Source organism: Hydractinia symbiolongicarpus, chromosome 15 (assembly GCF_029227915.1).
Source record: "Hydractinia symbiolongicarpus strain clone_291-10 chromosome 15, HSymV2.1, whole genome shotgun sequence".
NCBI lineage: Eukaryota > Metazoa > Cnidaria > Hydrozoa > Anthoathecata > Hydractiniidae > Hydractinia > Hydractinia symbiolongicarpus.
In genome coordinates this window covers 8,327,117-8,449,012 of record NC_079889.1, presented here as the reverse complement: position 1 = coordinate 8,449,012, position 121,896 = coordinate 8,327,117, and the positions used below count along the sequence as shown (strand labels likewise).

The 121,896-nt window shown below is 35.7% G+C and overlaps 6 protein-coding genes and 1 pseudogene across 7 annotated transcripts; 1 reads left to right on the top strand and 6 right to left on the bottom strand.

Annotated features, from left to right (window-relative positions):
• Nucleotides 1–330: 330 nt before the first annotated feature.
• Nucleotides 331–8,532, bottom strand: LOC130628911 (S-adenosylmethionine synthase-like). 2 transcript variants are annotated; one of them, XM_057441966.1, is made up of 8 exons: nt 8,389–8,532; nt 3,501–3,578; nt 3,124–3,345; nt 2,609–2,901; nt 1,739–1,822; nt 1,529–1,627; nt 1,198–1,415; nt 331–869 (listed from the first exon to the last, which is right to left on the bottom strand). In XM_057441966.1, exons 1-8 carry the CDS (start codon nt 8,474–8,476, stop codon nt 770–772), a joined length of 1,182 nt encoding a protein of 393 aa, XP_057297949.1. In that variant the 5' UTR covers nt 8,477–8,532; the 3' UTR covers nt 331–769. The 2 variants fall into 2 exon arrangements, with proteins under 2 accessions (XP_057297949.1, XP_057297950.1); XM_057441967.1 differs by lacking the exon at nt 8,389–8,532 and adding an exon at nt 6,854–7,105.
• A 6,715-nt stretch (nt 8,533–15,247) lies between these two features.
• On the top strand, nt 15,248–40,648 carry LOC130628832 (A disintegrin and metalloproteinase with thrombospondin motifs 9-like). The gene is made up of 29 exons (XM_057441854.1): nt 15,248–15,661; nt 16,792–16,819; nt 16,972–17,045; nt 17,696–17,836; nt 17,934–18,072; nt 18,675–18,760; nt 19,328–19,542; nt 20,083–20,221; nt 23,188–23,271; nt 23,610–23,728; nt 24,572–24,591; nt 24,940–25,045; nt 25,274–25,417; nt 25,882–26,014; nt 26,166–26,282; nt 26,693–26,841; nt 26,932–26,995; nt 27,279–27,384; nt 28,439–28,591; nt 31,623–31,864; nt 32,624–32,711; nt 33,443–33,567; nt 34,087–34,207; nt 34,351–34,431; nt 34,931–35,103; nt 35,822–35,960; nt 36,464–36,599; nt 39,896–40,083; nt 40,519–40,648. The coding sequence occupies exons 1-29, from the start codon at nt 15,602–15,604 to the stop codon at nt 40,626–40,628; spliced, it is 3,480 nt and encodes a 1,159-aa protein (XP_057297837.1). The 5' UTR covers nt 15,248–15,601; the 3' UTR covers nt 40,629–40,648.
• A 7,626-nt stretch (nt 40,649–48,274) lies between these two features.
• On the bottom strand, nt 48,275–49,542 carry LOC130628697 (arginine kinase-like; annotated as a pseudogene).
• A 16,981-nt stretch (nt 49,543–66,523) lies between these two features.
• On the bottom strand, nt 66,524–73,684 carry LOC130628696 (uncharacterized). Its single transcript, XM_057441680.1, has 10 exons — nt 73,542–73,684; nt 72,966–73,156; nt 72,573–72,830; nt 72,010–72,522; nt 71,672–71,728; nt 71,547–71,568; nt 70,995–71,073; nt 66,935–70,939; nt 66,739–66,859; nt 66,524–66,662 (listed from the first exon to the last, which is right to left on the bottom strand). The coding sequence occupies exons 1-8, from the start codon at nt 73,682–73,684 to the stop codon at nt 69,455–69,457; spliced, it is 2,748 nt and encodes a 915-aa protein (XP_057297663.1). The 3' UTR covers nt 66,524–66,662; nt 66,739–66,859; nt 66,935–69,454.
• Nucleotides 73,685–83,944: 10,260 nt separating this feature from the next.
• LOC130629250 (uncharacterized) lies at nt 83,945–85,734 on the bottom strand. Its single transcript, XM_057442389.1, has one exon. It carries the CDS (start codon nt 85,150–85,152, stop codon nt 84,028–84,030), a length of 1,125 nt encoding a protein of 374 aa, XP_057298372.1. The 5' UTR covers nt 85,153–85,734; the 3' UTR covers nt 83,945–84,027.
• Nucleotides 85,735–108,262: 22,528 nt separating this feature from the next.
• LOC130628695 (uncharacterized) lies at nt 108,263–108,910 on the bottom strand. The gene has a single exon (XM_057441679.1). It carries the CDS (start codon nt 108,908–108,910, stop codon nt 108,263–108,265), a length of 648 nt encoding a protein of 215 aa, XP_057297662.1.
• A 572-nt stretch (nt 108,911–109,482) lies between these two features.
• Nucleotides 109,483–110,562, bottom strand: LOC130628694 (uncharacterized protein K02A2.6-like). Its single transcript, XM_057441678.1, has one exon. The coding sequence runs from the start codon at nt 110,560–110,562 to the stop codon at nt 109,483–109,485; it is 1,080 nt and encodes a 359-aa protein (XP_057297661.1).
• Nucleotides 110,563–121,896: the final 11,334 nt, after the last annotated feature.

The following is a 121,896-nucleotide window of genomic DNA, read 5'->3' as shown; positions in this document are numbered from 1 at the left end:
TACCCTAACATCCTTACTGGACGTTGCCTAGCTGTTTAGGGTTCATACAGTACGACAGAGTAAACAATATACGGTTTTGCGCCTTTTTTCGCCCATGGAGGTACGCCAAACTGCCTTTACATGTTTCAAAATTGCATGCATTTCTTCGCTAGAAAATTGCAGGAAATGAAGGTAATGTACCCATTAATTGTCTGTTTTAGTCGCGTTTCTATTACGCCCACAATAAGCATTTAAACTCATACGTGAATAACGCCTCTGTATACAAATGCTGGGCGTTGACAAAAATTATTGAAACAAAACAAACATAAGTAGACAATAATAACAACAGCATTCCTACGAAATATAATTCATTAAAATTGAAGGATTAGGAACTAACTACACGTGAATCAACATATAAAAATATCACCCCACTCATTCTCCTTATAATGTACGCTGTCACAACAACAAAAAAAACTTGAAAATTCAGCAGTAATTAGACAAAATAAGCTGCGAACGGACCTAATTTTCCATTTTAGTGTCTTACACCATTCTGTTTAAAGAAGTGATGAAAAAATTCAAAAGTTTTGTGGCGTCTGAAACATTAATCGACATGGATCATCTTGTCTTATACTGAAGCAGTGCGAATCTAGCTTTATGACCTTAACCACAGAAAGGCTAGTTTAGACCTGCAGTGATCTACATATTTATTATCAAAATCCAATTTCCTATGTATACATGTCTATGATATATATATGTGCTTTCGATTTACATAATTTTATCAGAAACCTATTTACATGACTAGCTTCTTCGGAACTTCCCAACTGAATCCGGGTTTAAAGTGTCCATATGTGCTGGTGCTTTGGTATATAGGTTTCTTTAGATCCAACTCCCTAAAAATGAAGTCTCCTTTATTAATACCCATATTTTGTGCGTTTAAAATGGCTGCCCGAAGCCTTATTGTAGCAACCCCGCAAAGTAATACATAATGCTTACGGGTTTTTCTCAACGACTAGTATAATAATAAACACGCAAGGTCTCCTTCTTTTTGTCACAAATTTTCCAAAACAACATTATAAACCATTTATATGCAGAAACTCGAAATAAAAAATCAAGGAAAGTAAAGACGATCAAGAAGAGTATAGTCACTCGCACTTCTCAACAGTTTTTAATTCTCTCATTCGATGTACTATTTTCTATGGGAAGGTAAACAAAACTTACCGCACTATAACTCCCGGCCTGAGGTCGAAGTTCTTATTGACTATCTCCAAAATTTCACTGTCACTTTTCTTGCCAGTACCGTAAGTAAGCACCGAGACAGAGAGCGGCTTGGCAACACCGATGGCATATGAAACTTGTATAAGACACCTTCGTGCCAAGCCAGCTGCTACAAGGGACTTGGCTACCCACCGAGCGGCGTACGCAGCCGATCTGTCCACCTTAAAAAAAACAGAAAATTCATATGAAAGGAGCTTTACTGCTTCTACTAGGTTGATACACGTCATCACAGACTAACGCATAGGTAAAAAAAGTGATGATTGATGAGTTATACCTTTGAGAAGTCCTTTCCTGAGAACGCACCACCACCATGTGCACCCCAACCGCCATATGTATCCACAATGATCTTTCTTCCCGTTAAACCACAATCGCCCTAAAACGTATGTGTAAAAATACATTCTAGTATTTACTGCTGCGCCTTTTTTATCCTACTTCAAACGTTTTTATCTAAAAAAAAAAAGTTTCACTAAAAGCAATCACGCACCATTGGTCCACCAATCAGAAAGCTTCCTGAAGGTTGGAGATGATAGATGGTTTTGTCGTCTAAATACTTCTCTTCAATAACAGCCTGAACAAATAAAAAATAAACCATATTTGGTTACATCTACGCATTTCGGAGCAAGGTAGTTACAATAACAGGTTTGGGAATTGACAAGATCTGCTTACACGAACTAAATCATAAAAATCGTGGAAGGAAACAAATTTTTCACATTGAAAAAAAACAACCGCGACAACGCTGTTTAAAGTAACTACTAAATTAGAGGGCAACGTAAGCGATTAAAAGACGTATAACATAACAACAAATTAAAAAATCTATTCTTATTATGTCCACGGAAATCGAACAACATAAGTTTCTTTAGGTTGCTTGCGATCTAATAAAAACTGGCTTTTTACGAAAGCTAATTCCCACTCTTGAATAGCACTTAACAAATTAGGTTCAATGTATAAGTGTTCGGGAAGAATTATTGAAAAAATCTGAATCTGAAAGACCATGGCTCAAGTTAAATTTGAAACAAAAAACAACACATCGTAATAAAAACTTTCAGTGATCCAGTTTTGTTGCGGTACCATACTCGTACAATTTTTGTAGCTACTAACTTTAGCGCAATAGCAATATGAACGGATTAAGTTAACATTGCCCCACAAACAACAAGAAACAAATAGCACAATTTACGGTGGAACAAAATACGAACGCGTAAGATGCCTTTTCGTAATCAGATTTTTTCTTGAAGTATGGTTTCGCACGTGGTAATTTTTGTCCCAAATTTTGCGTACTTACGAACTTTTATGTGCAAACGTACGAAAATTTGTACGCGCGAACAAACACGAATAGAAGATTTTTGTAACAACATACTTTCACAACTTTTTCCTTCAAGTCTTTTCTTAATATTTCATTGGTGACATCTTCAGAATGTTGCGTAGAGATCACAATGGTGTGTACTCTTCGTGGAATACATGCACCATGTTCCAAACCATATTCGACAGTGACTTGAGTTTTGGAGTCAGGCCTTAAGTATGGCATGGTTCCGTTTCTTCTATTTTCTGCTAATTTTTCGTTAAGTTTATGAGCTAGCACACAGGTCAATGGCATGAGTTCCTTAGTTTCGTCTGTAGCGTAGCCGAACATAAGACCTTGGTCGCCAGCACCTAATGACCAAACAAATTTATTGACATCAGTAATTTTGGACATTTAGCTAAAGTAGTGAATTTCCCCCCTTTTTTTATCCATGGCCTATGAATGTATACAGTGGTGTATCTGATGAGGGTAACAAAAATAACATGAAAGTGCAACAAATTTAAACAATTCTTTAAAATTCAGAATCAAGCCATTCACATGTTGATTAGTGAAACTCCAAACTCTTATTGTACCTATATCTTCTTCTTCGATGCCGACATGGACAGCCTTTGCAATCTCATGGGCTTGCTGCTCAACTGCAACTAGAACATTCATCGTCTTGTAATCAAAACCTTTTGATGAGTCATCATATCCGATCGCTTTAACAGTGTCACGGACAATCTGTTGATAATCTATAACAGCGTTTGAACTAATTTCCCCTGCTACCAGAACCATACCAGTTTTTGCAAGGGTTTCTATAAAATACAAAAGTTAATTATACATATTCTATTTTGCAATGATCCATGCTTTGCTCAAACTTAAAAATGTGTATAATGAAATCTGTTGGTCTAAAGGCTAGCTATCACAAAATTTTGAACATATCTTTTGTGTAACAGAAGTGAGTACATACCACAGGCGACTTTCGCATCTGGGTCTTGTGATAAATGAGCATCAAGAATTGCATCTGAAACTTGGTCGCATAATTTATCTAAAATGAAAATAGTAGGATTTTGTTGCCAAGGAAATAAAAATTACTTGTTTGTAATTACAATGTTTTTTTTACTATGTTTAACAACACGTACAACTTAACAACATCCCCCTCCCCTCCTCCCCCAAGCACTGTTACTTTAACGTAATAAAAGCAAAATATATTGGCAATAACCTCATGGTGACAATCTTAAAAAAACACATTTGATTTGAAACTGATATTTGCAAGCTTCTTTAGGAAGAATTTAGCACGGATAAAAGCACAAAGCATTTATCAAGTGTTTTAGGTGTGCTACATTGGTCAACGTAAAATTTGGCATTTTGCAAGTGCTGTCAATAACAAGCCCTAATCAATTTATGTGTGGGGTGTGCATGTGCTTTTGTTTGCCTTCCCTCGATGCCTACACAGAGTATTTTTATATTTACAACTTTAAGCCTGTAAAAAAGCCATTAAAAAATCACTGGAAAGATTTTTTTTTAACCTAATTTGGGTGGAGCTGTCAAAACTAACAAATGCTGCATAAAATACAAAGCCACTTTTAGAACTTTAGAAATATATAGATCGAAAATTACAAGAAAATTTTCAGATTTACAAATCACACAACATAATTTACGCAGCATAAAGTCTGAAAATGTTTAAATGCAAATAACCAACAAAGGTGCCGATAAGCAAATGTCCACATTTATCTATATATACGAAAATGAATTTGGAAAACTTTTTAAATAAAATTTTTTTTTTTCGGAGCAGAGCTTTTCTGAAATTTTCCAAATTATTCCTGAAAATGTAAACAGCACTTCTGTTAACCTGGTGTGATCATGAACTATTCTTAAACTTATTCATTGAAAAAATTGTAACAAATACTCTAAAAGAACAATAATTTAACAAACTTTTAAGAAGGTTGGTTTCTTGTACTACTAACATATAAAGATGAGTTGCATTGTGATGTAATGTTTCGATTTTGCATATAAAACAACAGACATGTGCACGTATGTGCACAGGCAAAAAATGTTAACAACAGACTACAACAATTGAAGAAGTGAAAAAACAACAAATGAAGATGAAGAATTATGCTCTTAAGTGGAGAAAATAATTATTAGAAAAGCAATTCCAGTGCTTTTACAATCTTGTGATTCTAAATATCTGTTAATGTAAATAGCAATTTGGCCTATGTGGTCCTTTTTGCCTGTCAATATTCCCATGCATAAACATTCACAACTCATCCAACATTATTATTTTTTTGCAAAAAGATTGGAATATACAAAGCTTAAGGTTGCGGCAGTAAAATACACAGCTACCACTAGATCAGGATGAGGGAAATTACATCAAAACTTCCTGTCCTACACCATTTAAAAAACATGCAGTCCTAGGGTTTGTTGATCCAAGCAGCATGCATGCAACCAACAGGCCATTCCTTGAGACGAGTGTGATTGCACACGCACTCGCCCGCACACTCGTAAATAAATTTATGAGTGCTTTTTATTGCACTCGTGAATTTTTTCTTTTTCTAAAAGATTATAGAGTGATGAAAAAGGCTATTACGCTGATTGTGTAACATTCATTTTTTCGTGATTGATTTGTTTAAAAAGTATAGAGAACATTAAAGTTGGCCCCTTTCCTTCATGCTGACACTCTTATGCTGGGCTGGTGCATTACACTGAGACACGATTGAAAGACGGAAGACCATTTGGAACTCATGCCACAAGTCAGTCTGACCTTCATCGTCACAGAGAATACTGTGAGAAGAGTGCGCACCCATGCAAGTTAAATATAACCAGAACATCAGACAGGTTAGGTGTCCTGTACCTCAATACAGCTTTCAGACGAATGTTCTCGTGATGTAATACCAAAGAAAAACATGTTGAATAAAGTCTAAAAAATCTTTTTAAAAGGGGAAAGAGAAATAAAAAATGTCTAGAAATATATTTAATCCCAAAAACATATAGCAAATCTGCCAACACATCAACATTCTTTCAACTTTGCACTTGTGGTTAATACGTTTCACAAAATTCATTTCTATACAGCTTAAATAGCATATAACGTTGTGGTAAACAAAAAATAGTTAAGTGTGAAACACACTTGTAGATATTCACATCGCACTTGTAAATTTTGCTAAGAGTGCGATTTTTCGCACACCATAGCACTCGTAAAATTTTTAGCGGGTGCTTTTTGTAGCTCTGGCATAGTTTTATTTAAGAAATGGCCTGGACCAAGTACATGAATATGAAAATAAAATAATTCCTCAAAGCCGTACCAAGGCTGTTTGCTGTTTAAATACAGCAATCAAGCTCAGGATTGACAATCAAAAAAGATAAAAGAATTTATTAAATTTAAAAGCCTTTATCTTACATACAAGCAACAGAATACTCTACACTCCTTTTTGCACTTCTGAGCCATCGCAATATAGTTAAACAATGGGGTTCACTTAAAAGGATAAATGCAATTCGGTTCATAGCCACATTGAATTTTTAATGCAAATAGTGGAAATGTTAGAACTAACAAAGTTTCTATGTGGATGTTCAAACATGTGCCATGTGCTTAGTGGTTATAACTTACACACTTTGTGTGTAAGACCAGGGTTTGATTTCCCTTGGTGGTGATTTAGTATGGGCGAGTAAATGTTACCATTGCCCCAAGTTAACTCAAGTCATGTGAGGGAAATTGGGGAGTTGGATGTTGCAGAAGTTGGTGGACATAAAACTGTTAATTTCTCTTGGCCAGAACAGTTCTTGTTGGATAGACAAAGTGTTGACATGTGTGACGTTATTTGTTTACTTTTCAGCAGTAAGCTCTTTGGTTCTGGCAGGAAAAAAGTTGCTGGGATATATTGGACATGAGGTTTAACCTGTGGATTTCTTTTCTCAGAAACAATGTTTAGGTTTTAAACTGTATTATCAAGTGCACATTGATGTCTTCTGATATAATTGAATTCATTTGCGGCCTTAACAATGCCTTTGTGTGACTAAAAATAACTTTCCTTCACCAAGGGCCCAAGAAATTCATCTAGACGAATTTCTTCGTTTATAGATATAAATTCTTTCTTTATGTACTTAAATTCCTATAGAGTTCCAAGATACAACAATTGGTGCTGTGCCACAACCAAAAAGTATGTGTTACAATTTAAATTTTTTTTAAATTTTGAACTGGCTTAAAAAAGCCTGCACACTTTATGGTGCATGGTAGGTACATATAACTTGAGTGCAATCTCTTGTTTTATCACAGATAGCTACAGCTGTGTTAGAGAAAATATGAAAAAGCACAAATTTGCAAGTGTTTACCTGGATGACCCATACCCACCGATTCCGACGTAAACAAAAAAGTGTGATCAGTAGTAAGTTCTTCAGTGTCCGCTGCCATTTCCATTTTGATTCACAGAAAGTCTTATTTAAAATAAAAAAAATAGCAGCTAAATTTAAGTTTATAACTGTTTCCTCTTAAAACTCTTATATATACCATATGCTATCCTTCAATTTACATCTGCTGTCTTAGATGACCAACACAGCAGGCTAGCGGGATGGTTTTTCTGAAAAACCTGTTTGCTTGCTCACGTGCAAAACACTATTTACTCGATGAAACGTATATTTGGTTCAAAAACAAAAATAAATCGAGGCAATTAACTCTCCTCCTTTGATTATTTTATCGTTACACTAGGGGAGATTTCTAGAATATTCATGGGCTGGAATGGCTAAATTCTTCTCAGGCCTGATTCTTATTATAGATCCTGGTTTCTACAACATGAGTTAGTTCAAATAAATATGAACGTCAAACTACCTTTCCCGAATTTCCTAATTATGCCAATCAAGGTCGATACTAAAAAAGATCCTTATGCCCAAGTCATTATATTATATTGCTCTAAAAACTTCATTTTTGTCATAATCATTTAATATTCTATCTAAATTTCTTTATTTGAAGAGCACAAAACCATTATAAAATTTTCTATGACGTCATAATTATTATAATTTATGAAATTCGGTAAAGATGTATTTATTTTCGACTTTTTACTTCATGGAGATTCCTATCTATATGATTGATATCTTAATCACAATAAATCACAACCAACTAATTAAACAATCTTTTTTAACCCACATTAAAAGTGATTAAAGGGACAAATATTTATTAAAAAAAGGGTCACGCTGCCAACATTCCGTTTAATATTTTAAACATTTTTAGAGATGTGATTGCTTGGATGTGAGTGCTAGTATGCGAATTTTATAGGATCTGGGGTCGATTCCAATAAAATTCTGGTACATAGGCTCAGGACATTGGTTGTTTTATGTTTATTATACCGGATGTCAACCTCCTTCCCAGGGCCACTTGCCTTAGCGCTGCAGCCTCAATCCAAAGGTTTTGCGTTTCATCATCTTCTTTAAAAAATGGTAAAGGCCTGCTATCGCGGTTTCCGGTTGTTCACTTATTGACAGATCTGACGTTTGCCCATCAGATATTAGTATTATTCCGAATATTTATACAGGATATAGCCACTTCAGTGTTTGAAACACTGTTATTAATGTGGGTTCTGTGTTCGAAATGTTTACATTTAGTATATATCGAGATCACCTACCCAATTTTCCTCACATGGCATTGGTTGACCCGTGTAGCTGTAGTAAAGACACTTGCTAAACATGACCGCGGACCACGGACCTTGCGATTACGAAGCGAACTCCGTAACCACAAGGCCACGTACCACAAGTATGAAAAAAAAACAAGCCCTGGTACCTGGTAATTAAAGGAACCAGGATAGTGAAAAACCCGAAGTCCCAGGGTACCTTGTATCTTTTCTGACATTGAGACGTGCCAAAGTATGTCATCTTACCTGGGTGTCCTTCACCAACAGACTCCGACGTGAATAAAAATGTGGAGTGGTCCAAAACTTGATCGCTAGATGCTGGTATTGGAGGCATTTTTTTATTCTGTTATTTATTAATTTGTTTCTTTATTTTCTAAGTTTGATCTAAATAAAAAAGTAGCAGTTGTCAGCAATAATAAATCTGGTACGAGAAACTTTTATAACTAATAGAATCTTTCTAATGCATGTTATTACTTTTATTAAACGTTAAAGGACAAAGATTTAATTTATGCCCACCAGAATAACACAGTAGGGAATCGCAGTATGTAGAAAATTCAGGGAAAAACCTATTTTTAATTAAAAAAAAAAATCTGCGTTAAAGAGAAGAAGCGTTGAATCAGTAAGAAATTGAGGGAGTCGCAGTATGTAAAAAATTTAGGGAAAAACGTTTTTTTATTAAAAAAAATGACTCTGCGTAGAAGAGATGAGACGTTGAATCAGTAAGAGATTTGTGTTCAGCTCACTATGGTCTGACAGACGTACTCGTTAAAAACAAGTTGTACAGGTCTGGGTAAGAAACGTCTTCACGCTTAGGCGTAAAAGGTGTGTGGAGGGTGAAAGCTATTGTTTTCACAAAAACCTGGTTTCTACTTCAAGTCAAAGTTACCACAACCAAACGTGTGTGTCATAAGTACGTAAACAACATCCACAACTATATAATACATGGAGGAGTTAAAATATTTCCTGTTTCATTTTGCTTTTCGTTAAAAAGGATGACAAAATCTCGAAATTTAGTTGTTTTTTTTTGCAAACGTCTATGCTATCCGTTATTTTAAAACAAAACAGCAAAAATATTATAACCGTTTTTATGTAAGCCCTCAACTGAAAGGCTCGTTTCAACTAAGCGGAATAATTGCGGGCATTTACGGTGAAAATTTGGAGATGGCTGTCTGCCAAAATAACATTGATAACAAATGCAAATGGAAACCATGTCGTCGTACGAAACATAAGATAAACAAATATTGGCAGACCTTTCTTTTCTGTCAGACTGGATAATCGAGGTACAAATCTAAACGGGTTTCTCGACTTCTCTTTGACAAGTCCCTTTTCTATTGACATTCTATCCGTTTCACATTTTTATTATCAACCTTCATCAAAGAACTTTTAATTAACAGGCCATTAATCATGCTTGGTTAAGGGGGGAAGGGGGAAGGTGGATGGCACAGGACTAAACGGGGTTGTTTTTATACGCAACTTATTGATAAATTTTCTCCTTTCGATGCAACTTCATACCGTAGCTTGGAGTAGACTTTAGCCTTTCTAGGTGGGTGAATTTCTAAAAAACTCTGCTCACAATGCCCTAATCATACGTGCGGATTCCAGTTTAATTTTCCATAGGCTAACGGCTAATGTTAAACTACTTTTATTTATCTACCAAAACTTAAAACTTGAAAATAAACCTTCTAAAAAACAACAATATTTATTGTTACTTGTAAAAACATTGTGAATGCAATTTAACAATTGGAAAGAAGGCTCAACAATGTATATGTTTTTGACAATATATTTCGGAGGTATACTCCATCTTCAGGTCAATATCTAAAAACAAAAAATAAGAACAGTTAAACTGTCTTCTAAAAATATAAATACACAGCGAAAAAATATCTACACACAGCATCACTACATATTCACTACACATTCTTTACAAGTAAAATTCGACTTGGCGCTATAACGTGACACAGAAACAAGAGGTCATGGACATATTTTGATACCAGGGAAGTAAAATTGTCCAGTCATATAGAAATACAACAAATGGAATGCAAAAGATTGTCTAATCTTAACTACGATAGAAGACTTTCTTGGACTTGGTATTTCACTTGTCTTTCTATGCCTCGATTACTTTTTATAATTAAACAGTATAAAACAACAGTACACAAAATGCATTAATTTGTATTAAAAGTGACTACTAACATATCCCAATATGTTAGTAGCCGCTTTCCCTGTGTGAACACTAAGCAACCTGGTTTCCAGTGCCTCTTGTCCAGCCCATCATCATGGCGTTTGTCACAATGGGGAGTTGTTTGGGATCGAGGTTGTCGACTGAATTTTCCATCGATACACCTTTCCTCCATCGATACACAAATTTAATTCATTTAAGTCGAGAGCATTTTTTGAAAAAGATTTTTAAGAACAATTTTTTGGCTAAGTTTCTCTTGTCGTTGAATGTGATTTCTTTACACCTATGCCGCTTCCACATTGACCAAGTTAAGCAATGTTAGAAGAAAAATTCAACCCTTTATATATATGAGTCTCTACTTCGGCATCTTAAAATTGAGTGTTAACAAGTTACGACCAATAGATTTCTTGTCGGTATTTCAGCCTTTGCCCCATTTGTGCGTTGTCAAAACTTTTGAAATTTAAAAAATATCAGCTTTTTATTATGTTTACTTGACTGGTGATCAGTGATTAGAGATACCTAGGAGACATACTAATTAAAATCTTTGTTGACAAATGTAATTATTGGGATCATTGTCAGATTTTTATTTAATTTAACACTGAACCTACCTGCCTTATTTCCCCAGATTTCGTGCATTCTTGTTCGCCTGCTAACATGAACTGTCGAAATTAGTTGGACCGGGGGTTATTACCATGACTATAGGTGCGATTATAAAGGCATTTACGATGAACGCCTGGTTTTAAAAAGGAAATTTGTGACACCCTCCTCCATAGGGATTTTTGCCTTTCTGGTATAACAAAAAGACGGCGAAAAAGTGTTTAAAAAATCAGATTTTGCAAACATCAATCCTCTTAAGATACTCCATATGGTACTGCTTCAACGCATAACCAAGGGGGCGTGTACAAATATCTGGAAAATTTTGTACACTATTTTGAACCTTTTGACAAAAAATAAGTCTCATTACAAAATTGAACATTATTGAATAACCATGGAGAAAGACTTCATCAATGATAGCTCCAAGATGATAGTAATCAAACTTTTACAAAATTACAAACCTTAATTGTTAATCAATTTCTGATAATTTCTGACCATAATTCCACTTATGATTTTCTTGACTACAAAATAGTACTTTAGTTCATTCCTAAATTTTTAAGTGAGGCTTTTATACGCTGAAGGTGTCACTTCCTTGTTTTTTTTGGAATATAAAAACTTTTTTCACACACTGGATTTAAAATATAACTATTATCAGTACCTAGCTAGCTTTCTAACAAAATTAATACGTTTATTATTTTTGTAACCTGTTCGTAAAACAGCACAATTTTTTTTCAAATCTCGTACGCGTTAATTGTAGTTCCCAAGATAATTTTTCTTGTATAGTCGTAACAAAATGTTTACCTCTTTTTGTTGCTGGAATGTGACATTTCTGGTCGCTAAAGTTCCGCCATTGTTCGTTGGATATTTTAACCTATGACGCGTTTCCATAATCTGGCCATAGCCAAAAACGCTCACCAAGGGTTAAAAAGACGGAGAGACAATGAGTAATATGATATCGACTAGTCGCTATCTATGGAAAATTCATGGCATTTCGCCCGTCGCTGTGAAGTTGATATAAATATATCCCATTTGTGTTTTGTAGTAGTTTGAATACTTACTACTAAGATATTACATGCTAAATAAAAATAAATAAAAAAAATAATAACAATTAACAAATAAAATTTCTCACTGCTTCTCACTGCATTTCAGAGCAGTCACCCACATATGACAGTATATACACTGTGGAAATACACTTTGATGGCCATCTAATGTAGTGAGAGAAATGTGGTTGGTATATATTTATATCTTTAATAACCGTCACTATAATTAAAAAATTACGTTAGTGATTGATGTCACTTTATCCACCTAATTATGCCGAATGTGCTTATAATCCCTGCGTTTGTTTTCTTTCTTCTGGGAGTCAGGGTAATTTTGTAGACGCATATAGGATATTAAGTTGCCATAGAGACAATCTATCTGATGCCAAGTTTTAAGAATAAAGTAACAACACCAGATGCTATTTGTGTGGCAATAGTGTGCATATATGTGCGTGTACGTGCATACGTCCGTTCGCTCGTGTGTGTCAGGAAGAGAGAGAGGGAGCGTGTCGTCGTGTGTCGCGTTGGAAGAAAGCCAAACATCGTCAGTTAATGCTGTTGTTGCTAATAAAATGTCACACACAGTTATTTATGCGGAAACAGAAGCATGCAGATTTTTGTTTTGTTGTCAATTTGAGGAAGGGAGCTAAACAACGGTTCGGAATGCTGCTAATACTACAAAATTAACATTTCAACCCCCTATTGCGTTTAGCGTAAGCAGCAACCTCCTCTTAGTTCATAGTAAGTAAGACCCTCCTCGTCCAAAAAAGCTATGCCTCCCGCCTTAAAAGAATTTCTGACAAATAAGCCCCTACCACGTTAAACACCGTGTGAATAACCAATAATCAAGCTTTGGACGCCAGGTTGAGCGCTAAAGTGCAGGTAAACCGTGCCGCACCTCCAGGTGGAGCGCAGTAGCAAAGGTAGTACATGTCACACTAATATTTCTACTAATCAAACTTTTCGATTTAGAAGACATTGAACTGTTTTAATACCGATATTAATACCCCCTGATTTCTAAAGAATTGCGGATAGATATAGATGTCAGCTACTGTTTTGAACATACAGATAAAATACGGCTGTTATTATAAAGACTAGTCGTTGACCCGTGGGAAAATCCACGCTCTTCCCTTATATATGACATTTGTGTTTCCGTAGCACTATGTTATTTTTGCTAACAAACAGACAGGATACGGCTATTATTAATATAGAGGCTAGCCGCGGGACCCAGCGTCTAAACGCTGTGACAGGCATATCAGTGGACCGCGGAAGTACCAGGTATATGGTATCGCAATTCCAGTAAAGCCCACACAGTGTAAATAGCGTTTCCGATATAATGTATTTTTAACAGATTAACTTTTCTACAACTTTAACTGAAAAAAAGAAACACATGTTAAAACCTGTAGTTATCCTGTCATAGCAGAAACAGTCAGCTGCCTTTTTTTATTTTACAGTATAAGTTATTGTGAATGCGTTCAAAGATTGTGAGAAGCAACGGAATGACCACTACGCACAGGGAGATCATGTCGCACATCTACATGAATGGGTCCTACATAGACATAATACCTTGTTCAAAAAAACTTTATTACATCAGTTTACGTCAGTTTAAATAAAAACACAGAAAACAGCCTGTCATTGCAAATTACTAAATCCATCCTTCAGCAATTTTATTTCGCGAAATATTTTTTCGTGAAATTGAAACCAACTGTACAAACTGCAAGCTACCATCACGTTTTAGCCAGAGGTAGCTAATAGTTAGCCACGACCCAAGTTGCAACTGAGTAAAAATCAGATTGATGGAGATAACACAAAAATAATCAATTTGACTAGAATAAAGAGAATTTATACAAAAGTGAAAAAACCCGTATAAGATAAAAAAAATCTAATTTGTAGCCAATGTTTAAGATTTATACATGACTAGAAAACGTGACATATCGTATTTGTGATTTGTAGCTTTAATAATTTCATGCGTGATTCAGCACTCTGCTTTGATGAGCGACAGACAAAAATACGGTTATTGTTATAAAGACTAGTTCTTGCCCGTGTAAGAATCCACGGGTCCGCCGGTCCTCGGTTTTTCGTCTGTCGTAAGATTTTCCGCATTGTTATTTAATATCCGTAACAGAAGGTGGTGATCGGCTATCATTTTGAACAAAAGACGGGAATTATTTTACGTTACTCGCAAAAATTAATACTTGCAATGTTTTGTTTATATTCTCTCATTTTATTCTATTCGCAAAAAATTGTGCCTTTAAAATAGGCGTTGTTCCGCCCGCTTTTTTAACATATCGATATTTATTAAGGTCTAGAAATACCCAAGTTTATGGGTAATTCAATTGCCAAATTTAAGGTTAATTCAACTGCCAAACAATTATGTGCATGAATAACAGCCTCATATGTGCGGCTTGACACCGTTTTAACTGCATTGTACAAAAATTTAAAATCAGCAAATGTACACACCCTAGCTTTATCTAATGTGATTTAGCTATATATAACTTCCACAAAACATAAAAAAATATTTGTGCCCAATAAAATGCGAAGGAGAGTGTAAGAAAACCAAATGAACCTCCGGCGTGAAGGAGAGTACATATAAAACAAAGCTCTTCAGCCAAAACATTATTTCCCACTGTGAACCACTTGATTGCATTTGTGTTACTATATCTACTCTTTCCGGTTGGCAAAATTTACGGTGTAACAGAATGATAACTGTGTAGATCAAACAACCATATAATAATTTATAAAAAACAAGGACGGTTGCTCTTTGGCAGAAATGCTATGTTAGAGAATCAGCTATGTTATTGTACAGAAACTGTGAGGATATGTAGAAAAATAACATAATAATTTTTATAAAAAACGTCATTATAATAAAAGATGTTGAAAATATAATCCAACTTACCCACACCTGCCAAACTTAACTGTTCTTATTTTCCATGGTTCAATTCGCAACTTACTTTGAATTTGCTCACAAAACTATCGTGCAGCTATTTTAAATAACTTTGAACCTAGTAACAATGACAAGACACAACAAAGAAATGACTCCCCTAAAAGTATCAAAATTGGGAAAGTCACACTCGTTCAGTTGTTGCTCGCGTGCTTTGCTTAACTGCAAAACCATAATAATCTTAACAATGACTTTCACAATGGAATGGGCGTGGCCTTGTGGTTATGGCGTTCGCTTCGTAATCACGGGGTCCGTGGTTCGGTCCATGTGGTTATGTGTCAATCCATTCCAAGAGAGGGGAATTCGATAAGCAATGCCGAGGAATACGTAATGTATCTATATCCAAAATACAGGACCCGCATTAATACAACGAGTGCAACCCTATTCATAATATTCAGAATTAATAATAAGCTAGAGTGCAATTGCTATACCAAGATGTACTGTGCAGGTTTATTAACCATAAATCATTGCTCTGTGATATGCGAACCTCCTTCGATCTTAAGTTATATAAATAACTACGGAAATCGCATAGCTGACGAAAAACAAATAAAAAACAGTTTTAACGTCTGAAGAAAAATAAAAATCATAATATTTTTGTCAGTTTAGAGTGTCATCAAATAACATAACGATAAGTGGAATATTTTGAATATTATTTTGTTGCCTTGTAAAATCAGCAGAAACACAATTTTTGGGGTGTATGTAGAAGACTAAAATATGGAGAGTTTGGAGACTCGGCTGTTTATATTGCTTTGCCTGGTCTCAGCGTTTTTGCAGGTAGGTTATATTTTGGTTAAAGAAAGAGGAAGGAAGTTTCATTTTTGTCCCCAGATTTTTTATCCTATCGCCATCACTTTCATCAAAAAGGGAAAATGTCTTGGTAACAAAGTTGAGGAAATTCAGAATATAAAAACAAGGCAGTAGATTTTATTTAAAAATTAACAAATAGGGGTCAGGCATTTAGTATCCGCTCACGAAATGACCAAATTTATGATTCTCTCTTGCACGTAAAAGTACGCTTTGAACGCAACCACTGTCTCACTTTCTTCACTACCTTATCTACGGACGCTCCTCTTCTTATTACTATATGGTAGAGATCTAATGGATGGCGCTTGTGCTTTAGGATCGGAATTTTAACACATTTCGTTTAAAACCTTTGCTGCGATGTTGGGGCAGTATGTTTTCCATATAATCCTTTTATTTAGATTTTGCAACAATATTTTTAAATACCACGCCACATTCTTTCCTTAACCTTATTTAGGCCACGCCGGGTGGAAATGCCTGACATAATTTCGTTAATAACATAGTAACATTACCGGTTAACCCAATTTCCCTGAAACTTCTGCTACGTTATTCTTTATCGTTTTGGAATGAAAAAATGAAAAAAAATATTTAAAAAAATCAATCAGACGAAACTCTACGGCCATTCCCAAAGGTGCTAAGGAGGTGTTATCACGAGACAAATTTTGGCCCATACGTTTGTTTACCCTAACTAGACAATTAAGCTACTCTTCCGTTAGTGAGAGAGTACACTATATATCCAAATTAAAATTTTGTATAAAACGACTTTAGGTAAGTAATCCTATATTTGACTAACCAAAGGAATGCGCGTCAAATTTTACCATAAAAATTATGTTTCAAAGTCAAGAAAACATTTAAAAAAGCATGCTAAGCAATCTGATAGATTCTTGCTCAATATTTCAAATAGCAAAAACCTCTTCAAACTTCTGCAAACTTGTACATTTCAATTTCCCGCCAAAAATTCAACCAGTATACGAAAAAAGGCTCTCTATCGTAGGTGATGGCAGTTCCGAAAAAACAAAAACCTTTTAGAAGAATGTTTACGAATTGAACAATAAAAGAAGTTATTTTCAACTATAATATCGTAACATTTACGTACTTTTTAGGTACGAGGTGACAGCTGTAACTTTAAAGGTATGTTTTTATTTAAATTTTTAGCACTTTTTCTTGCCATTAGTTTGTTTAAAATAACTCAAACCAAGTATTTGCACTTTATTTTTATTCTTTGTTATGCAGAAAAAAAGTAGACTTGGTGAATACTGTTTCACAGAAACTTGATGTTTTAGAAAAACAGGTAGTTTATCTAACGGACGTTGGAGAACTGGAACTCTCAAACAACAGAAAACAAGTTAATTTTCAGGTAAGAATTTTATTTTGTGATGATTGGACACTTTAAAGGACAAAATTTTTACGCAAATGTACTGTTCGAAAGACAAAACGCGATATTTTCAATTACGCTGATTAAAACAAGTTTGTTTTAAATAATTAACAATAATGTTAAGAAATCCTGAAAGATCAGTAATTGAAAAAAATTTGGTGACCGCGGATTGCAAAAGGTAGTGTTTTATAAAACAAACATTTTAAAGAGTTATTGTAACCAACAATTTATAACCGATATAAGGCTAAAATCTTTTTAAAAGAATAAGGCACAAATGGTAAACCAGAAATAATCCTTGAAAATGCTGAGATAGTAACAACAACAATAGTTTCTAAGACATTGCTAGCTCGGAAACTTTTGTTATCTTTGTGCAAAAACGTTAACTAAAGTTTAATTGTTATATGAGTTTGCTGTTATATATTTGCATTTGTTACATAAAAAATAAATTTGGGAGGATTCAAGTTTGCACCAAAATCAATACGCGCGAAATGTGTTTAAATTTCCATTGTGTGAAAATTACAGAGCGCGAAATAGATTTTTGCGCTGCGCGAAAATTAATACACGCAAAAGGTATTAGTATGTTCCCGTCTATTTTCTTGATTAACATTTGAATTTGTATTTGTAATTTTTAGATTACTGTACCAAGAAATTGTACATTGAAATTTAACATGCAGTCTACACCGGAAATGAAAGAAGATGAATGTTTTATGGATGGCTTTATGACTACATCACACAATGTTGTCCCAACACAATTGTCACTTTGTAATGGTGTGGTATGTATGAACGCATTTTCATTCTTTTTATTTTGTTAGTACCATGTTACAAGCATCTTCAAGGAAACAAAGCCACTGCAAATTTTTCCCTGTATAGACTGGCGAATTTGCTTTATATGATGGAACAATACTTCGGATAGAACCAGTTTTGCAACCTGGCATCGAGATTAAGAGAATGGAAATGGCGTCCGTTCCGCATCTTTTAACAAAACTTGGTGAAGATATTCGAGCTCATGGTACGTTTAGTTGCTAACTGCCTCGATTATTCTATTTTTTGCGCCACACCCAGTTTCAAAAATTCCTGACTATAATTATTAGGTGCCAGCCAACTCAGGAGCTTCGTTCTTAAGTACGAAAATCTTATGAAAAATGTACAGATGGCCGAAAATAATATAGTGTTATGCTGGATGAGAAGGAAAAAGAAACTACTTAAACATTTTTGCAGTCTCAAGCATGACTCTGACGTGGATTAAAATTACAACCATCTAATAGGGCAGCAGAAACTTTGCCACAAAGCTAGCTGTTGCTTTACCAAAACATTGCATCAACAATAGTCAATAAAACTTGATTATGACCGTTTTGTGCAACATTGTCTCTAGCATTATATGCTTCATGGGGATACTGTGATTTCTTGGTAGTTTAACCACGATAAAATGTGCTAAGGTCGAGGTTGCTTTTAGAATAAAGCTTTCACCCACGTTTTTGACAAAATAAAATCAGCAAACATTCACTATATAATTAACTTATGTAGATTATAATTCTGAGTTCTCCTGCGCCCTTGTGATATCTATATATTATCAACTAGAGTACAACCATGCAAATAAATAGCTTTTTTTAGATTTTTCTCGTCGCATTCGAACAAGAAGAGCTCCAGCGAAAACCACAGTATTGACGCTAATCAATAAATCCGGAAAAGTAGTTTTGGTCAGTATGTTACATTCTTAGCAATAACTTCTTCAATACGAATTTTATTCCGCCCTTACTATTGATTACTTAAGGTTGGCGAGTGTTGTTGATCTTTAATCAACTTGCTTAACAATAGATTTTCTAAATTTTCTAAATAAATGATTAAAATGTTAAAAAGGACAAAGTTTCTGTCGTCCTAATTTTTTGTCACCTTCCTAAAAGTTCGTTACTTAAGGCTGAAAAAGTTTGGGCCAAATCTGATAATTGTTTTTTTCTTTTACCTAATTTTTCTAGATAATTAATCCATGGATATTTGATAACTCAACAAATTTTGTTAACATTTTCTTTAAAGGCTTTCAACATACCTAAATTCGCCTTTCAACAATAGTTAGATTGTATTCGATGCAATTATTTACACAGATAGAAAAACTACAGCACCATATTTTTGAAATGTTCTTATCATGATGTAAACAGTACTAAGAGTTTTTGCGGATGTAGAAATGAAAATAATCATTGTCCTTTTTTGCGTGTCACATTTAGCTTAATTCTTTCCATTTTCTCATAACTTATAAAATTTTATTTTAGTTCTACTTTATGGACACTCGTTCTCACAGGCGAAGATATTTTCTTCGCTTACGACTGAATGAGAAAAACCTAGTGAAGACATATGTGGGCACAACATGGCTGGCTTACGATCGGCAACAAAATCCATTGTTATTAAACGGCCGCTTCAATTTTCTCGTCCATCCAAAGCACGCTGGCAAGAACGATGTGAAAGTAGTGATAACATCGAAAACAAGGTGACAAATACTGGAGCGCTTATTACGCTGGCTGTATACGAACCTTACTGCATGTGTTTTTTCATAAGCAACTTCGCATGCGTACTTTTAGTTGCTTAACGGATGCTAAGTAAAAATCCAAACATACTTTTAGTATAATTACCATTAACTGGTTGTTTATGAAAAAATGCGTGTCAACCCGACCGTTGTGAAAACTACTTTTTAACATGCATGGTTAAACTCTCCTAGATACTAAGGCTCTGATCACGTTAGCCTTGTGGTATGACAATGGTTGTCAATGGGAGCCTAATAAGTCCTGACTAAGGATTCTGCTTTAAATCTAGTGTCATACTTGATAAGTTTGAAGCACAACATCGTTTTAAGGGCTGTTCTACGCCTATGATACACTCACCAGAGTTCAATCAACATATCAACCTTGGAGTGAAGTCTTTCTAGCTGCAGTGTATATGAGAAATCTTTTAAAATTATCGTTTTTGTAAGCTTGTCTCTGAAATTTAGTTAAAAATTTTTAACGTCCTGTTCTTTTTTCTGAAAAGTTAGCATTTCAACCGCAACAAGACTTGAACAATTACCAGAAATAAAACCGAAATTCGTAGAAGTCTTGGTAGTGGCCGATCAATCGATGGTGAAACATCACAAAAATAAAACAAAGAAATATATCAACACATTGATGGCTATAGTACGTATATTTTGTATGAATGCTTGTTATTTTTATCCATTTTCTGTTATAATGTTGACGCATAGACAGTTGGCTATATTGTTAGCCTCAAGTTTGAAAGAATGGATTTCTCTGAGTTTTTACTAGTCATGACATTCAATGTTTCTTTTTGCTAAAAATACATCAATATAAAGGCTGCGCACAAAAGGTCTATGTTTGTATTTTACCCAAGTAACAAATGTAATTCTGTCAAATCTTTGTTTAAAATTTTGGGTTGCATTTAATATGGATATGTTCGGTGAATGAACCCTTTGCCATTTTTCTTCTCAAAAAATTAAAGAATTGAATTATGTTAGCTACTGCTTAGCAAAATTGTTCTTGATGATATAGATATGGTGCTGAGACATGCTTGTAACAATTTGTAGTCGTTTTGCACCCAGAATTTCCAATAGCTTAATGCTAAAATCGCAGAGAAATGTATTTTCGAATGCTTAACATTTCAACTTTTGTTTCCTTCGTTAAGCCTTTGGAGAAAGTGTTTGCTAAACGTTGCGGAAAAACACTTAAACTGGATTTTTTCTAAAACTGTTATGACTTTATCGTGGAAAATATTATGCTGGGTGTAATTCATTTTGTTTCAGTACACAAGCAGCAGCACATTGACAAAGCTGCAATAATCATTTTCACTTTATGAAGTTCCCTGCAACTTTACCAGTAAAATATTATTAAACCCCAATTACTTACCAAACTTTGCTTCCTTACAAGAACCTTCACATTAAAATAACTGTGCTAACTAGTTTTGGAGCGACTTTACAAGTTCTTTTCTTCAATTTTCTAATTTCCGTTTAACATCCAAATGGCTCACTGTCATGTTTCATTTAAAGAACAGACAAATAAGTAAACAAAGTCATTGCATTGACCCACGAAGTCACGAAGCCAGTTGTTCTTTTTAGTGGAAAGAAAAATGGGTTTTCTTAAAGTCTACACCTAATTTTGTAAGATAAACACACTGTCGCAAACAAATTTCTTGTGATGCCATTGCGGAGCAGTCATAGCACAATGTAATGCTTTGCGGACTGTTTTTTAAACATGCGCAATACCTTTTCTTATGTCAGCAAACTTTATCTCGTCCTCCTCTGAAAACATGTGGTTCACTAGCCATGGCCTAAAACATTACATTTGTTGGCGCCGTATCTCAGTTTTTATAACGTATAAGATATGGTCGTAAATTTTAACAGATTCAAAAAAATAGAGTAAACCAACATTGCTTTTTAACTAAGAATTTCGCGCATATATATACCTTTTCCGCCTAACAACTGATATATGTAAATGTAAGTAAATCTTCACAAAAAAATTCCTACAAATAAAGGCAAAATCTCTCGTTAGGTTTCTAATGAACACCATACAATATTGAGGATGTAAGAACAATAATTCTTACCTTGTATTCTGTTCATGTAAACTCAACACTTTTTATACGTCTGCATTTATACGAAGCTGTTCAAACTGATGTTGCATTGCAAACGATATAGAAAAGCGTGTTTTCTTTAATATTATATTAAATAACTCTAATAGTGCAGAAATCAAAATTACCTTTATGGTTCAATTTGGTCTTTATTAGATTCAATTAGAATCGGTGCAGCTGCGCATGATTCAATGTCGTGCAGTAAACATGATTCAATCTCGTGCAATAAATACGCAAGCAGTTGTAACTAATAAATTTTTAAATACACATCAAAGTGTCAAATGTATTAAAATTGTTTGCAGGTTAAATTTGATATGTTTCAAACTTCAGCAGAATAATTTTCTGACAGATACTTTTATGCGTAGGTAATTTTACTGTAAATAAATAATAATAAATCTTACTAGCCACAAAATATCTATTTTAAAGAGGAACATTGAGAAATATCTTAAATTACATGCTGAGAGAAACGGTGTTTTGAAATCATATTTTTATGGCAGAAGCATTGGCTTAGGAAGGAGGGTATAGTAGCAAGGATTGAAAGCCAAACCAGAAACGAAGCATGACTTAACAAAATATGTGGGAATGATCATTTATGTATAGCTACTTTTCATATTTTAATTTACAAACACCGTATCGTATTGCAGAATGTAATTTGTGTTTCTCTACTTATCTTGATTTAACATAAAATCAACCCTGTTGAAGAAGGGAAGATAAATTAGGACGGTGTTAGAGCCCATTTGTTTACCATAACCAAAGTCGACCGAAAATGCATCAAACTTGTTCATCAAAAACGGGATTTGGAGGAGTTTGATGACAATTTTGATGCATTTGCGCCCAACTTAACCTGATAAATTTTCGGTGACTTTATATGCTTGATTCACCTTCCTAAAACATCTTTTATAGTCTAAACTGTTTAAGAGTTTTTTTTATTTATTTCGCGCATCCAGACTCTTTAAGCATGCAGCAACATCTGTACATTTTAATATTAATACACTTTTACAGAAAAAGAAACAAACTGATTTTAGGGATAGCGGGAAAGTTTAATTTAAAGAATTCAGTAGTATTGTTGACGTAGTGTCAATGTCGGCGGTTTAGTTCACAATGCAAGCATGTTTAGCAAGTGCCTTTACAACAGCTACGAGTCACCCCATACCTATGAAGAAAATTGGGTAGACGATGCCGTTGTGGTAATGCACACATTTAAAACCCAAAAACCAGAGTGATAACAGTGTTTCGAACACTGAAGTTGAACAGCTGAAATTTTTGATAATGGATGAAAAAAATATTATATCCCTTACAAATTTCACGAATTTGTTTACTAGTAGTCTGAGAAACAGTAAGCCATATAAAAGGATGACAAGGTAAAAAAACTGCTAGCTGCAATGATAATGCAGTCTGACGACAACCAGTTATGCAATAGGTAGAGTTTGCAATCGCCTAAAGATTTGACTTTGTATTTTTAACTTCACGGGATTCTCTCGAAAATGTTATTTTGGAATTTAAAGAATACTTCTTTCTGCTTCAGGTTAATGAAATATTCCAGCACAAATCATTGAATGCAAGCGTTGGTATTGCTGTAACAGATATCAAGATACTAGAGAATTACACAGTAGGAGAGATTTTTTTCTTTTTAGCTCAGACTTTGAATACAAAATGAAAACTTAACATTGCTATTAGTTCTTTTTCAAGGTAAAGTTAACATGCTACCCGAACTTGTCTTAAAAAGTTTTTGTCACATGATTACAATTAGCTATCGTAATTTTTTTATTCTAAAAGAAAGCAAAATTAGCAAAATTAGCAAAAATTACATTCCCTCTGACAGTGTTTTCAATTAGAAGAAATTTCTTTCCTGTGAAAATCGATAGGTCCAAAATATTTTCATTTTGTTATCGCGCAAAATTTTGCACACGCGACATAGATTTTAATTACACTTAATTCTTTATTTAGAGTGATTTAGACATACCGCTGAGCAATTCGCGCAAAGCATTACAACAGGCATGCAAATACACCTATAATTTGAAGAAGAAGGAAAATTTAAAATTTGATATTAGTGTTACGATTACAAGGTTGGTTGAATCCTTTTGTTGGTCAAAAGAAAAATAGATCTCCGAAAATACACCTTAAGGGCGAATCTCCACGTGACGATTTTTACGACGATCGTCATAAACACTTGAATTTGATTGGTCGCGATTTTCGTCATGACGAAAAGTTGAATGAGTTTCTACTCTTCAACACAAAAATCGTCGCGAATATCGTCTAGTGGAGATTCGGCTTAAAGGAAGAAATTATCGCTTAAGAAATTAGATATTGCGGAAAAAAATATTGCAAATTGAAGATTGCGAATTTCGGAAAAATTCACAATCTTTTCTTCTGCAATTGCTAGCCAGGAGTAGCAATTTGCAATCTTTTCCTACGTTATTTCAACAAAAGAAAAAAAATTTGCAATCTAATTTGTCGATTTACAAGAAAAAGTCAAATTATTTCTGTCGTTGTTATTCTATGTGAAGGTTTACAGGGGGAAAGAAATTTTCAACGGAATTCTTAATTACCAAGATGAAAAAGATTTATCATTAACAGATTTCGTGAAAAAAATTCATGGATTATTGTTTTACTTTGCAATCTTTAGTTCCGCAATTTACGATTTTTTCGACCATAATTTCGCAATCTTTAATTCCGCAATATTTTTTGCGCAACTTTTCTTCCCCTAAGGCAGTACTATAAAAGAGACATCTTATAAAAATGATAGCGACTTTATTTCCAAAAATCTATTTCTACTGCCAAGTATACGTTAGCATGTGTTTAGATTATTCTCTCTTATCACCAGAAATCGTGTTGCACATCACACTGCAATATTTAACCCAAAATATGTGTACCTCCTATCTCTAACTTTCCTGCTTTTTTAATTTTAGGACAAAATTTGGTGTCTCTGGTTAGTTAAACTTATTCTATAAAATCTTGTTTTTTACACGTTGTTTTTATTTAGCTCAGATGTGTTCGTGGCCTAGTGGTTATGGAGTTTGCTTCGTAATCACAAGGTCCGGGATTCGGTCCACAGCGGGGGCATGTTAAGCAAATACCTTTACCATAGCTATGGATTAACCCATGCCATGTGAGGAAAATTGTGTAGGCAGTGCCGGTGTGTACCTAATGTATACCTCCAGAACATAAGACCTACATTGATCACAGTGTTTTAACACTGAAGTGGTTATATCCTGTATAAATATTTATTCGGAATTTTATAAAAATAATAACGCATGATTATTGCCTGTCTTTTTAGGATTTACACCGCTGTATCGCATGTGTGTGGAGTATAAGAGCTGCACGGTTATCCACGATGCAGGATTTCATTCAGCATTTATTATTGCTCATGAAATTGGTCATGCGTAAGTTTAAAATTTAATGCTATTTCCTAAAATTAGTTATTAAATTCCAAAAAAAATTTAAATATCAAGTCAACAAGCTGCTAGGTGTTTTTAAACAAATTAATGTGGATCATTCTTGACATGAAAAGGTGTTCTGTGTTAAGTAGAACTTTTGGAAAGACTTGCAAGGCCGTAACGGCGCATGAACCACTCTTCCTCCACTCCATATTTGTTTATTCGCATTTCTAGCATTGGTTTGGCACACGATGGAGATCATAACAAGTGTGGTCCAGATGGTCCCCGAGGTAGTATTATGTATCCCACCGTATACAGCAAGTTTACGAGATACTTCTGGTCAAATTGTACGAAATTTCAAATCAGGGAAAATTTAGAGTAAGTTAAAATCATAAAGTTTTTCATTTTCATAAAGTTTAATTGGTCTCTGTAAAATATGCTAATTCAACGCAACCAATTTAAATTGCATTAATCTTGCTTTTCTAACGTCGTTTAACCCTTGGACTTTGAATAACTCTAAATTTCCATCATGTTTTTTATGGTTTTTTGCAACCTTTGAACCCGATTTCTAGGCACCTGCTACCTTAACGTCAGTGACTATGAGCACTGTGGAATTGTCAACTCAATTAATTCATACGGGCCTTTATTTTGATATCTCAAAATTGAATAACTGTAAGTTATGGCTGTCTGTATTACGCCCTCGTCGTTACGCCCATTCGGGTGCTTTAACATCTAAGGGTTAAGCAACGTTACAACTGCAATACATTGTATTCAACGTTAAAATAACGCCTTGTTTTTACACCTTCTTCTCGTTACCATTAATCTTTTTTTTAACTTTCCAGTTACTTTCCATGTTTAAATAACAAGCCAAAAGAATACGTTAAAAGAAACGAAACAGACCTTCCTGGTGTTTATTTCAACATTGATGAGCAATGTCATCTTTATCATGGACCTGGATATCGAAATTGTTTAGGAGTGAGTTCAAATTACTTATAAATAGTTCCATTATCTTTTAGCAAGTGCAAGCTTGGATATAAGAGTTTTTCCACTTCTAGAAATTGCCTAAGAGCTTCACTTGGTCAAATTCTGTCGTAATTCTTGTGTGTTTAATTTTGTGGTTTTTCAGGCTCGAGGAGCTGATCAGTATTGTCAAATTTTGTTTTGTCGCATACCTGGTAAACGAAAGAGATGTTCTTATTGGTCGCTACCACCCATTGATGGAACAAAGTGCGCTGAAGGGAAGGTAGTTTTTCTAACTTATATTAAAAAATTTAATAAAAAAAATGTTTGGAGATAAGAATCATGACACTCTCATGGAATATTTTTCTAATATTTCCTTTTTTGTAAAAAGGCGCACTCCCTTCTATTATACGGTCCTTTTAAGAGCGCTGGACTTCAAGAAAATTTTAAAACGTTTTAAATTTTCGCACTTTATAGGCTGAAAGTGTTCTTCAAGACATTCTTAGAAACAACTAACCATACAAGCAGTATTTCTTTCGTTTTTTAATCATTTCTCTTAAGTGCAGAACCATAAAAATTTTTAACTTGGTATAAATGCTTGACGAAAAGTTTCGTTGTATTATATGTTTTCTTCTTGTGGACCTTGTTTTTATCCAATGAAATACCAACAACATTTTACCTGTTTTTTTGCAGTGGTGTTTCAGAGGGAAATGTTTGCAACACGGTTTACTTGGTCCAAAACCAATAAATGGTTCATGGTCATCTTGGCAGAGATGGGGTTCCTGCAGTACAACATGCGGTAGAGGTGTACGTCTTAGAAAGAGAGAATGTGATAACCCAAGGTATAAGAAGACGTGTGATGAATAGAAAAAGCTAGACCTCTGGTAGACCATTCATAACGCTTGAAATTATGTATTTCCATATTCGTTTAGACCAGAATTTGGTGGAAGAGATTGTAACGGAAGTTCAGGCGATTGGACGATTTGCGAAACAAAGGTAAGATGGATACCTCTACATAACTTTAAATTTCGCGTTTCTTAATGCATCGTACTTTACAATATAAGGTACCATCATTATAATTGAGTGGTTAGCTTACTAACGAGTACAAAAATAGTGGTTTTAAACCAGTTAAGCCACATTAAGGGCGCGAAATTTATTATAATACACGCATCATGCGAAAATCTAGAGAACTAAGGCCTCGTATTCTTAGTTAGATTATAGTTTAAGTTAGCGTGTTAAACGGATTGCTTATGTAATTGAAAGTTTTTGTGAGTTTCAGCCTTGCTATTACAAACGCGTGTTTGCTGACACGCGTGTTGACATGTGTTACTACGAAGGTGGCAGTGCATGGAAGTGGTTAAGTGAAGAAACAATGAAACATGAAGGTATGAGTGTTAATTACTAATGACAATTTTTTGCTTTTGGTAGATATAACTTGTTAACTCTATTGTTATTCACTTGTATTGATTTAATACATCTAGTCCTAGGAATAGAATAAGTTTAATGCGAGATTTGTGAATAGTTAATGGAAATAACTTATTGTAACAAAGCTGCATCACCTAAGTGCATGTGTTCCGGTTAACAGAAATGCTTCAAAATTTTGTTTTCCGACACTGTGCAGGAGTCTTGAATAAATAATAAACAGACAGAGCAATACCATGTCTAGTTAACCAATTGTCAAAAAATAAACGATAAAATTGTCACAATTTTTATACACTTTTATTCCGGCTGTTCATGGGAAATGTTATGTTTTCAGCTGAATTTTTCAGCATGATTTCCAGTTAAGATATCGGTTTGTTAAATTAAAAGATTATAATAATTATGACGTCATCCAAAATTTTATAAATGTTCTGTGCTCTTCAAATAAGGATATTCAGATATAATATTAATTTATCATGACAAAAATGAAGTTTTTAAAGCAATATAATATTCTGGTTGGATTTTATTTAGATTTGAAGAAAATAATTATTTTAAAAACGAGGCTATTCTTAGGAAGCTCGGCTATATAAAGGGTTTGACGGTAACTTTCAGCTCAGAATTAGGTAATTTGTTCTACCTTTTGCTAAGGAACTGAGGAATAAGAATCATTCTTACTATCAACCTCTTTAATTGAGTTTGACATAATCAGGAAATTCGGGAAAGGTCTATTGCTTTCATATGGAAAAATGATTTGCCCGCTCATCGGGATCTCAGCGTGTAATTCATTTTTCCATGTAAGTAAAATCCATGGGTGTAAAATTTATGATTTTTAAAAATAAACACTGAATTCCTACCATAATAAACAATGGACACTTATCACATGATAATTGCTGACGCGGAGAAAAGTTTTCTTGACCATGCCATACGACGATGCTGAAAAATTTTGGTGCCAACCGGGGAAATATTTCCCATATGGACAGCCTATCATGTGCGCAATTTTTTATTCAATTTTAATTTTAGTTGACGTGTTGAATCTGAATTGTACGTTTGAACATGGCATATGTGGCTGGAAACACGTTAACGATACGAAATCAACATGGATTCTCCATTCTGGGAAAACACCAACTCCAAAGACTGGACCAAGATATGACCACACATATAAAAACAAAACTGGTAATTAAAATATTAGCCTGTGATTTTAAAGGTGCAAAGATAAAAATTTAAAGTATATCCTATGAGGGGAGATCCGGTTCAAAATTCCGTGCATTCAGTCGTCCGTTTTAGGCGTTTGTTTTACTCGTTTGGGCATTCAGTCGTCCGTTTTAGGCGTTCGTTTTACTCGTTTAGGCATTCAGTCGTCCGTTTTAGGCGTTCGTTCTACTCGTTTGGGCATTCAGTCGTCCGTTTTTAGGCGTTCGTTTTACTCGTTTGGGCATTCAGTCGTCCGTTTTAGGCGTTCGTTTTACTCGTTTGGGCATTCAGTCGTCCGTTTTAGGCGTTCGTTTTACTCGTTTGGGCATTCAGTCGTCCGTTTTAGGCGTTCGTTTTACTCGTTTGGGCATTCAGTCGTCCGTTTTAGGCGTTCGTTTTACTAGTTTGGACATTCAGTTGTCCGTTTTAGGCGTTCGTTTTACTGGTTTGGGCATTCGGGCGTTCGTTTTAGGCATTTGTGTGAACTGTCGTCCGTTTAAGGTATTTGTTTTAGTCGTCTGTTTTAAGCGTCCGTTTTGGCGGTTGGTTTTAGGCGTTGGTTTCAGGCGTTGCCAATGTAGAAAACTATTGGTTATAATACAGAACTGGTCTTGAAAATATATATAAAATTTAACTCTGACTATCTAACAGGGTTAAACAACATGGCGGCTGCACTTACTTCGTTGGTATGTTGCATTTATTTACTAATAAGTTGCTTTGAAAAACAATAATGTGAATAATAATTGTAATCTCTATTGTTTCAGCAAAACAAAGAAGGATTGATCCTGATCATGATACTGAACGATTTCCCTAACACAGGATACAAAAGAATGAAGGGTTTTTTGGTGGCTACTGGTGGAAAAAAGGGAAAGAAGATAGAGTTAGGGAATCAATGAAGCGAGTGGATCCAGAGGGTATTCTTATGCTAAGTCTTCAATTCAATCCAGTCGTTCGCAGGACATATAAAGTAGTTAGCCCTTTGTCGTTATGGCACAATGATGGAAACCATAAACTAATTGCGTACGTATTTCTTGATCTTGTTTCGTCATTTTTTGTGCGTCTATTACGTATTCAACTTTTTATATTCACACTTAATAGGTACAAATTAGTCATCCATGGATGTATTGACGGTTATTCGAGAAAGACTATCTACCTGCACTGTGCGGATAATAACAGAGCCAGTACAGTATATCGCAAATTTTTTAAATAGTTTTCCTCAATCTCTAACAATCTGGTCACTTGAATATCAATAACCAAATCGATCTCTTTTGTTAACATTACGTATTTCTTCCTAGAATTAATCAGCATCTTCAAATGTTTATTGATGGGTGGAATAACCATTCTTTAAGCTCGGAGAGAAACATGACCCCCAATCAATTATAGATATTTGGGCTTCATAATATAGCACAGACGGGGTCGGACATAGATCGTGAAATATGGAAACCAGGCAATGAAGAGGAGGTGCAATTATACGGGATCGACTGGTGTGGTCCGAGCTCACGCGACAACGACGCTGTTACTGTAGAAGTTCCGAAAATTAACAACCCTTTTACGACAGAAGAGTACAGAGTTGCCACAGCATTATTTAACCCAAAAGCATAAAGTGAAAATTTCGGAGCAGATATTTACTTGGCTCTCAGGGAACATGCGAAACAAACAATTGTTTAAACCAAATTATATATTATCTCACGCAGGATTAGCTCATATACTCCATATGTGTCTGTTACATTAGTTAGATAATCTTACAAAACTTCTCTCTCAATTATTGAAATATTTTACCATAAAAAATATCAATAAGTTGAAACACTAACTCCTTGCGTAATATAGAATATATCGTCAGCATATGCATATAAAAAACGAACAGAATTTACCGCATTCACGGGCTTTACAAAAAACGACTTTGTAATGTGACAATCTAAGAAACAGAAGATGAAAAACCTCACTGAAGTTCGAATTAATCGCTTTCCGTTGGGTAACAAAAGAAACTTAAAAACAAAACAAGTACATAAGTATGTCACTGTTTAAAACAAAATAGAGCGGACATTATATTGTGTTGAACACTTTTCCACTTTTCGGAAGGACAGCTTCAAATGTTAAGTTAAAGTCATAATAATCGAAATTTTCGTACTTCAATGGAATTGTAATCGTTTGTTCGCAAGTTGATGCGTAAAATTCCCCTGAAATTTCGTCAAAGTAGATTTTTATTTTCTTTAGTAATGGCGGCGTCTTTGCACCAGTCGCAAACACACACATCGAATCCAATATCTCTGTTGATGCGCCAGATCAAATCGCTTGAAATGTGATATTAATATTTCACTTTGGGTATATATTTCAAAAGACTCATTTCAAAAGTTCAGAGTATCTTTTTCATTAAAAACAAAAAACTTGGTAAAAACATTTGGGTGGTGTTCCATCATCTCTAGCAAGCTTAATGTGTTTAACCCTTCTCTCAATTGATTATATAAAACCAATCGTTTTCCAAATACATCGTCAATTATTATGTTTTGGATAATACTTTCCTTTGACATTTTGTGAACTTAGCTAGCTAGCTCAAACTATACCTTAATTCAGATTGAGTCGTTCTGAGCTTTGCTATCTTATCTGCTCTTTCCCTATTTCTTTTCTTGTCTTCCTCGTCGTTTGATTGGTTTTTTTCTCTGGCTTTTTCTTTTATATTCTCTAGTGTTTTTACTACATCGCTCAGCATGGACGTGAAATCTGCCATTTTTTATGTTTAACTAACATCAACGATGCAAAATACTTAAAAACTGAGAGCTCAATCTGGCGATCACCAAAACAATCAAACGATTCCACGAGCGCCTGAAACCAACGCCTAAAATCAACCGCTAAAACGGACGCCTAAAACAAACGACTAAAACGAATGCCTTAAACGGACGACCGAATGCACGGAATTTTGACCCGGATCCCCCCTCATAATATCTACTGTCTTAGTGCGCCACCTCTCTCTAAAAGATATCCCTTCCACCTTATAATGTATGCTAATAATATGTAGGCCATTATCTCTACATGGAATCGTCACACCCTCTTCGCTATGGAGACAACATTAAACTGACGAGCCCAATACTGACCGTGCCAAAAGTTTGTTTACGGTTTTACTATCACATGTATGGTGATAAGTTAGGATTTTTGCGAGTAAACACAAGCGATTCCAATGAAGTATGGCGAAAAACTGGTGATCATGGGCAAGTTTGGACGCTTGTGGAAATATCTATCCAGCATCAAGTTGGATACAAGGTGGGTCTAATTATTGTTTTGTTAAAAAATAAGAGTTTAACTAAATATTCACTAAATATTATTATTATCCAATACTTGGTTCCATTTATATACAGAATTAGCTACATGTTTTTTCAAGGAAAAATATAACATCATCAAAGCTCTTAAATTCCGTCCGCCTAAAACCACCAATCATTTCTTACAAAAAATGATTCCGACATTGAAAGATTCTTTTCTGCAAATTTTAATGTTGTTATATAGCCAAAACGCAGGTTACCCGTGCTTTTCTAATCTGGATTCGCGGAATATGACCAAACATATTTGGTATGCAGGAGATTGTGAAATGTTATGGTTACGCAAATATATGACGTCACATATTGAAATATTTGACGGTTTATAAAAACAGCCAGTTTCATCATTTTAGTTCTATTTTTGCGGATTTATTACACCTATTTAGCAGGAACCATTACATTTTGTCACAGTGCACAAATATAGCTTAAAAAAGCGCGGTTAAACTGTGTTTCGGGAATATTAGGTCATTAAAATTTGCGGGAAATAACTTTTTTTTGCGTTTTACTATTTGCGTAAGTACGTCATGCAAGTCATAGTTCTTGTAACATGAAAAAAAATTGTGACAAATAATTCGACACTACTCTTAACATGTCGTACCACATTTTTTGTTAACTTCTTAGTGATACCAGGTTAGCCGTACATCTAAAAATCATCATTACAAAATTAAAGACTTTTTATATGGTTTCAATAATCTTTATTCTTTTCTAGATTATTATTGAAGCTGTCCGTGGTAAATCATACTTAAGTGATATAGCAATAGATGACATAACATTAACATCTGGTCTGTGCAAACAAGGTTAGCTTATGAATAGTAAAAAATACCTCTTTTAAGGTTTACTAGACTGCTAAATCACTCACACTGTGTATTTCTGTTCCTCCCGGTGTTCACACAACCATTTCTCTATTTTACAGCTCTTTCTAATTTTTTCTAGCTATATATGAATATATAAAGCTTAATTGTGATGTCATCGCAAGTTAGTTTCTTTAAGTAATGTCTGCGACGTAAATTTTGGCGAAATAGCTCAAAATGACGAAAAGGTTTCTCCAATTGAAGTAAAATGATTTAAAATTGCAAATCAATGTGTTTGTATACTTTCGAGAAGTAATCGGACGTCATACTTTAATATTCAAAACTTTTTTTAAATAATTATTATAGTAACTCGCTATAGAATGAATGTAGCATAAGCTTTATTAACCGAAGAGTTTATGCTATTTTAAAACTTGTCTTTATATTTTACTTTTTTGAAACTATTTCTTGTTTTTTCTTTATTTTGTTTTTTAACGGTTTTTCGCATTTGCGGCGTAACGATCCTTGATACCATGTAGCATATTAACTCTTCTTTTTTAATTACGTACGAGATCAATTAGTCTCTAACTATTTTTTGACGATGTAGTGTTTGTCCGGTATGAAACAAATGTATTTTTTTCTATGTTTTACGAAATTAAAACATATGAATCGTTAAGCTTAAACAATACAATAGTTTTCCGGCATGAAAAAAACAACAACGAATGTTTGTGGCTTTTTAGGCAAAGAAGTTTGCAGGTTACATTGTCGTGACACAAAAGCAAACGAAAATAAGGTTATCACTGTGCCAAACGGAGGAAGGTGTGATGCACAAACATCTAATCTGTGTGTATATGGAAAATGCCAGGTACGAAAAACTTGCATGAACATCGAGTCCTACTTCTCTGTCGAAAAGTTTGAGATATCAAAAGTAAACTTGATATGTTTTCGATAATAGCTTTATAATAAATAATATAAATATTATCATGGCATGAACAAGCAAGTTTATTCTAGGCTACGTTTCGACAGCTACAGCTATCATCGACGGGCAGTAATCGAAATCATTTTTGGCTATTTATAAAAATACAATCTTTTAGTGGCATTTCGATTAACATTTAGGAACCAAAATACCGAGTTGATTAACGTACGTAAACCGATACACTCATGTTCTAGTCAGAAATTGCTGGCCCCATAAAATAAACAATTAGCTCTACAAAAAAATTGAAGTTACAGGGACTAACTACTGTTAATAATAAAATACGTAATATTTCCCAAAATTATGACTTACCTAAATTGCGGTTGAGTTTGACGTAGTGTCTGAAGTAGACACAAAGGCGTAATTAAATCTTACCTTGTTGTCACTAATACGTTTATTTACCATTCTAAGGTAGTCGGGTGTGATGGTCGAATTGGTTCTAACGCGACCCTAGATAAATGCAGAGTATGCGGTGGAAACAATAGAAGGTGTCAGTTGCATCATGACGTGTTAAAAATCTCTCCCGAGGAACGTAAGGAAAGGGTTAGATTTGTCCCAGTTGTAGTCGCTATTCTTGTTGTTTGATACTAGCTGCTAGTTTTATCATTAACAAGGCGAGTGTTATAAATAACTTGTCTGTGTTCTGACATGCCTCTGTTTTAATTTACTTTTCAGCTACAAGTACCATTTTGAAAATACCAGTTGGTTCTACAAACATTGTCGTATCAAATAGAACTCCTTCGAATGGAAAGTTAGGTCTGTAACTGTATTTGCTGTTGTTTTTTTCTTCTAGTGTTAAATATTTTTGAGGTATTATTACGCACATCAACAAAGTAATCTTGCGCGCCATGTAGGTGACATTCAGTCTTGCAATATGGATCATTTCTTAAACCAGTCAATTTGAACAATCCTATGAAAAGTTATTGAGGGGGGGCTTTATTTTTACCAATAACAAAAGTGCAGAGGTTAGCAATGTTAACTTTTGCAGACATTTTTCTGTTTAAAATCTTCCTGTGCGCTACAATTCGTTTTATGAAAATCAAATTTATTGCGCACGAGTTGCAATGACCGCCCTGAATGGAAATCAACCTTACTCTGACACACAAAATAAAAATATACGCCGTATTCATTGAAAATATGTTTTACTGCACTTTCCTACTCATTTATTGTAATATAGTTCTGGAATAGTTCTGTTAGCAATAAGTCAAGGAGAATTCCAAAACAGTTCGAGTTATCATCTAATCTTCCTTTCTAGCTACTCGATATGAAAAAACTGGAAAAGTACACTACTACGGTGGCTCTCCCACTCATTCCTACGCTTGGCATTACTACGTCTTGGTCAATACTACGTTTCGGTATCAACCATTTGAGAACGGTACACAAGTAATTTATGGATCAGGACCAATATCAGATGATATTCAAATACAGGTAAGCAGTTCTATTATTATTGATTTTTTTATTATAATATGATAACTGTCGAGCCGTGAGCTGAATTAATTTGAAACCAAGCGTTTAGTTGCGGAAGATAAAACGAAATTCACTGCTAAAGAAGGGATTAACAATGAGACTAAATACATAAGAATTTCTCTTCTTTAAGGTTAACATGAAAGTCTTATTAGGCTTCTAGTCTAGGAGCTAGCTGCAGTCCAGTATGCCCTTTCACATATATAAGGTTTGTCGCGAGCTACTTTCTTAATCAGGGGCTCATTGTGGGAGAGGAAAGAGCATTCATTTAAAGGTGGGAGAGTTGTTCATCAATGCCAGGATGCTCATTTAATTTAATACCATTACGAATCTTAATCAAGTTTATTATTAAAAAGTAAAAAATTGCCGATATAATTGTGAAGGGCGTACGATGTCTTGTCCAACTGACCTTTTGTGTGATCCGTTCACTAAACACCTACTTACTTCTTTAACGAAAGCAGTTCTGCATTTTGAGAAAGAGCCAAAAAAATACTGTCAGCCTATATTTATTTTCCATCCTAAAATTTTTGTTCACGGTTGGAGGTTATTCATGCGAAGTGTTAAAAGAGCCTTCAATTTTTTATTTTGTCACGGAGGGAGATACCCACTCGTACAAGGTTAAAGCAAAGTAGACTATTTTGACCCCTACGCTTATTAAGGGGTTTCAAATTATATCTTTTAGCTTCTCTTTCCAAGTTCCGAATTCAACCAATCAGTGGAATTATATATCGAGTATTCCTTCTACGCACCAATCACCATCCACAATAATACGTATATTTGGAAGACGCATTGGTCAAAATGTAGTGCTGAATGCAATGGAGGTATAGAAATGTATACACATTCTAATATGATTTCTTTAACCACAAAACTTTTTCATAAAAATCTAATGTTGTGAGAATTTTTGATCTCCTAAGTTATCTCAGCGAAAACTCGGTCAACTATTTTTCCGGTCAGTAAAGTGTCGTAAAGTTTTGCCTACAATATTTTACCTTTACCTTTTTTACTGTGTTTTTTCATTTAAAAATCCAAAACCCTCATAAGACCGCAAAATCCCTAAAAATCAAGCTTATTTGAAGCATAATCTAATTCTGAACTTAGAACTGTAAGCATTTGAACTGAAGTGCGGATCACATGCATACATATTTTGAGTTTTCAAATATGTTTTTAGAAAACTTTCGAAAGCTCAAATGTAAATATTGCTGCCATATGAAATGATAGAAAAAAAGGACAGAATTATTACGTTTTCACAAGCATACTGTGACTGAAAAAATATACACTATGCTTTTAAACCCATTATATGTTTCTGAACTTTCTTTGTCTTTAGGTATTCGCAAGAGCAGTTATAAATGTTTTCACATCAGCAGAAAAACCACCGTCAATGATAAACATTGCACATTACCCGGTTCCGTGTCTCTGGTGAAAAAAATAAAAACATGTAACACGCATGCGTGTAAAATTAAGTAAGTTGTCGTATGTTCGTTCGTTCGTTGTCTTTTGTTTGTTTTGTTTTTCAATTTAATGCAGACACGTTTTTACTTACAAGCGTAACGTTTATAGCATATGCAAGTAAAGATTTACTTAAAAAATGAGCATATTCTAAAAATAAAAGGCTTGCCTAACTTGATATCTATTTCTGTAGCATTTAAAAGTCATATCTCAGAAGCTTTGCTTTATCAAAATTTTCCTTCCCAAATAAAAGAAGTGTTTACAACTCAACTTTAATGACATGTACCTTACTTGTATTTGGATTGGAGTCGTACTATTTTTCACTCAGTTTTAAATTCGCGCGACTTAAATTCGCGCATCCTAAAGTGGAGATACTCGCTCAGTTTTAAATTCGCGCACCCCAAAATGTCTACTCTCGTTAAAAACTCTGCATATTGTTCTAAAACGATGGTCGAAATGTCTTTCAATTGAAATTTATTCGTCAAACTAAAGCAAACGTTGCAAATCAAAGGAGATTTTAAAAGCTATTAATTACAGTACAGTTTGGTAGATCTTTTCTTTTTCTTCAAACAGTTCTTTTCAACAGCATAAAAAATAATACAAAAATTATTCGAAAGGGTCCTCTTTGTGAACTTGCTCTCTAAGTGCATCGATGATTCCCGATCTGCGCCAACCGTTTATTATGATTTCTTTTCTTGTACGAATATGATCATAGTATTTGGTGACCCATTTAGCATGTAGAGGCTTGAGAATGCTGATTTTCAAGTCGACAGAAACATTTTCTGGTGCAATTCCATTAGCGATCTGGGCTTGCACTTGTTCAGCATACCACGTCTGTGCTTGGTCACGTAAAAATGATTTACATGATCGATTGACAGTAAGGTCAAGTGGTTGGAAGTAATTTGTCATATTATGAGGAACTGGAACCATCTTTCCATGATGTTTTTCGACTAGATCTTTGACCTTGTCAGTCCATTGTGCTTTAAATACATCTGCAATCAATAGCCATTTCTTTGATGAACGAAAACCAAGCTCTTTTTTCTTCTTTTGGACGTAAGGTACGAGAACCTTGTTGATGAGCTCAATTGATTTTTCTTCGTTTGACCAATGATTAATGCTATGTGTAATATTGAACTCTTCGGGAAAGTCGAATGTAGGATGGCAGCGGGCTGTTTTACCCTGGTAGATTATTTGCATCGGTAGGAAAACTCCAGAGAGACTGATTGAGAAAATCCCTGTTACTTGAAGATAATCAGCAGAGTTAGCTATCGGTACTAGCTTTTCGTTTTTCTTATCCATTGTATACTTGCTGAGTAAAATAAATGGCAATGGTGTCTGGTCAATGTTTATCACTAGATCGTCAGGTATATCGTGAGCATCGACGAGTTCTTTAATAGAACGATGAAAAGAAAATCCCATCTCTTTCAAAAAACCGGGAGACACGGGCTGTTTTGCTGTTGTTGCACGTCGCTTTGTAAAACCAATCCGTCGGAAAATTGATTGACACCAAGAAAAATCCAAGTTTATTTGACCTCCATTTTCCTTCAACAGCGAACGGTCATTTGCCAAGACAATCCCTTTTCCAATGGCTATAGCAATATTGTAATTCACTGCGCATCCAGCTTTTCTCATGTTTTTGATCATCTCAAGAACTTTTTCATCGATTTCGGCTGGAAGAAGGGGTTTAGCACCACGATGCTTTCTTGGCAGTTCTCTCAATTCCCTTTGATCTGTTTTGGCTTCTTTGTAGCTTTTGACGATACCTCGAACCGTAGATTCAGGGACTCCAAACTTTCTTGCAGCAGGTCGTATGCCATAAACTATAGCCCATTTCCCAATCTCTGCACGCTGCAGCTTGTCATAATCGCCATATTTTTGCCTTTTCTTTTTTGGTTGGGGCTCGCTGATCATCTGCAACTGTTTTTGAACCTCATTTTGTTCAGAATCTCCTAGACCACTAGCTTGTGCACTCTCTGAGACAGTATCTTCAATTTTTTTAAAATACTTAAAAAGTGCCATGATTACGTTTTCAACGGAGATCTGTTTTAGAAAGACAAAACCATAACACAAACATATCAATGCAATGACATCTTCGAAAAGAAATTTTCGTTCGATTTTGCAATGCAATTGCATACTCGGATGAAAACAATCACGTTGCATTTTGACAAGTGATTTTAAAAATTGGCTGAGGGAAACTGCGTCGGTTGTCAAGCTATGACAAAATATCTCTGCTTAAAGTGTGGTGACTTTGCCTGTAACAGAAGTTTAAATTGTTCTGTGCCAACATCTGAAAGTTACCCTGGGTGGACAGAATGCAAAGTCGCACTGTGCATGAAATGCGAGAAAGAAGAACATGCCTCTTTTTATCAGGATCACCATCTTGAAGATGGAAAAGATTACAATAAAAGCGAGGCTCAAGACCAAAGTGAAATTGAAGGAGCACAGGAACTCGAAGACTTACATTTGACTTCAGATGATCTTGATCTTGTTATTGATTGTGCTTCCAGAGGATTTCACGAGTACCGAAAGATTTGGTTACCAAAGTTAGGACAAAGGCTTACCGTGAAACGGGATAAAGCTAACCTTTTTGACCCATATTCCATAGGACTATACTGTCAAATCAAAGGAAAGATCGAGAAACTTTCAATTGTAGGGCATCTTCCACGAGAAATTTCCCGCTTTTGCAAATTCTACCTTGAATACAACGGTGTGATCAATGCAACAGTACGAATGACAAAGTTTCGCAGAAGTCCTTTACCTCAAGGGGGCTTGGAAATACCAATTAAATTATGTGTTGGAAAAGGAGATTCAAGTAACGAAGTCTTCCGAAAAATGAAAGGGTTCATGCTCGAAAATTACCTTGAGCCAGAGAAAATCCCGGTGGAGATAAAGGTCGAGGAGGAAGACGAAGACGAAGAAGAAGAGGTTTCATTGTAATTTTAATTTTATTTAAAACAGAAAAGAAGTCACTATACCAGCTGAAAACTATCTCAAATTTTTACTTACAAAAACTGTTACTAAATTACATATCAATTTAGGGTTTCTTAAGCGACTTCCAAGTTTGTGATAGGAAAGCTATTCGCGCGGATTATTTTTCGCTCAGTCTTAATTCGCGCAACTTAGGTCTGCGCGAATTCTAGTACAGCGCGAATTTTAATACAAGTAAGGTAATTGTAATTATGTAAAATAACATAATTGTAAAAAAACATTTTTCAAAATAAGCATATCTTTACGGTAAAAATTATTAAGCATGTTCTCAAGCTTATAAAGAAATATGGTTCCATTTTTCGGTATGATTTGTTTTTTCTAGGTACACATACAAAGAACATCCTTGGAGTGAGTGTTCACCGTGTGGTATAATCGGATACCGTACCCGAAACGTAACATGTTATAAAACAATTCAAAACAACAAACCGATTAGGGCGAAAATAAAAGAATGCAAAGAGAATATACCAATGCCAGCAACTGTAAACAATTGTTTTGTTTATTGCCCAAGAAGTAAGTTATTTCTTCAACATCTCATTTGACAAACAGTTTCAATTAATGAAGAGTTTTGCATTGATTTTAAGAAAATCAATATATTCGGTCATATCCGTTATGTTGTTTTGAAAAGGTCTAGGTTAAGAGTGACATTAGAGTCCGGCAGTTTAATGTCTTTTTTACTTCTGACGTTTTTATTGGTTCATATCGATTTGATGATCAGGCTGGCCTCACTTCCCTCCCTCCATGATGTCACAACCTTGGTCGCCTCATTTTCACCATTTTTTTATTCGTGTTAGAAGCCAGTAACACAAAAATATTCTTATAACGCCCTTAACTTGTGACAAGGATATGCAGAAAGTGGTGTTATCATTAAAAAATTCATATTGCAGAAATAGTAACTAAAATTTGAATAACTTTAAAGATGTGTTTTTACCTTTGTGTTTTTTTTAGACGAGAGTGTTTGCAACGAACTATCATCCGTGTGCCCAAGTATGTTGAAGAAAGGCTATTGCAAATATAAAAATGTGAAAACATTATGCTGTAAAACGTGCAGGAAATGATGTCCCAACTCATAAAACTAGTTAAAATTGTACTTTTTCTGACGACTTATATAATTTCTACATAAAAAACAAGCTGGATATACCATACAAAAGGCTAGAACAATATGAAACAACCAAAGAGAAACCTGGAACAGACAAGAACAACATGAGAAATCATGAGTGTTTTGACTCTGTCAATAAAATTGGCTTAACAACAGGGTAATCCCTCTCCCTGGTGCAATTATACCTGCAGCCAAGGGATCATCTCTTTAGTACAATCGCAGTAATAATGCTTTATTTACTGTTTAGCTGATTTATGCAAGAAAATATGGTTGTAACCCCCCCCCCCTGCCCCTTGATAACTTCCACCTATAATCCCCCTCCCCCGAGGATATAATTTTCGACCGACGTAACGTACCTCCTTGATTTTGCAGCAATCTTATGCGTACAACTGTTTCTTAGTCTTATAAAACGCCTATAAAATTTTTAAAAAGTTACTCATCCCTTGCGTGGTATGGGAAAATACAGGCTTGCTAATAGTTTTTGAGTGTTTCGTGAGTAAGGGGAGTTTAGAGATATTAAGAGATTTCTACTTTTCACTGGAAATTTGCCAAATTGCATCTAAAAAGCAAATTTTTGCAGGGTGTTTTGAATGCGTTGGTTTAATTTGACATATAGATAAAAAGAATACACACACATATTAGTAAGAAACTGACTTATTATTCTGCAAACTTGTGCATCAGGGGGTAAAAACTGCAAATAAAAATGGTACGGGACTATGAAAAGCACACTGCTATCCCACGTAATTTCGATAACGCAAGTACGACGGAATTTCATTAGGGGGTAGTGCCCTGAAGAAGATTAATAAAACCAAGGATAAATGTTTTATTTGATGCGACGGCTTGATGATACGATTCTTCCCAACACAAGTAAAATAAGAAACACCGTATTTACATTATACGTTTTTTGTAAAGCATAAAAAGGAAAGACGAGAAAAAAAGGAAAGACGCAACAAAAATGTTGCATCAACCCCTGTGTACGACCCTAAATCTGTACGCTGAACAGCCTTTTCATACAATAGCCATAGAACTGTTAGAACGTGTGGAACGTTTTTCTTGCTTAACGATAGTAAAAGCTTAAAGGAATGCAAGAAAAATATTTCAGATAAAAATGGAAGTTATTCATCTAATGCGGATTTCTATATGTGTATTTTCAAACACGAAAAGCTACCTAATAAGCATTTGGTATAGACCCCCGTCTTTGTCAAATCACTTAGGGCCTTTTTATATGAGAACCGGGAAACTCGCCTATCGAGTTTCCCGGTAGAGAGGGGTAATATCAACTCGGGTTTATATGTAAATTTGTCATTTTCCGTCCCGGGTTTATATGAAGAAAATTAGCGGGAAATTGAAAGTGGCGGGGTGAGTATATAAACAAATATGGCTTCCATCAACAGAAAAAAGAAGATAGCAATACTGTTTATGCTTGAAACAACTTATACTTGTTATCACTATTAGATATTTCTTAATTTTTTTTAAAATTACTATCATTTCGGACCAATTTAAATATCATTCATTTAAATATATTATGGGGCTGTTATTTATCTCCCACACACTTGAAACAGGATAAAAAGTTAATTTTAGATCATTTTCAATTATAATTTCAGTGAAACCTGGTGTTTTCAGCATGTTTCATGGTTTTGTTGTCTTTTCATTAAAAATACGCTATAATACAAAAACAAATACATCCATTGATTTGCATTAATAGTGATAATTATTTGCTCTTTTAAAGCTTACATAAACTTTTTCCGTCCTTAGCCACCGGGTTTTTCTGTTTACATGGACAAATATCCATCCCGTTTGACCGGGATCTAGGGTCACCTGCCCGGGATCTCGGTTGACCGAGTTTCCCGTTGTAGCCGGGGCAAGACGAATATGCACCATATAAACACGATTTAAATTTTCAGCGTTTTTCCGCGAATATCCGAGATCTCAGTCATGCGGGATATCTCGGTGGACCGAGTCTCCCGGTCTCATATAAAAAGGCCCTTACCTAAAACCTTCAATGATTTAATTAAAAAGTCGTTATCATTAGCAACCTCAGAAGAAAAGGAAATTATGTTAACTGGGGATTTCAATTGCAACTTTTCGAAACGAAATGACAATACTCAGCTCAAATCAATTTTTACATTATTCCAATTGAAACAAGTAAAGATTAAACCCACAAGAATTAGACAGGATACTGAAACAATAATCGACCTCATACTTACAAAGATACCGCCTAATATCTCAAAAACTGACGTTTTTCCTATGAGTTTTAGTTATTACAAGTTAATAGATTTCAATTGCAGAAAAAAACCCGCGTAAAAACTATTCCCAAGACAAGCCGGCAAAGAAATTATAAGAATTACCAGTCGTTAGCCCGTGGAAAATCCACGGGTTCGCCCGTCCTTTTTATACCGCATTGCGTGCTTCTTGCTATTGCGCAGCTAAGCTACCATTTTGCGTGACAGACAGACAGACGTATACGGACATTGTAATATAGAATAGCCGTTAACCCGTGGAAAAATCCACGGGGTCGCCCGTCACGTTCGCCCGTCCTTTAAATTAACCCGTTGCAACAAAGTGGACAGAAATATATCGCATTTGGTATTAGTGCGCATTTCAAAAATTTTGTGTTTCCGTTACGGGACGCAGCTTTCGCGGACACACATACAGACAGACGACGGCTATTATAAAAGAGATGACATCAACAGGTTGAAATTTGATTTGAAGTCTGTTGATTAAAACAATGTATACATAGCCTCTAATATAACAGAGTCGTTAACAGCTCTAAACAATATTTTGATTCCTTTTTTTGATACACATGCTTCTTTTGTAAATAAAAGAGTCAATACAAATTTAGCTTCTTGGATGATAAGTGAATTAAAAAATGAAATGAACTTAAGAGACGTTCTTCTGCGAAAATACCGTAAATTGAAAACAAAAGTAACCACGACAATTGCGAACGGAAGAGGAACAAAGGCTATAATATGATCAAATCTAGTAGACAGAATTATCTCAAAAATATAAAAGAAGGGAACTCGAACTAACCTGAAAAATTTTGGAAATCATTAAAAAAGATACCCAACAAAGTCAAAAAACCAACACTTCTCCGCTACACTCTCAGTCAATGCCAAGATAGTAAGTGAAAAGCGTATCGTATCTAATGGAAAGGGAAGGGAAGTTTTTCTCAAGTATCGCATCTAAACTACTACATTCTGTAGGAGACTTTGTTTGGGGATTTTTCCCAAGAAGGGCGATTCGTACGACTGAGAAATTCGCATTTTTATCAGTGACAGCTAAGGAGGTGGAACAAAACCTGAGAAGAATGAAACAGAAAAAAGCTTTTGGAATAGACACCAAACTTAATAAAAGATATTGTTGATGTGATATCTGTACCTATCGCTTACATCATAAATAGGTTCCTGGCTGACATTTTGTTTTCCAATGAAAATAATATAGAGTTATATTTTAGTAACATCCATGGATAAAAATTTAGGAATATCTTCTTGAATAGTTATATACTCTGTTAATTGAGTTTATAAAGTGGCTGACTAGTATTATTTTTTTAAGACAAGTTTTAACAGGTTATTTTTTAGTTAGCTAATATAAAAATTTGACTATAATATTTTGTTAATTGTACAAATAACTGGCTTACAATGTATTTAGAAAGTTTATGCTGGTATTTTGTTTTAACCTTAGTTATACAAGTTTAATCTGTGGACCATTACCATTACCAACGAAGAAGATTATGTGGGAAGCACGTTGTACAGATGAATTGTCTTAAAATACACAAAGACGCGGCTAACGTTAGAATATACAAAATCTACGAAAAAGCGGTTGACATGAGTTTGCTCTTTTATTTATAACTAGTCGATAAGGCCCGTGGAAAAATCCACTGAGGCAGTATAAAAATGAAAAAGAAGGCTTATTTGAATTTTGATGACGTCAGCAACCCATCCACAAAAAAATAATTCAGACGCTTGTTTTCACGTTGCCTCTATTGTGTAGATCTTGAACTTCTGATCAAGAAAATATATATGATCATGTGCTTTTGATGAGTGGTTAATGAGATATAACGTTTCAAAATTTTGCTGACGTCAGCAAAGTCCCTAGTAAAAGTACAAAAAAATTTTCTTTTGAAATTTGTATCCCCGTTGCCTTCATCTTATAGATCTTGAAACGCTGATCAAGAAAATGTATAGGATCATGTACTTTTGACAAACGGTTACGGAAATCAAAACTGATAGCCTTGTGGTAGAGCGTTCGCTTTCAGTGCGGGAGGTCTTGGGTTCAAACCCCGGCCGAGTCATGCCAGAGACTATAAAAGTGTGAATCTATCCTTTCTGCTTAGCGCTCAGCACGAGAATAGGATTGATATCTTAGGCGGTTGTCTAGTTGAGCGATTGCTGTGCTTCCCACGACTTTCGTAGCTCAAATGGGAGCTTTAAATGCGCTAGGACCCCCTTGGCAGGACCCTCGTTGATAGCAGTACCAATAGGAACTGAAGAGGCTATCCTGGGTAAATAATAGTAATAATAAAAAAAAAAAATATTGTGGTTTAAAGATTTTTTGATGACGTCATACACCCGTTCATTCCAAAACGGATTTGGGGACCATGGTTGGGAAAACTTACCCAAATTGGTTAATCAGTTCAACAGCTTTTTTGTAGATTTCTATTCCATATTCAGATTCCACGTGTTCTAACTGACTTTTTACTTGTACTAATTCTTCTGACGTGATTGCAACAGAAAGTTCTGGTAAAAAAACTAAATTCAGACAAAACATATGGGTCGTGTCACCAATATCTAACAGTTCATTCTGTCCTAAATAAAGAAATAAGTTGTAAAAAATGAAAATAAAACCAGTATAAAGGTCCCTCCAAAATCTTTCTATTCTTTGATTATGGCAGCTTTTTCAAGCTATGAAGCTGCCTCTTTCTGGTCCTCGATCAGGATGTGAAAACATGTACCATGCTACATCCATATTTTCACCACCGCGATCACCACAAACTCTTGAAAGTAACCCGAACTTCTCCACAGCCACTTTAAACAGATTTAGAGCTGTACTTGCTCTGTTGTTTGTACTTCATTTCCAAAACATGACTTTTTGAAAATACCCATCTACACATGGAAAACAAAATTCCAGCGAATCAACTTATGATTTCCATCAATGTGCCATAAGGATAAGGGTTCAGCCAAAGAGTATTTCCACCTTTGGATAACATTCATTGGGTTCTTCGGAGAATCATACCGGCTGGGTCTGTGCGCCACATTGCAGATCTTATTCTGTGCCACTGCATATTAATGCCCTATGAGAGTAAAAAACCCTTCATTCTTCGAATGCCACAATTTTGAAAACTTTCTTGAACTTTACGAGTTTCCATATCCAAAGCACCATCAGATAACTGGGAGTGGGGGCGTATAAAATCCTTAAGTTTGTATTTCTCAATTTTTCGGCAGATTGTTTTTCTGCTCACATGGAACATTTCGGCTATTTTTACCTGTGTAAATCCATAGTTCAAATATAATTTTAAAGTCTCTTTTGGTATATTACCTGCTGGTCTACCTATAGAACCACTATTTACAACAACTAGTTCAGCTGAGTCTGATTCTATGTCAATGTCATTAAGTAAACAATTTGCTTGTGTTATTCTGTCAAACAAACTATTACTGAAATATTCTCTGCCCCACACCTGCTGTGCTTCACTGAAAACTGCCATGCATTGATCAAGCTTATAATTAATATAATCGATTCCATTTCGATCATGACTAGAATTATACTTTTCTACATTATGTAACACTTCTTTTAATGTTTTAATCTCAGGTATTCTGTCACTTGATTTTTGATATTTTCATCAGAATCCATTTAAACTACAAAATAGATAATAGATTATACAGTGTAGCATGCTAAAAATGTATAGCTAGCTAAATCTATAGCTAAGAATGTATCGTTTATTAAAAGAAAATGACAAAAATAATAGCTAGCTCTACCTAGAAAGAAAGCAAAATATATTGTGTAGAAGCTTCACGAAATTAGTAATTCCGTGTAAAAAAAGCATAACGTTTTTGCCACAAAGTGAAATACCCCACGAAGTGACAACTCATCAACTTCATCAAGTACAGAAGCGCTCCGATATAGAAATACCAACAAATACTTCTAAAATTAACGTATTTCTACAAAGCAGCTTTTGTATACCTATTTGTAAATATGTGAAACGAGGAAATGTCTTGTATTGAAAACAAGAAACGGAAGGAGGATATGTCTTGTATTGAAAACAAGAAACGAAACGAGGAAATGTCTTGTATTCAAAACAAGAAACGAAACGAGGAAATGTCTGGTATTGTAAAACACAGACCTAGTTGACATAATGCACTATGTAAATATAAATAACTTTATTCATATTTGTAGTTAATGAAAAGAGATGGCATGCATCATAATAGTGTCGGACATCCCGGATGAATGTACTTTGCGCATAATGTCATACAAAAGGAACACCCACCAGGGATGTCAGCTCTAATATTTAGGCTCAATTTATATCTTATCGGAGGCATATGCAAAGCATAAGTTCCCCCTATATTTTATCAGCATCAGTATTTTTGTTCATAATTTTATTTAAGTATAGTTTTAATATCCTTGTTTTATTATTTCAGTTAATTTTGTTCGTAAAAGTTCAGCATACATGAAGTCAATTTTTAGCACTTTGTCAGCCACCTTTTGCACTCAATTTTCTTTCTGTGTTATGATCAGCCAACTAACGCACATTTATAGCAAAATTAGTCATTTAAAATTTATGCTACCTATAGTACTATTCACTTAAAAAGTGTTTTTAACTCTATTTAACTCTCCTGTCAGTCACAATTTAGTCCTTTTAATAAAACAAACTGTATTTAAGTTAATATGGTAACGTTTTGTTATCATGTTTTTATTTCCATGCTTTAAATGAGCCAATATTGTGACTTACAATACATTTGACTCATTAAGCTAGGAAAAATAGTAAAATGTCAGTCAATAAATGGTATCCTTAACAACGCAAAAAATGTTCATTTAATGATGATTTGTAACTACTTTATAATAATTTCATTTTTGCATTTCTCATTAACATTTCATTGGTGGCTAACAAGTCACCTGAGCTGAAGCTGAGTTGTCACAATAATGTGCCTGAAGCCACAATAATGACTCACATAACAAAAAAAATCATTGCTTTTAAACATGGTATTAGCACCTTCCTGTAAAATATAGGCTTTATTGGTACAATATTACAGAAGTTATTCATGCAAGTGACTTTTTGATGTTTTCTGCTATGTCACACTCTTTTTTACCATAATAAAAAAACATGGATTTTACCTGAATAAGCGTAAATTTCTCGACAGTATTTTTCTACGTTATGGATAATCATTAAAGGATTGACACTAATTTGTGCTGGTGGCAAGCAAAATCAAATGGAGCATGTATTGTTATGTCATGTTGGTGGTTTCGTGAACATTTGTAACAGCGAGTTATGTGATTTAATGGATACCTTATTGTAGGAGGTATACAGAGATATACGATGTGAATCTCCCCTGACCATTAAAGCAAAGGATTGTCCATGTCCTGCAGTTACAGACGCTGAACCAAGAGCAGATGTCAGTGTAAGAAGTTTTTAGCAGTTCCCAAATTTGTTGGACAGCTTGTAATCATACCCAATATAGGATCAAACATAAAAACATCCTCCATTTTAGTGATTTTCTTTAAACCATCCTCGATTTGTTTCGATCCACGTGCAAGGCGGTCGAATACTCTCCTTACGTCGCTGCCCTTCTCCATACTGATAATCCGTAAGTGATCTTCTTCGTTGACCCACAAAAGAAATGTTTTGTCCTTTGTACAGAAAATACCCCGACCTTCAGACCAGTACTGATTACATCCCGCTGCAGCCTGTATTTTATCTTTTCCTTTAAACAAATAGTAATCGCTAACAAGTTGTTGTGATTCTTTTGGCGTCATGTTTGTATGGCGATAAAAAGTACCGCGCAAATCTTGCGAATTCGGATCATCACTTAAAGATATATTATTAAACACTTTTTCCATTAGATCTGCAATGATCATCCGGTTTTCATTCGAGGCACTGGGATTCAGAGGAAACGTAGCAATATTGCGTGCACACCTAATGCGCGTAGAAATAATCTTATCTTTTGCTGACTCGGAAAAATCTATGGTGATCTTTGAAGTATCCATGTCGGTGACGTGTTTCATAGATCCATCAAGTTTGTAACCCTTATGGTGCTTTTTGATGACAGGATGAAATAATTCCTAAATAATGAGTACGACTCCAAATCACCGGCGTGACAACCCATAAGCATCATTGGGTAGCAAACTCCACTGTTGATAGCTCTTGCGATCGTCCAGCTTGCATTTTCTGTCTTTAAATCTTTGAGTTTGTTAAAGAGTTTTTGATTCACAGTCTGTGCCATCAGTGATTATTTTTCTTCATTCTTGTGTCTATCCAGTTGTTTAGGCCATTTGTTTTGCGCCAAATCGTCGTCCAAAATTAAATCGAAATTAGGGTCGGTTTTTTCATTTTCCTTGGTTTTACTATAAGTGACGTATGCAACCACCATCTTTTTTTTCACTTTATTTGTTTCTTCTCTAACTGAAATTACGTAGATAAAACAGTGCGTTCATGAATATAATTGAGTGTTCGTAAATAAATATATTTTTCTTGGCAATGTATTTTCAATAATTGCAAAGCAACAAAGACAAAACGGCAAAACAACAACAACAGGCTCCAACCAACAAAAAACATGTATGGCATATAGAAGCATGTACAGATCAATAAAAACATGAGTTTGATATTACATACCTATCTTAGTTAAGAAATGCGAGATAAGGGATTGCAGAAGAAAAAAATGCATTCTTTAGGCAAGGACGCAAATTCCAATATTTTTTTTCGCATTTTGCCTTATTTCCAGCTAGTTTGCAAGTTTTTTGCAAATTTAGTATAAAATTAATTTTAGCTAGATATAGAATATCAGGCAAAATATATTTTTAAGAACAAAGATCCTTAATCGATTTGAGACTTGGTTGTCATATAAAATACAAATTTAAGTGGTAGTGCAAAGTGTTGCAGAAATAAAAAAAACCGTATAATACTGGTGGAATATTTTTGAACTCTTCAAAATTAGTTTCGCTTTATCGTACAACATTTTTCTTCTCATCGAAATCGTAGTCCCTACCTGTAACTGATGCACAATCATTATGATGATGCTTGTTCAGTAATTCTTATATCTTACGAAACCGGGCATAAGTATTCAGTAAATACGTCAAAATTAAATTAACAAACGTAAATTAACTTAAGAAGCATCTTCGCATTATGGACGAGGAAAATAAAAGTAGTTATGCTGGCTGTTTGATTTCTGTGACTTTGTAGATTTTTTTGTCAAAAGTTATTTGGGATATTAATTGGCATTAAAATACAAATCTATAGAACGAATTGCTTCTTCATAAGGCCTAATTAGAGCGGCTCATTTTTGCTCCAAGAAATGTTTTTAGAATAAGATTGGTAAAAGGTGGACGTTGCTGTTTCCTTAGACACGAATAAAGTTAATGTCTTGTGATTGCCGTACTACAATCGTCGTTTAGTCTGACGACACATTGGAAACAACTGTCGTGTCATCGAAATTGTTGTAGAGATAGAAGGAGTCTTCTCCAAGACACGACGGTGGTGCTACAGGTCACACAAATGTTCTGTAGCTTCTTGTTCGACTTGTATACATTACATGTTCCATTTTAATTTTTTTCACCATATTTATAAATCATCACACAACATGCATAATGAAAACAAAACTGCTACTACAACAAATCTTACGAATGTTGCTCGACACTTATGGCACGACGAAAATTTATTTATTGGGAACCGAGCTTAAGCAGCGCACAAAATGCGCAACTAGGGAGGTTACATTTTTTCACGGAACATCGTTTATCTCTTGATCAATGGACAAACAAAAGGAAATCGAAGTCTTATATCTCTTTGTGTCCATTGACACAAAAGGAAGACCACAATCTGAACGCAGTTATTAAAATTCCAAGTTTTAAGCACGTACACATAAAAAGAAAATGCCATAGAGATTTTCCGTCGACACGCGAATTGAAGACGCTTCCTACTTTTCGAGAACTTTAAAATAATTGCACAAAACAAAAATGAAAATTATTCGATTTGCGACACAACCAAACTTGCCAAATGATAAACACATTTAATATCGGGGAAAAGTTTAGTTGGGGGAAAGTTTAGCCGGGGGAAACTCCCAAATGCTTGTGCATGTTGCACCCACTACACCTAAAACAATAAATAAGTCCTGAGCGTAAATAATTTGGTAATCTGTCCTTAAGTGAAAAACAACTACTTAACCGTGTTTTCGGAAGAGAAAATCAACCTGGGCGTGCAATAAGGTAATTTCTATTTAATTAGACGATTCAAACGCGTTCTCAGTTGTAATGAGATCTTAACTAAAAACAGTTAAAAGAGAAACAGTTCTTTCTTGGGAGCAAGGAGTACTGGATCTTTAGGTTGACAATGTTTACCCAGAAAGATTTTGAGGGTATGGGTACCCATTCCTACTAAGTGTGTATCTTAGCTGAGGCACTTTGAAGTGAAACTTACAATTCGTCACTTTTCCCGACTACAATTAAATTCGGTTTAAAAGAAAGTGGTTAGAAAACAAGATTATTTCTAAACATATATTTAAAATCGTTAAGCGGAGGTGGGGTAGTGGTAGCGCATTCGGCTTAATGTAGTGTTGTCAGTACATTTGGTGCTATCTACTAACCGCAAACCGGCTTGTATGGCAGGCAAGCAACTGAGAGCAATGATATACGTACCTCCAGCGGTAATGTGACATAGTTACAGTCGGAGTGGGGGGGGAGAGCCAACAGTTAGGATGGAATCCCCAAGGACGTTAAAACTTTCCGTTACTTACTTCTAAAAATATACATTAAATAGTAAAAAAAAAATGACCTCCTCTACATTCTTATAAAAAAGAACATTCTCCCAAATTTGATATCAAAGATGCGATCAAAAAGACAAAAGCGATCATGATTGCTATTGTAAGTATTGATGTTTTTACTTTGAGTGAGACTTATATAGACCTAAACGCATCAAACACGGATCTTTATAATATCACAGGCTCAGGAGGAGAAGTCTATGTTCATCCACTTCCTTTTGCGGCCACGAGCATATTGGGTGTGTGAGAAAAAGTAACACATCAAATACGAATCAAATATATTATTATCTATATATTAATACACCATTGTGTGTGCGCACACGGTGAGGCCATGGCCACAAAATCAAGGATCTCTTTCTTATTTCTCAAGCATTGTGTTCACAAAGCGTGGCGTTACGCTAAAATTTACTAAGTTAAAAAAATTAACACGCGAGGGTTTATTTGTTGTTTATTTTAAAATCGGTCGTTATGAACAGAATAATTTAATTTTACCCCGGTTTACCATATGCACGACGTATCCCATGGAGACAAGTTGTTTATCAACTGAAAAAAGAAAACCGAAGCGAAGAAGGTTGTCTGTTGGTTGAAAGAAGGTTGAAAGTTATTCCAAACAGACATGTCAACGCTTACTCATCATGAGGTTAGCTTAAAGCTTATTTGTTCTTCAATATTTTTCATTTTGGTGTTCTGGGACCGACGTTGCTTCCTTTTATAGAAAATCTATTGAATTCGAATATGAATGTAATTCGGATTTTAAAATGCAAGAAACAAACTGTTGTTGTCTAACGAATTTGGTGTTGTTGGGTAGAAATATTTTTTAAACATAAAAAATAAAAAAGGAAGATGATATAACATTACAAAGAAAATTGATTGAAGATGTATCAAACAATTGTATACACTTCCAATTTATTATCTTTGGGACATAGCGAAGTTTAGTATACGAAGTAAAAAATTGATTGAACTTTCATCCAGAGAATGCTAGCTAGCAACCTACTGAGAAAGTGTAAAAAGCAGGTGTGTTGTTCAGACTATTTAGTAGAGAAATGAATTTGGTGCATAACGATTTTTTAGCCGTTTTTGCTTTCAGGGCTAAATTTTCGCTTTTTGTAAGAATATACTCTGAACAATGGATCAGAAGTTAGGAATACCCTAAGAATATGTCTAATTTGATTGTTTGTTCTAAATATGAAAATTCGTATGACGCACAAAATTGGTTAGGAGTTTCTTTTTTTATTGTCTATCAAACAAACTTTTTTCTGTCCAAGCAATGGGCCGTTACATGTAGGAGAAATTGTCATTAGGTATAATAAGTAACAGTGGGCTTTATTTTATTAAGGCATTATATATTTTCAGGCCATAGTCATGCTATGAACATATTAAAAATAATAAGGATAGTATTTGTCAAACAATATAAGAAGAAGGCTGAAACGAAAACACTCTATTCTTATAAAAACAGCGTGTATATCCTAGAGAAGAATTTAATAAAGTGTAATTTTTCCGTTGTTAGTGTTTTCAACACTACGGAGTGTTATTCAGTGTTGGTGTCCTTATTCTAAACATAACCAAATGTAAGAAAACATTAAATCAATGTGTGTGCATCTGTTACTTTACAATCTTTGGAAATGTATTCGATTCTTAAATTCGAAAACGCTGCATTGTTATCATGCACGGCCATACACGGCACGTTCGGGCTGTTTTTATATACATAAAATCAAAATAATAGAGTTTCTTAATTATGAGTTTGGGTCTGTAAGATAAACTGTTCTTTTAAAATTATGGATTAAAATATTACGAAGGATATTCAATATAGCGAAGTTTTTATACTTCTCTTTCATGTGTTAACTGTCGATTTTGACTGAATAGCTGATTTGGTATGATGCATTATATACCGTACAATGTGAAATGGTTGTAACAGCTTTTTTGTATGACTTCGAAATATGTTGGATTTTTGACATGGCCAAGCAAGCATATAGTTTTAGTAGATTTAGCTTTTTACATAACAGTTAAAACACACCTTCAATCTTGTTGGACATTTTGTTGTTGTTGTTGCATGTTCTTATATTTTGAAACAGTTTGTTTTAGCGGGCATAAATATCGAATAATGCAATTGTGAGCAACCTCGATCCTAGGTTTTATTTTCTTTTTTTGCCGTCCCGTTATAAAAAAGAGACAAAGAACCCTGGCTCGTGGTTGGATTGTGAGTTACTTTATTGTACGTTTTTATTTGGCACATGGATTTAATAAGAAATTCAGTGAATTCTTCCACGGGAATACGGGTTTCTCGTATTCCCTGCCTTGTTTTCAAGTTGCCTTAGAACCGAGGCTTGGTAGAATATTGTCAAAATGACTACGGAAAGTGGAAGAAACACTGCTGTGAGTAAAGAAGAATTGTTGGAACTGTTATTAAGAAATATTGATTTACCAATTGCAATTATTAACGAGTCAAAAAAACAAGTTGTTGAATTAGATACTTGGGGAAAGTCTTTGTCTCTTCTTCCTGCGTTCACAATAAAAGAAATTGAAGAACATCGTTTAAGAAGTGGGAAAACGCCAGAGAGTTCTATAATAAAAACTCCTGATCGTGGGAGAAAGTTTAAAAATGAAAGATATTTAACTTCAGATTCAGTGAGTACAAAATGGGATGAACAATGCTTTTATTTAAAATGCCGGTGTAAGGCAAGCATGAAGGAAGATAAACGAGATGTGTCTGTAGCACTGTGTAGGTCAAGTGGAAAAGTTGGCAATGCAAAATGTTCTTGTCCTGCTGGCTTAAGTGGCTACTGCAACCACATAATGGCAATCCTAGTTGAGATTGTGGACTATTCCTTAAACCAGCTCCCAAATGTGCCAGAAGAAATTTCTTGTACAAGTCGTCTACGACAATGGGGGGTTCCAGGCGAAAAGTCGAATAAAGCTCCTGTTATGGATACAGTTATTCAAAGCCAGACTACTTTACGAGGAATATCATCGACTCTATACGATCCTAGGAGAGATAAAGATACACTGCAAGATACCTTGAATTTAATGCAAGCTAAGTTGCAGGAGAGGGACAAAAAAATTGGATTTGCTTGTTGTGTACGGCCTGTTGGATTGAACCAAAAAAAAATAAATACAAAATTTGGTCAATTTGTTGTTGGTTCACCTCTTTCTTTTCACCTGAATCCAGTTGGTTTTACAACGAAAGTTGAAACAAACATAAATAAAATAAAAAATCCGTTATATAGCGAGCACGATTACACTGAACTACCCTTATTATTTATAAAGGATGAAAATGAGTTAGTACCAAAAACTTGGGTCGATACTCTTACAGAACAGAACTATCTAAATTCTATCAAAATATCTAGAGAAAAGTGCAGATTGTTGGAAACAGATACCGTTTTACAAAGTAAGAATGAGCTGTGAAAATTGTAAAAAAAAAATGGAAGATTGGTTCAAGCGAAGCACATAAGGTATTTATTCGAAAAAAAAATTTGAAAGCTTTGTTGACATTTTTTTATCCCCAAAAGAAGAACAAGATCTTCCATACGCTGTACGTGAGAATTTTAAATTGGAAACTGTATGAACCTATAGCTCGAGAAAAATATGAAGATGTATGCAATTTTACTTAAACCGCGATGTCGAAGTACGAGAAACTGGATGTGTAATTCAACCAAACCTTTTTTGGCTTGTCGCAAGTCCTGATGGACTTGTCAGTGATCGATCAGTTGATAATAACAACATATTAGGACTAGTTAAAATTAAATGCCCCAAAAGTAAAGAGAATCACAATATACACGACCTAATTTCCGACAGCTCGTTCTATGTTAATAAAATTGATGGCAAACTTGCTTTTAAAAAAGATCATCCCAGTGGATCTTACACTCAAATTCAGATGGCAATGGGCTTGTCAGGAGCTATGTTTTGTGACTTTGTTGTTTTTGTGTTTGATGGATTGATTATTGTTAGAACTCTTTTTGATGTAAATTGTTTTTATGAGTTAATTCCCAAGGTATTTATAAAAAATACATGTTGCCTCAAATTGCAGAAAAATGTGATGAAATGTTCCTAAATAATTAGCAAATATTTCTTGGGTTTAAGGCAATTTCTATTTTCTCAAAGTTCATTTCGTGTTTTGTTTCTTTAATGTGTTTGGACATTCCAGAGACGTTTTCTTTATCGTTTTTTGCGCCATTTTTGTGTTCTTTTATTCGTGTTGTCAACTTCCTTCCTGTTTCTCCTATGTAATATTTTCCACAATCTCCACACGTTACTTTATACACATAACCTGATTCATTGTCTTGGTTTCCGTTTTTCAATATTTTGTTGCCTTTTACAACATTTTGTAGCGCTTTGTTTTTCGTATGTGTTAATTCTACATTAAATTTCTTGCATACTCTGGCGATTTGTTCTGAGATGCCTTTTTCATAGCGTAAAAACAATCGAATTGAATTCGTGTCGTCATCTGTCTGGTTTCTTCCATTACATTCTTTGTTTAATGTTTCTTTTATCGTTTTTGTTACGATGTTCTTGGGAAACTCATTTAATTGCATAGTTTTTTGTATATAATTCAATTCTTCTTTGAGGTCTGTTTCTTCTGTGCAAATGGTTTTTGCTCTTCTCGTTAAAGTTTTAATTGTCGATAATTTTACGTGTAAAGGTTGGTTTGACGTATAATTAGTGTATTGTCCCGTATGCGTAGGTTTTTTATACACTTTTGTTTTCACTGTATTATCATCTTTTCTCATTATTAAACAATCCAAAAATGGGATCTGGTCATCCTTTTCTTCATCCGCTGTGAATGAATGTTAGTCAGCTCATTTAAGGTGTCCTCGGTTTTATGTTTTGTAACAGTGAACGTATCGTCTACTTTTCTTAGCCAAATTCTTGCTGCGTGTAACATTGAGTAGATACTATTTTCTTCTATTCCTTGAATGTAGATTTCGGCAAAACATGGCGACGCAGGTGATCCGATGAAGAGACCATCCGCCTGGTTGTAGAATTTGTTTCCTATTTTGAAGGTCATAAATTCAACTGAGATTTTCACGAGACGTACTAAGGCTTCTTTATTAACATTTGTTTTAAAAGTGTCTTCTCTGATTCTCCTTTCTACTTCATGTATGACTTCAGATTTTGGTAGGGAAGGGTACATATCTGCAATATCAAAACTCACCAACTTCTCATTCTCGTCCAAATTAATTTCTTTTACTTTGTTAACAAATTGCTCCGTGTCTTTTATGATTTTGCTGATGTTGTTAGATCTTTAAGTTCTTTACTAACAAATTTAGCAATTTTGTAGAATACAGATCCTTGAGTGTTTATTATAAGTCTGACCTTTAGTGGGTTTTTATGAGTTTTTAATGATGGTCTTGCCATAGGTGTTGACGGCGTAATTTGTTTTAATTGTTTCATTTGTTCTATCGATAACATGTTTTCTTTTCGGAGATTTGCGATTACTTTGTTAATAGCCGTTTTTGCTTTCTCAATATTAGCACCTTTCAGTTCTACATATCTCTCTTTGTTGGATAATTCTTGATTAATTAATTCGTCTACTTTTTGTTGCGAAATTATGCATGTTGCTCTGCCTTTGTCGTTTTCCATCAAAATAAGTCTATTTTGTTTTAACCATTCATTTAACCCATTACACAGCTCATTTGTAATATTTGTTAATTTAGTGTTTTTTCCTTTTTCCATAATTCTTTTGCATTCAAATCGAAATCCATTTGCCATTGAAGGTGAAGAAAATGATTTTGCTGCTTCTTCGATTCCACAAATCATGTCAATTATAGGTAATTTCTTCGTTGAAATTTTGAATTCGAGACCCTTTGACAATAACGGAATAAATTCATCAGGAATTTCAATACCAGAAAAGTTTAATAGCGTTTTTGTTTGGTGTTCTTTCTTCCCTTCTGGTGTTATCTCCTTATTTTGTTTGAACTTTTTCTTTAGTAATATTTCGAATTTTCTTGACAGATGCATGTTTTTGTGTTCAATTTTCTTTGAATGTCTTTTCTTTGTGAGTTTTAGAAGGTTTGCATAATCAGTAAGAGATAATGTATCTTCTATCAGATTTTCGTTTTTTTTGTTTTATCTGTTGTTGTTTCCAGCGTTTAGAGTAATTTTTTACGATCGAACGATTCAATAATTTCTTTTCAGTATCTTTTATGAACTTTTTCGTTACCGGTGAAGCCGATCTCCTTCCTCCAATTCTACAGTGTATTGGTGTAATACCCGATCTCTTGCATTTTGACAAAAATTCAATATCTTGATTGAGAATTTTCACCATTTTGTCAGCATCTTGAAATTCATTTATACATTTAACAATATTCTCCCCATACTTGTTTTTAATGAATTCTTTATAGGTTTGCCTTTTCATAGTTAATTAGCAAATATTTCTTGGGTTTAAGGCAATAAATAACAAATTAAATTTGATAAATTTTCTCCCTGATCTTTGTCAGAGCATCTTCAGATCACAACTAAAAACGTCTTTCAACATGCATGTACAAAATGTTAAAAATTCTCTTGATAAAAATAAAATGTATAAAAATCGTTTATTAACAATAAAAGTCGTTAAAAATTATAATATGTTTTCCCAAATTTCAGATAATCGTCTTATTTCATCTTTTTTGTTCAATAAATCCGATTTGTGTTGTTTAATCGCTAATGCCTCTTTAAATTTTCTTTTAATAAAATTGTTTTCCCTATAGAGAATTTCTATTTTCTCAAAGTTTCGTGTTTTGTTTCTTTAATGTGTTTGGACATTCCAGAGACGTTTTCTTTATCGTTTTTTGCGCCATTTTTGTGTTCTTTTATTCGTGTTGTCAATTTCCTTCCTGTTTCTCCTATGTAATATTTTCCACAATCTCCACACGTTACTTTATACACAACACCTGATTCATTGTCTTGGTTTCCGTTTTTAAATAGTTTGTAATTATATTTTTACTAAGTTTAACTATTTTCTAGATGTTGAAAAGTGAAATACCACAAGACATATATATATTATATATATATATATATATATTATATATATATATATATATATATATATATTATATATATATATATATATTATATATATATATATATATATATATAAATATATATATAAATATATATATATATATATATATTATATATATATTATATATATATATATATATATATATATAAATATATATATATATATATATATTATATATATATATAAATATATATATAAATATATATATAAATATATATATATATATATATATATATATATAAATATATATATAAATATATATATAAATATATATATAAATATATATATAAATATATATATAAATATATATATAAATATATATATAAATATATATATAAATATATATATATATATATATATATATATATATATATATATATATATATATATATATATATATATATATATATATATATATATATATATATATATATATATATATATATAGGCATAAAATGTTAGAATTTAATAAGAACTAATTCTGTTTTTGTATAAAAGGTGGTAAAAAGTCACATAAAAGACAACAAACCGTCCAAATTTGAATCACCCAGCAATGTAGTGTCAATGGTATTTCATTTCTTATAACTTTAAACTTTTTAACCCTTTGTATTGCACGTTCAACATGTAGTATTCTTACTGAAGCAATTGTTTGACTTTCTTTTACTTCAGCAGCAGTTAGTTGGTCTCTGCCTCCCAAAAATGAAATTTGTTTTCTTTCTGTCTGAGTTTTTTGAGGACGAGTTTTACTACTACCTGCGTATACTTCTTGTGAATTCATTTTTTATTTTTGTTTGCTAACTCAACCATAAGATAGTTGAGCTTTAGCTTCATAAAACTTATTTAGAACGCATTTTAGCATTGACTACAGGTTCTCATTTGTTTTTTAAAAAATATTTCAAAAGATTTGGCAGGTAAGCACGTTTTTAATGTGCTCAAAACTTTTCGAGGGTCAGGTTTTAAAAAACGATTTGATTTCGCCTACTTTGTTTACATTTTACCATTCCAAGCCTCGTTTCCATGTATAGCGAAGTATTGCGCAATCGAATACGAGAAACCCGTATTCGGCTAGTGTAGAGATTTACAAAGATCATTACCCTGAGAAATTTAATGAATGTGTTAGAAATATAAATTGGTACAGATTATACGAATTTAATGACGTTGACAAAGGAACTAACTCGTTCACAGAATCGCTTAGAAACGCTTTTGATGTAAATGCACCTATTAAAATAAAAACAGTAAGCGGAAGAGATGCTCCGGTTACGGTGGCCCATTTATGACACTTTTAATATTTAAACATTTTTTTTAAATCCTAACTGTCGCCGCTAGTTATGCCACCAGTTATAAGTGTCGCCGCTAGTTATGCCGCTAGTTATAACTGGCGCCGCTAGTAATAACTGTTGGCGCTAGTTAAGCCGCCAGATATAACTGTCGCCGCTAGTTATAACTGTCGCCGCTAGTTATGCTGCCAGTTATAAATTTCGCCGCTAGTTATGCCGCCAGTTATAACTGTCGGCGCTAGTTAAGCCGCAAGTTATGAAAAAGACCATATGATGGAGTGCAAACTCTCCCCCTCTGATAATAACAAAGATGGCGGCTCACGTGGATAAGCACGAAATGCCCTCTTTAGCAGTATCTCCTCCTGATAATGATATAACTGAACAATGTGATCACTTGGAGAGTGTTAATCGAGTCAGTTTTGATAACGTTGATTGATACGACAAATAAGAAAAATATTTTGTACACTAGGCAAAAATAATGCTTTACCAGTTCATATTTAGCTACTAGCCAGGTTTGTAGCTAGCTACGCCTTTTAGTACAGCTATATTGGCTATTTATTCAATTCTCATACCTTTTTTAGCTAGCTAATTACCCGAAGTGAAACCATAGTTTTTTTAATTTTGGAATAAACGCTTTTTTAGGTTTGTGCACATTTTGAATCAAGGAAAGTCAAGAAAGAAGTTATAGAAAAGTATAGGGCAAATAGTGTTAGTGCTTGTTTTTAGCTATAGTTCTCATATACATATATGCAGTTAGCTGTATTAATAAGATCCAAATACTCTTTAAGTTAACTTGTGTTGCTTGAAGAAGACAAAGTGACTCTGTATTTTTAAATTGTGTATGCTTTGTTTAGATGGATGAGGGTGCAATTTGGAATTGCACAGATGTCGATCTTGAAAATCTTGGCTTGATAGAACGTGGAGACATCATATCTGTGAAAGGATTTTGTATGCCAATGGGGAAAAACAAAGATAAAGAAGTATTAATAAATACCATGTTTTGGGGTAAATTCAATTGTAAAAGGAATGGGAAAGTTTTGGTCTGGATTTTCGCGTGAAATGTTCCATTCCATATATTCATGCATCGTACCGAATCCAGAGCGTGTGATAAATTCTTTGTTAGTAAACGAATTGCAGCAAACATATGCCAAAATTGGCATAACTAGCGCCGCCAGGTAGGAATTAAAAAAAATGTTGTATTAAAAATGTCATATATGGGCCACTGTATCCGGTTAAAAAAAGACATTAGGCGATATACAGACAATAAGAATCGACTTTTAAAAGCCTAAAAAAAACTAAAAGTGAAGATGACTGGGAGGAATATCGATGGCATCCAATAAATGGGAAGGGAAAGTGAGGGAAGTAAATAAGAAAAATCATCGTAACCTGATTGAAGAAAACAAGTCTAACTTAAGAAAATTTTGGGATGCTGTTAAAGCGGTATTTCCTTCTAAATCAAAACTGTCTATGGGATTTTCAAGTAAATGCGATAATAAAACTCTAGCAAACCAATTTTCGAGATACAGTTGAACTCAATTAATTCGAACTCCTATAATTCGAATAATCATATACTTTATGGGGGCGAAGAAAGTCAAGAAATGTGAATTTTTTGTAAGTGACTTAATTTTTTCCTGACCGAAATTTCCCCTAATTATTTTTTCCCTGACTAGTAATTTTACCCGCTTTTGTTATACCGACTAAGAATTTACCTCGATTTTTTTCTTTTATCCTAAATTTTTTTCTTATTGTTACCTTAATTAATTACAAGGGAGATTACAAAAAAAGATCAGGGACATTAAAAACATAATGGAAACAAAAAGGAAACAACATTTTGTGTTTAACAAACATGAAACAATCATCAATCAACTATAACATCAGTAGTTCGTTTAAGTCAAACAACGAATGGTCTCTCAGTTGCTTTAAAGACATTAAAAACCAAATCACTACGAGTGCTGGTACATCTCAAACATCCACTTGACATGTAATGGTATGACCTGTGACAAATTTAGTAAAACGTCTACGTCTGGTGGAGCTTTGCCTTCGTTAAGCTGGTTTGTAACCTTTTTAGCATACCACATGTTGTCTTCGATAAAACACTTAGCTGGCTTGTTGACTGTATAATCAAGTGGCTGGAATTTGCTTGTTATATTATGAGGAACAATTATAAGGGCACAATAATTGTCACGGCAAAGTTTAGCGATTTCATCATTATCTTGTCCCTTAAAAGTGTCTATTATAACAAGACTTATCTGCTTATCTGGATAACCTTTGGCTCGGCGAACATTATTAAAATGAGTCAACACAATCTTGTTAAAAAAGCTAATTAATTTTTTAGTGTTAGACCAGTGATTTTCAGAAAATGTTACGTCAAAATTGGTTGGAAAAGAATATTTAGGTAAACATCTTTTATCTTTGCCCTAGTAGATTAACTGAAATGGAAGAAATTCACTGGACACGAAAATAGCAAATGTTGCAGGTATTTGCGGTTTGTCTTCGATGTTAATAGTGACTGTTTCTACACCTTTTACGTCAAAAGTGTATTAACCAGGACTTAAATAAGACATTGGTGTTTGATCCAAATTGATAACCAGTACTTTAGGAATATCATGTTCGACAATGACGTGAGAAATCTTCTTTTAAAAAGATAGCTTTTCCTCAAAAAAATTGTTTCGTGAGCTCAATTTTTCCTGTCGTACCTTTCTTTTCAGTCCAGTTCATTGATTTTATAACTTCTCGTGCCCAATCTTCTGTTAGCTCCAAATGTTCTCCATTTTCCTTTAGCACTGTTGGACCTCACCACCCCAATTACGATAGCTATTACGATACAGAAGCTTATGGACATTCCAGCAGCCCGTGTTCCTATTATAATGGTCTTAATCTTTTTCATCATATCATCTGACACTAAGTTTGGTCGTCCTTTCTTTTTGCAAATTGTTTTGCGCTCCTTATCCTTTCATTTTGATTTTCCAGTTGGTGATGGATGTTCTAACAAAGGTGTACTTTGGATACATTTTATTGAACCGCTCACTTTTGCCTTGGTTCAATGGATAAGTGCGTTATTTCCAGCTTCTTGTTTGATTTTGTTGTAATTTTTTGACTTGTGTTGATTATTTTATTTCATGTTCAACCACCATTAACTTTGATTGGGAAACGCATCGTCATATGTACTTGCAACTAGAACTGTGGCTTTAGTTTCTTTCCGACTCTTTAAAAAGTTACAAATATCCTTTACTTTCCCTGTCGCTCTTTATATCTTTTCACGAACTCCACAAACTCATCAAAACTCACTTGACGATGAATTTAAAGTACTTGAAATAAATTTGACACAAAAACATTTGATAAGAAATTTACATGAAAACGTTCGAACATCACAACATTCGAAATTCGAAGGTAACAACATTCGAAGTAAAGGTACCTATTTTAAGTGAAAGTATGATTTGAAGAACATCTTCAACGAGGATAAATTTGGTCTGTTTTACCAAGCACTGCACTCCAAGTCTCTACACTTCATGGTAAACGTTGCGCATGTGGAAAACATAGCAAAGTTCGCCTAACTGGTATGACTGCGTCTAACGCTTTGGTGAAAACTCTCGATGTTCGTGATAGGAAAGTCTGCAAAGCCGAGATGATTCAAAAACGTGCACCACTTTCCCTGTCGATACCGATCTCAAAATAAATCATGGATGGATAGACTACAATTGAAGAGTGGGTACGAGAGCTCGACTGTCAATTCGATTCGCAGGGCAGAAGATGAGTCTAGTTGTGCAAATTGTCCTGCTCACCCGAAAGTCACAACATTAAAGGCAATCAATTTGCAATTTTTACCACCCAACACAACTTCTTGTACAAAACCTATGGAACAAGGGTTATCAGGTATGTTTTCACATGTTTTTGTGTGTTTGCATTTGATTTGACAATGCTTTTTCAATATGCTTGCACATAGCAAGGGAAGTCGTTGCAATGCATGAAAAATAGAATGTTTTGATTAGCTCTTGCAGGTCTTCACTGTTTACTGAAAACCAAAAGTCATAAAACAGTTGTGTGAATGAGCACAAAGGTAGTGCATGCAGCCAGTGCATATTAAAGATATGGCAACACGTTTCGAAGTCTGTGGGGAAAAGGTTTCTTTGAACTATGAAATTTCATTGGTGATCATCAAAGAGTTAAAGTGTGAATCAATGATTAAAGGATAACATTCTTACATGGGTGAATGGACACCAGTGTTAGGGTCGTGTTTACAAACACGACATGAACCGGCATATGAAATCTATAAATATGCTGTCGCTGTAAATAAAAAAGAAAATGTTGTTGGCCATTTAAAAAAATGAAAGAATGGTCGATATGCTAAAACAATCTTTTACCTTTTGTGAGCGAGTGTCATGAACATTGATAACATTAATGTCACTGGGAAGAGAGTCGATCTGGAGAAGGAGAAGGCTTGCATATACCGTGCAAAATTTTATTCCAAAGAGAATAATAATATCCAAAGATTCTAAAGATACAGTTAAAACTGTGTCCTTTGTAACAATTTCATTTAGATATTCAAATATAAGAATGTGACAAGGTTTTCAATGAAATACATACGGAAAATGAAGCAATTTGTTAGTTTTCTAACGGTTTTCCTGGATCAATTTTCCTGAATGTTTATCTTCCTTACAAAACTTTTATTTTAAAATGCAAATTTCATATTGGGTATTTATCATATTTTTTCTTTTTCTTTCTATATCATTAAAGGCCATATACCGATCCCTTGTCATTCGAAAGATCATAACAGGGTTAGACAAGAAGACAGAGCTGCCAACACATCAATCCAGAAGCCATGATGATGCTAAAGACAGCTTGGGATGATGTATTTAAAACAACTATCGTAAACTGTTTTCGAAAATCAGGAATTTTAATAGACGATGATGACAACCCTTTCAAGAATATGACCAATGATTCAGATGATGGAAGTGCTTATGAGCAAGGTAGCGAGTTTTTGATGAGCTGAATTTCGATTTAGACCAACTTCGCAAAGTCGGACCCGACATGACAACTGAAGATTTAGATACTCCCTTGTGGATTTAGACATAAAGCTTATGACCAATGAATTACGTTGTCTGTCGCAGAAATAGTGAGTGAGTATAAAGAGGTCGAGATTGTTGATGTTGACGATGCGAATTTTTTTCCCCAACACCGGCAGCATCATTAACCGCGGGCAGTATCATTTAACCCGTTGGCAGTATCCAGGCTAAATAGCCGAAGAAATCAAATAAAGATGGCGGTAAAGCAATGAAGAGTTTACATTTTTACTTTTTTCTTCACTGTGAAATATAAGTATTGTATTGCTTTCATAAACTACCCAAAAGAAAATGTGTTCAACGGAGTAAGGAAGACACACTCTGTACTGCTCGTGTTGCTTATTTGTTCTCGCTTTATAAATGTGATGAACTGAAAGCCATAGTAGCAGATATCCTTCAATTCGATGAAAATGAAGAAAAGATTGTTAGTGTGAAAGGATCTGTAAAAAGATTCAAATCCAGTGTTGAGTGCAACATAAAATTTAAAGAAGAATTTCTTGAAAATTATCAAGCTAAAACTAATGAAACTTTGAGGAGACTTACTCCGAGACTGGCAAGAAAGTTTGTATAGAAAATGTGCATATTATAGAAACGATTTAGATATTTATATTATCTTATTCAGATATCATGGGAAAATTCAGAAAGTTCGTTTATTGTGAACTTCAAACAGATATGGGGGAAGTTTACGATGATCTCCTAGCTAGTTTCGGACCAAAGTATCCTCAATTGACATCATATTGGGAAAACGTTTACGATATTCGCGAGAATTGGTGTTTATGTTACAGCTAACATTGAGAGGAAATAATAAAAACAACTTTGTAGAGGCACAGTTTCTGGTGTTGAAGGATAACATCTTAAACAGAACAAAGGAGGTAAACACAAGTTTTTACCCCTCTTTTGATTGAAGCTGAAGTTTCCTTGTATAGCTATTGTGATTACATCACCAAAAACAAACTTAAATCTTTTTAATATTTAGCGACAGCGCAGGAGCAGGCGTTCAGGACATGTTTCGAACAGATTCGATAAATGATGAATTTTGTTCAAATGTGATAGGTAACATTTAAATTGTTTACTTTTTCAGTCAATTTGAGATAACACGTCAAAATCTTTGATGATTTCCTTAGGTGCGCTGATAAAATCGTTAAAAAGCGACATCAATAGTTTTTTTCTGTAGATGACCGTATTATTTTCCAAAATATTAGCGACAACGAACGCGTCACGAAAAAACCTGGGCGAACAATGGCTTCGAAAGCAAAGTTTTTGACACCACAGACCTCTGTTACAACTACTACTACTATCAAAAACGACAATAAACAATGACTGTATTTTTATTCGGAATGTAATTTTTCATGTCTTTTCAAATTTCCATGAGTTGAAAATTGTTTCTTACAAATATTACACAGATACTTTTTGTTTCATGTACTGCCGCGGTATGCCTCTTTAATGCTTGTTGCGATAAAAAGAACAGATTGCAAACAGCGCACGTGATTGTCTTCTCATGTATCTTCTTGTGTTTTTTTAAAGAAATTTTGTCTCCAAATTCTTTCTGGCAAATGTCACAAGTACATGTTCCACAATTCTTGCTGTGATAGCTATATTCATTTGGTGATACGAAGGACCTCTCGCATTTTGCACGCATCAACTGAGCAGTTTGACTCAGTCCTCCTCTTCTCGCATCCTCTGTCCTTTTTTCTTCCATTCCTACAAAGAAATTTCTTTTGCTATTCGATTCAAACATGAAAAATAGAAATTAAATAACGTATGTAACCTTCCCAACCTCTTGCCTTTACTTTTCTCGTAGCATTGTCAAGTGCCTTCCATCTTCCAGATCCGATTTTGCTCATTTCCGCAAGTTCAGGTGCATCATTCGCAATGGTTGCTTCATTCATCAACATGTTCTGTTTTAAATAAAAAAAAAATCAATAAAATTTATAAATAGGAATGCGTGTAAAACTGAAGTAAAATGTACATACCACTGTTTCGCGATAGAACAAATGAAATCCGTTTATCTCGCTACTTTTCGCTTTTTAGCTGTCAGCTGCTAAAACAGAAGTTTAAAAGATATATTTTCTTCATTGAAAACAAATCAGTGAATCAATAATTTTTATGAGCAAACAAAGAATTAAATCAAGTAGCTACAGGTCACAAAAAAGTTATAGTGCAAGTATTATGCAAGTTAGAAACAACTGATTCTTTTACTTCGTAGCTGATAGCTTTTCCACACTCTTATTCTGTATTGTTTCTTTGTTTCGTTAAGTTTAAAGTTTCCACGTGCATTTGCGGCACAAGCACCCTAGCGTGTCAAAAGACCATCCCCGATAAAAAATAAAAAAAACTCCATGGATACTGCCAACGGATAAAATGATGCTGCCCATGGTCAATGATACTGTCTACGGTGTAGGGAAAAAAAATTCGCAGTGACGATAGCTCTAATGATGGCCTCTCCTGTCGACGATCCAGGAAAAGACTCTGAAGAAACTGACGTTGTTTGAGATCGATCCAAAGTTTGATACTCTGCTGTCGGAAACGTCCGATAAGATCAACCATAGAAGATTGATTAATAGGAAACAGAGTAAATTGATATTAAAAAATTTGTAACACTTGTTTTACATGAAAATAGTAACTTATTTCTCAAATACTACGCGTTGTTTTACTCCATAGAATGTCGCAACATTGATAATTAATAGCGCCGTAAGCCCATTAACACTTCCACACCAAAATTCGGCCGAAAAAAGTCAAACTCCTACAATTTGAAACTCATGTCATTCGAACAAATTTTGAATCCCCTTGGAGATTCAAATTACATGAGTTCAACTTTACTTCGGTAACATTGTTAGCAAGCTAAAGTGTAAAGTTACTTCGTTCTCGAACAACGTATTGAAATATCACGAAAGAAAAGCTTTACCAATGAATTAAAGTACAACACATGGTACGCAAAAGAGCTTGTTAAGCAGCTGAATGAAGGCAAAGTCTGCCATCTTAATTTACTCTAGTTTCTTATGCAGATAATTTAACGAATGTTACAGAAGACAGTCATGGGCATTTTACTGTTCTGAACCAGGTTGGGGAAAAGAATGATAATGATAATTTTATAATAAAAACTGTGCTAGAATTTAAAAAAAACTCTAAGGTCAAAGAAATAGATGCAATACAATTTGCTGCTAAATTGGCATTGCAAAAAACCTTTTATAATAAAGAATAAAATCACGAAGAAGTAAACAAGGGTCTACAAAAGGTATTTAAGTTTTGGTAATAACTAAAATTAATAAAGACTGCGACACGTAATGCTATAAAAAACTACCGTTTTAAGAGTACTGCAGGTCTTAATGTCAATCAGTACATAAGCATGTGTAAAACAGGTCTACAAATGGTTATAACAGAATAGAAAGAAAATAATTTACAAAGAGGTGGCAAGCCACCGCAATGATGAACTCAACCTGTTAGGTCTTTAGAAACAAGCTAGAGGTTGTACTCCTCTAGAGAATATGCCTCTAAAAGCACAATTCTCCCTTTTTACAAGGAATTAAAAAAAAATATAAAAAATAAAAATAAAATAAAAAGGACACAACACATTTGAAAAGATGAACAAAACTTTAACCAAGGGCAGGTAGGTTTCGACCCATATTTCTGAACCTAAGTACCCTGGATGTCTAGCTGGGTCACCTCGAAGAGGTCCGCGGACGGTCATCAGCAGAAACGAGACATCCCTATCTTCCTAAAATTAACTTTGACCACTTTCTGTTCAACTGTGCTATTCTTTGTTTTTAACTCAGGTAATAAGTGCAGTCGTCACTCTCCAAAGACAAGACCTAGTATGATCAAACCCCCTTGCTACTTAATTTTTATTTGATTTTGTTTTATTTTTGACCGGGGTAATAAGTGGAGTCGTCACTCTCCAAAGACAAGACTGAGTGTAGTCAAGCCCCCTTGACTCATTCCGGTTAAAATATTCTTATCTCAGCTCTTCTAAAAAGAAAACATATGACTCGTGACTGTTAATGAGGCGGTCATTACAGAAAATTACTGCTCTATCGTTGCAATGTATCCACCTGTGTACCATTTGGTCGAAGGCTATGGTTGTGTAGTGACCATTATTTAAGTTGCCGCAATGGTTGATAATAGCCCTTAATTGAAAATTTTAACGAAATTTCACTTCTCCATCTACGGTTAAAGTTATGGATAGGGTACCAGGGTAAGCAGTAATACGAGAGGCAATTTTTGACACAAGGCCGTTGGCACTGGCAAAACATTTTAGCTGTAAAATGAGATGGGAACCGCACGACACTACCTCTTTTTCAACTAGAGCAGTTTGATGAGCGTCGCAAACATGGCAGAAGTAGGCATTGGTGTCTGACAACTCCTCGTATTCGAAGAAATTATCTAAGGAAGATTGTAACGTAGGGTGCAGAGAAAGTTGGATGCATGGTGCTATAACTTCTGAGGAGCTGGTAATATGACATGAATTGCAAGTGGTTGATGTCTTGATGCCAATACTAAAGACTTCCAAGAAATGGAAAGTCTAATGACAGACCAGGTAGGAGATATTCAAGAACCTCGGGGACGTCGTGCTGAGCAAAGATATTAAATGCACTTCCCTTCGGAGCTGAGATATGATGTTTCATAGCACGCAAAAAATGGGAGCGATCAACTGGACTTCTAGAAACAGCCAAACTTTGAAGAACACCTACAAATGCTTTGCCTAACTTTGAGGTTGTTTTGCTGACAGAAATGGCTTCTTTAACTTTTGGAAGGTTATAAAAATATTGTAAGATGGAGTTTGCATAACATGTGTTTCCCAAGTTTATGAGACCGCTATTCCTAAAATCAGGGTTAGATGGCAATGCGACTGTTGTTTTGGACGACCTTGTAGCAAGTTTTTCGGTTTTTTTGATTTTACAAGATTTTGTGTGATTTGCGGAAGATTTCTCAGGGGTTTTTGATTTCTTACATTCCATATTTGTAACAGAAGAAACTTCAGGACTGATTGGGGCCTTTTCAGGCTCAACCCAAGTGGTAGAATTTCGAGACATCCAGATGTAAAAAGAAGCACTCATGGAGGTAAAAGTTAGGGATTTTAATAGGGAACGTAAAGGCTTGTTAGGGAAACAAAGGCGACGAAAACAGGTCCTTACTGATTCTGAACAGAAACCCCTTGCACCCACCTCAATGGCAAAGAAATGCACGATCCATCCATTGTTTTTCATAGCATAACAAAGTGAAGAATATTTGCTAAGCTTTCGTTTGTGCCAATATTCCGTGTTCTCTTCATATGGACAAGTCAGTTCTAACATAATTACAGTTTTGGAAGAACTGGATATTAATAACACGTCTGGGCGTAGTTGTGTTATTGCAATGTATGGTGGAACAACTAAAACGGAATCTAAATCTGACAGTATTTTCCAATCGGAAGCAAGGTGAAGAAGGCCTGGACACTTTGTATGTCTCTTCTTAGATGGTGATTGACCGGCCGGAATGAAATTAATTTTGTTGCACTTGGAAACCTTAAGAGGTTCATATGATACCAAAAACTCTTTTAATGCCTTAACCAAAACTATTAAAGCCGAGTCATGACGGCATGTGTATCTACCCTGCGTAAGGGAGGTCCTACAGGCACCCAATATGTGAGAGACATTTGAGGATGGTTTCTTGCACAGAATGCAACTTTTGTCTTTCTCAATTTCCCATCTCACAAGATTGGTTGGAGAGGGAAGGGTGTCGTAGGTTGCCCCTATACAAAAGGAAGTTAGACATTGTGGCAGTGAAAGAATTGTTCTCCAAGATAAATCATTTTTCACATAAGAGCACCATTTCGTCCAATTGCCTTGCAAATGCAACTGTACAGCTCTGGCATGGTAAATATCTTCTTCATTTTCTTCAATGATATTGGAAACAAGCTTTCGGTAAGCATAAGTGCCTTTTGGTGGTATATTCTTGTGGTCTAAGAGCCCTAAGCCAGGCTCGCCCAGTCTGATGCAAACCTAAAATCCTTTTGAAATTTAGCTGACTATCCGCCGAAAGAACTGCATCACTAACTTTCCAATTTCCAGCTTTCAAATCTGGTACGCACTTAGACACACAAGGGTCGACAGAATCTTTTAGTAACAGATGTCCACTGATTTTGGCAGATTTGAGAACAGATGCAAGACTTTTCAGGGGAAGAGGACAAGGCGATGTCGAGGAATATAAGGAAATGTTGGAAATTGAATGATGTAGTTTTAACCATTTCCTATTAAAAACAGAAAATCTTTGCTCTAGTTTTGTGATAGTAGATAGAGAAACTTTATAAATTAATAATGGCCAGCGGATTCTGGGAATTAACAGATGGTGTAAGAACAAAACCTTATGGACCCCTTTATGAAAGGACCTGTCTATAGCCATAAGTTTGTCTTCGGCATCATTTAGAAATTCTTGTATTGCAGCAGAATCAGACAAGGATGAGTTTATTGTTCTGCCTAAAAACCTAATTGGATTAGAATGAATGGATGGAATTTTTTCGCTGCCAACTGTAAACGGTGAACTTTGGACGACTTTTCCCTTATCAATAACAATGCTGCGTGATTTAGAAGGCCTAAACGACATGCCTACCCAATGAAGAGCTGTTGTACACCTGTTTAATAAATTTTGAGTACTTGGAATTGACGTGGACATTAAGAACATATCATCCATAAAAGCTTTTATTGGGGGTTGGTCTGGGATTTTGTTTTAATTACCTTCAGTATCAATAAGGCTGGGGGTAACACACACATACTCAATAATAACGTTTATAGCTGCAAGAAATAGTATAATGGAAAGTGTACAGCCGATAAAGATTCCCCTACAGTGTTGATGCTAACTGGAAGGAGCAGAAGCCGAAAAAGACTTACTCCACAGGCTGTCGTAGTATAGCTATATGAGCCTTATCCATGATTCTGGTACGCCATAGTGTCTGAGAGCCATAAAAATCAGCGTGTGCGGAACTTAAGGGAACGCATTAGCAATAATAAGCCATATGGCTGAAAGTGAAGAATGTTGTGCCTTCGCATTCTTAAGTGTGGACCAAACAATAGACATGTGTTCCCAGCAACCCGGAACTTTTTCCATACAACTTTTTGAATGGAAGTATTAATGAAGTTGTTTTTCTTTATAATATGCGATTCTAACCGCTTGGAAATCAAACTAAAAAAGAGCTTTCCTTCAACATTCAGAAGAGCTATGGGGCGAAAATCCTTTATGTTGGATGGACAAGGTGTGTTGTTTTTAGGTATATAAACTTCTGATGCAATTCTCCATTGCACAGGAATAAAAGACTTCTTTAGACAAGCTTGAAAAATGTTAAAGAAAAACGATGCAATATGAGGACAATTCTTATATACTGTGTAAGGAATTTGGTTCAGCCTAGGAGAAGAAGCATTTCTACGAGAATGTAGGACAGCTTGGAAATCCTTGAACTTTAGCTTGGAAGAATCGAAAGCTGAGACTAGATTTGGTGGTGAAGGCAATCCAGGGAGATCTGAAAGAGGTATATGGCGTGAGGGATCGTTCAAGGTTGAATGTTTGTGTGAATCCATTTCGTCCTGGGCAACTTCAAGTTTTATTGAACATTTGGGATCTAAAATATTTTTTCCAGCTCACCTCTCCGAAGTAACCTTAACTTGGCCATTATATCATCTAAAAGGTTTTGCATGTTGCTTTTCTCAACTGGGTCAGATGTGTTCTTAAGAGTACAGAGCAGATTGTTCTTCTCGTTCACCAAACTGATGCTGCGTAAAGCTCTCCTGTTCAAACCTGATAAGTTGTGCTGGGGAAGTGACCTTACACCAAACAGGTGAGACGCATGGTAGTAAATTGTTGATTCCAACAGCTCCACTTTTTTTGACAATGGGTAAGAGCCTAGAAGATTGTGGAAAACCGCATCATCAAGGGAATTCCACAATTTTGTGTGAATTGACTTCGGCCAAGCAATAGGTTGTTTCTATTTCATAGTGCTAAGATGGTCAGGTTCTGTTGATTGCTGAGAAAGAACACTGTGGGAGTTATCCGGGTTAGCTTTCAGCAGCCGAGACTTTTCAGTGGAATCAACAGCTAGCACATCTTTCAAAACAACTTTACACGGTTTTAATGTCCAATGCTTAGTCGAAGGGAGTAACGAAGAATCACAGGTAGCAGGAAGGACAGAGGAGTTAGTAATAACGAAATCGATATCCGGAGGGGTAGTCCTAATACGGTCAGTGTCTATATCGTTGGGGGTATCATTGTTTAAAAAAATTAACTTTGTTGTAGACCATAAAAAATCTCACGGGCCGGCCTAAGCTTGGTGGGAGCGACAGATAACAATTGGGTTGGGGCTGCCAACTTTTACGCGGGCTCAGCAGGCATGTTTTTCATGCCATCCCACGACTCTACCTATTGACCCCTTGCGTGACAGTACTATCTGTCTATTGCTGAATACTTCACTTATAACTGGTGACTGACAATAGGGAGTGTGATGTTACATGCAACAGAAAAATAACAGAAGAATAACACACATACATAGACACACACAAAACAAAATAAGCAAATAAATAAAAAGTATTTCTATGCAGCATCTAACCACATCCCTACCTCTGGTTTGCTCTGTTTACCGCTACAGTCGCCCTTGTTGTGATAGTAGGATTAACGGAATTAGTACACCATATTCTTGACAGACTGAAAAAACTAGGTGATTCTAATGGATCTGGTTGGATAATGTCCAGAATTGTAGGCATGGATGTGGAAATCGATGTGTTTAAGTCACAAGAGGATCAACTTATATCTCTATCTTGTTGTTGTAATGGTGGAATTGTTTGGGGTTGTTCGACTTCGAGGTCAGCACGGTCGCTGCCATGGTTTCCTCTATCTTCTTCCTCCTCTTCCAATTTATTGTCAGTCGGTCGTTCTTTGGCTACCACAAAAACTAAAGACACCCAAGGCGATAGTAAACGTTAAAAACAATGGCAAATGTTTTATGTAGGCAATACTATCAGAAGTGCATCCAACAGACAGGAAACCCCAAGGCAAACAAAATTTAAAAACTACCTTAACAATCTTAATTTCAAGGACATTGAATTTCCAGTAGCCATCAAAGATATAAATTTTGAGGAGCAGAACAAAACAAACAAAACAAAATTTGTATGTAAGCGTTACATTAATTCTTTTTAGGTAAAATCTGCATATAATAGGCACTTTCAAATATGCCAGAAAAAGGGGTTGTTGTGGTCAATATGCCCAAGCCCTATTCAAAGCCAATTTTTACTAATTTTAATGGGTCTATGCGAGTACTTATGTGATATATGCTGACTTTGAATCCATCACACAAAAACTTGAATCGAATCAACAGGAGGATAGGGAGGATTCATAAACAAAGTACCAATAAAATAAGTTATGCGGATTTTGCACCCACGTCGAAGGTCGAACAAAGTACAAGCCAATCTTTCATCGAGGAGACAAAGGTCTTCATCAAAACTAGATTTGTAAAATCCTGTAAGATCAAGTACATCAAGATTTGTACAATCTTCAACAATCACAACCAATTCATCTGTTGTTTTACCTAGGTAATTATAATATTGTAGGCTCACAACAGGCTTGTAAAGTGTGGTTATTGGAAAAATGTCTTTCTTTCTTAGACAAACAATGGCAAGACACATCTCTTCACTTGCTACCACAACTTTTATTTCTCAATCTAGTTCAACCATGTAAGTGTCTTGCTATACTATACAAATGGCCATCAAATGTTATTAGGGAAAAATTTAAATTTCCACCTAAGTAACGTATTTTTTAGGTTAATACATTTGATTCAGACATTTTTATTTTTAGAACAGGATTGGATAACATCTTACCACCAAGTTTGGATGAATTGGAAATTTACATACCAGCACGAAAGTATTTATTGTAAACTAAATAACATTTTTTAGTGACTTATTCTAAATATCCAGAATAATGTAAAATCAAATTTGTTTTAGGTACAAAGAGAAAAAACTCAGCAAAACCAGGTCCTGAAGTGTCATCGATCTATATCACATTGTATCATTTTCCCTGTCCATCTGCCAAACCAAAATATGCTAAAGGAAACAGCAATGTAGTAAAAACACATTTTGACAGTGGGTATGGTATTTTTTATTTTAATATTTTTTGTCTAATCATTGTTATATGATTTTCCAGACCATGTTATGACATTGTTAAAAGAATAATAAAAAAAGATGTCAATTAGTATTCAAATAAATGAAGAACAATTCGATGAAGTGTTATACGAGCTGTTACAAAACCATAAAATACATATTTTAGCCAATGCTAATAAGTTTCCAGAACATGGAGTCAGTACTATTAAAACTCGTATACTGCAGGAATCTTATAGAAGGTTTAATATCATTGCACCGTCTCCTTATTATGAACTTTAACCTTTACCATCTGTTTTGACTCATCGTGCAATTCAGTCTTCAACATCAGCTTTAACTACTAATGTTTCAAGGTCAACTGTTAGTACTAATTAATGCAACCAGCCTAATGCTTACAAGTCAAATTAATTTAAGGACTTCGGAATAACTTGAAACAGTTAATGCACCAAGGTTTGTCTCAACCTTTATAACGTTTTCGAAGAAATAACTTAAACCTATTTGAGATTGACCAAAAAACTCTTCTACTCTCTCTGGATTCAGAACAATAGCTCTTAACAGAGAGGTATAACCTTGTTGCAGATGCATTTAAGCAATACCAATATACTTCTATTTTAGACTGTAAAGTTTTCATAAAATTTTTGAATGAAGAAAGTCATGACATTGATGGCTTGACTGAAGAATTTTATTCCTCATTTTGGATAAAATTTTCAGAAAAATACTTAAAAGAAGAAAATCAAAAGTATTTTACTGTTTAACCCGAACCCGAACCTGTGGAAACAGATGCTCAGCTAAAGGCAGTTAGCATGATTCTTGTGCATGGCTTTTTGTTGACAGGATACTTGCTATTGATGATTAGCAATAGTCAGTTATTCCTTATCTTGTCTGGCAAAGAACAGTCATCTGAATCTATGGCAACATCATTCTTGTCTGTTATAGGTGAAACAAACAAACAAACAAACAAACAGCTTATTTTAAAGGCAAAGAGAATGAGTTGTTGTTATGAAAACTTATTCAAGGTGTCTCTGGTTAGACTACTTTAGATTTACGAAAGCACATATTTACCATCCTCCAGTGCAATTGATGATTGTATCAAAATATTTCTAAGTTTATGATGGTTAAAAAGCCGTACTATACTTTGCAAAAGACGACTTTAGGTGAAAGGGAGAAGTGAAAGACTTCCAAAAATTCATCTAAAGACCTCGTGTTGCAGTACCGTGAGAAATTAAAGTCATCTGGTGCAGCTATTCAATCTAAGTTGTCACCACGACATAGTGATGACGACGATTTAAAATTACAGAAAAAAACTGTGTTTGATTTTTCACACATGCAATTCCACTAAAGCCAGTCATTTCTTGAAGTTTGTGACTGGTTTTGAGGCGGTGTACAATACAATGTATGTGGTATGTGGATTTTAATGGATAAGAAAGTTTGCATAAAATGGTTCCTACTGCACACCCATGCACCTCGATATTGCATTTATCAAGACTTTTTTCATATTATGAAAGCTTTGCAATGGAACTTGCTTTAGGAAACCAGATTAAGTGGTTTTTTTCTATGATTTAGCTTTACAGTTTAATTATTTTTTTTAAAGTTTATTATTATTTTACAGTTATTTCACTAGAAAACCTTAACAGTACCAAAATAGAATTACTCATTTGATAGATTCTCCAAGCCCAACCAATTGTTAAATTCAGGGCCTATAGAAATAAACAGATGCTGAGCTAATTCGCATTTTTTGCACCGATAAACACAGCTGGTGGAACCTTTTAACATTTCGTACTCTTAACTCGGTATCCGTTACCTTTGACTGGTGCTGAGCAGGAGTTGCTATCACGCGATGTTGATGTTATGGGAGAGTCAGAGAGCCACGGCATTGATTTATATGCTAAAACATTGAGATATGTCAATGACTGTGTAAATCGACAATGAGTGTATTGAGTAACTATTATTGCCAAACTATTGTTTTTACCCAAATCATTTTTTTTTTTTTAACAGAAATGAGTAGCACCAGCCGTTTTCAAGCTTAAAACTGTCAATATATATAATTTATATGCGTTCGTATGTAAAGAATACAAAAGAAAGGAAGCCTATTCTATTATTGTCCTTTTAACTACACGTTATATTAATATAGTATTTTTAGTGCTACTGAAATGCGTCATTTTTTTCCTGCATTTCATGACTTTAGAAAGAAATATGAAGCCAAAGCTGTTGTTTTTGCTTATAATTAATGAAATATTTAATTAATATTTTATGATTTTAACGTGAAAAATAGGGATTAGGTTTCATAAATTTTTCAAAAAGGTCTACATTGTGATTTAGTCCTATTTACATGGCATCGATGCTTTATATTTTACAGACTTACAAATTTTTAATCTTAAATGTTTCTATGTCTTTGGCATTTTGAGCTTCAGGTTTCGTGTACATCATTTGGAAATATTTCTGTTTACTTCAGCATGAAAGCATTTAGTATAGTTAATAAGATAATTTATGGCTCAATGAACAGTGATGAAGATTGATCTTTTGGTCGTAAAAAGTACCTTTTTCGTGTAAAATCTCGTTTGAGAAAAAGTTTAGATGTATTTTTTTTATAATTTATGGGTCGATGACATTAAACAGTAAAAAAAAATCCGTACATGAAATTTAATAGATGAGCAGTTCCTTAAAAATGCAATCAACTATTTAGAAGCAAGTCGCTAATTTAATGAAACACACGAAAGAATTCGTGAAAATGTTAACTGCTCAAATAACTGAAAAATAACGTACATCAACCTCCAAGGTGAGAAAAACTCTATATAAATACAGAAATAGATAATTGCACTGTTATAAGTATGACAATACTCATTGTATTTTTAGGAAAGTGTTGTTGAATCGAGGCGTGACAAGGATCTAAAGGAACAGCTGATTTTAGAAAGAAAAAGATTGAGAAAGCAGAAAATCCTGAATGCAAGATGGTTATGCAAGAATCGGTTCCTTGTGCAGCGTAGCAGACAACTAGCAAAGATCAAACTAGATTCTCACTTTTCGTAGAGAACAGTTTTAATGATGGATTCTGCAAACTTTTCGGATTATCTGTGTCATGTTGACGACGTTTTATTGAATACAGAACCAAAATATAATTGATTTCTCAAACGAACATATATAATTTTTTCAAGTCAGCTTCTAATAACGGTGAATTTCCGGTTTTAAAACAATTTAAACAGTCAGGTAGCGTTTCACATATGAAGGGATCCCCTTTACGGTTTATAATAAAACCAGAAGCGGTACCTGTGGCGGATCACACAGCCATCCCAGTTCCTCTACTCTGGCAAGATGAGATCAAACCTGAACTAGATGAAGATGCACGCCTCGGCGCCATCGAACCTGTCAAGATTGGGACATCCGTGACCTGGTGTCACCAAATGGTCATATGTGCAAAAAGGAGTGGTAAGCCTCGATGAGCAGTTGACTTTCAGGCACTCAATGCCTCGCTAAAAGGGCGACTTATTACACCCAGTCTCGATTTCATTAAGCTCGCCGAGTACCCAAAGGCACAAAGAAATCTGTCTTCGACTGCTGAAATGAATACCACAGCATCCCCTCCACTAGGACGATCGGCACTACACAGCCTTCATCACAACATGGGGAAGGTATAGCTACAAAGTTGCCCCGCAAGGTTGCAAAGTCTCTGGGGATGGCTACACCAGGAGATTTGATGAGATTGTCTGTCACGTCACTGACAAGATCAAGTGTATAGAAGACAAACTCCTATGCTTGTTGAGCTCAGAAAACAGCTTTTGGCACACAATAGAGCGGCTTAACCTCTGTAAACGTCATGGCATCACACTTAACCTAAAAAAATTTCATCTTTGGAGCTGACACCGTCCGCCCAGCAAAGAGATATCTGGATTCTATCTATCACAGATTTTCGCTCTTGGTTTAGTCTTGGTCAACCCGGTGTCGTATGCCTTTGCTACTACTCACCAAATGATGACCTTCCGCAAGCTTCTCAAAGAAGATACACGCTTGTACTGGAATAATGAGCTTGAGAATCTCTTCCAAAAATCAGTTATTGCTGAGGATATTTAGAGACAGATCTCCGAATGACATCGACAACTTAAGGCTTCAAAACTTTAATTGAAAACCCTTTAGTTCCAATTTAAGATGATTCATCTTCCTGGAGAACAGAATAGGGCAGCTGATGCAATATCTCGCCAACCATCTGTGGAACCAGTTCGGAGAAGGAATCTATCTTGCAGACGACGTTGCCGCAGTAAAAATATCCAACCATCTCCCTACTGCCAACACAGTTCCAGTATCACTACCTTACAAGGAGCTGCCATTCGCAACCATTTCTGCTTTGAGGAAACAAACAGTGATGCTATCATGTTGAGTTTACAACATATCATTGAATCATGCACACCTTACACGAAGACAGACATGCCCTCAACACTGCATGAATACTTCCCACATCGTGAACACCTTTGGACATTAAATGGTGTCATCTCGTACAAAAACCGAATTGTTTGAACACTAGCTGTTGGAGAATATGTGCGAAACCAGAACCAAGTTGGACTGCACCCCACGAAATTGGGACAAAACTGTAGTGATCGAGGTCAAACAATTCGACCAGCATGGTGTCTGCGTAGATGGATCTGAAAGGACCACCCACCACAATACAACCCTTTCAGTACAACCACAGAAAATGATATATTTAGTTTTACACAGAGACGAAATGAAAACATTTAAAAAGCAGAAGAACTTATGTCTTAATTATATTTTTAAACAGTTTTTATTAAAACTACAATGGGGCTGGTTAATTGCGCTAGAAGAATAAAAATTACAAAGTGCACGCACAATGATAAACTCGACCAGTTAAGTCTTAAAATTTAAATTCTAGAGGTTTTGCTCCTCTAAAGAATATGCTCATATAAAGGAACACAATTCTTCCTTTTTCCAAGGAGGTAATTGGCACAAAAATTAAACAAACAAAAAGACAGAGAGATAGTAGGACAGGACTTCTGTAAAGGGTACAAGGGTTTCGACTCATATTCGTGAACTTGGTTCACGAATATGAGTCGAAACCCTTGTACCCTTTACCCAAAATGTCTAGCTGAGTCAGCTCAAAAGAGGTCTGCGAACAGTCTTCAGCAGGAACTAGACATTTCTTTCATCCATAACTTTTCATCTGACCTACTCTGTACAATCTTGTGTGACTGGGGTAAGAAGTGGAGTCGTCACTCTCCAAAGATAGGACCTGGTACAGTCAAACCCCTTTGCTGGCGTAATTTTTATGTTTTTCGCTTTTATTTTGACTGGGGTAATAAGTGGAGTCGTCACTCTCCAAAGACAAGACTACAAAAAAAAATAATAATAATAAAAAACATAAAAAAAATAAGAATAGTCAAACCCCCTTGCTAACATAAGCCGGAAGTTATGGTGCTGACTGCAATTTACCTAACCTCCTCAAGGAAAAGGATGTAAGGTTGTACACCATTAAGCAAGCTTTGTTTGCAAGGGACCACTGCTCTGTCGTTGCAATGAAACCACTTACCATGCACTTGGTTATAAGCAACAGTAGTGTAATGGCCATTGTTCAAATTTCCAGAGTGGTTAATTACAGCCCTTAAGTTGTAGTGCTTGCGACAAGAGACTTCACTGTCTACAGTGATAGGTATAGAAACGGTGCCCGGGTAAGATGTGACAGATGAACAAACCTTAGACGCAAGACCTTTGTTATAGGCAAAGCACTTTAATTGCAGAAATAAAATTGAACTGCACTCTGCGACCTCTTTTTCAACTGTTGCAGTTTGGTAACTATTGCAGTAGTGACAGAAGTACGAGTTGACACCTGACAATCCTTCGCTCTCCAAAAAGTTATTTATTGAAGATTGTACAGTCGATGTCAAGGGCAGTTGAAGAAATGGACTTACTTGCTCAGAGGTGCTAATATTATTGCAAGCGCTGCAAGTAGTGCAGATTTTCACACGAGTGTTGAATAATCTACCAAAGAAAGGAAAGGCTAAGGACAACTCTGGTATGAGATACTCAAGAATCTCTAGGGCATCTTGCTGAGAGAACGGATTAAAAGCAGCACCCCTTGCATTAGAAACATGGCCTTTTAATGCATTTAGAAATGAAGAAGTGTTCACTGGAACCTTGGAGGAGGATATTTTGCGTAGAATACTTACAAAACATATTGGAATCATTTGCAGAGATAGCTGTGGTGACTGCGGGTAACACATAAAAACATTGCAAGATGGAATTGATGTAACATGTGTTGCCCAAATTTAGCAAGCCGCTGTTGCTGCCAAGTGATTCTTGTGCAGGCAAGGTAGTGGAGCTCTTTGTTACTCCCTAGGGATTCGTGTCCTTAAAGCTAGTGGTCGAAGTTGCGTGTGACTTGGATGATTTCTTTGAAACAATCTAAGAATCTCGAGATAGCCAGATGTAAAACGACGATCGCATAGATGACTCAGTAAGAGATTTCAGAGTGGAACGCACAGACATGTTAGAAAAGCCGAGGCGACGGAGGCAGATTCTAACTGTTTCGGAACAAAGTCCTCTAGCTCCTACTTCAACGGCAAAGAAATGCACAGACCAATTGTTTAATCTCATGACGGAAAAAAGTGACGAGTATTTATCAACCTTAACTGCATGCCAAGTCTCCATGTTCTCTTCGCATGGGCAAGTTAATTCAGGGATAATTACAGTTTTGGTCATGGCAGAAGTTAAAAGTATGTCCGGACGAAGTTGCGTTACAGCAAGATAAGGTGGTACTATAAAGGTTAAATCTAAGTCTGACAATAATCTCCAATTCCCCGTTCCCTCTATACGATAAATGCGCAATGCATTCTGGTAGTTGTAGTCAACAGCAAATTAGCAAAAGTTTGCTCGCAGTAGCGTAGTTTGTTTACATCTGTTAAATACGCAAACTACTATGGGGATAATATTATCTCCAACATTTAAAAATATAATTTTGCTATGGAAATAACGGAAAAAAGATTTAACGCCATTGTACTGTGATTCTATTTTTAAATAAGCAGTAGCACCATGGACAAATTATTACAGCCTGAAGATACATCCTCAAATATTTTATCAACAACAACCTTGGACCCTAGTTTTTCTAAAAACTCTTGCACGGGTACAAGACCAGTATTTAGAGAGATTACTAACGAGGAATATTCCTCCTGTGATATCGAAGAAAAGGTGCAAGGAGAGATTAAAGATTGATCACAAAGTTTGGAGCTTCTCCCACCTTTAAGTCACGAAAAAATACATGGCTATATGGTTTTAGGAGAAAGCTTTGACAATAAGGAGAGAGGAGCTATAAAACATAAAATTGCTGGCTATCAACTATTTAAAGATGGTTATGTCAAGAAAGTTAGGGTAAAGCCAAACATAAAGGCTGAGAAATTATCCTTCATTGTGAAAAGTTTTGTGGTTGCTTCAATGAGGAAAGATAGATACACTGTTTACGTACATTTGTGTCAAGCATCTGGAGACATTCTGTATGCCAAATGTAATTGCAAAGCTGGTGCAAGCGGATGCTGCAAACATGTTGCAGCACTACTCTACCAACTTGTGGAATTTAAACAGTTAAATTTAAATATCATTCCAGATGATAAAACTTGTACTGATAAATTGCAGCAATGGCATGTTCCTGGTGAGGGCAGAAACGAGGCAATAAAATTTTCAGAACTGAAATTCGAAAAAGCTAACATAACGAAAGATCTGTTGTCGACACGAAAAAGACCTATTGTGTGTGGTAAAAGAGATTATTGTGCATCCCCAATTTTTACACATGAGCCTTCACAAGAAAAAATTAAAAAACTAAGCGATGATTTATTTGCTTTGGGTCAAGGTGTTGTTTTTGCCAATTTATTGGAAAGTAATAATTATGTTCGATCTTCCTTCTATGAAACGTCAATTACAACATATAATAATTTGGAAGTAGACCAAATAGAAATCAGACAAGTTGTCAGTGGAGTGGTAGAGTCATTAAATGGTTCTTTAGAACTTAATTTGCTTAAGTCTGATGATCAAGATTTTGTTACACGCAAACTTCAGATGTCACATGCAGATGTTGCTCAAATTGAGTCTACCACGTTACAACAGTAATTATCAGATACCTGGTATGACGAAAGAAAAAAGAGATTAACTTCTTCAAATTTTGGTTATGTTATCAATAGACGTAAAAACATATACCCTAAATCAATAGTACAAAAATGTTTTCCTGAAAACTTAGGTAAAATAAAGTCAACTGCTTGTGAGTGGGGCAAGAACAACGAATCCGAAGTATTGTTATTGTATGAGAAACAATTTAAAGTTCAAGTTGAAAAGTGTGGCTTTTTTGTTAATCCGAAATGGCCATGGCTGGGTGCAAGTCCTGATGGCATTTTTAAAAGTGGCGATTCAGTGAAGGCGATAGAGGTTAAGTGTCCCTATTCAAAAATTAACATGTCAATACTTGAAGCTTGTGGGGATAAAAAATTCTTTCTCCAACTCGACAATGGACAGCCAAAGCTTAAGAAAAATCATGTACATTTCTTTCAGTGTCAAGGCGTTTTAGCCATTACAGAGCTACAAGAGATTGACTTTATTGTTTATACTGTGAAAGACATGCACATTGAAACCATATCATTTGATAAAGCCTTGTGGGAATCAAAAATGTTGCCTGAGCTTACAGATTTTTACTTGAGTTTTTGAAAGATAAAATATTTTCTGTCTGAAATGCGCCCAACATATAAATCTGAAACAAATGTAACAGCCCCATTTGGTGCTATTCCAATTAAACCTTTTGCTGTATTGTGGTGTTTGTAGTTTGAAAATGTAGCAGATTGGCTTCTATACGAAGTTGGCATTTCGATAAATGTTTCAGTACAGTCTAAAATTATTCTAGTGCTTGGGTAGAGTTCTTTGAAACACTTCGGCATTGTTTCAACAACTTTAATTTTTGTAGCCCATATTGGCAGCATACGTTATTGTGAGTAGAGGAAGTCTATCCATGTTATTAATATACGACTGATGTGACTTGTTGATAAGTTAAATCGCACACTCATGTCTTCGATAGGAAATCCACATCGCAATCGGCATAATGTTAAAAAAAATTCTTCTTCAACAGATAAAGTTCTTGGACGCCCTTTTTTTATACAATCTGGTGATATGATTTTTTCCATATTTGTATTTGACCCCCAATATATTAGTGAATTAGCACCAGGTTTTAAATAATCGAGTAGAACTGTGAATAACTTGTAAGATTCAAATCCAGTATAGAACCTAAAGTGCATTTCATTATGTTTAAACCGGTCAATTGTAAATTTATGACCTTGTATTTCTGATTGTAAATGTTTTACTGTTTGTTCATATTCTTTTTCTTTTGATGACATTTGTACTTTTAAATTATCCATTTCTTTTTTTAACCTGTCTATTTCATTTTGTAACTCCTGCTCAGCATTAGGAGGGTCATTCTGTTCAAGTTTACTTTTTTTAGCTACAGGAATGTACTCTTTCTTTAGACCTTTACTATTAAGAGTTTTTCTAGGTATGGTGACAGATGGCTTGATAGTTTTTGGCACTATAGTAGGAATGTTGTTCATGTAGGTTTTTTTACCTCCCACAAAATGTGCTGAACATACTCTGTGTGCCACTGAAGGTTTAAAATCTTTCCTGCTAATCTTTCCAAGCCATATTTGGCGCAGTTTCTCATCCTTTGGAATTACGTAAAATGATAATTCAGGGTTTCTTTTAGAGTTGTTGTAGCACAGGGGAACACAACATGTGAAGCCACCTCCTTTACTTGATTTTGGTGTTTGTAAACCATTTTTGTAAGTTGTGCACGATACATTGCATACAGGAGGCTCGACTGGTGATACAAAATTAGGAGAATGAAATGAGTTTTCAAAAAAACAGTCATATTGTTTATTATGTTGACTACAACTACCAGAATGCATTGCACATTTGTCGCATAGAGGGAACGGGGAATCAGAGGCCAGGTGAAGGATACCTTGAATTTTTGAACGCTTTTTGGTGGGAAGACGTTTACCAGCTGGAACAAAGGATATTTTATAACATCTAGATGGTTTTGCTGGCTCATAATCGGACATGAACTTCTGAATGGCTGTCACTAACACATGTAAAACAGTATCGTGGCGGTACGTGAATCTACCTTGTGAAAGGGCTAATTTACAAGCGCCTAAAATGTGGGACACGTTACAAGAGGGTTTTTTGCAAAGGGTGCAACTTTTGTCACTTTGAATTCCCCACTTGACAAGATTTGTAGGAGAAGGAAGCGTGTCATAGGTTGCGCCGATGCAAAACGAAGATAAACTTTGCGGCAGAGACAGTAGGTTCTTCCAAGAAAAATCGTATTTAATAAACGAGCACCATTTAGTCCAGTTACCTTGGACATGAAGCTGAACGGCTCGAGCATAATAGATGTCTTCCTCATTGTCCTGCACAACATCTGATACAAGTTTGCGGTAAGAATGGGTATCAATTTCTGGGACACTCTTATGGCTTACCAGTCCCAAGCCTGCCCTACCAAACTGGTGGAAACCAAGTATTTTCTTGAAACTTATGTAAGAAATAGAGTGATGGAGTCTCCGCCACTTTCTTATGAAGAAAGAAAACTTTTGTTCTAGTGAAACAATACGAGATAACGGAACTTCGTAAATTAAAAAAGGCCATCGTATTCAGGGAATTGGAAGATGATGCAAAAACTACACTTTGTGAATGCCTCTATGGGAAGACTTATCTATAAGTTTGACTTGCTCTACAGCGTTAACAATAACCTGTTGGACAACAGCTGAATCTGACAAATAAGTCAGAATTAATTAAAGGCATTGTGTTCAGAGGACACAATTTGAATAGCCAAATTAATACCCCTTTGCCTTTCAGGCCTAAGAATAAAAATCCATGCACTTCAATTTATTAAAATCCTCCCTAACTATCAATTTAAAAACAAACCCCCCCTCTCCCTTATTAAGTCAGACCGATTAGGTTACTAAGAGTAAGAAAAGTTTTGCTTATTAATAAAAAAGACTTTAGATATATTCACTAACTACAATAAAAGTATGGCCTCGTCAGTCCTTAAGGGTATATAAGCAAAGATTCCAATCAGCCTTCCCGTTAAGTGTGGTGTGGCTGAATGAGTATGGATGGACACCGTCGTCACTTTTAGCTTAGTCCTATTTAAGCTGAACAAACTAAAATGAAGTAAAAATTAAAAAAAACACATAATTCTGTAAGACACATTGCCCTGGGATTTCAGACTCTTTTGGATGCCTATTTTTGGGCAGAAAATGTATGCCTAGACAAAGAAGGACCCATGTTGAAGTTTATTTTAAAGCAAAAGCCTGCTTGACCTTGGAATTCAATTGTTTCTTGGATTAATTGAGGATACAGAACTCATTAGCTTGAACAGCACAACCTGCTGCAAATCTATATCACAAATTTTTAACCAAAATATAGGTGACATTCCTTAGCCACTGCCAGCATTTTTTTGTTAACATATGGATATTTATTTGTTTATATTTTTAGTGAACATCTTTGTGGCAAGCCCAAAGATGCAGAGGCTAGTTAACACAAAGTCTTGTCAAGTCTATTTTTTTGTAAAAGGTATTATTAGAACGTTAAATGAATGTGGAATCAGAATATATAAGTAGTATCAATCTACACTCAATAATAGTTTAAAGCCCTAGCAACGTTTCCGTCAGAAGAAATTCGTTAAAGAAAAAGAAAATAATTTACAAAGAGGTGGCAAGCCACCGCAATGATGAACTCAACCTGTTAGGTCTTTGGAAACAAGCTAGAGGTTGTACTCCTCTAGAGAATATAAGTATCGCTCCTTAGCCAGCTCTAGCATATTTCTGCCTGTCACGCAAAAGTTTATAGAGACCAAATGTAACAAAGAAATGCTGCAAAATATGTAAACATTGCAACATATCCATATACTACTGGCACTGATAAACTATAGTTATACTCTTTTTTTGTCATTTCACCCACCAGACCTCTCTTCTCCTTCCCCCATACCCCCCTCTCCCTGCAAACACAGCCCACACCATCCCCCATTGATTGATGATGGTAACATTTTTTAATGTTGCTGTGGGAAGCTACAACATATTGCTTCAATATGTAAAAAGATAAAGAGAGGACAGACTACCACATCGTGTGATGCTGTGTTGGTTGAGAGTCGGGAGCAGGTACCATGTTATGGTGTGGTGTAAGCCTACTCTAGCTATTATAAGGCTCTATTAGCTAGTCAGCTTAGCACACAAGCACCATCTCAAAAACCTTTTTGGGCATGTTTGTCCTAAGCTTGAGATAGTAAAGACAAAGTCCGTTAGCTTATCTCTTGATTTTGCGACCTATTTCAATGAGAAAACAAAGAATAAAGAAACATCACCTTCAAACATTTCCCGAGAGAATGATTCTGAAATATCAGAATCAGACCGTATTGACGACGCCATATTGATTGAAATTTCGAAACCACCTCACGGTTATTGCTGGAATAACAACCGCAAGCGGTTATCATCGTTCTTCGTTAGCTCTGGAGCCACAGCGCATAGCTGAGCTGCGATATTTATCAATCTCCGTTTTACAGCGGAACACGGTATCTATCATGTACAGTTTACCAAATAGGGTGGTTCTTGTTTAAAATCTGTGCTATTGAAATAACTACATTGCAGTGTATTGTACGTACTATTCAACAAAGCAATCACAGCCCTTATTACTGCTGAGTTTTGATCTCTATTTTTTACAACTGTGTAATTAAAAATATAATATTGATTCTTGAATACTCACATCGTCTGCTTCGTCAACCATATCAGTTCCTCCTACTGCTATACAGTTACAGGTGAATTTACTTCCTTAAGAAAATAGGTGTTGCTAAAACAACAGCAGCAAAAATGTTTAGGGACCTTGGAGTATCTTCATCCTAATTACTTTAATTTCATTTTTTAGATAAAAAATTGAAGTTGAACATAAAAATGCCACTAAGATTCGTGATGAAAGGAAGACCAAAAGGAATAAGCCAGACTGTCATAGGGTTCCAGAGAAGGAAGAAAGGCAGGACGAAGCTTCTGGCGTTCTGCAAAACGCATATTCCGACAAAAAGAACGCAGAGGAAGAGGAAAAATCAAAAAACTAGGAATTACAAAGTTTTGCAAAAATCAAGGCTGAATTGTGCCTAGCGGAAAACTCCTTGCTATTGGAGAAACAGCCCATAAGACAAAGAATTGCAGCAAAATGTATTAAAAGCACTAAGAGACCCAATGGAATTTGAAGATGACGATGAATACACACAAAGTCGTGAATATTTAATGGAGCATGCTGGATATCAGTTTTTTTCGTCCAAAGATACCCAAACTGCTCTTAACATATTAAGAGATGAAAAAGGTATAGACACAATGGCGCATTTCTAGTCGCCTGATCGCTGCGAACAGAGTTTCTCACAATTTTAAAGTTCTAAACTCCAGTCAAGTTTAAACAAGCAAAAATTCCGTTATGTTTATACCTTTTAGCCAATTGTTGTTTGCGAACTTATATTTTCTTATTATATTTATTTTTTACTCGATTGATTGCTAAAACAACAAACTTTGTAGATTGTTTTTTCGCAAAAAAGAAACAGTAGTTATCGCTGCATAAAACACGTTATTTTCCCTTACTTTATTTGATAATCCTCGTCCGAAAAGGCAACAAAGAAAGCTAGAAATTAAGTTAAGATCCTGTACCAGATCACTTGAATTGCAAATATGGGGTCCGGTAGTAAAGTTTCATTACCGGTGCACCAGTTCTTAAATCTATAAATCTACCGGTGCAGCAGACACTTCGAATGCGGAAACATGAAGATTGGTAAAATTTACTCATGCTTGGGATCTGGGGCCCTTCAGTAAGCGTCCACTGCCTCCTGCAAGACATCAGCCGCATTCATGGACACCATCCGCAAAAACCAATAACTTTTGTTACACATTGGAAAAAGAAGAGTCAACAACTACAAATCGTATCATTGTTGCTTTTACCTACTGCCACAGAACCCAGCCCTTAGAAAGGTTGCGACAGAGAATGAAAAGCAGCAAACCTGGAAACAGAAAAGCTTTCTGACCTTAGACATGAACACTTAAAAAATCGTATTAGTAGATACAGGATATGGGAGAAATTTTATAGTATTTACATCTTTACCTTCCTATTGTAAAAAAGCCACTATCGTCTTGGCTAAGCATCTTGGATAGCAAATTAGGTAAAATCGTGTAGCAAAACTACATATTCTACTAAAGTTTGTATTCAAAATATTGGATCTAAAGATATATATAAGTAGTAAGTAAGTAATATATTTCGTGATAGATCATATAGATATGAAGTACTACATATGAAAATAACCTAAAAAAAGGCTATCGAGCCATATGTACACTGTATGTAAACTCAACATTCATGATTACAATAATTCATTTTTCCGCACACACACAAAAAAAACTCGTTTAAATATATAACTATGTCTGGTAATAAATATATATAAATATTCGGTGATATGATAACAATATATTAACAGACTGTCTATATATCCGTAGGCGACCACGTGGCTAATGCGAAAAAATGGGTTAAAGGATAGTGTATTGACGGTTGAGTAAATTTGTGCAAAAAAAAAAAAAAAAGAATATCCTGTAAAAAAGTAGAGGGGGAAGGGGGTTAGCGCGGGCGGAAGGGAGAACGAAAGAGCAATAAGATTGCGGTAAAGTTAGTAAACAAAAGAAAGTAAAGCTACTAGTACAAAATATAATACAGTATTTACAGGTGTTAAAAATTTAAATGAAAGTTAAGGATGTTTAAATGTCAGCTATTATGGATTTCAACTTTTCCGAGAATGTTGCTTTAGAGTAGTTACAGATTGTTAAACAGTATTCATTCCAATTTTTACAAGCTAATCTTGGTAGAGAAAATAGTTTATCAATATGGTGGAGAAACATACCTCTGCTTGCTGCCTGTCTAGTATGATGGTTATCAATATAGAAAGAGTTGCGGAGAGGTTGCCAAGGCAAAGGCATTAAGCACGGCAAGGAAAGGGCACGGCAAGGAAAGGGCACGGCAAGGCACGGCAAAGCAGGCAAGGAAACAGGAGGAGGAACAAGGAAACAGGAAGAGGAATCAGCAAGGCAGGGGTAGGCAAGGCATGGTAGGCAAACACAAGACCATAGAAGGCAGGCAACAGAAAAGGCATAGGAAGGTTAGGCATTGGCAAAGGGACGGCAAGGCAGGGCAGGCACCTTAATAGAAACTCTCTCCCCCTACAACTCAAAGATGTACTCAATGTAAGGTATTACATTTATATAAGGTCAATATACAGTGAATCATATTAGCAGAATTATGTGCCAATATAATACAACCTGGTTTTTGTAGGTGCAAGATAATTGTTTTTCATGCCCTGTCCAGGATTCGAACCTGGATCTCTCGTTTGCAAGAGTGTCATAGCCATTAGACCAACAGGGCGTAATAATTATGTAATTTTGTTAATTACATATACTTAAATGTTTACACTTGTGTCTAATTAACTAAGCTTTTAAAAAATATTGGTTATTATCCATCAGGTTTTGACCTTTCGTTTTAAAGGATCGTGTATTTCAGGCTTAATCCCAAAACTTGAGGTAAAACTAAGTATGTTTATTGAAAATTTTCCCAACATGTAAAGAAACGACTATTATCAAAACAAACTACGTTATTCCATGAAATTAACGAGTCAAGAATTTTATAACCTAAAGTTAAGCTTGCTAACTGACTATATAACTATACACTACGTTAAATATAAAAAACGCATGCTGTTGTGCAAAAGAAAAAATTTATAAGAAGAAAAGTCTGGGGATGGGTTGAGAGGAATGAATTAAGAACAGCAAGTTTTAGCATTTTTTTATTTTTTTCACCACCGATACCCTCCTCTTCCTCTTCCTCTTCCACTTCCACTGCTCCTCTTCAGCTTCATCCGCTCCCGCACATCGTCCTCCTCGGTGAAGGTGCGGAAGCCACCAGACGCCTTCCAGGACTTGTAATTTTGTGAGCTTATATAAGCTCCCATAGATTTATTTAGGGAACAAAAGTCCCGGAAGGCGTCCCAAGATAAATCCTTTTTCTCAGCTGATAAGTCCTAAAAACACGATCCAATTGTGCTACATTCAAAACTTCCAAAAACATGCAAAGTTGATCGACTTTTCTAATCATTCATTAAGTTATATTTACTGTTTTACCACATTCTACACTTCAAAGCAATTATTTCTAGTGTATAACTTACTTTCACCTTCTCTTCCAATCTTCCAACTGTCTCCTCAAGCCTTTCAACTCGCTGTTTTAACTCCTACATAAAGATCCCTCTCAAATTAATTTAATACTGTACTTTCATATGCTAATTCTCGTATGCTAATCTAACTAAGTTTCATATTATCTCATTTGGCCGCTAAAAGTAGTAGTGGTAGTATATATTTGCTGTTTCAATTACAATTTTATCTATTACGTATAATGAGATGACAATCTATGGCAGTCAGGAAACCAACCAAATAGAAACAGCTAGTCTATGTAACATCGCCGTTATGTGGCAAATTTTTTAGCAATTGCTGTAAAGATATAACACAGAAACATAGGACACAAATGTGTCTCAAACCTTCCTCAGTATTAAATTTTAATACAAAAAGCTTTATATGAATGCAAAATTTTGCATCAAAGAAATGCAATTTCAGTATTGAAAAGGTAAAAAGCAAACTATGAAAATACTTACATCAACAATTTGGTTATTCATAATTATTATTATGTCACTAAATATAAATTTAAAACTAATATTAAGCGATTAGATAAATTTCTAATACAACACCTTTTAATGGGAGTTAAAAGCACTGAAAGAAAAAGAATGTTTGCAAACATTTCATGCAAAGAGAGTTTTATTGCCCTGGCTGTTGGTTGAAGAGCGTGTAGACACATTTCTACTCTACTTCAAAACAACATGTATTTATTAAATTTTAATATCCTAAGTAAAAATGTCATATGTCTACAAGCTCTTCTTGACAACCTGCACCACGAGAAGGTAGCCAATGGGACTAAGCAGGTCATACCTAAAATAAAGGACAGATTTATGTTGCAATTAACATTTTAAGTAAAAAAGAGTTACCCCATTTTGGTGATGTAATTGTTTACTTGATGTTGCATAACTTACAGTAACTGAGGTGTGATGGCTGGTAGGTTGATTGTTGTAAGTCGTTATGGTAGGGTGATTGGGCTGTGATGATCGGTAGGGTACGGATGAGACTGAATAATGCTGTAATGTTAAAGCACCTTGTTTAGGTTGCATATGGTGCGATATGTTAATAAGCAGCATAACGTTGTAATAGTAATGCACCTTGTTCAGGTTTTGAAATTGGATTATGTTAATACACAATTTTTTTCAATAAGCAACTCATTTTTTAAGCAACTGAACTGGATTTGAAATGTTTTAAGCAATTTTAGTTCTGGACAAATATAAGCACAAGCAAGAATAATTTTTTTTGCACACTTCAGTTTATTTTTAAGAAATATCTTTTTCACCAAAAATATGACTTAGTTTCTTTTTCCCGTTTATTATATATATGTTTAACAAAAATTAGACTTAGATATTGACTAAAAAATAACATGAGATCTGACCAAAATCCAATTTACTTATAAAAAAAATTGTGCAATCAGCTCAATGCTGTAATGCACCTTGTTCAGGTTGCATGTGCACCTTGTTCAGGTTGCAATTGGCTTACAACGCCATTAATAATCAGCACAAAGCTGTAATGTTAATGCACCTTGTTCAGGCTGCAATTGGCCTACAACGCCATTAATAATCAGCACAAAGCTGTAATGTTAATGCACCTTGTTCAGGCTGCAATTGGCTTACAACGCCTTTAACAATCAGCACAAAGCTGTAATGTTAATGCACCTTGTTCAGGTTGCAATTGGCCTACAACGCCATGAATAATCAGCATAAAGCTGTAATATTAATGTACCTTGTTTAAGTAATTGTGATATAATGGGTACAGACAATATGTTGAATCTGGTAAGTAGAAAGGGTATGGTAATTGTGGTACAATGATCGGTATGGTAAAACGATATGTTGATTGGGATAAGTCGAAACGGTATGGTAATTGTGGTATAATGGGTGCAGGCGATATGTTGAATCTGGTAAATCGAAAGGGTATGGTAATTGTGTTATGATGATCGGTAAGGTACAGACGATACGTTGATTGCGATAAGTGAAAACGGTATGGTAATTGTGGTATGATGGGTACTGACGATTTATGTTGAATCCTTTAGGTCGAAATGGTAATTGTGGTATGATGATCGGTACGGTAAGGCAATATGTTGATTGCAAAAAGTCGAAATGGTATGGTAATTGTGTTATGATGACCAATAAGGTAAAGACGAGATTTTGATTGCGATAAGTCAAAACAGCATGGTAATCGTGGTATGACAGGGACGGTGCAGACAATATGTTGATTGCGATAAGGCCGTATGTATGGTAAGGTTTTGAATTTAAACCTTTATGTTAATACACATTCTTTTTATAAGCAACTGAACTGAATTTTAAAAAAATTTAGTTTTGTACAAATAAAAGCATAAGCAAAAATTTTTTTTCTTTTGAGAAAATAGAAAAAAGACACACTTTTTGAACAAAAGAAGAAAAGAAAACTAAAAAACTTCTCAGTTTTTTTTCAAGAATTTTTTTTTTAACAGCAATATGACTTCTTTTCATTTCCCCCGTTTAGATATATTACAAAAATTAGTTAAATAAAATTAAACAACCATTAAGAACCTTTAGACCTGGGTATTGGGTAAAAAATAACTTAAGATCTGACTACAATCCTAAGTTGCTTATAAAAAAATTTGTGCAATCAGCTCAATGCTGTAATGCACACCTTGTTTAGGTTGCATGTGCACCTTGTTCAGGTTGCAATTGGCTTACAACGCCATTAATAATCAGCACAAAGCTGTAATGTTAATGCATCTCGTTTAGGTTGCAATTGGCTTACAACGCCATTAATAATCAGCACAAAACTGTAATGTTAATGCACCTCGTTTAGGTTGCAATTGGCTTACAACGCCATTAATAATCAGCACAGAGCTGCAATATTAATGCACCTTGTTCAGGTTGCAATTGGCTTACAACGCCATTAATAATCAGCACAAAGCTGTATTAGAAATGCACCTTGTTCAGGTTGCATTCTGTCATGCGGCATGGTAATTGTGGTTCGGTAGGGTACAGACGATATGTTGATTGCGATAAGTCAAAATGGTACGGTAATTGTGGTATGACGATCGATGTGATACGGATAAAATAGATATGCAACTGGATATTAAATGCATCAGTGGTTAATGTAACAATCACAGACCTTTGTTAGGCTGTGTTATGACCCTCCACCTCCACCTCCAGCAACGCCATTAATAATAGGCATAAAGCTGTAATGTTCACCTTGTTCAGGTTGCAATTGGCCTAAACGCCATTAATAATCAGCATAAAGGTGTAATGTTAATGCAAGGTTGAATTCAGTCATGCAGTATGGTAATTGTGGTATGATTGGTAGGGTACAGACGATTATGTTGATTGCGATAAGTCAAAACGGTATGGTATTGTGGTATGATGATCGATGTGATACGGATGAAATAGATATGCAACTGGATATCAAATGTATCCATGGTTAATGTAACAATCACAGACCTTTGTTAGGCTATGTTATGACCCTCCACCTCCACCTTCAACAACACCATTAATAATCAGTATAATGCTGTAATGTCAATCCACCTTTTTCAGGTTGCATTTGCACCTTGTTCAGATTAGAATGGTTTTTAGGGGCCAAGATTGTGATTGTCTGCAAAATAGGTGAATTCAGATTGTAATTATCATTATGAATGAGATAGGCATATTATACATGTGCAATTTACAGATGGTGAAGGACAAACTGCATCTTCAATACCATCATCACAAAACTGGTCAAGTTCTTTCAACAAGTTAATATACTTTTCCATAGTGATATTGTATTTTTTGACGGTTTTATTCGATAATGCCTTCAGGCGTTTCTCTTCCTCTTGTCTGGCTTTCATACGGGGATGTGTATTAATGTACAAGAGTCGTTCTTGAGTAATTGGTTCGACAAGTGCCCAATTTCTTTCTTTTTCGCATCTGGAGAATGCAGTGTAAGCTGTACCAAGGTTATTTTTTTCCATCTGAATTGATTGTTGTAACTTGATACGCATGTGGGTGGCAGTTTTACCATCTCCAATTGACATACCCTGACTTTTGGCAATAGTTATTGCATATCCTGGCATTAACGGCAGGCCATTTCTGCTGCAACAATCAGACTCACATCCACCTTCAACAGCAGTAATTGGTATCCATTTCGGATGTTCTTGAATCCATGACGGGCCTTTATAATTTGGGAAATTGACTACAACAGCTATTGGAAATTCAGGTGGTGACATATTTGGTGAATAAAGGATTGCAATTACTTTTCCCATGGCACCATTATTTAGGCCAAGGCCTGTAAGACCCTTTTGGTTCTTGGTAAGGATTACAGTTGCACCAACTGCCATTAAAGATCTTAGTGGTATTTGACCCAGTTGCTTATCAGTTAAAGAGTGATGTTTACCACGTCCTCTTGATGGAATAACAGCAACTGGCACACCAAGGTTAGCTAATTTATTATGGTTTTCTTCATTAACTTCATTCCATGTTTCCATTAATGTAAGGACGCGACCATGCAAAAAGTTACATTTTTCGGCATGGGGCAAAGCATTTTCATAACGACTATTTATATCTTGCCAGTCTTGTTGAGTAATCGATCCATTGCGTATTCTAAGTAGCCGCTGTAGAAGGGCCAACTGATCTGGTCCTTGGCGCATTGTTTCTGTAAGAACAATAACATCGTGAAATGAGCGATAGATTGCATAACCAGCAAAGTTGATTGTGGAATCATCATGTTTCGGCGGCTGATGTAAATCCAAAGCACGAATTGGTCCAAGTTGACCAAGGTCCCCAAAGAAATTGACAGTTGGTACACCTCCATAATAATTATCAAAGTCTCCTGTTGCCTCACATAATCTTTGGCTGCACCAAGCCACTAGAAGCTTCGACTGCATGCTACGTTCATCAATATTAAGTTGAATCAATTTCAGTTCATTGTTTTCATGCATGCCTGTATATTTTCTTAGCTTTCTTAGAGCTACATCACCCAACGGATAGTCAGAAAGCTGGACAGAATTTAAATTCTTATCTTTTTTAAGTTTGTGTGGTGGTGGAGTCATTGAGTGTATAGTGCGACCATTAGGTATGAGGACTGATGCTGCCCCAGTTGGGGCCAAGTTCATAACAGCAGAATTTCGCTTAAAAATACGACGAACGATTCTAGTAAGCGCAGTAATGATGAATGTTTTCCCGACACCGGCTGTTCCTTGTATTAATAAACGTATTGGCTGGGTACCTGTTGGCACAGTTCCTTTTGCGACTTGTAATAAATGCTGAAGATTTATACCAATGACTGTTCTTTGTAATTCATTAGCATTTAAGATGTTTATTTGGGGTAAAGTACATTCTTCAGCATGCTGCAATTCATTTTTTTCTGCTTCTTCAGATATAGATTGTAACCATAAGTCAGCATTAATTGGCCATTGACTACCAAAACTTTGAATTGCATAATTTTTCCAATTAAATGTAGGCCCACCATCAGGAAGAACCTGTTGTACATTTGGCTAATTGATATCAGCAACATGGTGCCTAGCAATATCTCTCATTATTGCTCTACCTATGTTCATTTGTGCAATGGCAGAATTTTGGGAACATTGGGAACTTGCATCTGTATATTGTGATGATTGATCCGAAGACTGAGTATTGGTTTCAATATTGATTGCACGGGTGTGACTTTGTGTTCTCTCGCTTTTTTTATCGAATGATTGTTTAGCCTCTTTCAATGAATCAATTAATATTGATGGGCATTCTTCAGTTTGAACAAGGGAAGCCAAAGCAGCAGCAAATGACTCATGTTGTTCCTTCAAATCTTCAGTATTGTGCCACGTTCCAACAGAAAATATAATGAGCATAGCTTTTGCATAGTCCTCAGTAACAGGCCAGACAGGTTTTGTAGATATTCCTGTAAAAACTGGGACGTGATCTACTTTGCAGGTACAATTACACTTTTTGCTCCAGTTCCATAATGATATTTCTGGCTCAGTTTCTCTCCGCTTATCACTTAAGTATTTGTCTAATGCGCTACTTTTTGTAACAGTTCCATCTTCACCAGACGTTTCCAAGGCTCGGAAACCACTGATACCAATGTATCGAAAATTCCTGGTACATCTAGTCAGACGACCACCACTATTAATGAAATCCGCCGCAGCACCTGGAACATCTACTAAACCCGCAATTTTTTGAAGTAGTCGTTGAGCCAAATTTTTAACAGTGCTTCCATCATCAGTGTTTTCAATGAGATGGCGATAAACATGTACTAAATCTTCCGTTGAAGCAGCACCTTTGCAAGCATAACTAGCAATGTATTTTTTTAGAGCGAGAAGGTTCTGATCGATAATGGGTTGGCTATCACAATTTGCTAACCAACTAAGTAGGCGTGTTTTTACATGCATCATCAAGCGAGGATGATCCCGTGGTCCCTCATATCTAGGATGTTCCCCTTCTGTTATGACAGCATTAAAAGGATGAATCTCTTTACCACTTGTTTTTTTGGTTTGTGGATCAAGATCGCCAAAATGAAAGCGACAGTACTTCTGTGAAGCAGTATCTTTTTTATTCTTACGGCGATAACGCAAACAATTGGAATTACAATTATGGAGGCCAATTCTGTTCACAAGATGGGTATGTTGCTCTTTTATACCACCTTCATGACTAGCAACATTCGAAAGTTCTTGTGCCAATGGGTTATGGTCCGGTGGAGCTTGGGTCCCCTCTGGTCTGGCCCATTGATCTTTGTTTGGAACCCAAGTTCTAATTCCAGAAGTATCTATAATTTCATTTCCACCAGCAGGATGCAGTGAAGTAAACATTGGTGAAAAAATGTCATTACTGTCTTCATTTGTTGTTTGTAACCAATTTTGAAGTTCTTGCGCTGCAGGTTTTAATGCTTGTGAGTCTGCAACATCATCAGACAAGCTATCCATTATAGTTTTGACTTTCCGGGCATGTTTAGATGACGATATTATTGCGTGTCCATGTATCTCACCTCGACTTTTAGCAAATTTATATCGCAACCAATAGTCATCATATTGAAATACTTCCTTACTAACTGTGGCGAAGTAATTTATAGTCCTTGCATCGAAATACTGTGTCACAATATGAAGATTTTGTAGAATCATTTCCCGCTTGAATTTATTATCACTTTCCATTTGCTGGCGTACAGCATCTTCGTTTACATTGTTTATCAACGCATAATACTTAATAAGTAGTTCATGCAATGGTTTCCAATGAAATTCGGCACAACTGTTGGTATCAAAATATGCTGGTAAATCGCCAAATTCATTTCGTCTAAAAAACAGCATGGCATCCAATTTTTTTTTTGGTCTCTCCAATATGGATCAGTATTTACCAGGTTTTTTCCAATACTAATAATTTTACGTGGAACTGAATCATCATCATTTTGTAAATTATCTCGAAGTTCAGCGATTGTGAGATGAGCATCATTTAATTGTTGGGAAACAAGAAAGCTACCCTGCTGCAATGCTTGCATTCGCAAACGCATATTTAATAAGAAAAATTTCAAGTACGGATGACGTGCTACACGATTATCAGAACAATAATATATATGTTCGATGTATTCCTCAAAGTTAATTTTATTTAACCTTGGAACAGTTAAGTCACAATTTCCATTAATAAAAACAGTTGGGTATGCCATAGTAAAAAACCCAGGAGTTTTTAATTCCCGAATAGGCCGTTCTCGTGTATATTCTAAATTTGCATTCGCAACTGTGCCATGTTGAAGAGCTTGATTAACTGCATCTTCAGAACCCAAGAGCTTCTCCAGTACTATTCGTAACTCTTTGTCAGCATCTTTAGGTTCAATCGGGCAAACTAAACCAGAACGGGTTATACTCTCGTCATCGTCAGGTAAGTTTTGTTGAAATTGATTTTCAGCAGGACCCTTATCTCCTTCTGGTATGATATTTGGCAATTCCACAACTGGCAAATCAGGTAATTCAGAACGCATCTCTGGTAAATTTTGAATGCGGTCATATTTTATTGAGACATCCTTATAGTATTCATTCGGCAGGAACTGGAAGTAGCGTCCTTTTAAAGGTTTGTCAATGTGATCAGAGCCATTGTATTGATGTTTATTTTTAGTATCTGGACCTTCAACACCCCCTTCTGGGTATCCAAAACACAGTCCCCGTAATGCGTTTTCAACTTTACCCCTTTGCACAGTATACTGTTGAACTGAATTTTGAATTCCTTTCTTTTTAATAACCACTATTCCAACTTCTGACGGTAATGATGGCAGTTCAGTAGCAATTTGCATTCTTTGAGGAAAACTGATGCAATGACCTTTTGATGCAAGCATGCCATACCGCAGGAGGTGTATATTCATAATGACAGTAATACGACGAATTAATGCTACTTCTAGTATGGTCAAATTTTGGAGATATGGTGGTACTGGTAAAAAATGCATATCATTATGACGAATGTTATCGTGTAACGGACCCAAGTCGTCATTATCAGCTGACAGTATACCTGAAAATCTAGCAGGTGTCTTAACATTCTTTTTAAAACGACTAAGACTCTCCCTGTGACACCTATCACACCTACCATCGCTGAATATTTTCCAAGGCTTAACAGCAATTGGTTTTGTTTCATTTTTTGCAGTAGGTCTTATTGGAGGTGTTGCGTGAAATACTGGTCGAGTTTCAAAACAAGTTTTACAGGTTGATAAACTATGTAATTTCTCACCTTCTTCAAACTGTATTACAGCAGCCACTACATCGGGATTTTGATGAATGGTGGCAGTTTCACTTCCAAAAATGTCTTGATCACTGGACTGGTTGCCTGTGACAACTGTTGAGATTGACTGTAGGGTTGATAAATTTGTTAGTATGGACTGTTGTGTGGTTGGTAAATTTGTTGACAAAATATTTTTCTGATTGTGTGTAGTGATTGGCAGTGTAACAGGTCGGTTTTTTAAATTTGAATTTTTCTGTTTACCCACAGCTGTTTTACAAACGGCTTTTCTGCATCTATAATATATACGAGAGCGCCTTCTTTTTGTTTCGATAATTGTTTCATTGACTTCAGGTTCTTCATATTTAATATTCAACTGAAGACACTTTTGCTTTAGAGCATATTCTCTATCATTTTTCTTTTTTGTTGTTTTATAAGAAGACATAAGAGATTCCAGTATTTTCTCTACTGAAAGATCTTGACTTTCCTTCAAAGTAGTCACTTCCTTTTCACCAGCCTGATTGGTTATATTTTCAGGCTGGATTGTACTTTTTGATGACAAACAAGGAACTTTCTTAGGTGGACTGAATGATGTAACAGGAGGAATGCTCACATTGTCATCAAAGATCAGCGATTGGTAATGATTGTCATTAACCCTTCCAAGCAACATGAAAGCACCTGTAGTGGTACCATCAGTCAATAGATGTGCGACTTGTTGTTCACCAGAAATATCATGTGTTTCATCATGACTAAAACTTATAAGGGTATATGGATGTAATGCAGTACTAGTATCTGATGTTATCAAAATGTTGATGCCCAGCATTATTGCAGTAGCACGTATGAAAATCTCTTCAACATAAACAGTAGGCCTTGATTGAGTTTGTAAGTCATGTTCCCACTCTTCTGGTTTTGTAAATAAAAAGTCTCTGTTATTTTTAAAAATTTCCATATCACTATTTTTGCGAACAAATTTGACCACAGCTTCTCGCAGTTGGAGATGATCCTGAAAATGTAGTTCAGGGGGTACAATTTGTCTGATCTCAGGGCGATTAAATTGCTGTACTATTGCTCTATAAAAGCAGTTGCCATCCCCTATTGTATTTTCTCGATATGTTATATTCGACAGACCAATACTTCTAGCATAAGCAACTATATGGTCTGCAGAATTTGACTGATTTAGAAGATGGGCAGCAAAAGATTCTTGTAGTGTTATTTGGAAGTCAATATCATTGTTATTGAAGGGTCCAGGATTGCTTTCAATATCCCCGGATAACAATAACAGTAACTTCAAACATGCAAGATTAATGTTACAGCTCAGACAACACATGAAAATTATCGAAATAAAAAGTTTCAAAAAATGAATAAAGTGGTTGTTATTATCAAGATTGTCAAAAAACATTCCTGATTGTGTGTGAAAATTTCTACCATTCTTAATGTTATTGGAGTGACTAGCGGCTACATTATAAAAAGAACCGATGGTGGCACGATATGCTTGGACTGATATCATGATGAATTTGTCTGCACTAAATGGTTGATCAGGTAAACAAACCCTTTTACTATATAAATGCAGGACACAGCAGGGGTCTAAAAATCAGACAAAAAATTAAGTAAATTTACTAAAAGATGCACTAGCTGCAGTTTGCACCTAAATGTTTGTTTGGTTGCTAGCAAAAGACACGGACGAAGTTATCAAATAATACTTATCCAATGTATGTTCCAATGTCAATAAAGTCCCAGCAAACAAACACAACACGCTCCGGTAAATTACCAGAGGGTTTGAAAAAAAAGTGGCGCCAGGAAAGTATAATTCGATGGCCTAAACCACGTGTTCCATTTTGTCCAATCAAAGCAAAGAACTTTTGTGTTTGGAAAAATCTACGTGATCCATTTTGTCCAATCAATCAACGATATTACATTTTGTTTATAATCTCACCAATTAGAATCCGTAAAAACACGGCATCGGTGTCCCCACCATTACGGTTCTTGACCAATATGGTATGGGAGCGTTAACATATTACGTAATCAAGTTGGGGGGAGGGGGGGTCATCGAAATTGCTCACGCTTGAATATGGGGGAGGGGGGAGGGGGGAGGGGTCAAGTGGTTTGATGGGGTGTGAAAAATATCAACTATCTAAAGCCGCTTTTACACGATCAAATTTTATATGACATACGATATATCATCATATAAACCACCTGCTCGTCTCATCATATGCAATGGCGTTACACGATCATATATTGTGCATCGAATTTTACTTTCACTTCTTTTTCTTCATCAACATGAGGATGAGGACTTGCGCGGCTGCTGTAATAATTGCAGTTGTCTCAAAAAAAGTCAAGAAGGGTTAAGCCGTGGCGGAGTAGGACTTGGATCTCGGAATTGCGTTTAGAAGAGGAGAATGACTAAGAATTACTTGCAAATGGCGGCAGAAATTTTGACGAAATTCTTGGGTTTGTTGAAAAAATTTGTCTGTGTTTTTAGATTTTCTTTCTGCAATGTTTTTCTCTTGAATATTTCCTCGCTCTTCTGTATGTTTGTTTCATGTTTACATAACTTCGGTACAATTGAAAACGCGTTATGATTGGTTAACATCTCAATTTCAAAAGAGGACAATAGGTTTATATGATCATATATCATATAAAAAATAGGACGTGTTCTATCTTTAAAAATTCGATCATATATATATGATCATAAAAATTTTCATCATATAACGTATGTTACACGATCAAATTTATAGTATATGTCATATAAAATATAAAAGCGGCTTAAAGCGTTTGTATTCACCATATTCTATATCTTGCATGTAAAATATAAAAGTAAAATATAAAACTGTAAATATCTAAAACTTTTGTAGGGTCTGGTATAACCGAGAAAATGAAATATTGGGGGGGGGGGGTGGTAAGTAGATGATGACGTAATTTTGGGAGGGGGTCGACCAAATGATTACGACTGATTACATGGGGGAGGTGGGAGTAGAAATTAGGCAAAAAATTGATTACGTAATATGTGAACGCTCCCTATGGCAATTCATTTTTTGGAAACGATATAGCTAACTAAATATCTATATAATGGGTATTCCTAATCAAAACAGAATAATCTCAATTATTGTGTCTGGGCATGTCACAAACAATTTTCCTATATACTTAGTAGCCAGCAGCTAACCTTGGTGTCTGGATGATCAAGTTATACCTGCCTTTTTTGACATGACATTGTGCTGTATAAATGAAAATGATGAATGTATGCAACTCTACCCTCCACAATTCAAAAATTACTATTATTCTCAATACAGCTATAGCATTTAGTCATGATTACCTGGTTATTGTAGGTGCAAGATAATTTGTTTTTCTCTGCCCTGTCCAGGATTTGAACCTGGATCTCTCATTTACATTAGTATCATAGCCGTTAGACCAACAGGGCATGAATAAATATATATACAAAACTTCACAGGTGCACATTTCAACAAATAACTTGTTATAAATAAATAATTTTTATGATAAATTGGGTAATTTTTATTTTCTAAAAAAGAAAATTTTCCTTCAATATTCTTTTTGGCGGTAAAATAAGGTATGGTCTGTAAAATATACTAAATATCATTATAACAAAGTTCTGCTAAAAAGAATATAAGTTTTAAGACTTCTCCAATTCTTAAAACATGTACTCCAATATTGGCCACAACAGATAATAAGATCAAAATTTGAAAATATATATATAAACAAAACCAAAGCAAAAAAAAGATTTGATTTGAGGACATATGTCCCTTCTATATATTATTAATATTCCAATAGTGATAGCTCTACATAACCTTCCATTTTCACTGTATTTTTCAAAATAAATACTATGGACAAGGTTGCAAAAAACACATTATGGAGTTGCATTTATTCTTTTATTTATAAAAAAAGTCCAGGCTCTTCTGCTAAAAAGAATATATGTCTATACCAATGTTCTTTTGCTGATTTGGCTAAACTTTTGGTTCTTAGTTTTTTGTCTAAAATTGTTAGAACCAACATATTTTGTGGATAATTGTAGATATTTGATGGTACTTTCCTAATCAGAGCATAATTAACTCATTGTGCAGTATGTGTATGACTAGAAAATATGTCTTAAGGATCATTTAAATCTAGCTACATAGCTAATTTTATGCCGGCCAAGTAGCAAGTTTTATGTCAGATAAGTAGCTAGTGAGAAAAACAGTCTACCCTCTGCTACGTACAACTTTTGAATGGCGCCGTAGATTAGTGGTTATAGCTCTCGTACTCTGTGCGGGAGACCGGGGTTCGATTCCTCTTGACGGCGATTCAACATGGGCGAGTGAATGTTACCATAGCCCCGGGTTAACCCAAGCCATGTGAGGGAAATTGGGAAGATGGCACATTGTGTGGGTCGTTGGATGTTGCCGGGAGTTGTCTAGTAGAGCGCGGGCCCTAACTGGGTCTGCGTCGCTCAAAATGAGCATTACTCTAGGACTCTCCATCTAAGCCATGGCCCCTCCTGGAAATAATAGACAGGGTATATCCCTCGATATTTGTGAGGCTAGCCATGTAAAATATGAACATCTATCTATCTATCTAACAGTTTTGTGCTGGTTACTACCTAGTTTATGCTGCTAGCTAGCCAATTTGGTAGTGTTATAGCAGCTTATTTTGCCACATATGTTGGTAGTTATTTGCTAGTTAGGTGTGGGTGAGAAGAGGTTCATTACATGTAAAAAATAGTGATATACTAGCTAGCTATTCATACTTCCCTCTTTCGTTTTCTTGAAAATATCAGTTCGTCCCCATTTTCCGCTTGGCACCATCTTTAAAAAACAACAAACACTCCATCGCTTTGCTCCTTGATAAACACGTTGTCTCGCTTACTATAAACTGTACTAAAGAATGACCAAATTTAATTGCTGAATTACTGTGATTTTTTGTTTGAATTTTTATAATTCGGATGTATAGGGACGAAATCGCATAGAAATGCTATATACTCTCCATCGTACTTCTTTTCCCTTATATTTGGCTTATATAATGAGGAAATAGGCTTCGCTACGCTCCGTGCGCTGGCGCGCACTCCGCTACTCTCCGCAATGAACAGTGCTAGATTGTTTAAAAAGTTTGTTTATGTTACTTGGTAGCATATTATTTTGAAAGTTATACATCAATTTACATGATTCCGTGATGTAAATATGTTTAAGATTTTGTAGATTTTTAATTTTTATAATTTTATTAATGACTTTATGAACCTTTGCGATTTGGACGTTAAGTTTGTCAAGTTTGGTATATGGAGATCCCCAGGCAAGGTTACAGTATAATAAATGAGATTGCACAAAGCTGGCATATACATTAACGATGCTTGATGCTGGTATTAAATGTTTGACTTTATGCAATATGCCGATACCTTGTGATGTTTTGATTTTTACCTGTGTTACCTGTTCTTCCCAGTTTAGCTTGTCATCAATGTGTATACCTAGATACTTGACAACCTGTTTTTGTTCGATTTTAGAGCCCATGATTTTAATTAAAGGTGATTCTTCATCTTGTTTGTTCCTGAAATAGAGAAAATTTGATTTTTTAACATTGAGACTAAGAGCATTTGATACCAGCCATTCACTGATGTTGTTGAGTTCGTGATTTATGTCCTTAACAAGAAGATCTTTGTTTTTTCGTTTTAGGAATAAGCAAGTATCATCTGCAAACTGGGTGACCTCCAAGACCTTGGATGCATTGCTAATATCATTGATTTATAATACAAAAAGTAGGGGCCCAAGTATGGAACCTTGGGGCACCCCACATTGTATGCTTAGTGGTGGAGATAAACTATTCAGAATGGAGACACTTTGTTTTCTATCTGTCAGATAGGATGCAAACCATTTATTTTGTATACCTCGGATGCCATAATGATGAAGTTTTCTTAGAAGGATGGTGTGATCTACAGTATCAAATGCCTTTGCTAGGTCAAGAAATACACAACTGGAAGGTGTTTTGTTTTTCAAGGCTTAAGAGACTTTATTTATAACTTCAAGAATAGCATGATTTGTAGACTTGTGCTTTTGAAAGCCATATTGGGCGGTGTTAATAATATTAAAACAATCTAGGAATGATACCAGCCTGGTATGCATTAGTCTTTCTATAATTTTGTCAAAGATTGGCAAAATGGAAATAGGCCTGTAATTTTTCGCCTCATATCTGTCACCACTTTTGAAGAGGGGAAGTACCTTTGCCAATTTTAGCTTGTCTGGAAATATACCACTTGAAAAGGACTCATTGACAATTTTACACATTAGCTATTATTTCATCAACAACTTTCAAAATTTTTATTGGAAAGTGATAGATGTCAATGGCTTTTTATCATCAAGTGACATTATGGTGCTAGTCGTCTCTTCATGTGTGACTGCATTACAGAAAAAACTGTCAATTACAGGATTTGTCAAAAAATGTGTAAAATGTTCATTGGACTTTGGAAGTTTTTTTACTAAATTTGGTGCAACATTCACATAGTATTAATTGACAGCTGATGCTATGTCACATGGTTTTGTTAGAGTTTTACCATTTTGAATTATTGTTGTAGGATGGGCACTAGTTATCTTCTTTCCCAGTATTTGATTTATTCCATCCCAGTGTTTTTTTATGTTATTTTTGTGTTGCTCAAAGAATCTTTTGAAATAATAATACTTAGCGTTCCTTATTGTGTGATTGACTTTGTTCCTCAGGACTTTGTATTGATGTAATATTTCTATGTTTTTGTATTGAATATATTCTTTATAAAGTATTTGTTTTTCTTTAATTAAATCTAATATGTGATTACTTACCCATGGTTTTCTCAGTTGTTTGTGATCCTTTTTCTTGGTTTTCCTGAATGGTGCATGTTTATCTAGTACTTTGTTGATGTTTTCTGTCCGAAAATCATCTTTGAAAAGATCCAAATTGAATTTTAAAAAATCTCTTTTAACCGTTTTAAGATTATTCCTATCTAATGACTTTAGATCTATAATTATGAAATTAGCGAGATGGTCTGTCACAGAATTGAGAATATTTCCACTAGTGCATATATCAGTGATGTCATTGTAAAATATGTTGTCAATCAAAGTGTATTTACCTTTTTCACTAAGCCTTGTTGGTTGCGTTATATGTGGAAGAAATGAGAAGTTTAACATAAAGTCTAGGAAGGTGTTTGTTTTAGAGTGATTATTGTAGTCAAGAAGGTTTATGTTGAAGTCTCCCATTATAATTTGTTTCTTATTCTCTTTTCTTGTTTTTATAAAGCTTTCTTCAAGATTGTTTTTAAATTTGTCTATAAATATTCCTGTCGGATGTCTATATGTAATACCTACTAGGATGTTCTCATTGTGAACATTCAGTGTCTCTATAAATAAAATTTGGAACTCTTCATTTTCAGTACAAAAAGAGGTAGAAAGATCTTGTCTTACCTTGTAGTTGAGATTTTCTTTTATATACAGCCCACACCCTGAGTTTCTAGTAGTACCACAACAATATTCGTATACATGATAACCAGGTAGTGATTCAGGTTGTATTGTTGATCCATTCTGTTGCCAAGTTTCAGAAAGTCCAATGTTTTAGCAAAGGATCTTATGTTTGTATGCAGTATTGACAAGTTGTTTGAATTCATGTTGGCCTTCATACTAGGTTTGTGGAATTCATGAGTAGTATAGTATTTGAAGTTGTGGACAGATGGTACAGATGAGTTCCCAGAAATAGGATTATCGATTGTCAAGACTGGTAGGTTTAAAAGGTTGTCAAACTGGTTGGTGTGATTAATATTTAATTTACTTTGACAACGACAGTTTAACAAGGAGTTATAGGTGAAGTTGGTTAGTTCATCGTTAGTTATTTCTTTAAACGGAAGTGAACTACAATCATCACATGACCACAATTTTAAGTTTAACTTTTTTTTATTTTTATATGTTATGTTAGCACATCTTTGGTGTATATAATGTTTACCAAGGCTACAGAAAATCAATGGACTTTTAATAACTTTGAGACAGAGACAGGTTTTATTAAGGTTAGGTGGTGGTATGCTGTTATTAGAACTCAGAGTAGAAAGTAAAGAGGTATTTGTTTGTAGTTGAAATGGAAGAAAATTGTTCAGACATGGATTACAGTACCAATTGCTCTCACATTTGGATAAAATTGTGAGAGTTTTCTTTGTGAGTTTTAAACAGGACCTATGGAGCCATGTGTTACACAGATTACAGTATATACAGTCAGTCAGAGCAGTTTTGTGACAAATATTACAGATTAAATTTTCTACTGGTAAATAGGTTTCAGAGTCCATTTATTTATACGTACTATAGTGTTCATTCATTGATTTGATCATTTTGTTGGTTCTGGTACGAGTCATAATATAGCTTGTTTATTTCCTCTTTAGTTAGCAATGTCACTGTTTTTGAGTTCAAACTGTCATCTTTTTTAGCTTTTACTGATGCATGTTTTGTCGATACGTATTTATATAACTTGGTATTTTTGAGCTTCTTTCTCGCATGACTGTAGAGATCTCCGTTTTTAGCTGTCAAACTTTCGTTAATATATATATTTGCTTTTGTGTCATTATATCCCAGATCTGCTGTTGTGATTTTTTTTGAGAACAGTTCATGGCGACAATTGTAGAAACTATCTCTCTTTTTCCGGCTGTCAAACTTGACAATGATACTGGCATCTTTATCCTTTGATGTCCGATGGGATATGTCAATATCCCCAATCGACAAGGGAATTTCCATTATGTGTTTGCTTATCTCAACAACTATTGCATTTGTGTCCTCGTCATTTATTCTTGGGATGCCCTTGATTGTAACCATCATTCTTCGTCCATATTGTTCCAGGTCATTTGCCTCGTCTTTAAGAGCTGCAATTCTATTTTCGAATTCACGATTTTTGCTGTCCTGTTTTTTTAGTGTTTCATTTATTGAGGTGTCCTTATTCAGAATGTTGTTGTTTATTTTTTTCATGTTGTCAATTTCCTTTGCTATGTCTTCAGCAACATTTCAGCAATCTTATCCATATCCATATTGAGTTCAAGAAAAATAATAGTAAATAAGTAGCGATAATAACATCCAGTAACTATATAATTGAGAAGTACTGATTAATTAGATAATGATTGATAATATGTTAGCTTTGAATTTTATTTATCACTCTTTCGTTCACCATTGTCCACGCGCACGCTACTACATCCGCCATGTTTTTTTTTTAAATACAACACGTATATTTAAACAGAAAGTCGTAAACAGAATGTACATATCTAAAGAGAAAGAATTGAGTTTATGCATTATGTTGCTCTCGACCTCCCACACGTCATTGTTACGATAGAAATACGGAGAAACTATGTCGGAAAAGATACAGACGGTTGTAGTTCAGGACATATCGTAGTCATCGAACTTTATCGTCAGTGCTTTAAGAGTAGATAGGAATCAAACCATTTGCGTCATAATTATGCAATGTTGATCTGAAACATAAATAATATATACAATGTTATTGTCCATGGTTATTGATCAAATGACAATAGAGATGTGATTTACGATAACTAATTCATGTTAAAGTCCTGAAGATATGCTGGTTGACGGTGCTCTCTCGTAGAGCGACGAATCGAAGGTAGTGGTGACGTTGGCAAAGGTAAATCAATGCGAGGACTTTTATCGGACTGGAGTGCGGTAGAAGTGCCCTCCTCAAATACGGGCTTCCGGGTTGCAACATGTTCAGCTGGTGGAGGCGGAGATTTTGACAATCGAGGCTGGTCTGCAGAGTGGCTGCTGTCATCTATATCGCGATCCGACGGTTTGACTGGTATCATTGGCGAGGTAGTCGGTGATATGGTGCGCCAAGCAGCAGGTGACAGTTTTGTGGTTTGGTTGGGTGTGTTGCGATATTGCAGCATGGCACGTTGGAATGAGTCTGTATCGAGGTTGCCACTGGGGCCGACATTATCCATTAGCATCCGTTTAACAGTCTTAACACCAACTTCAGCTCTGCAGTTGCTATGTGGGTACGCGACCGATGAAACACGATGGTGGACACCCCAGTTTCGAAGGAAGGTTGATGTAGATGATGCACATAACTCTGCCCCCCCCCCCCCATCCGATGCGAATTCGTCGGGTATGCCATACGTGACAAAGGTGCGGCGTAGACAATCAATTAGGACACTGGCCCCATTCCTGGCTTCTTCCACGATAGGACAATTCGAATACCTATCAACACAAACAAGATAATTGTGACCGGCATAGTGGAAGAAGTCACCACATAGTTGTTGAAATGGATAATCAGGATAATTAAGAGGGGTCGGTGGAGCTGATTGTTGTGATGGTGCGATGTGGTCGCAGCTTTTACACCCTTGTCGTAGTTTGATGATGTCAGAAGTAAGGCCAGGCCAGAAGACGGAAGATTCTGCTCTCAAGGTCATGGATGTGACTCCGTGATGTGCAGCATGCAGGCTTGATAAAATATTGGAGCGTAGGCATTTCGGAACAATAACCCTGTCCTTGTAGAGAGCGACACCGTCAACTGTTGAGAGATGGTCACGATACTGGTGGTAAATCTGAAGATGAGGTGATAAGTCTTCCCGATTTCCGGTAATGCCAGATTCAATTAGATCTACCAGTATCCTCATTTCCTCGTCCGCGGTGGTTGCTGAACGGACGTTGTAGTCCAAGTTGTAGATTTCAATGAAGACAATGCAGTGGATGCAGCAATACTGGAGATATCATCAGGCAGTACTAACTTTTCAGGAGTCGGATCACCTGCCGGGTGGCGTGACAGCGCGTCTGGAACTCGATTTTTCAATCCTGAGATTTGTGGTAGGGTGCAGTATCTGTATCGACCCCAGGGCGTGATGTACGTTGTTAAATGGCGATCCTCTTCGCGCAGTGGGACGCTATGATAACCGTTCCAGGCATCCGATACTGTTTTCTTTGTGTGCTGAGGAACTGTACGCACCTGATGAAACGGGGATGGTGTGTGATGTGTTTCCCGTGTAGCATGTTTGTTGAGTGCTTGAAAATCAACACAACGTCTAGGTTTTCCATTCTTCTTGGGGCACACGACCATTCTGTGACACCAGGTCACAGGTTCACCAATGGGTACAGGCTCAATAACTCCGAGGTTGACGTCCCGGTCCAAATCGGCTTTGACCTGCTCCTGCCAGTGGATTGGAACCGGTATGGGAGAATGATGTGCAGTCGGTTCAGCATCCTGGTCGATCATCAGTCTAACAGGTGGTCCAGACATCAACGGTAACGGTTGGTGCTCACATGTGTTGAAAGTGCTGTCTTTGTAATAATTTAGAATCCACTGTTCAAACTTTTCACGATTCTGTTCTGTGGGTGGAAATGGCAACTCCTTGGGAATGGGAGGTGGTACCGTTCGTTTTGGACAGGCACATTCGTTGTGTTGTAGTGAACCAGTGATAGTATTGGCACCGATAGATGGAAACTCTGCAGGTATAATGCCAAGGTTAACACATGCACTCCGACTAAGGTAGAACTTATCTGAATCATTGGTGACATAGGTAAACTGCTTGGTCTCCTGAAGAGAACCGTCCTGACTAATGCCAGAGATGCGGAGAATGATAGCACCTAGTATCTTGATGGCTTGTCCATTAGCTGCATCCATTTTCATGCGGACCGGAATAAGATCTTTTATATTAAGGTGAAAACGTTGCACCCATTTGAAACCGATGAGGCACTCTGACATCCAGTGTCTGCCATTGCTGGGATGGATATGGGCGATTCTCTAGTTCCGTGAGGGATTGTAAACCCCAATTCCTCGTAATCAGTATCAGCGATTCGGACAGCTAGGTTAAGGAATGGCTGCGATTGAGATGGAGTTTTCTTCCACATGTTCTTACGCTTGTCGTGACAGTGATGGTCTGCCGGGTTGGTTCTACTCTGCTTAAGATTCATAGAATAGAGTGAGTTGAAGGTGTTAACGGTTTCTTCAACAAGAGCAGTCTGATCAGCTTTCTTATCCTTGTTTTTCTTGTCCTTGTTGCGACACACATGATCGAAATGATGTAGGCGCTGACAGTGTCCACATGAGTGACTGAATGCGGGGCAGGAAGATTTTTGGATTTTAATAAATTACCACTATGACAATGTGTTCCGCAATATCCGCATTTCGATGATGAAGTGTCTCATTTGGAGTCGACATCATTTTTGGGCTTGGTAAACGGGTCTCGCTTTCCCTTTCGGTATTGACTGTGTATGACTGTGTAGCCTGATGACTGTCAAGTAAACGCGTGGCAGATCGCTTACCAGCTTCTTTTGTTTCGACGAATTTCATAACCTGCTCCAGGGGCATCTCCTGGTTGGTGTGGCCGAGGAGTTCCAGCTGGATATCTGGATCTGCAACGCCTCGACTAAGTACGTCTTGCAGAATATGCTCTGTATAGTCAACGTCATAGTTACACTCAGGGCACGATACGGTGTATTTGCAAACGCCAGCTTGTCCTTTTAATCTCGCACCAAAGGATCGTATCGATTCTTCAGGTTCTTGACACATGTTATTGAGGGCTACGCGAGCGACCATTACGTTTTCTTCTCGAACGGCGAGGGATTTCATTGACGAGAGGATAACATCTTCACTTTTATCTGCCAGCATACCAGCAGTTGATCGTGTCAAATCTCTGCGTAACTGTTCATCACAGCATTCTAATAACTGCAAGACAGCGTCCCTGCCTGTGATCTTTGTAGCTGTTTTGTATTCCCTCCATCGGGTAAGAAAGTATGTCCAGTCTTCTGATGATCCGACTAATGTGATGGTTGGGCGCTTCACGCGCTCGATTTTAGCGGAGGATGAGGCGGAGAAACTACCATTAGAGTGGGTGGTGGCGTGGGTAGTCAGCAAAGCAGCAACAATGACGGGGTGCAGATCTGGAGTGCGTATGAGCAGTCGGGGACTGGGCAATCAACAGACGGCATATTGTATGAAGCTCTACTCAGTAAGATTAAACAAATTGATCAACATAGATAGGAATCAAACCATTTGCGTCATAATTATGCAATGTTGATCTGAAACATAAGTAATATATACAATGTTATTGTCCATGGTTATTGTCTATTATTCCCTAAAGAGTGACGGGTCAGTAATGTTGAAATGGGCTCAGGTTGCTGTTGTGGGGAAGGATCGCAAGTAAGTGTGGTGGTCAAATCGGCTGTGTTCCGATTTGGACTTGCGTGATGGAGTGATAGGCGTGAGGTCGGAGATACCATGGTCAAAGCCTGCAACAGGGTTGGTTTGGGTAGGTGCCAAAAAAGGACGTGGCTGGGATTGTAGTGTAGGCGTCCAAAAATACGTGGTGTTGCGATATTGGAGCATTGTACGTTGGAAGGCATCAGTGTTGACAGTCAGGGAAATCCTCTTAATTAAGCTGTATAGCTTAATTTGGAGATCTTCTAAATAAGCTGTATCATACAGTTTAATTAGGTGACATACATCTAAATTAGGACGTAGAAAAAGTTTTTTCCCCATTTCTCAAAATATGTAAATTTTAGCAGAATCACCGCTGCAGCTCTTTCATCGTCAGTTTGACCACTATATTATGAAAGAAAAACGGTATTTCCAGCACCCCGGGTTCAAAAGATATAGACTATAAATAATGGTTTATTGTTAGCAATAGTCTATTTAAGTTGTACTGCATCCTAGTTTGGATGTCACGTGATACATCCTAATTAAGCGGAGATTTTTAAAACTTCAAATTTAGCGGATCTCCGGGGTGCTACGAAAAAAATAATGTATTGTGTATATGTACGTAAATATTGGATTTATTCATTTAGAGATATCCTAAAACTCAGTTAAATGTGTGTTTTAGATGACCAAAGTTTTGTACATCTTAACTAAGCTGTAATTAGACTGCATCATACACCCTAATTAAGCTGACATCTAAATTAAGCTGTACAGCTTAATTAAGAGGATTTCCCTGACTGGTAGAGCTCACCATTCGGTCCGGTGTTGTCTGTGTTCATCCTCTTGACGGTCTTGACACTGATTTCTGCATAGCAGTTGCTGTGTGGAAATGCAACTAATGACAGACGGTGTTGGAAGCCCCAATCAACCAGGAAGATCTTACTGGCTGTGGCAACGAGTTCAGGGCCACCATTGAATGTGGCGCCGTAGATTAGTGGTTATGTGGCGCCGTAGATTTAGTGGTTATAGCTCTCGTATTCTGTGCGGGAGACCAGGGTTCGATTTCTCTTGATGACGATTCAACATGGGCGAGTGAATGTTACCATAGCCCCGGGTTAACCCAAGCCATGTGATGGAAATTAGGGAGATGGAACATTATGTGGGCTGTTGGATGTTGCCCGGAGTTGTCTACTTTAATTGGAGAAACTTTCGCGAGAGAAAGTTTCGCGAATTCGCGATTTTTCGCCATTTTCGCAAAAGTTTATCTCGCGAAAATTTGCGAGTTTCTTAATTCGCGAGACTTTATCTCGCGAAATTTTCCAAATTTCTTTATTCGCGGAAGTTTATCCAGTAAGCTATTTTATCATTTTTCACCAAAAACGCACATAGAAATCTTATTTCGAGAAAGAAAATTTATAACATTTACAATCGAATGCAGTATTCAATACCAATATCTGTGTGATACAAAGATACAAAAAAATTAATCTATGACGATAGTCTCTGTGTTTTCGTCTCGTCTTTTCATGTTTTCGTTATTTGCGTCTTCACTCTTTGACCTTTTCGATTCTTTGTTTTTATATAACATGTCTCTTATGTCATGTGATTTTGTCTCTTTCACCTTTTTTCTTTTCTCACCATTTGGTAAATTCTTCTTGTAAATCTCATCGGATACAAATTCGACCTCCAATTCGTCCGCAAAGATAAAACCAAGGATGATGGGTGCTGTTGGTTCACTGTACACTGCGCCTACTAGTTCCATTAGGCGGTCAAGAAGTTGTCCATTTTTCAATGTTGGAGACATTTCCACCGTCACTTTACAGGGAATTTCTATGCCGCCTTGAACCAATGGTGATTTTCTGTAGTGTGTCGATGTCAAAACTGCCAGAATTCTTGCCCCTCTGTCCAAAATAAACTTTAGAGTTCTTGAAAGCTGACGTGGCAAATGACCAACAATTGTACCATCTTCTTGACACGTTTTGATGGCAAAATAGTCGAAGGCATTGTTTTCTTCGTGGAGGCAAAAAAGCTTTTCTTCCTTTTCAGGAGACCAATATTTTCTGAAATAATGGAATCCACGAACAGCCGCATCAAATGTTCTTGACAACAATCTTACTGGCCTCTTCAATCATCAATGATAACAAAGTTTCGAATGTTATTGTTAAAACAATAGAAAGAGGATGATATTTTCGAATGTTATTTTTGAAACAATAGAGGATGAGATTAAACAATAGAAAGAGACTCTCCGTCGTGGGACTTATTTCTGTAGTTAGCTTTATTTTGCAGCATTATTACCTTTGGTGGAGGGTGTCCAAAAATTGATACGTTTGTTTGTTTCCGTAAAAACTCTCTACTCTCGTAATTTCATATCGGAGTGAACAAGATGTCGTTTCTAAGAGCTTCTGTAAAGAAACAAACAACGATCGCTGCAGAAAAAAGTAATGAAAAACAAAACTCTCAAGAAGAAAATGAAAAGCAAAACTCACAAGAAGGAAATGAGAAAGGTATGAATCATAATGAAAATTTATTTTGCTTTATTTAGAGGTTTGAGATTATTATCGCTTAAAAAGTACCTAACAGTACAGTACTACTCAAATCTTAAGTAAATACTACTCTAATCTTAGGAAATGCTTCGAACAACAATGGAAAAGCTGCAAAGTCTGCAACTTACATCAAATGACGACGAGAACCGTTATACGATTGGGAAGTATGCCTCCGAACATGGAAACACCTCAGCTGTCCGGCGTTTTCGGAAGCAATTCCCAAATATAAAAGAAAGTACTGTAAGGGATTTCAAAAAAAAGTATGAAAGGCTTATTCAAGAAGCAAAAAAAAGAAATGTCGAACCACCTAAAATGATCGAAAAGTACAGTTTAAAGACTGGACGACCTTTGCTCTTAGAAAAATTTGATCATATGGTCCAAACGTACATCGAAGGAATGAGCAATCGGGGTGCTGTTATCACCTGGTCTATCGCTAATGCCGCCGCTAAAGCCTTATCAGAAAATACCCTAACATTATAGGAGACATCAATCTTGAATCTTCGTATTGGGCGCAGAAAAACTTGTGCCAAAATTGATCTCCCAGAATCTGCCCGAAAAGGGATCGAGTACCTTTTCTTGTACGAAATTGTATGGACGTATTCACGGGGCAAATGACTTCCGAAGTCAAAGAAGTTTTAGAGAAAAACGACATATTAGTTACCATTGTTCCTGCAAACACGACCCGTTTTTATCAGCCATTAGATCTTACAGTAAATGGGAGCGCCAAAAGATTTATTGCGAAGAAATTCCATAACTGGTACTCGCAACAAATATCCGATGAGCTCGAATCTGGCAAGTCATTGGAAGAAATCGAAATCAAACTGCGTCTTTCTACCCTCAAACCACTACACGCGCGTTGGATAATGCATTTCTACAACTACATAACGTCAGGCGAAGGAAAAAAAGTCGTCATGAATGGTTGGAAAATTGCAGGCATTTACGATGCTTTAAAGCAAGGCACCGAAAAAATACCAAACATAGATCCTTTTCATGATATTGATCCGTTGATGGGTAACAATCCTTCAACTGTTGCAACAAATTTAGACGCAGTCTGTCAGCTACGCCAGGAACAGTTTGATTCATTTCGCAGCCAGAGAGATATCAACGGAGATTACGAAGATGAGGAGGAAGTATGGCAGCCTGAAGAACATCATACCATTGCATTCGATCTATTTGACGATTTTGATGACGAAACATCTTTGTATAATATAAGAGTTTTTGAAAACTTATATTATGGCTAGAGAAAGTGACGATTATGCTAAGAATTTTGAGTTTTTTTCTAACAGAAAAATCCTTGTTCGCGAAAGTTTATCTCGCGAAAATTTGCAGGTTTCTTCATTCGCGAAAGTTAATCTCGCGAAATTTTCCGAATTTCTTTCTTCGCGAAAGTTTATCCAAAAAATTTCGCGAAATTTTTTCTCGCGAAATTTTTTCTCGCGAAACTTTCTCTCGCGAAAGTTTTTCCAATTAAAGTAGTAGAGCGCGGGTCCTATTTGGGTCTGCGTAGCTCAAAAAGAGCAATAAATACTCTAGGAATCTCCATCTAAGCCATGGCCCCTCCTTGAAGTAATAGACAGGGTAAAGCGAAAAACAAAACAAAAATTACGCCAGCAAGGGGGTTTGGCTGTACCATATCCTATCTTTGGAGAGTGACGATTCTACTTATTACCCCAGTCAAAAAGCCTGGAAAAAGGAAGAATTGTGTTCCTTTATATGAGCATATTCTTTAGAGGAGCAAAACCTTTAGAATTTAAATTTTAAGACTAACTGGTCGAGTTTATCATTGTGCGTGCATTTTGTAATTTTCATTCTTATGCTAGCCTTCTGAAAGGAGGGCAAATGACAATCTGGAAAGACAGATAGACACTGGGAAAGACTAGTTCTTTGTTTGTTTTTTGATTGTTTGTTTGTGTGTGTGTATGTTTGTGCTGTTCTTCTCGCATGCATTTGTGTTACTTTAAACAACACTCCCTATTGACAGTTATAAGTGAAGTATTCAGCCAAAGACAGGTAGTACTTACACGCAAGGGGTCAATAGGTTGAGTTGTGGGATGGCATGGAAAACATGCCTGCTGAGCCCGCAATAAAGTTGGCAGCCCCAACCCAATTGTTATCTGTTGCACCCACCAAGCTTAGGCCGGCCCGTGGGATTTATTTTGGTCTACAAAAAATCCAAATCTTTTTAACCATGATTTTCCAAATGTTATTGACCCAGACCGTATTAGGACTACACCTTCGGATATCGATTTTAATATAATTAGTCGCTCTTCACCACCGATCACCTTTGATATTGCGTCTTAAATGAAACTTCCTTAAAAAACTGGAATTTAAAACCGTGTAAAGTTGTTTTGCAAGATGTTTTTGCTGCCGGTTCCACTGAAAAGTCTAAGCTGCTGAAAGCTAACCTGGATAAAACCCACAGTGTTCTTTCTCAGCAAAGCTTAAGAAAATAGAGAAAAAACAACAAATTTTATGGCCAAAATCCGCTGACACAGGAGCTTGGAGCGCTCTCAACGATGCTGTTTTCCACAACCTGTTAGGACCTCACCCTCTGTCAGAGAGAATGGAAATTCTGGACTCCACAATTTACCATCATGCTTCCCTTCTCTTTGGATTTAAGACTCAACCCACACATCCTCCATCTGGTTTAAACAGACGTGCCTTACAGTCCATCTCGTTATTGAAAGAGAAAAATTCTCTTCTTCAACAACTGGAAAACGTGTCGGACTTAATGCAGAGGGAACATTTACAAACTTCGCTAGGCAATGTTAAATTAAAGTTAACAACATTACGCCGGGGAGAACGGAACAGAAAAAAGCGATGGAAGATCCGCAATGCAAACCGTGCATTTGGTAAGAATCCTTATCAGGCTGGTAAAGATCTGCTGCATCCCAAATGCTCTATTAGGCTTAATGTCCCTGAAGAATCCCTAGATGCCCACAAATCTTCCGTGTTAATTGATCCCTTCTATGAGGTTCCACTTTCGACTCTTTCTGGTTTGCCTAATGCTCCCAACGTCACGTCTGCATTTGATTCCTCCAAATTTAATTTCAAGGACTTTCAAACCATCCTTCATACTCGGCGGAATGCATCGTCACCCGGATTGAACCAAATACCTTACACTGTTTACAAGAAAAACCCCTGAGAAATCTTCCTCAAATCACACAAAATCTTGTAAAATCAAAAAACCCGAACAACTTGCTACAAGGTCATCCAAAACAGCAGTCGCATTGCCATCTAACCCTGATTTTAGGAATAGCGGTCTCATAAACTTGGGAAACACATGTTATGCAAACTCCATCTTACAATGTTTTTATAACCTTCCAAAAGTTAAAGAAGCCATTTCTGTCAGCAAAACAACCTCAAAGTTAGGCGAAGCATTTGTAGGTGTTCTTCAAAGTTTGGCTGTTTCTAGAAGTCCAGTTGATCCCTCCCATTTTTTGCGTGCTATGAAACATCATATCTCAGCTGCGAAGGGAAGTGCATTTAAAATCTTTGCTCAGCACGACGTCCCCGAGGTTCTTGAATATCTCCTACCTGGTCTGTCATTAGACTTCCCATTTCTTGGAAGTCTTTTTACTATTGGCATCAAGACATCAACCACTTGCAATTCATGTCATATTACCAGCTCTTCAGAAGTTATAGCATCATGCATCCATCCGTTACAATCTTCCTTAGATAATTTTTTCGAGAGCGAAGAGTTGTCAGACACCAATGCCTACTTCTGCCATGTTTGCAACGCTCATCAAACTGCTCTAGTTGAAAAAGAGGTAGTGTCGTGCGGTTCCCATCTCATTTTACAGTTAAAACGTTCTGCCAGTGCCAACGGCCTTGTGTCAAAAATTGTCTCTCGTATTACTGCTTACCCTGGTACCATTTCCATACCTTTAACCGTAGATGGAGAAGTGAAATTTCGTAAAAAATTTCAATTAAGGGCTATTATCAACCATTGCGGCAACTTAAGTAATGGTCACTACACAACCATAGCCTTCGACCAAATGGTACACAGGTGGATACATTGCAACGATAGAGCAGTAATTTTCTGTGATGACCACCTTATTAACAGTCACGAGTCATATGTTTTCGTTTTAGAAGAGCTGAGATAAGAATATTTTAACTGGAATGAGTCAGCAAGGGGGCTTGACTACACTCAGTCTTGTCTTTGGAGAGTGACGACTCCACTTGTTACCCCAGTCAAAAATAAAACAAAATCAAAAAAAAAATTAAGTTAGCAAGGGGGTTTCATCATACTAGGTCTTGTCTTTGGAGAGTGACGACTCCACTTATTACCCCAGTTACAAAAATAAAAAAATAAAAAAAATATTAGCAGGGGGGGTTGATCACACATGATCTTGTCTTTGGAGAGTAACGACTCCACTTATTACCTAAGTTAAAAACAAAGAATAGCACAGTTAAACAAAAAGTGGTCAAAGTTAATTTTAAGAAGATAGGGATGTTTAGTTTCTGCTGATGACCGTCCGCGGACCTCTTCGAGGTGACCCAGCTAGACATCCAGGGTACTTAGGTCCAGAAATATGGGTCGAAACCTACCTGCCCTTGGTTAAAGTTCTGTTCATCTTTTTAAATGTGTTGTTTCCTTTTTATTTTTATTTTTTTTTTTGCTTTTAGAGGCATATTCTCTAGAGGAGTACAACCTCTAGCTTGTTTCCAAAGACCTAACAGGTTGAGTTCATCATTGCGGTGGCTTGCCACCTCTTTGTAAATTATTTTCTCTTCTTTCCTCAAATTGCGTTCTTTCTTTTCAACCTTTTCCAATCTTGTTTAAAGAATTCCTCAATTCCTGTTCAGTGGAGGGTCGCTTCAGAAGTTTATATCCCTAAAAACAAGCCTCCATCTCCATCATCCATTAAGGACTTTCGGCCAATAGCTCTCCTCAATGTGGAAGGAAAACTTTTTTTCAGTCTTGTGTCAAAGCGCCTAGAAAACCACATCATTCAGAAAAACCACTTTATTAACATATCCATTCAAAAAGGATATATGGAAAAAGTTCCTGGTTGCTAGGAGCATAATATGTCTCTTGTCTGGGCTGCTCTGAGAAACGCCAAGTCTAGAAAAAATGCACTATCTGCAATATGGCTTGATGTGGCGAATGCGTATCCCACTATACCGCATAAACTCATTTTCATGGCCCTTCGTCGCTATGGTGTTTCAGAGTCTTGGATAAAGCTTATTAACGCCTACTATGGGGGCCTCTGGAGCAAGTCATTCTCTTTTACAGCCTCATCCAGCTGGCACCAACACTTTAGAGGTATTTTTATTGGATGTACCTTATCAATCATACTATTTTTGGCAGCTATAAATGTCATCATTGAATATGTGTGCGCCGAAGAAGAGTTAAAAAGTTATGTTCCGCCTGGCGATTCAGACCATCCTCCGGTTAAGGCCTTTATGGATGACATATTTTTAATGTCTTCAAGTGTCCCTCAAACTCAGAACTTGTTGGATCGTTGTGTAACAGCCCTTCATTGGGCTGGAATGGGCTTTAGACCTTCAAAATCAGGCGCAATTATTTGTCATGTTTGCAACGCTCATCAAACTGCTCTAGTTGAAAAAGAGGTAGTGTCGTGCGGTTCCCATCTCATTTTACAGCTAAAACGTTTTGCCAGTGCCAACGGCCTTGTGTCAAAAATTGTCTCTCGTATTACTGCTTACCCTGGTACCATTTCCATACCTTTAACCGTAGATGGAGAAGTGAAATTTCGTAAAAAATTTCAATTAAGGGCTATTATCAACCATTGCGGCAACTTAAGTGATGGTCACTACACAACCATAGCCTTCGACCAAATGGTACACAGGTGGATACATTGCAACGATAGAGCAGTAATTTCCTGCTAGTTTCTGCTGAAGACCGTCCGCGGACCTCTTCGAGGTGACCCAGCTAGACATCCATTTTAACCGGAATGAGTCAGCTTGACTACACTCAGTCTTGTCTTTGGAGAGTGACGACTTCACTTATTACCCCAGTCAAAAATAAAACAAAATCAAATAAAAATTAAGTTAGCAAGGGGGTTGTCTTGTCTTTGGAGAGTGACGACTCCACTTATTACCCTAGTTAAAAAGAAATAAAATAAATAAAAAATGAAAAAAATATTAGCAGGGGTGTTTGATCAAACATGATCTTGTCTTTGGAGAGTAACGACTCCACTTATTACCTGAGTTAAAAACAAAGAATAGCACAGTTGAACAGAAAGGGGTCAATGTTAATTTTAGGAAGATAGGGATGTCTAGTTTCTGCTGAAGACCGTCCGCGGACCTCTTCG

Coding starts and splice junctions, on each gene's coding strand:
- LOC130629250 (XM_057442389.1), bottom strand. CDS start 85,152: ATGTCCGATTATGAGCCAGCAAAACCATCTAGATGTTATAAAATATCC.
- LOC130628832 (XM_057441854.1), top strand. CDS start 15,602: ATGGAGAGTTTGGAGACTCGGCTGTTTATATTGCTTTGCCTGGTCTCA. Junction 19,543..20,082: donor GTGATAACATCGAAAACAAG/GTGACAAATACT, acceptor CTGAAAAGTTAG/CATTTCAACCGCAACAAGAC. Junction 23,272..23,609: donor AGATACTAGAGAATTACACA/GTAGGAGAGATT, acceptor TTCTTTATTTAG/AGTGATTTAGACATACCGCT.
- LOC130628696 (XM_057441680.1), bottom strand. CDS start 73,684: ATGCCTACAATTCTGGACATTATCCAACCAGATCCATTAGAATCACCT. Junction 72,831..72,965: donor TAACCCGGATAACTCCCACA/GTGTTCTTTCTC, acceptor ACAATCTTCTAG/GCTCTTACCCATTGTCAAAA. Junction 71,074..71,546: donor GTACAACAGCTCTTCATTGG/GTAGGCATGTCG, acceptor TGCCAAAATCAG/TGGACATCTGTTACTAAAAG.
- LOC130628911 (XM_057441966.1), bottom strand. CDS start 8,476: ATGCCTCCAATACCAGCATCTAGCGATCAAGTTTTGGACCACTCCACA. Junction 3,346..3,500: donor AGATGCGAAAGTCGCCTGTG/GTATGTACTCAC, acceptor TGTATTTTATAG/AAACCCTTGCAAAAACTGGT. Junction 2,902..3,123: donor CATCGAAGAAGAAGATATAG/GTACAATAAGAG, acceptor TTTGGTCATTAG/GTGCTGGCGACCAAGGTCTT.
- LOC130628694 (XM_057441678.1), bottom strand. CDS start 110,562: ATGAGGATACTGGTAGATCTAATTGAATCTGGCATTACCGGAAATCGG.
- LOC130628695 (XM_057441679.1), bottom strand. CDS start 108,910: ATGAAAAAAATAAACAACAACATTCTGAATAAGGACACCTCAATAAAT.